Below are 109823 nucleotides of genomic sequence, written 5' to 3'. Positions count from 1 at the left end.
CTATAAAAGATTTTTAGAGAAGGGGGATTTTCCTCATCAGATCCCTGGATCAAAAGACGTAGTTTGTTTTAGGGTACATTAAACAGATTGAAAAGCCCACTCAGGCAAATTTGTGATTCGTGAAAATAGCTTATGAATAAAATTGAATTCAAGTGAAGTTTCCAGTCAAAACCAAGTGTAAACATCACAGCTGGAACATGGATGTATTATTATGGCTGGAGGCTGAAGCGTGGTACTGTGTAATAACTCTGATGATGACTTTATGCTGGTTCCAAAAGATCCTGGCTCCTGTTCAAAACATATCAGCTTCTCTCATCCAGGAGTCATTATAGTCTCACTCACTTGATTTAAACCCCCTAACAATTACTATCACGGTCCTACTGTAAGATGTCACTTCATTAATATGGTTTTAGTCCTAACTGGTGTGATTGACTGTTTACTGAAGAGTCCTTTTCTCCTCATAGACCACTCTACTATAGCGGTAGTTAAAAGTTACACTATAATACCATTTTATCATGCACATGGTTTGATGCATCACATGAAGTGGGCATTACTGTTCAAATCAAATGGAACTATGTGTTAAAAATTTATCAAGAAGCTCAAGTTACTCTGTACTGATAGTGGGGCAGGTTTCCAGAGCAGGAAATGAAACTTTGTCCAAGCATCCAAGCAAAAAAACGATGCCAACTGTGAACCACAACTCAGAGATTCAGCCTGAAGGCTTCAGATTCAAGATGTACTAGTTCTTAATAATACCACCATGTTCAAACTGCCTCCAATGCAAACCAGTGGGTGACAATACGCCTCTATTCATGTAGGTTTATATAACTTTATGGAAAAGCAAATAGCTGAAACTGGAAGAAAATAGATCTTACTCCACCACAGGAGGTCTGTGTATCTCAGAACAAAATACATTTTAATGAAGCTTTATGTCACTTTTAAAAAAACACAAATTCCCTCACTGACAGAAATGAGGGATTTTTTTCCCTTAGCCCTGTAAAGTCTTAACCATTACTTCATTGACAGAAAATTCCAGTTCTTTGAAACTGGAGCCTTTATTAGTCCTTCAGAACAACCCCCCCAAAAAATTTTCAAATATCAATTTCTATGTATGAGTTTAAATTTTGTATCATATTTGCTACATTGGGTCTCAATGCTCAAATATTATTATTTTTGAACAAACAAAAACATAATATAACACAAACATGTGTAATAAATTGGTAATTCCTTTTCAAAATTGGCAAAGTTCTGCCTCCTTCCTCATTAACCCTTTCATGCATGAATTATGAGAACCTTAGTCGAGATTTTTGTCCCAAGCATTTTTATTCCTCTGTAGACATTAAAACAACAATGTGACTGAAATTTTTTATTAACCTATTTTTCATGGAGTTACAAAAATGTCCACTCAGCTGGACACCATGTGTTTAATTTTTGAAAGCAAAGCAAAGAAACACGTATTTAAAACCCATCATCAGAAAGTGATATACTGTGTGGAAACTATTAAATAAAAACATTTTAATCCAGCTAATCTGATGTTTTTTCACATTTTATCATACTCTAATACTAGTTATTACTCACTTCATGGAGATAATATGCAAAAAGAAACCCATGAATATACAAGAGAACAGCTGTAGAATAGATGTCCGCTGTAGTGACCACTATGCATGAAAGGGTTAATGACAATATTGTAGTGTCACTGGAAAGGCCTCTGGTGAACGAACTCCTCCCTCCTGGTGGATTATCTGTGTATTGTATGTATCTAATTGTATCAGGTTTTTCAAGAAAGAAAATATCACACTGATCAGGTAGAGGGCTTCAAAACTCATGTATCAAATATGATACGTTTGGCGTTGTAGGGTTAGACTTTGTCAGTTTGTTTTTCATCAGTAACACCCACTGCCAATGGCAATGACAGTTTTTTTTTTTTTTTCATTTTTTTTTTTTTTCGTTTTTTAACCTTTGTTTAACTGGGAGGTCCCATTGACATTAGGAATCTATTTTACAAGAGAGACCTGGCCAAGGTATCAGCCATACAAAGTCCAAAAAATATAAAACACATACATGATAAACAATGAACAATAAAACACAATAACTATTCATCCATAATGGCATCGAGAAAAACAATGACATTCCTCCTTCACTGCATTCTCCATGATGTGTTTGTATGTCGTATGCCAGAGAGCCGCTCTTGAACCACTTGTAAGACTTGACCTAAAGAGGTTGTATCTGTTTCAAAGGCTCTGAAACAGTTGGTGCCAGGCATAAGCCAGCAGTGTGGAGTACTTAACATTTTTCAGGTTTTACCAGGTATCTCATAAACTAAAAATAGTTGTCTTCCACATCACAAAGGACCACAAAGTTTCCCAAAGGAAACTTCCTCTATATTCTGAACATTTATGAGAAGTTCCCCTAATGTGCTGCAAGGAGCACCTCCAACTGTCACAGCTACATTAGTTTCACTCCATCATTGGGAACAACGCCTCAGAGCGCTGGTTTACCTCAGGTCAAGACCAGACAGGCAAACCTATAGTCACAACTGACAGCCAGTATCCTCCCAGAAAAAAGGGTTCAGGGACAACGGGGGGGGGGGTGTTGGTGCATAATATAGGGGCAGCTGTCGAGTGGCAGGTTTTCACACAGTGTTTGAGATGCCTTAAAAAGGAAGAGAAACGGAGAGAACAGAACAAGCAGCAAAAAAAAAAAAAAAAAAAGATGTGAAGAGATGGAAAACATAAGCAAAGCCGACCTCACTGTGGCCATGACTCATTTACGTGGATGGTCCTGTCACTGAGCAGAGGGGTGGAGGAGGGTAAAGAATGGGCTGATGTGAGGGTGCATGGAGGCAGGCGTCCATATGGCCCCTGAGGCACCAACAAGGCCCGGGTGACAAAAGGGGCCTCTGCTCTCCAGTTGTCCCCTCCTCAAACCTCTTTGAGAATTCTGTTCTGCGGGCCCTCTCTCCTCTGCGGAGCCTCTCACTTTCTCCCAGGCCAGCTGAGGAATGTGCCTTTTGGAAACCAGCGTGCACTGGGAATGTCCTCACTGGTTAGTTATTATCATAATGGCTGGCAAAGAATGTTGTGTAACTGAGTAAGTTTGCGTGCCGTGTAAACACACACTGGCATTTGAAGAACCGCAGACAGACATTTGCAAAAGACGTTTTCAGGTTAAGCACTGCTGCAGCACTTCTTTTAATGTTTTCTACAATGGGCAACGGCAATAGCATGGCTGTAAACTCAATGACCCCCACTGGAATGAAGGGTATTCATGATGTCAGATTTCCTTCAGTTGATTTCTTCATCTAAGTCCAAGAGATTTCCCAAACATAAAAAGAGATCTTTAGTGGGGTGTCTACACAGGGGGGACTGCCTGCTTGCACCGCAGTCCAAATTTTATCTCCAATTCTTGAAAGTTTTCAAGCCAAATCCTGGGAAACAATGTGAGCAGGTGCTGGGCAGGAGGGGCTGTAAATCTGGCCTGGCGAATTAAGCCATTGCCTTGGCATTGTTCTGTCTGGCCTCTTAGCTGCTCCTACTGGGAAGGGTGTTAGCTGGGGTGGGGTGGGGTTAGGGTCTGATGCACAGTGAGACCTAAATCTCCCAACATGGGGGAGACGCTGCACATTTCACACATCCAAGTCAGGCCCCGGAGGGAGAGGTACAACTCACACAAGCACACAAGTCGAACGACAAAAGAAAAAAAACATGAAACTGGAGTCAAGTGGTTCACTGCTTTGGTTCTCCTTGTTCCATCAGAGGAATTATATGAAACTTTTAACTACGTAATAGCATTTCTTTTTACACAGGGAATGGTTTTATTTTAAGCATCTCCCAATAACATCAAAATGAACAGAGCTGTTAAAATTATTCCTAATAAAATCAAAAGGCTAGATGTCATTGCTGTAAAGCATGAAGCTGTTTCTCTTTAAACCTCTGAGATGCCGGTGGTAAATTTCATTAGTTGACCCTTGCCCTTATAGGAGATCAGGTGACCAGGGCACTGCTTAGGAATGTTCCCTCTTGACTCCTTTTCATTTTCCAATTTCAAAGCTCTCAACAGTTTGGATTCCTGTCATTTTATCGGCCCCTCCCAGCAGCATACCATCAGCATACTTGTATGTACCGTAAAAAAGTGTAAAAAAAAAAAAAAAAAAAAAGTGAATGGCCACGAAAAGATGTTAATGCTTTATTCGCTTCATCTCATTAAAATTTTCATCAAGTACAAGAGGTAAAGCTGCTGATTGAATCATAAGTTGAAGGTCACAGAGACTACAAAGCACAAAGGAGGCCTTGTACAACAGATTAAAGCATAACTACTATGAATTTGTTTTAACTTTTTTAATCTAGCTCAGTGGTTCTCAAACTTTTTACTGTGCAGTACCCAATTAAATATACTTTTTAATTATATTTTTACCCCCAACTCTCACATCAGCATTTTTGACTGAAAAATATTAGGCAAAATTTGTTCCTGTGCTAACGACGTCTGTTGATATTTTCAAAACTTTGTAAACGAACAACATATATTTAACTGTAATACATAAAAAATAACACATTTTTGAAGGTAAATTTTGTGTGCAAAATATAAACAGAAAAGTGCCCTCTTTCATTGATAAGAAAAATAAATAAATGGGTCATTAATTAATAAATGAGCCTTTCATCAACAAAAAATAATCACTTAGCTACTCGAATAAACTCATTTTGAATAATATAAAATAGCAATGTTCTTAAAATGTTACCAAAGCTTAAACAAGATGATTGATGATAAAACTACTATAGTAATATATTTATTGTGTTTTATATTTCAGCATTAAATCCCATTATTTATTTTGTATTCAGTATATGATGACTTATTTAATGTATTTTTACCCTCTGGGCTTCTTCCAAGTACCCCTGGGGGTACGCGTATCCCACTTTGGGAACCCCTGACCTAACATTTATTCCTACAATGTAGAAAGACCAAGAAAAATATATATAATCAACACTTTAAAATGAAAAACAGCTCCTAAGCTCTTTCTCTTGCACAACCCTACAATATTTGCAACATGATATCATGAATTGCAGACAGATTTTTAATTGGTGTGTTATCTGTACACAACATAAGCTTTCTGCGTGTATGTTCACACCATGTAAAATACCACACAATTAGTGGTTAGGGTTAGCTGTTACGGATATGTAAACCGGAGATCTTGGTGTACATCGACACGCAATCAAATGGCGTTGAATAACACGCAAAAGGATGAAAATGCGTACGTATAGCACACCGAATGCCAAAAATACTGGTGTGACATACAACGTGATTTCATGAGATCAGTCTGGTATTTGACAGTGTGAGCAAATAATACTTAACCATCTGTACCACTTTAAAGGAAATATAAGCAGTTTTCCCATCAATGGAATTTAGGTTGAAGCCCTATAATTTCAGTCTATCAGCATCTTTTGCAGGGAAATGACTCACATTAAAAACTGGGAACATTTTCCATTCGATGACTTGGTATTAACGTTGTATCAGAGCTGTGCATATGGAAACCCCTTAAGGCTGCTCTTACAGCATGGAAATTTTGACACACAGTCAGGTTAATGACACAGGGGATGAAAGACAGACTAGTGGAAAACGTAAAGATGCTTAACCCTTTGATGCACAGTGGTCACTCCAGTGGACAGTTACTCTCCAGCTGTTCTCTTGTATATTCATGGGTTTTGTTGTTTTAGTTCCAAATCAGCCAACACAGTGGACACTTACGCATCATGCAACTTTGCTGTTCTTGATCAATCTGATCTGCAGTAACATGAGTGTAAATCAATTGTTATTAGACTGTAATTATCATTTTTTCTTTAACAAAATGTTTTTGTTTGTTTTTTTTGCATATTATCTCCATGAAGTGAGTAATAACTAGTATTAGAGTAGGTTTGAATATGAGAAAACATCAGATTAGCAGCATTAAAAGTGTTTATATTTCATTGTTTTCACTGTATATCAGTACATACACGATTCTTGGCTTCAAAAAATAAACACATCGTATCCATTTGAGTGGACATTTTTGCAGCTCCATGAAAAATAGGCTCATAAAAAGCTGTCAATCACATTGTTGTTGTTTTTTTTTCATAATTCATGCATGAAAGGGTTAAAAAAAAAAAAAAAACATTTGTGTAGAAAGTTTGAAGATAAATCATTGAGTTGAGCTTTTGTTTGGATTTTTCTAAAGAGGCCGTGGTAGCTGCTCGTCAGCATCACGGAGGCTTTACGCTTGAGCAGCAGGTGAACTAAGTTTTACTGCTGACAGCTGGAGAGTGCTCCACTGACAGGGGGCAGACAAGAGCGTCCATTAAAATACCGAATGTATCACTCCACTTCCCCTCTGAACAAAGCTATCACCGCGCCTCATATCAGCACAGTGTTAAAAAAGCCGGTGGAAAGATGAATCGCCGGTAAAGGTGTGCCACCTGCAAATTTATCAGTCCAGGGAGGCCCAAATCTTCCCATTGAGCCCGATTGCAGCTGTTGTCGAGGCTTCTTTTCGGTCTCACCTTTCACATTTTTCTCTCCTATCAAGCGGAGCAAACCCTCACCCTCATCCTGTCCTCGCGCTCAAAGGAGATTGCTCTCTTCTGGAGGAGCAGGAGGGAGAGAGGTGATGAGCAGCTTACCTCTTGGAGGGATTAGCCTTATTAAAATGAAATAGTCTAGTCCTGAGTGACAGAGCAATGGAGGTGGAGGAGGGAGGAGGTTTGGAAGGACCGAGGAGAGGGTTTGTGTTGTGTGAGGCCCGAGACCTGAGGATCTGAAGCGCCGCACCTCTGTGTTCTCCTTCCCGCCATTCTTCACTTTCACCTCTCGATGTCTCCTCATCATCTCCCCTCCCAGTCCCCCTTTTCCTCTGGTCTGCTCTCTCATCATCGCCAGAGTCCAGAACAGGGGGATCTGTCAGCGTTGCGTCAAGAGATCTGCCCCAAGGCCCTCAGATGAGCTGCCAAGTACAGGGGGCCGGACCGTAACGGAACAAAAGACCCCCAAAAACACATCAAGAGGGCCAGGACCTTGGTAAAAAGTGTTTAATAGCCCCGCTAGTGAAGGGCACTGCATGTATGGAATGTATGCCCAGGTCACTGCATAAAAGCTCCAAGCAATTACCCAGGCTTAGCTTTCCCATATTTACAACGAGAGAACAGAAAGCATTTTACTGGAGAACATTCATGTGAACAGACCTAAGCTTCTGAGAACATGGTCAGAAAAATAAAATGTGCACTATGGTAATCCGCTGTCAGGAGCATATAGAGCAGTGACTGATGAACACAGCTTTGTAATGATGTGTGTCGGATTCACTCTAATCTTGGTCTGTAAGCACAAAATCAATTTCATCATTAGGAAAGAACAAAGTAATGTAACAGCAACCAGATATGCATCCAAACACATTGTGTAACATGCAACAAGTGTTTGTTATTTTGGTGCCGCCTAACAGCAGAGCCTAACCCTAACCCCAACTCCTGAGAGTGAGTTTATGAAGAAACAGGGTGAATAGCTTCCATTTTTCATTTATTTACTTCAGGGTGAGGTCAGGGATGTCACAGATGGACAGCCCACTACTTTTTGATTTATGACTTTTGAACCAGACAAGTTTAAGACAAATATTACACATAATTAGAAAGGTCTAAATGCCATCTTAAACATACTCAAAGGGCAAAATTTCAAAAGTTTCAAATATTTTTAAATGAAAAATATCAAAAACTACTGTGTCACAGATGGATTAACGTCTATTTTTTGCAAGAATTACAAAGTTCTCAAAAGTGAAGTTCCTATGACATTTTCATCCTAAAATGTATTCAGTGTAAACCTTAAACCCTCTAATTTACAACCTAATAATTGGTTAGAGGAAAGAAAAGTTTTATCATACCTAAACAGAAAGAGTTTTGACAAATGGCAGCATCACGGATGGACAACAAAAGTAAATATCAAATTAAACATTTTTTATTTCAATTATCAATATCATATACAGTATTTTTTTTTATTATTTTTTTTTTTTTTTTTACAATATTTACAACATACAAATAATATTATTATATTTAAATGTATTTTGCACAGATATATGCATTCATAAATTTTAAACACTGTGTGTTTAGAATATGACATAAATAATAGTCAAATATCAATGTATTTGGAGTATTCATTCATTCATTCATTTTCTGAACCCGCTTTATCCTCACTAGGGTCACGGGGGTCGCTTGGAGCCTATCCCAGCTACATAGAGGCGAAGGCAGGGTACACCCTGGACAAGTCGCCAGTTCATCGCAGGGCTGATGTATAGAGACAAACAATCACTCTCACATTCACACCTATGGGCAATTTAGATTAACCAATTAACCTATTAGTGCATGTGTTTGGATGGTGGGAGGAAGCCGGAGTACCTGGAGAGAACCCACGGGGACACGGGGAGAACATGCAAACTCCACACAGAAAGGTCCCACCCCCCGTCGACTGATGTTGGAATCGAACCCAGGATCTTCTTGCTGTGAGTATTTGGAGTAAATTTAGCTTATTTATGAGAGTTTATAAAATGAACCCAGAATGATGGCATGAAACATTATCACTTTCCAAACATTCACACTCTTAAAACTCATCAAATTTTTTTTTCCACAAATTTTTTCTCATTTCAAAATACATTTTCCTGAAAATATAAGTAATTACCTACCCAAAAATATAAGTTTGGTGTAGATTGTTTTTTTTTTTTTTTAACCAGATGTTAACCTTCCCTTGACTTCACTCTTAGTTTATTAGGAGGAACTCCTTGAGATGCACCAGCAGAATAAATAAATAATACAAAAAGAAAAAAAAAAACAAACAAAAGCATGTAGATCTACATTAATAACACTGGGAAACTAAATCCAAAATATGGCCATCAATAAAAAGTCATTAGAAGCTGAACTGAAGTACAAGCAAGTTTAAGCATAGGAAATGCACATAGCAACAAGTTCATGAATAAGAATACTTTAAAGTACAAAGGCAAAGCTAGTGTAAATAAACCAATCAATCAATGACTTTGATCTGATATTAGCAGGTTATTCCAGTCTGCTGAAGCTTTAAAACTCATTTGCCAACTGTTCTCTTACTCCACTGAGAAAACAGATAAAGTTGCACAGAAAGTCTCACCTCATAATGTGACATAGGAGGTACAAAAATATTATTCCAATTAGGAAAGATAAGAGAAGCAGATAGATTTAAGTACAAACTGACACCAATGAATTTGTCTCCTTACATTTAGTGATGGCCATTTAAGAGCATCAGGATAAAAAATATCCAAGGATAAATCTACAGTCTGTAAAGAGAGGTCTGATTTAAACGCCTTCTGATCGACAACATCACAATTACCTAAAAGTTGAGTTATGAGCATTTATGTAAATTGGGCTGTAAAATTTTAAATGCATTTACTTTAGGATAGCACATAAAAGGTAGTGAAAAAAAAAAAAAGAGCCACAGGGGTTGTAGCACCTGCACCCTTAATTAAAGCAATTCATCACGTTTACACTGCACAGGCTTGTCTCAACATACCTGCACATAGACACCTACTGATGTCAATAAAAGTTGGCTATAATACATGCAAACAATACACTGTTGACTCTGACTACTGATGGCAAGTTAAAAAGTATATATTTATATATTTTAGATAAAATAGAGTGGGAGAAACTGTTACCATTTCAGATGTAACTGGTAGAATTTAGGGTTTTCATCGCCCAATAGCCTCAAAAAATGCCAAAAAAGGATACATTTATTGTAGATTCACAAAGCAGAGAAGTTTAAACTGTCACCATGGAGTCTAGCAATCACCACTTTACATGAACAAATGAAAAAACAAAACAAAAACAGTTCATTCACTCACACAGGCTTCTAAAGAAACCTCAACCTACAAAACAATATATTGGTCAACTCATTTTGGGTTCACTCTGAACTCTGAACACAATTTGCCATGTTCCTTCTATAATCCATCATATTTGACAGGTCTTTATATTGATATTCTTTACACATTTACACTTGTAACTTTAGGAGAAGTCTGTGTTCTTTTGTTTCTGACATCTTAGCCCTCTGGTATAAATAAATTACCCAATTTGTCCTCTTTTATTTTCTGTGGCCACACTTGACAGATGTTTGCTCTCACAAGTGGCCTACTTACTTATGAGCACTTGGAGAATAAGAGTCTAAGGGCAGAAATAATGGTCACATATTTCCTTTTTTTTTTTAAATTTAGTAGAGGAGAAACATCTGGGAATCACAGAACAAAAGCACAGAAAACAAGTCACTCAACAGAAACAGACCCAAAGTGTACTTTATACATCCGCTAAGTTCACGCTGTCTCCATGTGTCTCTGTATGACTTACAGGTGAGGAACCTCCAGAGACTTAAATAGGTCCAATGACCAATCTGAATGGAGCACAGAGATTAACAGGTGTTCTCAAATGAGTAATCAATCAATTAAAAGTGGTCAATAGGGTCTGCATTTAATGCTTTCACTGCAAAAACATCAGAATCTCACCAAGTGTATTTTTCTTATTTCTAGTCAAAATATCTCATCACACTTAAAATAAGATAATCATCTAAAGAGTAACTTTTCAGTGAGATATAAGAACTTACTTTTAGACAATAGATCTTGAAAATCTTGTTTCAAAAAATCTTACCAAGATCATTTTCACTTGTTCAATTGGCAGATTTTTTTTTTTTTTTTGCTTAATTCAGACAAAAAAATCTGCCAATGGAACAAGTGAAAATTATCTTGATAAGATTTCTTGAAACAAGATTTTCAAGATCTATTGTCTAAAAATAAGTTCCTAGATCTCACTGAAAAGTTACTCTTTAGGTGATTATGTCTTATTTTAAGTGTGATGAGTCATTCTGACTAGAAATGAGAAAAATACACTTGGTAAGTTTTGGATTTTTGCAGTGTTCTACTCACCTTTAAACATGGAGACGTCATCATCGTCTGCACCATTGATTCACCAATAAAACCCATGACATATGACAGTGTTTCTAGCTTGTTTTTATATTGAGGTAATATTATATTTACCTGAAAAAGTCACTAGCAGCTTTTCCATTGGACATCTGTGCAAAACTTTACCGATATGCACTAAATGTCGAAAAAACAGAAGTGTGTGATGCTGGTTTTTCCATTAAATCACAAATGCGATGATTTGTTTATTTATGATCACGAAATGACATGAGAAGTCATTCCATGAACAAGGTGACAAACATAAGTATCATGTTGATTTACACATAACCCTCTACTGATTAAAAAATGATTCAGTTTCCGCGCCATATTTCTTTTAAAACTCTTCTTTGCTTCTTGTAACATCTGTTTTTTTGGGGGTTTTTTCACGTGACTCAAGTTATGGAAAAAGGTCTTCCCATTGTAGTTTTGCACAATGTTCCAATTTTGCTAGACCTGAAAAACCTCCTGCCAATGCATAAACTTTTCATTGAAAAACAAGAGTTTTGCCGAAATTGTCTTTTTCCATTAGGTACATTTTTATGCGCAAGTTATATTCGCACAATTCAATGGAAAAGCGACTACATTTTTTGAAGTTTTTCCCCTGTTTTGACCTATGTTAACCTTTGAATTTACCTTGAGCTTTTATGAACATCTACATAACCAGTACATTAAATGCGGACAAATATCCAATTTTCACTGAAAAATGCAAAATTTAGAGGATACCATTATAACAAATGTTGATAAATCACTTAGGTAGGGTTAAATGTAGAGAAAAACACATGTGGAAGTCGCCACAAAAAGAGCTCTAGGTCTTTAAAGCTCATCTTAAGAGACTCTAATGCTTCTATCTTGTTTTTTTCACATATTTTAATAGAACTTTTTTCATACCTGGTAGCTGCTAAAGTTTACACAAAGGTTCCACGCAGAAAAGAAAGAATAGTAAATTTTACTCAGTAGCTTCCACAGGATGAGTTAAGTTGCAGCTGACTAGCAATAATGCAGCTAAACAAATAAAGTTAAAAGGTCAAATCTCCCTGAAGTGAAATCTTTCATATTTGTTGACAAGTGACACTACACCGAGGGGTCTTCAACAAAGAATGTGTGTTTGTGTGGTCGGCAGGTTGACTTGCAGTCATGTTACCGAATCAAAGGTCAGCAGAGATTATAAGGGAACAGAGGAGAAGAGGAAGGGGAGAAAAAAAAAAAAGGTCTGGTTTCACATGCAGGTGGCTGTCAAGGATGTTTACCTAAAGAGACCCATATCTCCTCACTCTCCCAAATTAGAAATGAACAAAAGTTCAGTTCAGTTCACTTCAGCAGACGGCCTGATATCAAGTGGCGACCCCGACTATCCAAACAGGCTCTGTGTTATTATGTCTACCTCTGTCCTCATATGGGATTTCACTCTTGCTTTTCTTCTGGCTGGAAGGACCGTCGAACCAAACGTCTTTAAAACAGGAACATGTTAAATTTAGACCCCTGAATCTAAGTATTAAACCCATTTTCACATTTTTAAAGGTGGAATTTAGGAAGGAAGTTTAAAGGTTCAACGGGTCTTTTTTCATGTCGGCTTTGTAATCGAGCCAGAACAGCTTGAGACTGACAGACGGGGACATTCTTCTCCATGTTAAAATTATATACATTTTTAAACAGTTACTGAAGTACTTGGCTTCGTTTCAACATATACTCCAGTCTGAATGTTAATTGAGGCTTCATGAGAGTGTGTTTTGTTTTTTTTTGTTCTGGATATAAGAGAGGCCTGGAGGGTGCAGGGAGGTATGAGTACATTCTGTACCCTAAAGACAACTCATACCTGTTCAAGGCAGCCATAAAAAGATGATATGAACCTCCTCTGATGACATCAAACAATGCTGAAAACCATTTACTGTAGTGCTGAAAGGCCTGCGGCTGCTCTGACTTCTCATGCTAACTGCCAGAGATGCGTATCACCTCAGCTGGAGCCACTCGGACACAGCTTTCAGTCCTGTTTCAAGACAAATACTTCATGTTAAATTGACCTTTGTGTGTTAGATCAAACCTATCTGTGATGTGTTCTAAGAATAGATGTGTTGTATATATCACAAGTGTTGCTGGTAATGTTGGTTTTTGTGGCCGCAGAGAAAGTGCAGCCATCCAGTAGTGGATTTTATTAGATGGCTAAATGCAACTGCATCCTGGGAATGTCCCTGAAGCTGAAAGCCATTCTGGGAGATTCCCACAAGCCAACAAGGGCAATTCCCCAACTTATTTATCTGTACTGAGTTTAAGGAGCCGAATACGGAGCTCCCACACCAAAGAGATGAATCTACAAAAAAAAAACCTAAACGTCCAGTTTCCTGAAATTAATGTCATCGTCTCTCATTGGTTTTCAATAAAACAAAGACAGTCTGTGGGAAAGTGTCTACTCATTTCAACAGGACTGATATGATCACTGAGCCTCACTGAACGCACCAGATGTGTTTGCATGAAAATGTTTTTTATGAGTGGATTCCTAACTGCTGCCTGTGCTTGTGGGAGTGAGAAGATGCTAATGGTGCACTAAAACATCCTGGCAGTGTTTGTCGTTTCTTTAGACAGCTGCACAATTAAAAACTCATACCATCCAATTCCACTGATAATGAAGTTTAGTGCATGCGAGTTAAATTACGTGGGCGATTCAATTAAAAGTAATAACCGATAGCTGAGATGAGAAGTTGTTATTAAATGGAAGACCATGATAATAAAAGCTGGATCTTGTGTAAATGAATGCCACATGTTTGTGTTGGCGTTATCTGTCAGTGCACTGAAATAGCTGTTACATTTCCTGCCAAAAAAAAAAAAAAAATTCAACAGACCATGGACCAGGGTCACAAGTTAGGAAACTAACAAATTAAAACTGCATAAACCCAAGGAAAAGGGGTAAAACCAAAGTAGGGCCCTTTCTGAGGGGTTCTAAAAGGAGACTGACAATGAAATTCTCAGTCACCCACCAAGTCTGTTGTAAAGATAAAAGAAATGAAAAGGTGGGCCTTAAAAACTCTACTGTGGAAGTGGGAGTCAGTGGTCAGGATGAGGAAGGGACAAAAGAAATGAAACATGGCCAACTGAAAAACAAAGTGGGGGATGTCAAACAACCAAAGGGGATGTGTTCTGGACAGTTCACAGCCAACTGAGCTGCTCAGCTCCAGCTCCATTTATGAATGAATGAATGAATGGTTTATTTTGGTTTGTACATTAATCATTGCACATAGTACAATAATTATAATAACCATAAAAACCAAAAAAGGAATAGGCTAGAAGAAAAAGCTTATTTTTTTGCCAATCCTTTTCCCCTGATCCACTGCTTACATTAAATTTAATGTTTACAGCATCGAGCATTCTCATAACGAAAGAATCAACAACAATTAAAACATATCTACAGTCTCAACTTAATATTCCTGAATGATTTTATACTTAAGTCATTGTTTAAACTTTGTCTAAACTTTTAAAGACTACCTGACTAATTGACCCTTCGCTAAATTCCGCCCCCCATAGTTACAGTTGCTAGGCCTGGCAAGCTTTCTCTTGCGATTCATTCCCGCTGGCATGTAAACATGGATTTCTCAGCGTCTTGACAATTTATGTACAAAACAGACATATATAGGAACAACAATGTTCTTGCATTGCAGGCTAAGTTAATATATTGTTTTATTTTAAACTAACTTTCACTTATGACTCCCTGTAGTTTTTTGGTATCTGATTTTAGCCCATTGCTAAATGCTATGTTTCCATCTGTTTATAGCTCACCAGGATATTGTTCCCACATCTTGGGTTTAGCCTCAAGCAGTACACACTAGGGTGCTGCTAGCAATTGTGGGCCCTGTGAAAGGTTAATGTGTACCCTTCATAAAATAAAAGTATCTGTAAATTTGTTGGGGGGCGGCTATGTAGGTGGGGGTGTGTTCCATAAGTGCGTAACTGGTGTGAAACCGAAAGTTAAACTTAACTTTGGCCGTCCAGCTCCCGGCTTCTATGCCTCTCTTTTACTCCAGAGCTTACACTAAATTTTCACAACTTCTAACCTATATCCACTGGGCCCCCTGGGAATGCTGAGCCCCATGAATTTGTCATGTTTACCCCCCCTTACGGTGCCCCAGGGTACACAACTACCTACCTCAATGTTAAAACATTAGTAACTTTTCATCAATATTCTACTACAGCAGCAATGACCAACCCTGGTCCTGGAGAGCTACTATCCTGTATGTGTATCCGTCTTCCAACACACCTGATTCAAATGATAAGCCTATCATCAAGCTCTGCAGAAGCCTGATAATGACCCATCAGGTGTGCTGGAAGAGGGAAACGTCTAAAACATACAGGATAGTAGCTCTCCAGGACCAGGGTTGGTCTCCCCTGTACTATGGTCTGGGGTGTCAATAGGGGGGGGGGCGGGGCGGGGCGGGGGCGGGTAAACATGACAAATTCATGGAGCCCAGCATTTGTGGGGGGCCCATAGAACAGAGGAGGTGGTCCAGGGGATACAGGCTGGAAGTTGTGAAAATGTCCTGTAAACTCCGCTGTACAAGAGCGACATAGAAGTTGGGAAGCTGACGTTCAAAATATGTACAAGAGCGACATAGAAGCTGGGAAGCTGACGTTCAAAATATGTACAAGAGCGACATAGAAGCTGGGAAGCTGACGTTCAAAATATGTACAAGAGCGACATAGAAGTTGGGAAGCTGACGCTCAAAATATGTACAAGAGCGACATAGAAGCTGGGAAGCTGACGTTCAAAATATGTTAAGTTTCAGTTTTGTTTTCACGCTAGCACAAGTGACAACACACGAACACGCCCCCTGCTCTGACAGATCAACAAGATACTTAATTTTATGAAAGGGCCCACGACATTTAGCTTTCATGGGGCCCACAACTGGTAGCAGCGCCCCTGACTAAGGTCTTGTAGCTAACAACTGTGTACTAGTTAGCATTAGCATCTTACCTTAGAACACACATAGTAGTTGCACAGTAGCTGTCAGTCAGGTCTTCTACACTGTTTATCCAACATCTCTCCAGTTGTGTTTTTGGTTTTGGGAAGCTGAAAAAATACATTATCCAAACATTCTGGATATCTTTAAATCAGATTTGCAAATCCTGTACACGCACTACTTAGGTATTTTGCTCTGGAGGTGAATGCTTGCCAGGCACTCCTCTCTTAGTTAATGTTTCTAACGTATAATTGATCAGTGGTGGTTCTAGGGCGGGACTTAGCAAAGGGTCAATTACAGCCAGGTGAGGGCACCATAGCAGGTGAACCTGATAATCCCAAACGACCTGTGGCCAAGCTCATAACCCAGAGGAAAAACACAATTATGGGGTAATCTGCGCCCATAACGTAGCACAAAATACACAGAAGCCACGTGAAAGTAAAATAATATACTTTATTATGACCATACGGGATCAATACAAAGCAACTTTCTGTTCAGTGATGCTTTCCATGTAGGTTTTCTCCAAAGGACAAAAAGGATAAGACAGAAAAATGTGCATGACTTCAACATAAGAGATGAAATTTTGATTAAAGTTCACATGAAAACCTGCAAAGAAATATGAACTGCAGAGTAAAAACATCCATCAAACCATGGATGTTAAAAACTACGCCTCACCATCACTAAATAAGAAATCATTTTGACATTTTTGTCTTAATACATCTCACATTGGTTCATAGAAAGAAAAAGCTCAACCTAAATATTATATAGATAGATTGAACGATTGATCGCGCTGAGAGGAACTTAAACAAATGGTTTGCATCGATAGAGCTTGGCTCCAGAAGCTATGGCTAATGTTAGGATTCTCACTGGATTCTGTGGGAAAATAAAGATTCAATTTCACATTTATTGATTAATTACTGTGAGTTTGACACTGAATTCAAAGAGTATACAGTTTCTAATAAAGTGAAATTTAGCCATACTGATTAATTCATCATTTATTGACTTTTTCCTGCTTCCAAATAATATTAAATTGCTTTTTTAAGAATCCACTATTGATCAAACTTGACTACACATTATATCTCACATTAACTACTTGTTTTACATTCTCTCTGACAACTTTAGTATTGGCATATTAGAAACGTACATTTTATATTAGATAAGATCTTTTCTTAAAGAGCACTTAAATACATATTTTATCCACAATATTTCATTTAGTTTTAGCCATATCAGATTTTTAGATGGATCAGTCTGAGCGGATCCTTTACATCCTTTGGAGAAAATCTTACAGTCATCTTTCTGTTGGAGTAACAGGGTGACAAACAAAATAAGCATAACATTACAAAATAGTGTCTTTACACATAAATATCAAATACAAAGGCAGATGAGAAGTAGCCTTTCACGTCAGTAAAGCTTTTGACCATGCAACGTTCAGTACTGTACCTTTAAAAAACACCAAAAAAAAAAAAAATCATGAACACAGCTTTAGTCCACCAGAGACAAAAAAACATCAAATATATACACAATTTAACAAAAATAACAATATCACTTTTTTCTGCAAGAGCACGATTTTATCATATAATTTTACAGCTAAACGTCTACCATTAGTTCAGCACATTAACATGTGTACAGGTAGCTTGAAGGGAGGAAAGCGACTATTGCTAACACTACGAGGTCATCGGAGGTACTTAAATACACCATTGAAATATAAGCTGTAAAAATTATATACTCCGAATACATTTATATAATTATATACATATACATATAGGTTAAATACTGATCATTCTGAATCCCTGGATTGCTGAAAACGTCCTTTGTCGATTTAGGCAGCTAACTAAGTCGTACTAACTGAAGCCCACCGCTAACAGCTTCAACTGCTCTGAAAATTGTGCTTCACATTTAGCTGTGTGTATTTCACGGTTCGGCCAAAAGCTGGGAGAAGCAGAAGCGTTGCTGTTTGACATGTTGAAAAATAAGCGTATTTCTTGCCGAGATTTTACACATTTTTCATCCGAATGCTTTACAAGGGAAGCAAGTACGCATATTTCTGAAAATGTCCAACAAATACGATGCCACATAAAAGACATTTTCTCTCTGAGCATAAGATCAAACACATCTTTACTGAGGACCCTCGTGTGAACACAGATAAGAGTGTTAAACTGATCTCTTATCTAATTCTGGCAGGTGTCTGTGCACAGATGGGCATCTAAACATCTCAATCAATGCACAGAGTAAATACATTGTTAAACCGTTTCTTCTGGGGCAGCTGATTCTCCCGTACTACAGCCACAATAGTAACTGCATGAGCTAAAATGAAAATCTACACTACTGCCTGCCTCATAAGTGCATTATTGTTGTACAACATTTAGTGTTTCATACCTCAATAGAAAAGCTCTCTGCTGCCTTACAGAGGAAAGCCACCCTAAAACAGAATCCTCTTCCTTGGATCTTAGTTTGTTTTGCAGAGTTAACAAGTTTGATATTTACATAATACATCATAATATAATACAGTTTTTACTTTTTACATTTGCTCAAATTACAGACCGGCGTTCTGATGAATCACTGTGTGGTTTAACACAACACTGGAACAAATTTCTTCTACTGGCAAAATCAATACAGGGTTTCCTCGACTCCTTTTCATATTTTCCATTTAGTTAATTATGCGATTACTCATTTCTTTTAGAGACCAATTTTCATATGAAATGCCTGCAGTTTTCCTCTACTGCTGACCAGGTCTTGATTTGTTCCATGTCCAAACACAGAATTGGAAACCTCATAAAAAAAATATTGGGATGTTAGCGTTGAAATGGTGTAATAAATGTATGTTTGTGCTTTTGTCAGTGAATGGACACTGCAAAAGTTCCGACAAACATGCACAAAACATGTGATAAAGTGTATGATAGAATACAAGAACTATATTAAGGGAATAATAGGATGAGGAGGTATTTTAATTTGGTGAATTATGAGAATAAAGTCTAAATGTTGACAGTATGAGAATCAAGACAAAAAGGTATTTCAACATCATTTATTTATGTTGTGCCTAATTTATTACTATTCATTCTGAATATTTTAATTTAATTCCAGAAAAAAATCTCCTAATTTCTTTTCTTTCTCTTAATAAGCTCCTAATACTCATTTTAAGTCACATCCTGATTCGTATCATCTGAAAATATAAAATCTGATTTAGAGAACAGTTTATGTAGGTAATTCGAGATCGCAGGAGGGGATGTTTCAGGGTGATTTTCCTCTTGACGTACCACCTTCACACAATTAAGGCACCTTTTAAACCCCTGAGGGGTCAATGGGTTCTTCTAATAAGAAGAGAAGCAACAATAACAACATGGAACACATAACCGGACCAAAACAAAACCGAACAAACATAAAGTAAGACAACTGACAAAATAAAAGGAAAATTAAAACATTTCGGAATGTCTATGGGTAAGGTACAAAAATGACACAAATGCCAGAAGTGCCCCGTTACATTTCTTCTCATCTCATTCTTTAGGTTTTCATAGCAGCACCACGCACCACGCAGCCATGGTGTCACATCACAGAATCTCCATGGAAACGCTGTGGCTATATCCTGAAGCACCTTGATTGATAAAGGAGGTCTCTCTGTCCTTAACGTCGCCGGGCTACGATGAATGAATATGACTGACGGAGGAGTCAATATCCGACATTGAGCTTGTTCTTGTTGAGTTCTCTCTCCAGGTTTCCTATCAGAGTGTCGATGCTCTCCTGCAGGTCCCTCAGGTTCACCCTGTTGCTCAGCACGGGGCTGATGTCCTGGATTTTCATGTAGGCCTGGTAGGTGTGCTCTTTGGGAAGCCGTGGCGGCAGGATGTGATGGCACAACCTGTCCTCTTCGTCCTCTAGCGGCGGTCCTTTACCCGAACCGTCACTCTCTCCTTGTGTCTCCTGCGTCTCCTCCTCCTGCTCGTCCTTCTCGTCCTCTTTCACCGCCTCCTGTTTCGGAGGCTGCTCTAGGTCGACAGGATCAGAGCTGGTGACGTTCTGCTCTTTATCCTCCTCTGCAGGTTTCTCTTGCTCTTCCTCGGGCACCTCTACGTCCTCAGAGGGCACGTCGTCATAGTCTGCCTCCTCTTTGTTGGGAGGCGGCAGCATTTCACACGGGAAGTAATTTTCCCCACAGCCGCTCCAGTCGCCGGCGTAGCGGTTGCTCGGGCTGTCCAGTCTCCCCGGTTTGGGACGTAGGACGCCGGCCATCTCTGCTTCGGTGAAGTTCAGAACCTGGGGTCGCTCTTTTCTCCGTCGTAGAGGGGGGGCCGAGAGGAGGTCGGACGAGGTCAGAGCCAAAGAGGCGGCGGGGGGCTGAGAAGAAGACTGACCATGTGGATCAACAACTGGAGGAGACAGGAAAAATACAAAATATAGAGTTAATGAGAGTTAAATAAACTGACCTAGAAGCTTTAAAGGGCTGGTTCACAACATTTCAAAATACTCTGTATATTTTCTTACTTATTTCTAGTGGCATCTGGGCAGATATTATTGGTTTTAGTAGTTTATGCTTTGAGATGTTGACAATTTGTGCTGTTACAGGTAAATTAAGCTCTGTATGACTGAGTATCAGCATGGCAGGTTATCAGATGTGATACTTTACACTTTCAGCCTGGTATCTTTCTATCTTCTATTTCTGTTTTCTTTATTCTTTGATGCAGCCGCTTCCTTCTGTCTGTATGAGTACAGACAGTAGGAAGCGGTTTCGAGTGTTGTGCCCCGCTCAGTATCGTAGTATCTGATTACACTGATATGTTTACTCTGTAGTAGCAGTGATTTATTCATAATCCATTTGGTTCCATATTATTTAATTGTATTTTCTTTATTTAATTTGAGAGTCAGTATAAATGCATGTCAAATAGATTCTCATTTTAACACAAAACTACAGTGGTTCTAAATGTTGGTTACTGGCTTCATTGATTATTAAAAACACTGGTTTACAATTTTGGGGAGATTATTTCCTTTAGTGACAAAACGTGTTAAATCTTAGATACTTTGATAAAATGGGTTAAAAAATAAATGTCAAATGTGAGGATCACTAATGTGTTGAACATGTATGATAAAGTGTTATTGTATATGTAAACAGGTTTATGTACATTTACACTATTTACTTATAAATCTCACCCTTGAAAGAACCTGAAAAGTGAATGTATTATATTGCAGACAGTGTTTTCAAGTAGATCTGGTGGCTCTAAGACAAACTTTCCTTTTTGGTAAAACCTATTCTTTCATTAATTCATAGAATTTCACTTTTTGACCCAATACTGTATCTTGAAAACTATAGCCAACTAGTACTTTGGACATAACTTTTCTTTACAAGTGGTACAAATTTGGTAAAGTTTGGTACGAGTAGCAGCCCTGAACCCCAAGTTTGATTCTGGTTACTTGCATAATTCACTGAATTTAACACTGTCAACAACTTTTAAAGGATATTTTCTTATGCTGAGGTTTGTGAACACACTTTGTGGACTGCAGGTACATCATTTATGAAAACACACACTGTTATTGAGATTTTTACCGCAAATAAAATTCCATAATATTGGTTCTGGAGACTAGATATGACCATTTTAAACCAAAACTATTTGCAGAGTTAGACATAACCAGATGTAAGAAAACATGATATTTTGTAATTTATGTGAACCAATCCTTTACCCTCCCCTGTAGGAAGCTTCATCAGCAAACCCACATAAGAAAACATGCTTTGAAAAAAAAAACTTTTTATGTAACCTAGCCTGATTTACAGTATTCAGAAACCACTTGAATGAAGTTAAATAAATCATCAGCATGTTTAATATTCTGTGGGAGGTTTGATGTGTGACACATGTCCTGCCAAAATACTACTAATGAACATGCCACACCATGCTCCAGTCAGAGAAAACCATGCTCAAGTCAAAGCACAGCACTCTATGCAGTCCTTTTATACAGTTACCAATTGTAGGCTATAAATAAAATGTAAAAAAAAAAAATAGCTAAACTGAACCCTGTGTGGACGTAATGTGAGCATCATCTGACTGTGCTACAAAGAGTTAACAGTGAACAAACCAACACAACCAGCACAGTCCGGTTACCTGTCTGTCTTTCTCTGTGTTACCTACACTTGTTGACACCGCTAGCTGTCCCTTACTGGATTGGAGAGGGACAACAAACAGAACAGTTAGGCCCAAAAGTTACGTACAAGTGCAAAATAAAAGGATCCTGAATTAGTATTAGTACTGTATGTAGTCTTTCAATCATTAGCTGGCTTAAATGATTGAATATTTTTCCCTTAGGTATTTTTTTTTTACAAAAGCTTAAAACAAAACTAATATTGACTCATGAACAAGAGATAAAACCCTGGTTTGAAAGTGACGCCAAGCATTTCAAAGTGTAATACAGCTGATGGCCACTAGGTGCTGGCTCCAAAAAGCCATGGCTCCCACAGACTAACAAAAAACTTCTCTCTAAAAATACTGGCAATTATTTAATTCCAGTGAGTCATTCTGGTCTCATTGGTTTTATTTGAACCCTCTACAAAGTGTTCTTAAGTGTTCATTTTTAAGTTATTGCTGCATTAACCCAATTTTGGGCCTAAAAGAAGACTTCAGCCTCTGTCCTGTTCGTCTTGGACAGATGTGACTGACAAATCACTCACCAGAAAAGTCAGACTTTCAGAGCTTCTGTTAATTGAATAAAACATTTTTCTTGGCAGACCGCTCGACTATAGTTGTGAAATTACACAAACACTGTCAAATGATTTTGTTATGCGTTTCCTATTTTATCGTGTCAGTACACTAGCCTTTAGCATTAGCTCACCATCACACCTCCCACTCTCCCAGCTCCGCCTCTTTTGTCTGAATATGGTCAGGTCTGTCTCCACAAAGCCAATATGGTGACGGCCCAGGCATAAACCCATGGCTTCAAGACAGAAATTGACAAACCAACGGGTGACTTCATGGTTGTCTCTGCAGTCTATGTTTATGAACCACGTTGGATCCAGTTCATTCATCCAAAGTGTTTCTTGATGATACGGTATTTATGTGGAGAGTTTGCAAGCCCTGCAACTATCCTGAGGCTAAAACCAAACCAATTACCTAAAACAAACATCTATTATTCTCCTTAAGAGACACTGTGTTATTTAATTTCAGACATGATTCACTGATGATTTAAGTGATTAGCTGTCAGCAAAGTTACATTAGTACAAAAGGCAAAATGAACCATTTGTACTGATTTTATTGAAGTGGTTTGAATGCACCACTCATTGTGAAGGCTAATATCCCTCAAACTAATCAAAACAAACACACAACATTTATCCTTCAAAAATATCTAAACATCTGCTCACACCTATTCATAGACAGAGTTGCACCAACAAAGATTAAAGTGTAGCAATGCTAGGATTAAAATGAGGGAGTAAAGACTTCATAGCGCTCCTACCATTAATAACTAGACTCTCAGGTCAGTAATTTATTGATATAAAACAATAAGTAACATGACAATGCTCTCTTACGCAGAGAAAGTAAGTGTAAATCAAGGGGTAACCATTAACTTTCAGCTGTCTTTAACAAAACATTTCATAGTTACAAGCTACCTCAAAAGTTAGCTCAATTGTCCTTCGAGAAAAACATCTCTCAACCTTCTCAAAACAGCAGCCAGTGTAAAAGTTAAACCTCCTCATTAACATAACCATCCTCATAACATTAAAGTGATATATAGTAATTCTATGTTCAGGGCAAACTTAACTGACATTTAAAGAGATGGTTGAATGTGATATTTCTTAATAAGAAGACTGAAGTCATTTAAAGTTGAACCCTGATTTAAATTGGATCAAAAATTAATCCTCATTGGTGCAACCCAGCCTTAGTCTGCAGACAAGATGGATTTAGAATATGAGCACAACTACAGCGCACAACAACCACACCTGCCTCATCCACAAACACCTATGCTCATGTTGTCTCACATCCTGTAAATCAGGGGTGTCAAACTCATTTTAGTTCAGGGGCCACATTCACCCCAATTTGATCTCAAGTGGGCTGGACCAGTAAAATAGTAACATTGAAAAAAGTAAAATTATATTATGATCAGGTTTACATCTCCAAAGTTTCCTTAAAAATCTGAATAACATGAACAACTTGAATTATCTTAAGAAAAACAAGAGCAATTTTAACAATATTATGCCTCAGTTTATCATTTACACATGTGTGTTACACTCGCACAAAACATTTAGTAACAGGCAGAATATTGATAAAATTGCATTTACTTTTCTTAAGACATTTCTGTTTGTTCATTTTTTTTCAGGTTATTCACATTTTTTGTAAAAGTATAGTTTGGCAATGTAAACATTTTCATGTAATTTCACTTTTTTTACACCTAAAAAACAAAGAGAGAATTTGGGGTTGTCATAATTTATAGGTTATTATGATAATATTTTACTGGTCTGACCCACTTGAAATCTAATTGGACTGTATGTGTCTGTATGTGGAACCTGAATTAAAATGATTTTGACACCATTGATTGTTAATATCTTCAGTGTAATTTTTGCATTTCACAACTTCATCCCGCGGGCCGGATTGGACCCTTTGGCGGGCCGGATTTGGCCCCCGGGCCACATGTTTGACATCTGTGCTGTAAGTAGTGCAAATGTTTCTGCAGAAATTTCTCAGATGTCTTTGCGCTTGCTTAAGGACCGGCGCACTTGAGGTCTGAGCAACAATGCCGTGGTATGCGTGTGAGAGGTGTGAAGGAGGTGGCTGAAAATATCCCATAATGATTGTGAAATGCTAGGGTGAAGCTTCAGGGTCTAGAGGCTAAGGTTAAGTCTGGAATGCCTTTAATTATAGTCCAGGAGTTCTACTCTATGCATCGGGGAGGACAGAACAAAGATGTCACTGAGGGTGTAAACAAAGGCTTGAACCTGGATGGAGAGCTTTGTGACGGTTATTACAGGCCGTTAGAGCCACATGCCGGGTGACATCAGCTGCAAACCGGAGAGCAGAGTCACTTATTTGCATTGTCGGCTACATATAGACGACAACTCGCCCCTTTTTTGTTGTCTACATGTATGTCCTGGGCTCTAAAAAATAGCTGAAGCACTTTTTTTTTTAATCCATCTTTAAATACCACTTCTATCTGCAATTATGGCATTTCCAACTGCTGACTTATTCGGTAATTCTTCTTGTTTCAGTTGATGTAAAGGAGGGCGGAGGGTGCCCAGTGTCAGTGGTTAATGCAGAATTGGTTCAATGTGGGAGTTGAAGGATGCAGTTAAATTTAGAACAGACCAGACACAAAGTCAGTCCGTCTTCAGACATCAGTCAGTCGATCTGGTTTAAGCTGCAGGTTATGGGGGAGCAGAGCTCTGAGGACATCAGGATTCAGGGGATAAAGTATGTCCGTGATGTTATGAAGACATGGCGGGGACGGGGAGGGGTGTTTCCAAAATACTACATGCATATGCATTGTAAAAAAAAAAAAAAAAAAGTTTCTTGAGACAGATGCAAGAAACAGAAACAAGTAGACACATTTAACCCTTGTGTGGTGTTCATATTTTTTGCTGTTCAGCCAGTGTTCGTGGGTGTGGTGGTCCCGCTGCATTTGTGGGTTTTTAATTCAACATAATCAAACAATTTTACGTTAAAATACTCAACAGATGTTTACTTCATCCCAATTACAAGCAATATAAAAAGCATATGTGTTTAATTTTTGCCTTTGCTATAGTGCTACTCGTTTTTAGTATGTTTTGTTTTTGGAAAATGTAATATAACACTGGTCAACAACAAATTTATTGTTTAAGTCTTTTGAGCTGATTTAGGATAATTTTGGTGTGCTGAATCCAAAAATCCCATTAATTTTGCTCAATCAGGTCAACTTTCTGAACTATGCTACATATTGTTTTCTTTTTAACATTTTTGCTTACATTTATGGGCATTTTCACATCATATGATACAAAATTATTTCATATTTCTTGCAATAAACAAGTTCTGAAGATTTTACTTTTGCCAATTTATGATTAAGGGTTTTTTTAATATTACAGGTGAATGACATGACTTCGACTAGAAGATCTTGCAAAAATAAGCCTGACGTATTCTGCTACATCTCCGGTGAATACACCATTGTACCTAACAGGAATCCTGTTGGAAAATGATTTTTTTTCTCTTAAAACCTATTTTGGGTGAGAACTATATAAAAAATCAACTGATAAAGTCACAAAAATGTAATCAATTTTGTGAGAGGATCGAATTTTTCAAAATCAAATTAGCAAAAAACCCTGACCTGATTGAGAAAAACAAATGTCATTTTTGGATTTAGTGGTGCAAAATGGTCCTAATTCAGTTGAAAAAACCTAGACAACTTGCAAAAAACATTTTTTTGCAACCCAGTGTAATCATCATGACCTTTATATTATTTAAACTCGGAGATACATTGAGGACGCAACCTCATTTACAATATAGCCAAGACAGAACAAGATATTTGAAACATCCAACGAACACATCAGAAATACCAAAAAGTAAAAGTGACAAAGACGATTAAAAACAGAGAACTCTACTTATAAACAGGAACAGGACAAGATATGAGAGGAAATAGTTCATTAAAAAACAATTCCTCATCATTTTTCTTTTAATAAAAAATGAAAATGGGTCCCACAGACCCAAACACCATACAAGGGTTAATAGTGTGGTCTTAACCTTGCACTATGTAACATATGAACATGTTTGTGTGCTTGCATGATGTTCGAGCTTGGAGTCTGTGTTGTGGTGCTGGTTGACTGCATTTCTAAGCTAACAGTGGCTTGTTTTGTACACAGTTGCTGCTGAAAGAGTTAAAGGTTAACTCAATTCATTGTCTGCAAAAAGTTCAGTCTCTGCATTTTACTCATCCTACTACACACACAGTACTTAGCATTAACAGTTAGCAGTAACACAGCTGCTATTGACAGCGCTCAAGGACCAACTCCAGATGTACATCAGCACCGTGGTCAGGGGCATTGACAAGAGAATTAAACTGTATGTACCTGTTTGTGTGTTTTTCTTTTAAGAAAGGCTCCAGTCCGACTGAGAATCTAGCCCAGAACCTTCTTGTCGTGAGGTAGAAATGCTAGCCAATATGCCACTGCACTACCCAGTGAAATGAGGTGGTAAAGAACTCAGGAAAAAAAAAAAAAATTAAATCCACTACATCAGGTCGGTTTACAGTGTGTTACAACGAAGCAACTAAGGAAGCAAAACAGCTAACATCAACAAATAGATGGATCACAACACAAAGTACACTCCGGCACAAACTTCATGTAAGCACAGTGTGCACAAATCGTACATATTAACCCTCAAATTAAGCCTCTGTTTTTATTTTTTTTATTAGGTCACCATTTATAGTTGTTAATATCCCACAGAAAAGATAAGAACAGCCATTACGTCAATGCACTGACAATGGTATCCTATCTTGTCTGTGTCAAAACAATGCACACAGCAATTATAAAAGGTTTCATTCGATGTTTTTGTCCAATTTTTGACTGTATCTGAAACTTCACAACACTACTTCACTAATTAAAAGGTTAAAAAATGGATTAGTGATGGCCCAACCACAAATTTTAAAAGCAAAATGCCTGAGGTAAAAAAAAAAAAAAAAAAAAAAAAAAACTAATTAACTTCTGTGACCAAAGCTAATTTTTCACATCCTGTGGCTCTTTTTCTTAATTCTCCGCTCCCTCTTTAATAACTCCTTCATATCTCACACTGAGCAGACAGCTGCAGCTGGTAGAGAGCAGCTGGACAGACAGACAAATGACCTGTGTTGAGTGAAACTGGTACTGCTGATTTATCTTAAGACACGGGGGCCACGCCTCGAAAGTTTGGTTTGCACTGGGGCTTACTGGCTTGGCTCTGACTGCCATGATGAAGCACTCTGTGGAGAGTTTCATCTCTGGGGAGCCAACAGATGGTGGACCAAAAGCTATCAGCTGTGCTTGTGCCAGTAGTGGATAACCTCACGGATCAAAGCAGACCAGCAGAACAGCCCTTTGTGGAGCTGAACCACAGAGTTGGTACTGATACAAGGCCTCGGGCATAAGGCTCGTTCGTACAGGCGTCTAAACAACCTGCCTGAAAAAGTAAAGAAGGCGTTTCCGGCCAAATTTTATATTTAAAACAGCAGTATCCTGTCTAGAAATACCCAAATGTATTCATTAAAGATCCACTGAACATTCACTCACCTGGCCAGAGCTGCAGCAGGTAGTGCAGGACTTCGATGTGCTTCTTGAAGTGCAGAGCACTGGCGAGTTCCTCGGAGTCGATGAAGACTCGGTTGGTGTGGCAGGACGCCTCCTGACGCTGGCTGAGCAGCACCGGCCCGAAACACACCGCCAGGTTCTGACACGTCATCTTGTTCACTTCCTGGTAGGACGCCACTAGTTTTAGGTGGTCAAGAAGTTTCCGCAACGTCATCTGATGGACACGTAAACACACAGTGAGCACAGACAATAAGTGTGTTATTATTATGATTAGTAGTTGGAGGGATGTCACTGGAAAGAAAAAGGCAACGCTGCAAAAATCTATTTAAACAGACGAGCTGTAGGAAAACAAGCTTTAATACTTGAAGAAATAAAGACAGATATTTTACTTGTCGCAAAGACAAAGGTAATAACATGGCATAAGATGTTGTGTATCACAATGCATAACTGAGAAGAAAATAAATGTGGATAATACTAAGTAGAAATTAAGTTTTTCTCAGATCATCTGTTGTGATTTTGTTGCAGAACACATTGCAAACACACACATAAACACACACACTGTTCATGATGCACACTGTTTACATTGCACTATATCCTTTGCACAGACTCTTAACGCAACAGTCTCCTTTGCACTGACTCTTTGTGTTTTTACTATTGTGTTTAAAAGTGTTTTTACTATTGTTACCTCCACCAGGAGGTATTGTGATCGCTTTGCTTTGTGTGCGTGCATGTTTGTTTGTTTGTTAGCAAGATAACTCAAAAAGTTATAAATGGATTTTCATGAAATTTTTAGGAAATGTTGATACTAGCACAGGGAAGAAATTATTACATTTTGGTGGTGATGGGGGGGGGGGGCACGGGGGCCCACTGATCTGCCTTGGTGGAGGTCTGCACACTCCAAGTGCTTTTCTTGTGTTTAAAGTGTTTTGTTTTTTTTTTTTTTACTATTGTGCTTTAAGTTTTTATTTAAAGTTTGTGGATAATGCTGGAACCTGTAAATTTCTCTCTGGGATGAATAAAGTATCTATCTATCTATCTATCTGTCTGTCTGTCTGTCTGTCTGTCTGTCTGTCTGTCTAAACAATATGCAGTAAGGTTTCAATGGTCTACTATTTCAAGGTATATCACTGTATAAAAAATTATGGTTATACTGTTTTTTATATAGCATAAAAAAGCTACTAAATGGAGAATTTCCCCTTTATATTGATGGGGACGCAGTAAAGTTTGATATAAAGAGAGATTTAATGTAACTGAACTTAAATAAAGTGCAACATATGATGTTAGAGATCTTGTGTGCTATTATGAGGAGGGTAAACACGTCTTAAGCTAATAATGAACCTGCATTAGAATAAATGAGACTATAATGAGAGAAGAAGGATGCAAACACTAACTCCAACTCTCACTTTGTATCTACTTTCACATAAACCAAACAAACATCTGTCTAACAAAGAGATGAACATAAGTAACAGTTGTTTTCTTTTTGTGTCATTGAAAATAGCAACAGTGAAAACTTGTGGAGAAAATTACAGTGGTGTGAGTTTGTGCCACCACTAACATGACCTAATGTGTCTGCTGTAATAGAGGCAATAACAGTCGTTATTGATAGCATTACCATCACGGCCCGTCATCATCTGGGCCACAATGATCCCTCTCACAGTCACTTTTGTTACAATATTCAAGCAGCGTGATCTCAGTGGGAAATGGACAGAGCGTCTCTCTCACCCTCTCCACGTCTGGCAGGTTGTCCAACAGGCTGACGGTGTGTTCAGAGTCAGCCTGGTCGTTCTCGCAGCCCGTGGCCCCCATCCGCAAAGGCCTCAGTGCCATGGACTCCAGGACCGCCTCGTACAGCTGCTTGTTGATCAGAGGGTAGGGCAGCTCTCGTAGGTAGTCCTTAAGCACCCCTGAAGAGAGAGAACAAGAAAAAAGGTTGAGCATGAACACAGCAAAAAGGTTTTGAAGAAGAAGAAGAAGAAGAGCTGACATCTGAATTCTGGAATTTTTTATCGAATTTAGAAAGCTGTTCTCTTCTCAAACTGCTGCTATTAAAAATAAAAAGGCTTCATTTTCTTTCTGTTATCTCCTTACTGCCTAAATTTATTTAAAATTCTAGAAAAAATATATTTGTGTTGTTGCTGTGATGCACATCCTAAATTAAGTGGAGAAGAGGTAAATAAAGGTTGCATCATGAAGCGATGATCATGAAGTTTGTGTTACCGAACTCTAACCCAAACCCTTCTGTTATCAGCTAATGCATTGTTTCGTGTTACGTTGAAATGATTCCCACTGGAAACAAATGACTCAGGGCTTTACAGGTTAACCCCTTACTGCCTTAAAAGTCCCATATTATGCAGATCTCACTTTGTGAAAGTTTTCTTATAGTAGTGTGTGTTGCAGTAGCCTCATTATGAGGTTCGAATTTGAAAACTGTCTGTTTCCTCCCTGCCTTGCTACACCACATTTTGTGAAAATGCCTGCTCAAACGGCCGAGTTTGAGTTGGGTCCGCTTATGACGACATAAGCGGATTTAACTCCTCCCCTGACTGTGCCCCCACCCTGGCAAAGTACCTCTTGGACAACAAACATGGCGAAGGTGAGACACGCAAGTTGTGGTGTTGTTGGCTGCACACACCAACACAAAAGTTTATTTTTGCTCCCCACTTCCGAGCCTCTCCGAAAAAAGTGGCTGGATTCTATCTTTGATGGTCATGTACCAAACAACATTCCCAAACGCTTGTATGTGTGTGCCCGGCATTTCACGGACGAGTGTTTTTTTTAACATGGGCCCATACAGCTCCGGCTTAGCACAAAGACTCCGAATCAAGAAGAACGCAGTACCAACGCTTCGTGACCCAAGTACAAGTGTGGGAGATGGAAGTTCTTATCATTTTTTTGTATCTTTACTGCATAACCCTACATTACGGATAAGCTGGTGGTTGCTGATGTGTACGTCTAACGTTAGCATGGCAGCTAACATAGCTCGGTTACTGCTGCTAACGTTTGCGTCCCCATTAACATGCAAGAGCTGATAATATCAAGAGACATTCAACAGAACTACTCTGAACACGGGCCTTTTGTGGTTGGCATCAGTATAGTTAGCATCAAGCTTGTTAGTAGCTGCCTGCATTAGTGGCGGCAGGCGTCTTTCCCTGTCAGGTCCACGAACCCGACACAACACCGCCGTCTTCCGTCGGGGCTCAATCACGCCTCAAGGCAAAGAAAGCCAGTGTTTAGAAAGACGTTCTGTCTGAGACATGTGTATTGTAGACGAGTAAACAGTCAACATTAATGCGTAGTATCACTAGCGTAAGCCGCGTCCTCTCCCAGAGAGGGGAGGGGGAGTGGGCGTGGACAGATGCGTTCATTTGCATACCCGGAAGCAGGCCCAGAAACAGCCTGTTCTGAGGAGGGCTGGTGAGAGTGACTTTTTCGACCACTGAAACTCCGAACAAAGGATGATTTTGGGGCGAACAAACTTAAATACTATGTTTTTGGGCTTCTGAGACCTATATGACGTGACTGAAAAATAGCATAATATGGGACCTTTAATGTATTTACAATTATAAAAAAAAAAAAAATTGTGGGGTTGCTATAATGTAGATCCTAAATTAAATGGAGATTGTTTATTTAAATATTGCACCTGCAATGACTGTGATGCCAATTAGTGACATTACACATAATTGGCATAATAGTAATTAAACAAATTTTCCAATCTCAGGTATGTTATGTTATGTTATGTTATGTTATGTTACTGATGCCACTATTGAGCAGTTATTCCAATCAGCCATCCAAATGAAACAAAAATGATCCAAAAATCAGTAGAATGTCATGAAATTAAAAACACCTTTACAGAAACAGGGTGTTGAAATTGATCCATGAACGTCAGGGATCATATGTAACCAGGTAACATATGCACATTCACAAAAAGTGTTGAACCTCATCACAAAAACAGTGGGATATTGAGGCAAATTCGCGACAATAATCTACAGGGGGTTCTAAACGCATGGCACACTCTCTTAGCTGCAAATTGAGGTTGTGTTGTTTCCAAGGGTGATCCTGTGGCGTCTGATTGGAGTCGGGCGTGACTCGGCGGCCTCAAGTGTTGGGGGACCTAGTGTCTGCGACGGCGGGTTCACACCTGTGACTTTAGTCTCTCAGAGTTCAGACAAAAGCTACGAGCAAACATGAAACCCATGCTGTCTGTCTCCACTAAGCCCCTGAAATATCACAGGCATGTCTATTCATCAAAGGGAAAAGGGGGGGAAAGAATAAATACGGGAATAAAAAAGCCTCTTGGCAGTGTGACAGGGCTTTGTGGTGAGTGTCTGTTCTCTTTTCCCTCCGCATGAAACTGGATCAGTTTTCAGAGAAGGCTGGGGGCTAATCAGGAATATTGGTTCAGCTCCAAAGGAATATACACTGAAGGATAACATTTTAAATTATTTTAGAGTTGTTATCTCTGAAACTAATATTACATTCAATGTCAGTTAAAAAGAAATTAAATCAAATCATTCCACTAAAATGACAAAAAAATTATACTGGCATCCTATAGACATCCTTATAAATGATCAACCTACTTCAATTTCAAGTCAGTATCAAGTGTGATAGTGTATTAAATAGGATCTTTATAGTTGCAAAAATCTACAGAGATGGGGGCAAAGGTCTAGTATTCTGAGAAAAATCAAAGCATCCTCTGAGATTAACTCATAAATGTGTAAGTAAACACTAAACAGACCTTCATGTGCTGATGCATTTTTAAGAAAATCTTTATTAACTATGCATTTCATCTTAGGTCGCATTTTTTTGGCTTCTGTGATTAAAATCAGCCTTTTCCTGTAACTTTACCCCCCGTTCTGAGTCTAAGTCCTTCCACTGTATTAGTAGTTCAAGGACATCCGTACAGCAGGGAATTATAAGACACTTATCCAGAACCCTGTGAGACTCAGAAAGGGTTCGTCTGAATTTTTGCACTAATTTTCCCACCTAATAAGCTCTTACCGAAAATCCATGTCCATTTACATGGAAGTTATATTTAGAATATTTGTACCACATTTTCTTGCTGTCATACTGTCGTTCCCAGACAAAAAGTCCAGTTCTGTAGCCTGTGTTGTTGGGACACTGTGGTATTTTTTCATTATATTATATTATATTATTTCTTAGGTTATATATTATATTTTTATTTTGAATTCAAACGAATTAAAAAGATATAAACCAATATAGGCCACCGTTTTGGTGTTTCTGATATTATTTTATCATATCATATTATTTCTTAGATTATATATTATATTTTTATTTTGAACTCAAACTAATTAAAAACATATTAACCAAGATAGGCCACAGTTTTGGTGTTTCTGATATTATTTTATCATATCATATTATTTCTTAGATTACATATTATATTTTTATTTTGGATTCAAACAAATGAAAAACATATAAACCAATATAGGCCACAGTTTTGGTGTTCCCAATATTATTTTATCATATTATATTATTTCTTAGGTTCTATTTTATATTTTTATTTTGGATTCAAACTAATTAAAAACATAGTAACCAATAAAGGCCACAGTTTTGGTGTTTCCGATAAAGCATTAAAACATATTAAGTCTGACCTGTCACACCTCTGATTAAAGGCAATAATAGTGACTTTTTTATACAAATTTAATGATGTAGAGTACTACTAAAATAATACTAAAAATACAATTCTACATCATCATGAGAAGTGGAAGGGCTCAAAAAGTTGAGCTATTTGCACTTACAAAATGCACCAAGTTAAAGCCTTTACATTTAATATGAGAACTGCGCCTGTGCCATGGACACACATATCCTCTGGAAAATTACTGCAACATTTATTAAGTATTTATAAAGTCTTACAATATTGTTAATTATTGCTGAGTTAATTGATGTTGTACATCAGCAGCATTTAGTGACCAAAAAAAACCAAAGACAATTTGATACAAAAATTGTAATTTATGAGTTTTTTCCCACAAATATATGACTTCATGGTCTCAGAGGATATCTTATGCGTGTCTTCTCATAAGTCTCTCTCAAAATCTCATATTTATAGACTCAGTTTCTTGAAATTATGGCCCTTCACCTTGCTCTGTAAACTTTTTTTTTTTTTTTTTTTTTACATTTAATGGCCCATCATACAAAAAATTGTTGTTAAGCATTAAAATATAATATTCAGTGTTTGTCATATACCTTATATCATATGAAATGCATTTATTTGACTTGAAAATAAGTAACAAACTGACTCAAACAACTCATATTCTACTTAAACTGCATTATAACACTATGTCCACAGTCTATTATCTCCAACATACTGTACATTCAGCTTTTATTTGGAAACACTAAACACTGCAAACACTCCGGCTGCAGCTGATGCTTATCTGCTACAAACAAAACCACATCTATTCAGAACTGCTGTGTTGAGAAATAACCGTGCTCCTGCAGCTGCCTCTTGTCTTATCGGCCATTTGCCTAAAATGTGCATTTGAAGCTCCAGGAACAGATTTCCTGTGTGCCCTGTTAGGAGCTTTGGACCATGACAACTCCATCTATGGTGTTTATTCTCCCCTGAGACGTCAGAGATCACTAACTTTCTACTGGACGTCGGTGTTAACATCTTTATCACATACTTCTCAGCTCTGTTGTTGTTTTGTGTACTTGCAGAATTGAGTGTAATGTGACGCTGCAGGAGAATATTGTATTTGATTCACTTTGAGTATAAAAATTATGGTAGAAACTAGGAGTACATTTACTTTTTTGAGATGTACTCATGCTCTGAATATTTCCATTTTCTGCATCTCTTTATTTTATCTCATCACTTTTAATGCGTAGATTCCTTTCTAAGAAATAAAACCATCATTTAGAGCAGCAGATTTGTGCATCAAAACACTTTTTTCTTTGTTCCCCTCCTGTCAATCACAGTTGTCTGCTGTCCCTGTGTCTAAATGGGGACATAAAATAGTTCAACAGTAAAACAATTATCAAATTATGTAGTATATTTGGCAAAATATCAATTAAAGGGATGAAGCCAGTATTCTATCTCTATACTTGAATTAAATTGTGTGTTCTTTTACTCAAGTATGATTTTTCCACCATGACTTCTGCTAGTGATGGAGTATTTTTGAATTACATTTTTGAAACCATATGAGATGTTTGAAGGTATTACTTTTTTATTCTATTGCTTTTATTTGGTAGTGGTTTATTGTTCTTGTTTTTTTTTTGTTTTTTTGTTTTTTTTAAATTGTATGGCTTTTTATGTTGTTGTTTTTTTAATCTATTCATATATTTTATTCTTTTATTTGGGTTTTATTTATTCTTCTGTACAGCACTGTTTTCTTTTTGTACAGTTCTATGACTTTTAATCTTTTCTGTATTTTATTTTTTTTATTTTGGTTTTGTTTATTCTTCTGTACAGCACTGTTTTCTTTTTGTACAGTTGTATGACTTGTAATCTATTCTGTATTTTATTTTTTTAAATTTGGTTTTAATTATTCTTCTGTACAGCACTTTGGCCCACTGCGGTTGTTTTGAAGTGCTTTATAAATAAAGTTGGACTGGATTGGATACATTATTTTGGCATTGTGGTGGAGTAGCAGTTAGTGCTTTAACTCACAGCTACAAGGTTCTGTGTTCGTAAATGCAAATGAATACACCTGTCCGTTCTCTTAACTAAGGTACTAATGAATTTGAAGTTGGTCTCTGAATGCATTCAATAGCAGCTAACTGCTTGTAATGTGCTTAGTGCTAATGCTAATCACTAATGCTAATAGCTAATGCTAATTCTAATGCTAGGCGCTGTGTGTATTAGGCCTGGTAAAAATGCAGAGACTAAATTTCCTTACAGGGATCGTAAATTGACTTAACTTTAACCTTAGTACTTAGTAAATGATCTGAATACTTCTCCCAATACTAATGTGCTTCCATTTTTGTAAAGCACTGTGAATTGCCCTGTGTATGAATTGTGTTATGCAAATAAATTAGCCTTTCCTTGCCTAGGTCTCTAATGCTAATTGCTAATGCTAGCCCTAACCCTAACCCTTACAGGGATAATAAAACGAGTTAACCATAATCTTAGTACTTCAAAGGACATCAAACGCTTTAAATTTTTCTCCTCTTAGTAACTTGTTTTTTCATCTTAACCCATATGGACCCAGTGTGACATTTGTGCCAATTCCCAAATTAATTTTTCTCTATATTTAAGCTTCCTTGAGTGATTTATCACCATTTATTGTAATATTAACCTCTTTCGTTTTATTTTTTTCAGTGCAAATCATGTATTTTCCTATTTTTAATTTACTGATCATGTAAATGTTAATTAAAGCTCAGTGTAAATTCAAAGGCTATTTGATCAAAAACAGAGAAAACTGAAGAAATAGTGATTTTTTTTTAGTAAAATCTATCATTAACAGATCATAAACCAAGTGTCTCCATCCACCGTCATTGTTCAAATTCCGTGGGTTTTACTGGTGAATCAATATTGTAGATGATGGCGTTTCCATGGTAACTACGGAGCATCTGAACGTCCAAATGGGTCATATCTGATGACCATGAAAAGATGATAAAATGTATTTTACACCAATTATTTGCATGTATTAGTGGATCAATAGGAATGAAACTGTTTCAGTAGGTGATTTTGGTAGATGGTGGATGTTTGGGTCTTTATGGGTTAACCACATACATATATGATGTATTATATCTAGCCTATGTATCTAGAGGCAATCCTGCAAATTTGCAAATCCTTTAAGCTTCTGAGATTCTCCTCGGCTGTAGCAGATTGAACCTCTTACTTTATCACTTCTTCTCTGCATTGCTGCCCACCCTAAGTGTTTTTCTTTTCCTGCCTCTTGCCGGCTATTTACAGCAAACTACAATACGATCCACAGTAAATCCAGTGACATCCCCTTAGGCCCGGTAAGAAGAACGGAGGGCACAACTTAACACGCTCGCTTTTTAATCCCAGTAAGTCCACACTCTGCTTTTAAAGGAAGCCTGAAGCTTAACACATTCCAGTTTAGTCTCTAACTGGCACTGAGGCCCAAAAAGACATGTAAAAATAGACAGATATTAGTCTTAAATTTAACCTGAAGTTTTAGTTCTTTTAGCTGCTGACACATTCACAATTCCAGTGATCTTCTTCAGTCGCAGGACCGGCATGAGTGCCTTTGAATATAGGATTAGTGAGTGAAGGAAGGATCTAAATTCAGTACACCGTTACTCTGCAAAGTCTCAGATTAGCATTAGGGTCACAGACCGCTCACTGACATGCAAAACAAACAAAAACTCTACACGTATCAGGAAAATCATCAACTGGAAATGAAAGTTTACAGAGTAACCCTAAACAAAATACTGCAAAAATATTTAACCATTATACTGCTGTACTTCTATAAATGATTTCTGATATTTTAATGCATTTTATTTATTTATTTTATTTATAAAGGCAATGGATCGATTCAACCCTTAAACACCTAGAATTATAACTGTGGTGACTTCTAAATGTATTTTTCTTTACTTCTGACTTTTCATAAGTGATTTACCTCCATTTATTATCATATTATCCTTTGCATTTTGTATTTTTCAGTGAAAAGCAGGTATTTTCCAATATTTAATTTTGTGATCATGTGGATTTTCATAAAAGCTCAGCATAAATACAAAGGTTATTATGTCAAAACAGGGAAAACTGAAGCAAACGTGGCATTTTCAGCAAAATGTATCATTAACTTAACGTAAAAACACGCCTACAACTACTGTCATTTATCAAACTACATGGGTTTTACTGCTGAATCAATGTTACAGACAATGACAGTGTTTCCATGTTCACTATGGAGCCTCTGAACGTCCAAATGGGTCACATCTGATGATGATGAAAGCTGAAATACTGCACTTAACCTGAATTATTTCAATGTATTGGTAGTAGTAGTTGTTCAAAAGTTATTAAACATTTTAAATTAGTAGGTGGCCGTTTACGTCTTTGAAGGTTAACGCAAATAGAAACGTCAACTTCAAAAACAACTTAATTTACTCAGATCTAATAGTCACAGTCAGTCCACAAGCCCTATTTCTGCACTGTGTTCATATATTTACTGCTCTAGAGTTTCAAATTTGTGCATATATATGGCATTTACGGTAATAACAAACATCTAAAATCATCATCTATATATAACATATCATCTATGCACAATATTTTCCTTGCAAGACGACCCTCAAACCCCTTCAACTTATGGCTGACTTTTCCACAAACACATAAAAATTGTAATGGTATATAACAAAAAATGGGAAACTGAAGGCACAGTTTGTGGTAAAATAACATCAAAACCTCAGAAAAACTCTGGAGTTCATATGTCAAATTTTAAATGCTTGAAATTGCTGAGATACATTATATAATACATATAAAATATGAAATTAAAAAAGCCAAAAAAGTTCACATTTACAATTTTGTCCTAGCTTCTTGTATTTTTCTTACTTAGTCGTGCTCATTTGTTTATGTTTTTGCTTTAAAATGTATTGTTCTTTTTCCAGTCTCAGTGTAATATATTCTCTCTTATGTATTAATTTATGCTGAATTTCTACCATTTTTATAATAATCATTGTACTCATCACTTCTACAAATACTCTCTGACTTGCATTTTATTTTTCCCTTGCGTTAATCAGAAGACAGCGAGAGAGAAAAATATTAACCTTCAGCGGAGAGGTGTTGTGAATTAGCATAAGCTGTTTGCACCATGATATGTGGAACTACACTATTTGATGATTATTCTTTGCTGAATGTCCTTCCTGAGAAAAACAACATTTTAAAGGAGTCTTCAGTATAAAAACATACATAATAAATACAGGTTTAAGTATTTTGTGACAGCTCCTCCTTGGATTTCAACACCTCCCAACGCCTACTCACATGCACAAATCCACGAAAAAATGGTGCATTCCTGAGAGAGCATGCCGTGCTTTTGTACACGGGTATACTTGTCTGGGTTGTGCCTTTCTTTTTTTTTTTTTTCCCCAGTGTCAGCCCCCTCCCTTTTCAGGTAGACGTACTGCACAATGACAGTTGAAGTCAGCAGGGTCAGACTTTGACAGAGCTGGAGGCAAACGTGCACTTAAAACTTCATAAAACGTCCCTGCAATTAAATACGCCCCGCATACCCTCGTGCACCAGCCTGGGTGATTTGTGGCGACATGTTTCTATTTTGTTTTTGTTTTTTTGTTTTTTTTACTCCTTCCTCATTCTTGAATGCGTCTGCTATCATTTATCTTCATCAAATATGAAATCTGGTATGAGCAGAATGCGATAAGAGCCGCGCAAACATTTACTCCGCGCAACGATTCACTAAACCTGCTGATTTCCAAAACAGATTACGAAAAAAACACATTGTGAACATCCTCGCGCTTCCCATTGTCAATCTTTTCTGAGACTGTGATAATAATAATCTGCTTGTTTCATCTCGGAAAAACAGATTGCCTAGAAGCAAACTGAACCGTGGTGTTTATTATCTTTATCTCAGTTAAAGCAAAGCCGTTTTGTAAAGACTGCATGAGAGGTAGCACTTGAAAAGCTTCTCCCTTAAAATGGAAACTGAAGCTCTGACCTTCACTGTGCTTTGAGGCAGATCATGTAGACGCAACAACAGCACGTCTGTTTCATATAAGCATTGGTTTAAGTAGCAAAACAACCTGCTTATGCATCACGTGGGATACACGAACGCAGCATATAGTGTAGGCTCTTTCTTCTTCAGTAATTTTAGAAACACACAGATCGTGAGTACGTGCGTGTGAACACGAGTTGGTGTTTGTCTGAAGAGAAAAGGAATACAGCCATAGAGGTAAATCATTAGCCCGCTATGAGTCAGTGCTCGTGTTTACTTATGTGTCTCCGTTGGTGCCTGAACCTCACACACACGAGCACTCACCGGAACATAAACACAACAATGCACACACACACACACACACACACACACATACTTGATCACACATATCCACACAAGGTCACGGGCTCAGGGGTGAACAGGTGTGCATCCCCGGCAGGTGCTTCGCTTTCGTTCGCGGCCAAAAGCTGACAACAAGCCCAAGCTGAGTGTGTGTTCGCTCACGTATTCTCAACTGGGGACGGACTTGGACTGACCCCGAAGGCTGAAATCTGATGAACGCTGAGACTTGAGATTGATGTGCAAATTATCTGCTGCACAAAGCTGTTACATAGGGCTCTGGGTGGATTAAACGTACCGTCAAAACAACAACCAAAGGCGTGAAAACAACATGGGATCGTAGTTTTGTTTTCACCATGATTGCCCTGTTTATAGACGAGGTAATATAATACAGTTTTATCCTTGTGTTTAACCCATCAAGGTGTCAATTCCCAAATGAAATTTTCTCTATATCTAACTTTTCTTAAGAGATTTATCCCCATTTCTTACAATATTATCCTCTGCATTTTGCAGTTTATCAGTATAAATCATTTATTTTCCTGTATTTAATTTACTGATAATAGAAATGTTCATAAAAGCTCAGATTGAAGTTGATGGTTATTATATCAAAAACAGAGAAAACTGCAGAAAATGTGACTTTTAGTAAAATATATCCTTAACTGAACATAAACCAAGCCTCTCCATCCACTGTCATTTATCAAACTCCATGGGTTTTACTGGTGAATCAATGTTGTAGAAAACGGCAGTGTTTCCACGGTAACTACGGAGCCTCTGAATGTCCAAATGGGTCATATCTGGTGACCATGAAAAGATGACAAATTGCATTTTACACTAATTATTTACATTGATATGATTAATGAATCAACAGGTATTTAACGGTTTAGATCAATAGATGCTTTTGGTTGGTGGCTGTTTGGGTCTTTATGGGTTAACCTCTTGAGACCCAGCAAAGCATTTTTGTTTTGTCTTCTGTAGGGGACAAGAGTTGCATAGCTTTACTTCAAAAACAAACAAACAAACAAACAAACAAACAAAAAAGATGTCCACTACAAAGGACATTTCATAAAAAATATTGTTTCCAATCAAGACAATTATTTAGTGAAAAAAAGATAAAACTTTTACTTCCCTGGGTCTCAGGAGGTTAATCATTAAAATACCTGGAAGCAGATCGGACACAGGTTGACAGGTAAATAAAATAAATAAAACAGGATTTACACTGAATAAAATGTTGCATGTTTCTGAATCTGAACATTGTTAGAAACATTTGATATAATGCAACTTCACAAAGCAAGTTAATAACAGCTATGTTATATTAGTTATTTTACTTTATCATGTCATTCTTTCAAAGCTCTGTTCAATCCAGGAGAAAACATTTTAGGAAGAATTTTAACAAGTTACCCCATATTTTACTGGCCAGTCGAATAATGCTAAAATCTCTTTATATTTTCAGTAGTCTTTTTACTGTAGTCTTTAAAAAACTGTATTTAAGCACAAATTATGACTAAGTTTTCATCCTTTTGGGAACAGATAGTTAAACTAATAATTTGTTTCTGATAGTTTACCTGACTGTTACCATGGTAACAAAGTCCTATGTTCTGACTCAAGGGTAGTGCTGCTTTTTAGGGTTTGATTAATGCCCAGTCCACACTAAAGCAGATATTTTTTTGTTATTTTCTTCTTAAATTTTTTCTTCTTAACTTTGTCCACGCAGCCTTTGTTTGGCAAAGTATATAAAAATTATTATAAACTGGCATAAATGCAAAGAGAAACCATTATTTTTGTTGGATTTCAAACTGTGGACACCATGGATAATAGTTGTAGGGTTTAATCTGTCATTAAGGTGAAGCAGGAACAAACTTATTTCCTGTTTCACCTTAATCCTTTCATGCATGAATTATGAGAACCTTAGTCAAGATTGTTTTCCTGAGTGTTTTTATTCCTCTTTAGGCATGAAAAAAACAATGCGATATAATTATTTTTATAAACCTATTTTTCAAGTTACAAAAATGTCCACTAAGCTGGACAGCATACGTTTAATTTTTGAAGCTAAGAAACATATGTTTAAAACTCATCATCATAAAGTGATATACTGTGTGAAAACTATGAAATAAAAACATTTTTAATGCAGCTAATCTGGTGTTTTTTCACATTTTATCATACTCTAATACTAGTCATGGAGACAATACGCAAAAAAAAAAAAATTGTTTGAGAAAATTAGCAGTTGATTAACGTTGAAAAATGTTAGTGCAGATCAGGTTTATCAAGGACAGCAAAGTTACATTAATGGTCTGAATGTCAGTGTAGATGATGCATGAGCGTCTACTGTGTTGGTTGAGATCCTCCTGAGATCCAGTAAAGTGAAAATTTTTAGCTTTTTTACATGAAACAGTCACCTTGATTGGAAACTGCACAATGCAACAGTTTTTTCAGATACATTTTAAAAATTATTTTCATTTATTTATTTTTTAATGGAATGTCCTTTGCAATGAACAGCATTTTTTTTTAAATTAAAACTGTCAAACTTTAGTCCACTACAGAGGACAAAAATGCATTGCTGGATCTCAGGAGGACATGGAATTAAAACAACTAAACCCATGAATATACAAGAGAACAGCTGGAGAATATCTGTCCACTGTACTGACCACTATGCATGAAAGGGTTAAACTTAAGTGTTGGTTGTGGATGTTGAAATGTATTCTTTACATTATGTGGATTTGGCCATAACACTGGTCTGGTCCAGTCTGGTCCATCTCCCAAAGGTGTCCATGCTGACCTGGATCTACTACAGGTAATACACTGATTTATACACCTGGACGTAATGTTTCAGCTGCAGATTCACTACACAGTGCAATGATAGCATCTGCAACACAGGGTGTAATTGCACCAAACTCTGGCTCATCACTTTGGAAAGTGGCTTCTTCTTTTGTGGATAAGAGGCCCAAACAAAGAGAAAAATATCAATGTTGAAAAATATCTGCATTAGTGTGTCCATCTCTACATTTTTTCTGTCCACATGAATAAATTTAAATCGGAGTTTTTAAAAAGTTCTCTTTGGAAAGCGCTTTAGGAATCTCTGCTTTTATAACCTAAAACAGCATTTACACATAGATAAGACGGCAAAATTTAGCGAAAGGTATCCGATTTGCAAACCATATGCATTAGTGCGGACAGTTGCCAGTTGGTCCTGCTAGTTAGTTTAACTGACTATTGCCATGGTAACCAAGGTCTTGCTCTGACTTAGCCTAGGGGTAGTGTTGCTAACATTCTAGGCTTTAATTAACAGTGTAAAGTCAAAAGAAGTTTAACAAAGAAGAAAAAAACCCACCCCTGTGATAAGGCAAAACATACAATTAAACCTACAAACTGTGTTGATGTTGTTTTGTTTTGTTTGTTTTTTTTCTTTTCAGCTCAGACTATTTCAGTGTTTCAAATGCGCCACCAAACACTACAAGGCACACAATGCAATGGGGCATGGCTCTACCTTTGACCTCTTGTTCAAACAAAGCAGAGGGTCACTCCTCTTGTCAGTGCTGCAATCCACGCCTCGCCTGGAGAACAAACAGGGGTTTGTTCTCCGTCCTGCCCCCTCCCTGCTGTCCTGCACGCCCCCACAGCACTAGAGGGGGCCAGAGCAGATATGTGTCGCTGCCTTGTCCGGTGGCACCGTACAACTTTACACTGTGGTTTCTGGTAGTTTTTAGTAGACCCCCAAAACCCAAAAGGAGACTGATTGATCTGACACGAGGAACAGTAACGCTCTCATGCCACGCTCATGAGATATACGTCTGCAAACACCTTTCAGTTCCTGACCTGCAGTTTAAGAAGTATTCTGACACCCACGCAGGCCTGGAGCTCTTTGTAAAGTGGTTGCCTGCTTCCCTGGCCTGCACAGGGTTCAGCTAATCCCCCATGCGTGAGCCAAATACCATCTGTGTTTGTTCGGCAACAAAGGGGGCACTTGTTAATGACTTTCCATGTCTTCACTGGAGTACTGCCGAGGGTGGGGGGCAAAGTAGAGAAGTAGGCTATGGAAAAGACGAGTCAGGCAAAGCAAATTACACACCACGAACCAAGATCGATAACCAAACTGAGCTCTCCCAAAACCTGGAAGCACTGGTTTCATCTTCAGAGGATGGACACCTGAACTGGTTTCATCACTGGATCACATCAGGAGTTTTGTTTCAGCACAAAGACCAAACAACATCAGCCTGGAAGTGAATCACCAGCTGATGTTACTGTATAATGGGATTTATGAGCCGTATATCCACAACACACAAACCCTTTTAAATTTGCATGTTGAAAGACTTTGATTGTGTGAGTTCATGTGTTAATTAAGTGTAAAAAATAAGGTTCAAGTTTTTTGAAACACACTAGTTCACCTCTGGATACAAACTAGCAGCATGTTCTTACTGCTTTACAGAAACACATATGCTCCCTGAAAGTGTGAATGACAAATCCACAGCAGACAGAGTCGCTGTTAAATGCAAGCAGCTAAAGATAATGTTGTTTGTCTTGATTTTTCACAGCATGTTGCTCATGTTAATAACACCTTTTCGGCTCTTTTGAGTGAATTGCGATTTGAAACAAAGGGATTGTGATGTGAAACAATGAGGGACCACGCATCAAGCATGTTTTGCAAGCTTTGGATTGAACTGTGACCTCTGGATAATCCCTTTCACTACCTCCGCTTTTAAATTAGCCGTGTGACGCGCCAGTTCCCTTGGTTCATCCGTCTGCTGTTCTCTTATTAGCGTCTAGTCTGACTCTACACTGCAACTTAATCCAATACGCAGCATTTCAATTTAAAGAAGTGCACATTCTTACAAATTAGGACATTTATTTTCCATTATGAGAGGGGACTTCTTGAAATATGAGAAGATTATGTTTCAAATAAAGGTCAAAGTAATTCAATCAACCAGTAGCTTTTTTCTAAAATGTTTCAAGAAAGCTTAACTCTATGGTTAAATCCCAGATGGACATTTTTGCAGCCCACACCATAAACCTCTCCTCTGCGTCCCTTCCCCCTTCTCTCTGTCCTCTTCCACTCACTCAGGCCCATCTGCAACAGCAACTCGCTTGGCAGAGCAAATTTAGGCAGCAAGCAAAAACCAACAATCCGCGTTGGTGCTGGCCCTTTTTTTCTGACCCGCTCAACTGTTAACTGTGTTCTTTGCCCTGCCATGCAAATGCATGTGGATCAAAGCAGGCATGATAGGACGACGCCTATACGGGGCCTCTTCACAAAACCAACAGCAGCTCCTACAATGCCCAGGGGTTTCTGTGGTCTTCCTCTTTTTGTGGGAGAAAAAAAATCATGACCAAGTCATTTTCTACTACTTTGCCCCCCCCTTCCCTGAACTCCCGATTTGTCGCACTGCTGGATTCATTACTCAATCCAATGACACAGCTGTTTTTTTAAGCTGTAGACGGCAGAAGGTGTGTTGTAACCCACTGCAGCCATTTTTAATTTCTATGCCAAACAGGAGGAAAGACAGTGTAAATTATCCTTAACTATCTTTCATCCTTACTAGACGATGGTCAGTCTTAAATATTTTATTTTAGTAATACCTTTTAAGGCACATGTATTATTCATGTATTTGTCTTAACTGTCTTAAGTCTAAATATTTATTCTTACACTATTTACTGTTTTGCAGCTGTACCTCTACCCTGTCAAATGTGCTTTGCTCCTGGAAAAATCACACAAACTGAAAAAAGTATGATGTCACCTTCAGGTTGGATGCTTTTGCGTGAAAAGTGGGTGATATTTCGTGATATCAAACAGTGAAGTTGCAGATCACAGCCAATTGAACCCCCCCATGCTCACAGATAGTGGCCACAAAAATGTAGCCCATCTGTTTGTTTTGTCCATTTTGATCTTTAACTTCAGGAGATATGAACTCTTTTTCATACTTAAATATAATACATATAATATGTGACACAAATGGACATTAACGCTGACAATTGTTAAAATTCAGGCCAGAATTCATGAAACTCTAGTCTGAGGTTCATCACACCTCTACGCTAGAGTAGCAACATATATATATGTATGTATGTATGTATGTATGTATCTATGTATCTATCTATAAAAGTAGCGGTAAAATGAATCAAAATACATAATAGCAACAACATATACAAAAGTCATTCATATTTTACATTTGTGCATTCAAAGCAATCAAGTATTTTCACTGTATGTATCAGAACTTTTGGTAAAGGAACTGCCTTTATGATTTTTGTTGTGTATAATTGCTTCTCAGACTGTGTTTACAGGTTGATTCATGTGTACACTTAGGTTAAATTTATTGTATTCTGTTACTTTTTCTGTGATTAATGACCAATGATGTAATTGACTTCTTGATTTTATTGTTTTTTTAGGTTTTTTTTTTTTTTTTCTTTTTTACTTCAAAGTTTGAGACAAATAAATAAATAAAAATAAATAAATTGTCTGAGTCAGTTCAGGGCTGTACTCACTGGAGTCTTATATTGGCCACATTTTGAAAAATAATGCGAACAACCAAGCAAATAATTCAGATCTGAGCAGTAAATCTGAGTGTAGTCACAGTGGACTCCATCCATCTGTACAAATAAACACTATTTTTATGTGATAATACACTTATGAAAGCATGGTTTGGAACATTATATCCCATTTCTACAATCAGAATATATCCTAAATCTCCCTAAATCTTAACAAAAATCTTAATAAAATACAACAAGACCTTGAAGGGACAGTTCAAGGGGACGTGTCTGAACTGAAAACCTGACGTAGAAAGAATGACCTGAATGTACAGTGTGGTCTGTATGTGTGTTTGTGTGTGTGTGTGGGCTCTTCCCTCAGGCATCGCTCTATACTGGCATGTTGACTGGAGGTATGCTTTTACTACAAACTGCAGACACACACCGGTACACATGTGCTGACCTATCTGCACAGGAAACACCAGTTCAGGCACGTTTACTGGGACAAACAGCATTTCATTCAACCACTGCCCTGGATCAATACTTAATCCAGAACCCGTTTGAGTAATGCCCTGTTTGTTTCGTTGCAGACAGAACTGGTTGCTAAGCTGATTAATTACTTCTCTGCGTGTCATTTTTACATTTTAGTTTCCAAATCATACATTAATTACAGAATATCCGTTGTGTTTTAAAGCCTGAAGTCAAGTTTATTTTTACTCACTTCATCTTGCAGCACTTCCAACTTCCACAGCTTTTTTTTTTTTTTCCTGTCTTTTTCATTCATCAGCGATTCATTGTTAAGTTTTGCCTCATTCTGAGTAAAACAAGCACTGGAACCGAGCCAAAAATAATAAGCCACACATTACACAGCCGTCCATTTTCATCCATTCTGCATTACAGACCCACAGTGTGTTTATATTTTACCGTAAAGCCACATTTACTACAGCCGACATTTACACTGTTTATTGTTTATGACCACATACTGTGCATAATATTTCAACAGTTTGTTACTCATTACTATTTATTACCACTATTTATTGTCATCTTATCTCATTGTGGTTTAGTTTGTTGCTGCATTTATTGTTTTATACAGCATTGAGAAAGTTAATCTCCCTGTACTTATGTAATGATAATTAAGAAAGCCTATTCTTTGCTAAATACTAATATCTTTTAGTTATTTTTAGAGGATTTCTGAGCTTATTCTTTCTTTTGTTTACTTTCTCCTCTCCTTAATTGCAACAAAACTGGACTATTTAGCATAGCTGCTCCTTTGTCCTCAGTTATTATGTAATATCATGAAATAAATAGGGGGAGGAGGGCAGTTTGCCAGGCACTCACAGTATCGTGAGATCAGAGGGACACCAGTGAGTGAAACAGCGGTGACCAGTGTCTAATTATACTGAACGTGTTTGTTGTGCGCCACTGTGTCCCCGTGTTGTGTTACCATCGATCGGTTTACCTGTGATAACGTTGATGTCGGGATAGGTGTTTTCACACAGCTCCACAGCGTGACTGTCTCTCTCAAACGCCTCACGAAGTTCCTTTTTTACGGCCGCCGAACCACACAGGCGGTAAAGACCCACCACCTGAAAACACACACACACACACACACACACACACAATGACACAAGTAGGTCAAATAAACAGCCATGGCTTCGGAGTTAAACAGTTGACAGAGCGGCAGACATTTTTACAACCCTATCGATCAAGTTCAACTCCTGCACTCAAACAATGACCTGGAAAGAAACCAAAATAGATTTATAGAAAACACACGTCACAAAGTTCAAGTCTGTTGCATCTACAAATACTGAAAACTACTCAGGAGTCATTCTTTGACTGGACAATAGGCCGCTACAAACTGCTTTTATTACACAACCAAAAATACTGGAGATCAGTAGTTTTTTCAGAAACCTTACATTCTCAGGAGCTTCACAAACACTGATAATGCAGCTTATCAAACGTACCTGATAACTGTTATTCTGTTCCCTTAATGTCTTTATTAACCCACAAAGACCTAAACAGCTGCCGGCAACCAAAAGTGTCTGCTGATCTAAAATGTTTAATAACTTTTGCACCATTAATCTTATCAATGCATTAAAATAATTCTGGTGCAATGGCTTTCAATCATAGATGATACACTTGACATCGAACATCTTACATATAAACTGAAGTTAAAAGAAAATCTCTTTATGAAAAACTGGGGAAAATGGTTGATATTCAGGGACAAATGTATCTATTAAGGAGCCTTAAAATATTCTGACACCAACACAGGCTGTTCTTTATAGTGTTTGTTCTTATGTTCTTTTGTTTCTTTTCCTACTCCCCAACCTTAGGAGACTGTACTGTACAGATAAAAATGAGAAAAAAATAAATAAATAAATAAAAAATAATAATAATAATAATAATGAGAATAATAAAAATTGTAAAAAAAAAAAAAAAAAAATCTGATAAAATGCAATTTCTCAGTTTTTGGGCTGCACTAAATATGACCCATTTGGTCATTCAAGGGCTCCGTAGTGAACATGGAAACACTGTTATGTTCTGTAACATTGATTTACCAGTAAAACCAGACTGGTTTAACAAATGATAGTGGTTGAAGACACTTGTTTTTACATTCATTTTGCTGAAGAACACTTTTTCTTTAGTTTTTTTTTTCTCTTTTGATTTAATAACATTTGAATTTACTCTCAGCCTTTATAAACATCTACACAATCAACATTCTTCACTGAAAAGTACTTAATATGGAGGGCAATTTTCTAATAAATGGTGATAAATCACTTAGAGAAAAAATTATTTGCAAGTCGGCACAAAAATACACTGTTGCCTATAAAGTTGGAATGAAATATTTTTACTTCTTCACATGAAATGATTATGACAATGTCATTTTTTTAATGTAATCATTGTACCAGGTCAAAGGTGATTAGTGATATGTAGAAATAAGAATGAAAATGTGTCTGAAAATAACATTATTATAATTTTATGGGCAACAGTATAGTTCTAGAGTTAATACATACAGTAGCACCAGATACATTTTACTTCACTAAAATAGAATAGAATAGAATAGAATAGAATAGATTAACTTTAAAAATGAACATGTGGGTATGGATTCAATAGTGTATGTGTGTCAGTCAGTCCTTACATAAAGCACCTGAGGCATGCGTGACCAATGGAAAAGAGCCTCCAGTCTTGAAGTTGTTTTATTGCAACAGCTTTCTTGAATACTCTTCTGTTTTTCATGCATAACATACCATTGCAGGGCTGTATGTAATTCTCATGTGTAACAGACTACCAATGGACATCACTTTTTGAAGTAATAAGACAATTTCAGTCAATTTATCATGGCATCCTTGTTAACATATGGCCATCACGCCAACCTAAATATTAATAATAACAATTTAAAAAACACTGAACAAAGAGTGATTGAACCACAAGCGTACCTTTGAATTATTTAACACATTTTAACCCTGTAAAGCCTGAACCATTAAATCATTGACAGAAAATTCCAATTCTTTGAAAATGGATCCTTTATTGGTCCCTCTGAACAACCCCATTTTTTTTTTCAAATATAATTTCAAATAGAGTTTAAATTTTTTATCATATTTGATACATTGGGTCTCAATGCTAAAATACTATTATTCTTCAAGAAAACAAAAAAAACACACTGATCATGTAGAGCAGGGGTCACCAATCCTAGTTCTCGAGGGCCGGAATCCTGCATGTTTTAGATGTATCCCTCTTCCAACACACCTGATTCAAATGCTAAGCCTATCATCAAGCTCTGCAAGAAGCCTGATAATGACCGTCACGTGTGCTGGAAGAAGGAAACATCTAAAACATGCAGGATACCGGCCCTCGAGGACCAAGATTGGTGACCCCTGATGTAGAGGGCTTTGGCATTATAGGGTTAAACACATTTTCAGACATTATTTAACATAAGCATCACTTGGGTAGAAGCAGCACCATAAACATTAGTTCCACATCTCCTTTAACCCTTTCATGCATTAATTGTGAGAAGCTTAATCAAGATTTTTTTTCCTTGGTTTTTTTTAATTCCTTTTTAGGCATGAAAAAACAAACAAACAATGTGATTGAATTTTTTATGAACCCATTTTTCATGGCGTTACAAAAATATGCACTCAGCTGGACACCATGCGTTTAATTTTAGAAGCACAGAAACATGTATTTACTGATATACTGCATAAAAACTATGAAATAAAAACATTAATACTGCTAATCTGATGTTTTCTCACATTTCAGCATACCTGCATGGAGATAATTTGCCAAAAAAAACCCAACCTTTTCGTTAAAAAAAAAAAAAAAGCAGTTAATTACAGTCTAATAACAATTGGAAACTTTTTACACTCAAACATGTTTTTGCAGAACATGTTTATCTAGAACAGCAAATTTACAGAAATGGTGTGAATTACAGTGTATGGGATGATGCATAAGTGCTCACTGTGTTGGCTGATATGGGAATAAACCAACAAAATCCATAAATATACAAGAAAACAACACTTTTGAATAGCTGTCCACTGTAGTGACCACTATGCATGAAAGGGTTAAGTAAAACATGAATCTAATCCAGCATTCTATAAAAAATAAGAAATCAACTAATATATTATGCGTGCACATCCTGCTGCCAGTATTTTTTGTATAATCATTCATTATTTTAGTAATGAGTGGGATAATGTACAGCTAGCCAGTCATTATTACAAAACGCACCTCGACTCAAAGCCAACAGATCTTGAATAATGACCACAGGAATGATCAACTCACTGTACATGATCCCTTACTTACAAAAGCAGCAGCAGCCACATGTCAAACTTAAACATGTAAACACAGCTATTCATTAACAGTGCATTTTTTTAGAGCAGTAAAACATGAACCCCATCATTTTCGGAGCACGCTGCATCATGTCCACTCCATCTATGGCTGCTCAGCACTTGTCACACAGGAAATGAACTAAGTAAAATGTAAATGTGTTTGACCAAACTACACTCAGTGGTGTGATAAAAATGTCACATTCCTACAACTGAACGGATAAACACTGAGCTCTTCTAAAAACCAAACTGACAGCTCAGCATTAAAAATGGAGTCCCTCAGCAATAAAGCATTAATGTGCCTTTACCGAAGCCTCTAGAGCAGGGGTGTCAAACTCATTTTAGTTCAGGGGCCACATTCAGCCCAATTTGATCTCAAGTGGGCCGGACCAGTAAAGTAATAACAGTGAAAAAAGTAAAATTATATTATGATTACTTTTACATCTAAAACGTTTCCTTAAAAATCTGAATAACACAAACAACTTGAAATTTCTTACGAAAAACAAGTGCAATTTTAACAATATTCTGCCTCGCTTTATCAGCTTATCATTTGCACATGTGCGTTACAATCACACAAAACATTTAGTAACAGGCATAATATTGGTAAAATTTCATTTACTTTTCTAAAGACATTTCCGTTTGTTCAGGTTATTCACATTTTTTGTAAAAGTATAGTTTGGTAATGTCAACATTTTCATGAAATTTTACTTTTTTACACCAAAAAAACAAAGAGAAAATTTGGGGTTGTCATTATTTATAGGTTATTATGACAATATTTTACTGGTCTGACCCAGTTGAAATCTAACTGTAATCGGACTGTATGTGTCTGTATGTGGAACCTGAATTAAAATGATTTTGACACCACTGATTGTTAATATCTTCAATGTAATGTTTGCATTTCACAAATTCATCCTGCGGGCCGGATTGGACCCTTTGGCGGGCCGGATTTTGCCCCCGGGCCACATGTTTGACACCTGTGCTCTAGAGTTTAACCTAAACGAAGTGAGGACGCTGACATTTGATCGCTGAAACTCAGCACCTACTCTCTCCGTGTTATGTTGGAATTAGGCAGCAGACATACCATAATTTCTCCTACATGTGTCTGTCTGGTATGTGGCATAGCAGACCAACTGGTGTGGTTGCCCCGGTAACGTGTTAAGTCAGTGGGCTGTGAATGGCGGGTCGGGTCCGGTTCCACACAAACACATGTTAACTCACACACACATTGCTGCCCTTTCCGGGCTCCGACGTAGGAGAGCTCTAATGTCTCCCCGTCCCACCAGGCCGGCTATTTGTGAGCTCTCCACGTTGAGCCGAGCAGTGTTCTCTAAACCTCACACGAGAGGGAGAGAGGCGGACAGATTAGGCAGGGATTTGGCTTTGTGTGAGAGTAAACAGAAGTCACTGGGCACAATGAACAACAAGTCCATTCAGAAAAAAAAAAAAAAGAGTCTCTCTTTAGGGCACAGTCGAATCGCAGGCGGGGAACAGCTGTTAGCAAAAGAGGCCTCGCACTTATACACCGCGGCTGCTGGGCAACTCAACAGGCAGCACCGGCCTCGGCGTATACGCGGAACACTGCAAACACAATGATGACAAAACAAAAACCACTTCCACCGACAGGAATGTGGATGCTTGGTAACTGCACGGCCATTGATGGGATCAGAAGTTTCTGTTTTTCATCCCGAAGCAGATTAACGACTTTATAGAAACATCAAACGGGCTGAAAGGACAGAATGAAAAGAACACTTGACCAAACGGACGCTTTTAAGAGCAAGGCCAAAGTTGTTTACTTCCTCTAAATATGACTCACCTTCTAATAGCTGGTCTGGAAGTAATGATCTGTTCTCACCTTCCAGTTAAAACGATCCTACACCTTCTTGGCAGAACCTTACAACATACTAGGGATGTAACGGTATGAAAATTTCATATCACGGTTATTGTGACCAAAATTATCACGGTTATCAATATTATCATGGTATTGTTGAAATTGTGCTCAAAATGTTCATAAAGTACTTATACACACACTGAAATAATTTAACCAAGTTGTATTTTGAAAATAAATAAATAAAATAAAATAAAATAAAATAATTGGCACAATGTACTTTCTGTTGGCAGAAACATTCAAATATTAACCCTTAGTGGTCTGAGCCTATTTTGGCTGTTTTTCAGTACTTTTGATTTTGCCTTTATATACTATATAAACAAATGTTTACTATGCCCATATTTGGTATCTTTTTTTTCAGCACAACTTCATCTATATCCTCTGCCTATTATTTTTTTTCACTTTAACCTACCATATCAACATTAAAGGCCAGAATGCACAAAAAAATATAAAATCCGGTTTGAAAAATGTGTATAATTTATTGCATAAATAACACAAAGATGCTTAACGAACCTTTTCAAAGACTTGAAAAGTGAATATTGGTTCCAAATATTAGGTACAGAAAATTAAAATTGTAATAAATTAAAACTATACTCAAATATTTGACATGAAAGCATATCTTTACATGGGCATTTTCCCTGGAAAAGTGCGGTAATCAAACACGGTTATCATGATAATTAGAATTTAAACGATAATACTAACCATTGGCAATTTTACTGCGGTTTACCGTTATACTGGTAATCGTTACATCCCTACAACATACACGAAGAGGTGAACACACAGCTGAAAACAGCACTGACCTGAATATTTATCAATTAGCTGATTTTCAGAAACAATTAGTTGCTTGCTATTAGGGATGCAAATTGTTGATTTATCCATTAATCACTAGTTGGTTGACCTTATCAATCGAATAATAATTAGGACAAAGAAGGTATTTATCACAGACATGAGTAAATAGATACACTGACTGTGCTTGAATAAAAAAGATGCTACATTTAGTGCAGAGCTGAGAAGAAATTAGTCATGTAATCAAATTAGTCATATAATCAATAATCCGCGAGGGTCCACATTTCAAGATTTACTAAAAGGTCCAGGTCTACGACATACTTAAATACAATACACTCACTATTCTTGAAGTTTTAATATGAATATGAAAGGATACAATATGACTACACATTGTAAGTATAATAAGTAATGCTTGTTTCCTGCATGACGTAACACAAACATGAGTGTAAACATGAAACAGGATGCAGTAATCCTGAGTCTGACATAGACCAGAGCCAGACCAGACCCCATAACCCCTCACTAACCTCTCACACCTCTGTCACTAATGTATTTGAAGCCCCCAACATGTTTTGTATTCAGCTTTTCACATTTTAGACATTAATTCTGACCATTTTAAAGGCTGAAACTGATCTGATATGAGTAGGTAGCTCTTATTTCTATGTGGTTGTTGGCTCCACCAACCTGCCCACTGTTTGTTTACTGTGACTATGCTCGTCTTTTCTCCCTCCACTTTCACTCCATCCAGCCGGTTGAGGCAGATGGCTGCCCACGCTGAGCCGGATTCTGCTGGAGGTTTCTTCTGTTAAAGGGAATTTTACTTCCCGCTGTCTTCAAGTGCTTGCTCAAGGGGATTTTTTTTTTTTCGTTTTTCTCTGTAATATTCTAAACCATTGAACTTATAATATTAAGATGATTTTGGTTTGGTGCTATGTAGGTTGAAATGAATTGTGCGGTGTGTATTTGTTGAGTATACATTTCACTTTATTTGTGTTCATGTTATATAAACAATTTGATATTGTCATGCGCTACTTCATGTACAACCTATATCTGAAAAAATTAAATATATCGATCAGAATATCAAACAGCTTTAGCCTCAAACAAATAATTCACACCATTCTTATGTATGATCTTTGGTACATGTCTTCACCAACATAACACCATGTGCATGTTTAGGTGTAAACATGTCACAGCATCTTCTGCAGTGTATGACAGTATGTAGGTTACTGGGATACCTTATGTTAATAAGCACTGAGTGCTCTCACACATATCTCTGGTCTTTGACACAGATAATATCTGCAGTCTTTTCAAAACACCCACAATCACCCAGCATCTTAAAAGCCTGAAGACGCCCCCAGGACATGTAATTCTAAGAGACCTTTAAAAAGCCTCCATCAAAGATCTAAATAATCATTTGTAAAGTACACTGCTACACATGAGGCCGTGCATGCTTTAGTGACACAACCTGTAAATTCCTTTAAGATCTGGTGTCGGCCTCGTCCTAACCCCTGTCTGCCTGCAACCTCAAGGAGCCCTTACACTTGATCTCAAGGTTGAAATCTGCACAAAGCTGCCTCTACTCTACATGTCTGTAATAAAAGAAGGCAGCAAAAACTGGGGGGAGAGTGATTAGAGGAAGCACTGTGAGGGACGGGAGAGAAACTGTGTCTGACTGAGAGAAAAACGGAGACAGACAAGAGGAGACAGACACAGATAGGAATCACACTATGGCAAGACAAAGCAGAGCAAATTACATAAACACTAGAAACTGAGCTAACAGATTAAAAGTTATTGGTTAAGTGAGAGATAGAGGTGTCCTGTAAAAGGGGGTGGACAGGTGAGGCAGTGCAGAAAAAAAACATCATCTACATCTACATCAGTTCAATGTGTGTGAACTGTTTGTATATGTATATAATCCACCGCTGTTTAGTCTAGTTTAGGGTCAAAATAGTGTATATTTGATCATTCATTTAACAGGATTAAACACTGCGACCCAGTTCATGTAATGCAGTTATACAAGAACTTCGACAAACCCAAGGTAATTTCAGCACTTTCAGTTGTTTTTGGTTTTGTGGGTTGTCCAAAAAAACAAAAAAAACAAAAAAAACATTCACAGGATTTCTTTGTGGTATTTCTTGCTTAAACCGTTGCTTGTGGGACAGAGCCAACTGGAGCACAGTTTGACCAGTTGCTACAGACGGTGCTACAGAAAATAATATGCTTTCTGTGTAAAGGAATTGGGTAATTTTGGTTCTCAAAACTTTAAAAAACTTAATGTATCATACATTCCAGTCACTTATTCTGTTTATAAAGCTTAGAAATATTAAGAGGATACATAGCTTGATAATAGTTATTAGAGAAATGTGGTTTAATGCAGAAATAACTCAATAAATTGCATTGTCATTAAGGAAAAGCATATTATCTGACATTTCCTTTGCAATCCTAAATGTCCTTGGCAAAAAGAAACATGAAGCAACAGTTATAAATGAAACTGTCCCTACTTCTGAAATGACTCTAATGTTATTTTGTCTACAAAACACATGATTGCTTAGAAAAACACAATGTAATTGAAGCTGCAGGAGCTGAAATCACTTTCCCTCTGCCACTTTCTCCTTTCAGTAGAAATCAAAACCAAAATATACTGTAAATCCTGATGACGCTGTTTCCTGCTGTTTTGGCAACGTAAAACAACTTTTACAAGCTTTCATGTTTATGTTTATGTTTATGTTTACGCATTTGGCAGACGCTTTTTTCCAAAGCGACTTACAGGGGAAACCAATTAAATCACTCAATCAATCAAATTTTATTTATATAGCGCCAGATCACAAGAAAGTTATCTCTTGACATTTTATATATCGAGTTGGTCAAAACCAGACTCTAAGTCAATTCTACAGAAACCCAACAGAATCCTCCAGGAGCAAACACTTGTGACTGGTGACAGTGGCGAGGAAAAACTTCCCTTTAACAGGCAGAAACCTCGAGCAGACCCAGACTCCTGGAGGATGGCCGTCTGCCTTGACCAGTTGGGGTTAAAGAGAGAGGGTAGAGAAGGGGAAAAAGAGAGAGCGATAGAGATAGGGACTGGGGAAGAGGGGGAGAAGGGGGGAGTAGGGGGAGACACATGGAGGCGGTTGAGGATAAGTGAGTGGTGATGATGAGGGCAGGGAAGAGGCCGGACCACCGCAGCAGGTCCAGAGATAATCGTGAAAGAATCTGTGGTTGTCCTGGGAAAAACCTTATTAGAATATTTAAAATGGAATGTTTGAAAGTGCTAGGACAGGAGGTGCTCTCGGAAGAGCTGGGTCTTCAGGAGCTTCTTGAAGATAGGCAGGGATGACTCTGTTCTTGTAGCACTTGGTAGAGCGTTCCACCAACGTGGAACGACCCATGAAAAGAGCCTGGATTGTCTTGTACAAGGTCTGGGGACCACCAGACTACGTTCCCCAGACGAGCGGAGTGGTCGTGGGGCGACATAAGCTTTTATTAGTGCACCTAAGTAGACAGGAGCAGACCCACGGAGAATTTTGTAGGCTAGGATTAAAGATTTGAATTTGATGCGGGCAGCTATGGGTAGCCAGTGTAACTCAATGAGTAAGGGGGTGACATGTGCCCTTTTAGGCTGATTGAAGACCAGACGCGCTGCTGCATTCTGGACCATCTGTAGTGGTTTGACAACACAAGCTGGGAGGCCCGTTAGAAGAGCATTGCAGTAGTCAAGACGGGAGATAACCATAGTCTGCACCAGGAGCTGGGTGGCCTGTTCGGTTAGGTATGGCCTGATCTTTCTTAGGTTGAACAGAGTGAAACGGCATGATCGGGTGACAGAGGCAACGTGATCCGTGAAGGTCAACTGATTATCAATCATGACTCCCAAGTTACGTACTACACTGGTAGGAGCCAGAGGTATGGAGTCAATAGTGATGGAGATGTCCAGCTGTATGGTTGGCTTAGCTGGGAAGACCAGCAGTTCAGTTTTGGACAGGTTCAGCTGAAGGTGATGGGCTTTCATCCATGCAGATATGTCAGAGAGACAATCTGAGATCCGCACTGAGACTGTGGAGTCATCAGGTGGGAATGACAGATAGAGCTGGGTATCATCAGCATAGCAATGATATGAGAAGCCGTGTGAGTGGATGATCTGACCGAGTGAGGTGGTGTATATGGCAAAAAGGAGGGGGCCCAACACAGAGCCTTGGGGGACCCCCGTGGTGAGGCGGTGAACTGCTGATGTGTGCCCTAGCCAGGACACACTGAAGGACCGACCAGTAAGGTAAGATTGAAACCAGGAGTGTGCGTGGCCTGTGATGCCCATGTTCCAGAGTATGGATAACAGGATATCATGATTGACAGTGTCAAATGCTGCTGATAAGTCCAGTAGAATGAGTACTGAAGACTTGGCTGCTGCTCTAGCCTCTTTCAAGGCTTCTGTCACAGACAACAGAGCCGTTTCAGTGGAGTGGCCGATTTTGAAGCCAGATTGGTTGATGTCCAGGAGGTTATTTTGGGAGAGGAATTCTGTGACCTGTTTGAAAACAGCCCTTTCGATGATCTTAGAAAGGTATGGGAGGAGTGAGACTGGTCGATAATTCTCCACTTGAGTGGGGGTGAGGGAAGGTTTTTTGAGTAGTGGTGTTACCTGCGCTTGTTTAAATACTGTAGGAAATGTTCCTGAAGTCAGTGAAGCATTAATCACATGTGTGATTGGTGCTGTGATAGTAGGGGCAACAGACTGTAAGAGGTTGGATGGAATAGGGTCCAACAGGCATGTTGTAGGACGGCTAGAGGAAAGGAGTTTAGACACCTCGTTCTCTGTGAGGGGAGTAAATGAGGGGAATGACGCAGTTGGGCTTTTATCAGTTGAGTTAGTAGTAGCCATAGTCAGGGGAGAGGAAGCAGTGTGTGATGATGATGATGTTGAAGAAGGAGGCGTGCAGTCTATGGGTGGATCAGTGAACTGACTGCTGATAGTAGACACTTTATTTGTGAAAAATGAAGCAAAATTGTCTGCTGTCAGATTAGTAGTGGGCGGTGGAGGTGGAGGGTTGAGTAGTGTTTTAAAGGTTGAGAATAGTTTCTTGGTGTCGGTGGCAGAATGAATTTTGTTATTATAGTAAGCCTTCTTCGCAGCAGTGACACTGGATGAGAAGGATACCAATAGTGACTGGAATGTGATCAGGTCAGAAGAGCTTTTTGTTTTGTGCCATTTTCTCTCTGCGGCTCTGAGGTTGGTACGCAGCGACCGGAGGTTATCATTGAGCCATGGGTGGGACTGGGAGGATCGAGCGGGTCTAGTAGATAGAGGGCACAGATTATCCAGACAGGAGCTAAGTGTAAAGCACAGAGACTCAGTGGCATCGTTAACCTCTAAGGAGGAAAAAGTGCTGGGGGGAGGGAGAGCAGAGGCTACGACAGTGGAGAAGTGGGTGGGGGACAAATTGCGGAGGTTGCGGCGGAAAGAGACCATGGGGGAGGGAGCAGAGTGTTTTTCAGGGAGAGACACACTGAACTGAATGAAATAGTGGTCAGACAGGTGTAAAGGTGTGACTGTGAGGGCATCTGTGATGCAGTTTCGGGTGAAAATGAGATCGAGCTCTTTACCAGCTTTGTGGGTTGGAGGACTGCAAACCCGCTGTAGCTCAAAAGAGAGTATTAGTGACATGAAATCTGAGAAGCTGGGATTGTCTAAGTGGATGTTCATGTCACCGAGGACTAGCATGGGGCAGTCATGCTCTGGGATGGAGGAAAGCAGAGTGTCAAGCTCATCAGGAAAATCACCCAGTTGCCCTGGTGGACGATAAATGACAATTATGTAAAGTTTGACTGGTGCTGTCACTAGGATGGCATGGTATTCAAAGGAGTTGTATTTGACTGAAGGTAGGAGTTGATTGTGTTTCCATTTGTTGGAAATTAACAGACCCACACCACCTCCTCGTCCAGATGGACGAGAGGTATGAGAGAATGTGTGGCTGATAGAAAGTGCGGCTGGGGTTGCATTGTTTTCAGGCGTAATCCAGGTTTCAGTGAGAGCCAGGATGTCCAGTGTGTGATGGTTGGCATAGGCAGCAATAAAATCTGCTTTGTTCACTGCAGATTGGCAATTCCATAACCCTATAGAGAAGGACGCACCAATGACTGCGGTGTATATTAATGGGCGGAGATTGGTGATATTACGATGCCTTTTAGCAGTGTGAAACCCCATACGTGAACCGAAAATAACAGGAATAGGATGGTGACCAGTAGAGAGATTGTTCCTCAAAGGTGAGCTGGTGTGAGTGAGGGGTGTAACTGTCATTAGTGAGGGGCTGGGAGAGGAGGAGAGATCAGCTGGGGTGGTATTCAGTCTGACTACAGACTGTACAGGAGACTCTGAACGTGGTGATGTTTGATGTGACCAGCAGGGGGAGCAGGTGACTGCAGCAGAAGACGGGGAGCGTAGTCACATAGGTGTGGGAGTGGTTTTAGTCTGGACAGCGTGTTGAATGTTTTGAGCCAGGACGCTGCTGCCTAGTGTAGAGGGGTGGACGCCATCGGACTTGTAGAAGGAGGAGCGGTTCCAGAACAGATTAAAGTTATCAATAAAACTGAAGCCGTTCAGAGCAGAGGCGGACTGGAGCCAGGTGTTCAGGCTGAGGAGTCGGCTGAAACGGCCCACACCACGGGCAAAGGAGGGGAGGGGCCCGGAAATGAAAACAGCCTTCCCGGATCCTTTCAGTTTATCAAAGAGGTTTTTAAAATGAACCTTCGTCACTTCGGACTGTTGAAGAGAAGTGTCATTGAAGCCCACGTGAACTATGATCCGGGTAACGGTGGACGGCAGTGAGAGCAGCAGCTGAGGGAGTTCATGGAGGATGGAGGTGACGGTGGAACCAGGAAAACACCTGGTTATGGCGTTAAAGAAACGGACGTGACGGATGATGGAGTCCCCGAGGATAGCGGTGGTCGGAGGGAAAAGTGGTCGAGGAGACAGTGTTGAAGGTGAAGGGTTCCTGGTCTCTCTAGGTGGACATTCCACGGGTGGACCGTCGGAGTGACGGCGGACGGCCTCTCGGAGGAGGCGGCGCCGGGCAGAGGAGCGGACCGAGGAGCGGGGACCCTTGTTCGACGGCTTTACAAGAGGACCGGCTTTAGGACCGTCGCCGGTAATCAGCTCGGTGGCAGCCACGGAGTCAGCAGGAGCCGGTTCCGGGACAGAGCCAGGTGGGATGGGGGGCACACCAGCCGCGGGGGGAGGAGCCGGAGCGTCCTCCACGGACAGGACGGCGAAGCGGTTTGATGTGCTGATGGTCGGCGGTGGTGAGTCTTTGCTCGTGTTCTTTTTGCGGCCACGAATCACCACTTCAGACCAGGGTGTAGAACACGGGGGGCGAGAACAGGCAGAGGAAGGATCCCATAACACCGTATCATCACAGGAGGCTTTGGGCTTCTCTGCGCTTTTCAGGAACAGACTGGACAGTGTGGGAAGGCGGCTGGAGAAACCACAGAGCTGGGCATTTTTCTCCTCGAGTTCTGCGGAGAGGCGCAGTATTTCCTCTTTGAGATCCGCGATAGTTTGGTAAGCCTTTACCAGGGTTTTGTTGGCTTCGACAAGAGGACTATCTCCGGCTGATGAGGATGACGCCATGGTGGAAACAGCGAGATACCGGGCAGAGCGCGGGAAGCGATGGGTGACAACCAGAGGTAAGGATCCACTGACAATACTGACCTGTCCTGATGGAGGTTTGGATTGATGGCGTCAAGTTAAAAGACACGGTTAAGAGGTTAGGTTCAAGTGAGTAAGCGTTGAAAGGCAAGAAATAAGTAGTTAAAAGGCTGGATTTCTAGGAGTAGATCCGCCGGCGGTTGAGACAGAGAGCAGGAAAGTCAGCAATTGGTAATTATTTAACCCCTTACTTTTCTCAAAACACCAGTGTTTGGGTAAAATCTGCATCACAGGGTACATTTTCATTATCCTTAAAGCACAGATAATGAACCTAAAAACTAACAGGCGCAGCAACTTTAAGAGTGAAAAAAAACAAAAAAACAAAAAAAAACTAAAGCTCTAGTATCAACCAAAAGAAAATATGAGCTTTTAAAGGAGTCATATTTTACTTTTGGGTCAAAACACAGTATTCGAAACCTCTCTGACGGGACATTTTAGAGACAATTTGACAGATTAGTGTTGCTAAATGACATACATTTGTACTTTTAAATTCATTTTTGCTTTAGTTGGACCATAAGGGATTATCAAAACAAGGAGCTACTTTATACTGAAATAAATGTTGGAATGGCAATCAATTGAAGTTCGCTCTCTGATGGGACATTACTGTGTTTTGACCTTTTTTAAAATGGAATTATGCATTTTAAAACATTTCCCTGTGGTCTACATAAACTGTAAATGCTATGCTTGGGTCTGAATTCTTCATTAATTCAAGTCCACAGGTCCATCTTCAACCCTATTTCTGAGTAATGACGCCAGAAAGGTTGTTTTGAGCACTGGCCCTTTAAATGCAAATGAGGCATTTCACACCCCACCCCCTCCAGGTTGTTGACCATGCTGCTCTGTCCTGTTTCTCCATACTCTGAGAAATGTTCGTCGGAAGTCTTGACCTTATATGTGCAAATGTTGTGACATAACTAGTTATAGGCGCAGCAACTTTAAGAGTGAAAAAAAAAAACAAAAAAAAAAAACTAAAGCTCTAGTATCAACCAAAAGAAAATATGAGCTTTTAAAGGAGTCATATTTTACTTTTGGGTCAAAACACAGTATTCGAAACCTCTCTGACGGGACATTTTAGAGACAATTTGACAGATTAGTGTTGCTAAATGACATACATTTGTACTTTTAAATTCATTTTTGCTTTAGTTGGACCATAAGGGATTATCCAAAACAAGGAGCTTCTTTATACTGAAATAAATGTTGGAATGGCAATCAATTAAAGTTCGCTCTCTGATGAGACATTACTGTGTTTTGACCTTTTTTTTTTTAAATGGAATTATGCATTTTAAAACATTTCCCTGTGGTCTACATAAACTGTAAATGCTATGCTTGGGTCTGAATTCTTCATTAATTCAAGTCCACAGGTCCATCTTCAACCCTATTTCTGAGTAATGACACCAGAAAGGTTGTTTTGAGCACTGGCCCTTTAAATGCAAATGAGGCATTTCACACCCCACCCCCTCCAGGTTGTTGACCGTGCTGCTCTGTCCTGTTTCTCCATACTCTGAGAAACATTCGTCGGAAGTTTTGACCTTATATGTGCAAATGTTGTGACGTAACTAGTTATAGACGCAACAAATTAAGAAGGAATTAAAACGGGTTGTAGAAATCCACTCGATTTTTGCCAAAATGAATATAAAGGTAGTTTTTCAGCACCTGTAGCATTCAAATTCAAACTTTTTTTTAATGATTAGTCCCTAAATACACAAATAAATGTACCAAAGACTAATAAAAGTGGGTTTAGCAAAATATTACCCTTTTAATGTGGCCTGTTTTAGTGGATTAAACCCAAATCAGGGTTACTTAAGTCTACAGACCGCTTAAAAAGGCCTGGTGTTTGCCTGTTGGATCCCGGCTCAAGCTGCCCCTGGAATCCCACCCCCACCCAGGCCCCGAGTGATCAGTCAGGAACCATGTCCAGACACTTTTACTGCCGCTGTCTCAGGTCTAATTAGGAGAATGGCCACCGCCTCGCTCCTCTATCCCGGCTTCAAACACCGCATGAAATGTGGATGTTTGGACAAAACTGAGTACGATCACATGATCCAGTGAAACACTCCACAGTCGTCTATTAACTCTGGGTCTTTCTTTTCTCTATAAAAGAGTCCATCGCCCCGGGAAGGAAGAGGTGACATCATGAAGAGCGGTACATCTTTCCTATCCATTCTGCACATGCCACTCATCTGGCGTTACTACTGGCTGCAGGGTGAAGACACATGTCACGCATACTGAGCTAAAAGGAGCCTTATGTGGGACTTTAATGCTCCTCTATTCTTTGACTTTCATACAAAAATGCATTATATAACTGCACTATAGACGCCCTCTTTTCAACTTAAGTCTGTTTTCAATGTACAGAATAGGATTAGGAGGGCTTCCATTCACATGTTTCTGTGTGTGAATAAGTCCTCAAATGTATACATACATTATATTCTGACTTCTGCTGAAAACATGAACCGGTCACTCATTCACTGCTTCTCAAATGTAAGAATGTGGGGCTTTTTAGTGTTACATACCATTGGAAATCTAGTATCTTCCCATGTGGACTTACTTAACACCAACTGGAGGATGTCGGAAATGTAAATCATCAATTCTGTAGTATTAATTCATCAGGTAAATCATTGCTGTATCTTGCAATGGTTGGTCTAGGCTTACATTTGTCCACAACAGCATCTATAGTCATGGAAAAAATTATTAGACCACCCTTGTTTTCTTCAATTTCTTGTTCATTTTAATGCCTGGTACAACTAAAGGTACATTTGTTTGGACAAATATAATAATAACAACAAAAATATCTCATAAGAGTTTAATTTCAGAGCTGATATCTATCCATTTTCCATGGTTTTCTTGATAATAACCAAAATTCAGTTCTTACATCAATATCTATGGCATTGTACTGTCAAAAACAGTGCTTTTAGGCATTCCATGTTTTCTTTTCTGTCTGTTTTAGTCACTTGATACACACAGGAGTTGGTACTTGATTGCATAACCATTGTTTTTGATGACTTTTGATGGTCTAATAATTTTTTCCGTGACTGTACTTCACCAATCAGCAGGATTTTTGTATATTTATCTATATTTCCTAGCGTCAGTAAATCAGTAAATGAAATATAAGAATCGACCTGCTTTTTTGCAAATTCCTAGTGTAATATCTGATAAATGAGAGTAATTTGAAAGGTTAAATTTAGGCTAAGTCTGCAACATCTAAGTAAAACTTCCTATTCACACAGGACTAATATAACCTGTGGATCTCCGGTGATTTGGAAAATAACCTCCACATCTGGGTTTCATGCAGCGTCTTTGCACAGGATGAGAAAAGTCTGTTTTTTATTGGAATGTTCTGACATTATTCACCAGGTTTGATTTGTGAGGCACTCTCACACTGACAGTTAACTGTTGAAAGACAGAAAAGTATTCCTTAATGAGCACCGGTATAGATGTTTTGAAGGATTTAAGGTTACTCTGTCAGTGACTATCCATGCTATATAGTGAATTTCCATTTAAAACACTTTTAAAACTTCCTTCTCCATTGTTCTGGAAATCGAATAAATATGCAGCAGAAGAGAAAGATGAAATAAATTCCATCAAATCACACAAATGTCAACTCGGATGGGACTAATATGACGGGACCTGTGTATGTGCTGGAAATTTGCAGAGGGATCTTTTTTTTTTTTTTTTTTTTATAGCAGTTTACAGACATGGAAGATTGGTATGGAATTAAGATCACAGACAGATGTCCACATGTTATACTAACTTATACACGAATCGGGCTGAAGTTAAGGTAAAAAACTGAATTTTTACCAGTGTTTTTCAAATATCTGATATTTTCATCCATCCTCAGACCATCCAAATGTAAAACTGGGATTAAAAAGCCAACTGGTTCTCCTGAATTAAATGATCTATGACCCTCAATGTTGACTCCTGTTGGATAAGTTAAAAACGGCAAGTCAGACAGCTCTAACACTGTCACAGGGATATAAAATATAATAATAATCACTACTCAGAGTGCCTGTTATGACTGACAAGAGCGTAAAGTTTTGGCCTCATCACCAATAACTTTAAGAGTAGAAACATTCCAACCTGTTTTCTTGTTGCGGACTGTACTGACTCACCTGGCAGCCTCTCTTCTCGATCTCATTGATGCACTTGCTAATCAGCAGCGGCACCATAAGCCCCGTGTTCTCCCTCTCTGCCACCCGCCACGCCTCCACGCCAAACACCTGGGGCTCCCGGTCTCCATCTGGCCCGCCGTCCAGAGAGTTTTGCCACTGCTCCATCAGGCTCAGCTTGACGTAGATCAGCCCCCGCGGCTCCAGCTTCACCGCCAGCTGGTGCGATCGTGTCACCCGGAACAACGTGGGCAGAACCACGGTGCCGTGGCAGCAGACGCGGTTTCGTCTCGGCGTGGGCTCCCAGCTGAACACCACCAGCTTCAGGTGCTGGGCGTTCTCCAGCTCGATGTTGAAGGTGTGGTCCATGTCTAAGAAGGTAGTTCGACAGGTGAGCAGTGCTGTCCGTGCTTTATTAACAGAGTCCACTTGGATGGCGCAGTAGACGTCACGAGAGTCGATGCGAGGCGGTTTGAGGTCCTCGGCGCCGTAAAAGTGCAGGCTCATCAGTCCAGAGATGTACTGGCTACACTTAGGCTGCTCTGTGAAGCTGTAATGGCGGAAGGCGTCGATGTCCAGCTCCATGCCGTTCAGTCTGGAGCCTCCTTCGGCCTCCTTGCCTTTACCTCCCTTCCCCTCCGCAGAGCCGTGCTTCCCAGACTTGGCTACCAGCTCAGGTGAGTCCCCGTCACTGAGGTAGCCCCCTTTACTGGCAGACTTTGAGCTGCCGTTGTTCTTCTTCTTACTAAAGCTGTTCTGTGTGGACACGCTGCTGTCCAGGTGATAGCGTGAGATCACATTCCGACTCGCCTGCCCGCTTCCAGAAGCAGACAGCCTTGGAGGGCCTGAGGTTTGGGGGACGGCCTCGGACCCGTTGTTTTGGGGGGAGTTGGATCTGGGCTCCAGCTGACTGTTTCCGTTGCTGTTGCTGCTGCTCGGAGTCCCCCGGACGCTGAGTTTCCTGCTCAGCTCCGGGAGCTTCTTCATCTTCATGGAGATCTTCCTGACAGTGCGAGGGGACTTGATCTTATCGGGGAAGGACCAGTTGATGGAGCTGCTCTTCTTGGCTGGGTTTGGGCTTGAGGGAGGAGAGAAGCCGACAGCGTTGGGCAGGTCAGGACCATCTAGAGGAAAAAAAACAGGCAAGAGAAAGACTGATTAAAAAAGTCTAAAGGTCAAAAGCAAAGACAAACCACAACAGACAATGCTCCTTTATGAGGGAGGATTAGAGACATGCTGAAGATTAAAAAAATACGATATTGAAGAATATAGGCCTAATAATCTGAGGAAGAAAGAGATATTAATGAAAATTAAATTGCAAAAAAGTCAGAATATCATGAGAATTAAGTTGTAATATTTCACAACAAGAAGACATTTTATGAGAATAAACTCAGAAAGATGGGGAAATATCAAAGGAACAGAATAAAAATGAGGTAAATAGGAAACTTGCTTAAATTATACATTTCACAATTAAAGAAATACAGGTAAAGTTGGAAAAACAGATTAAAACATCTTCGGTCAGACGACTTCTTACATGTGAAATAATAACTTTATGCTCATAACATTGTGACTTTTTTTTCTTGAAAAATTACAGCTTCATTATTACAATATCATTATGTAGCATCACTACTATTTCTACTGAAAGATTATAATCTTATTCTCAAATTTTCTTATTTTTGCCTTCAACGTGGCCATAATCATCCATCATACAACACTAACTAAAACAAGATGGAATATTATGATACAGCTAAATAACCAAGCACATCATAAATACTGAAAAACAAAGTTAAATCGAAAACTAGAACTGGAAGAATTGAAATGAACATAACTACCATAGTTTTCAGATCCATGAAAAATACATTAAAACTACAGTGAACAATCTAAATAAACAATTAACGTATATATTGAATTGCAGGTAAAACAGGCTGTGTTGTGTTTAAGTCAGTGCTAATGTTGATGAGAAAACAGGGATCTATACCATTAAATATAATGAACTAATGACAAGAATATCATAGTCAGCAAAAACTAAAGCTTTAAACTAATAAAACATTGAAAACATGCTAAAAATGTAATTTTTTTGACTGAATTAAAATAAAAGTCAGTCTTTGTGTTGTAGAGTAAAATATTTCTTGCACAATATGGGATCTTTAATAATCTCGTAATACTTTCAAAACTAAAGCTAAGACTGAACTTAACAAACTCCTAAAAGTAGTCAATTCTGCAAAATAAAAAAAAACTACTTGTGCACTTACAAAACCAAACTAAGACTGCACTGAACGACTAAATAAAAGCAAAATCCAATGAACATATCACACATATAATAACTCTGAGTGTGACAGTGTTTATAAAAGAAAGTCATTCTGTGGTCGACACATTTTGGAGCGGTTTAAATATTAAACTGCCAACGACTCTGCCAGGAAAAAAAGGTTGAGAGAGGAATCACAGAAATCCCACTAGGCACAAGTTCTTGATCTCAGTGTTATAACCGGTTTCATTAAGAAAACTTTACTCCTGTGATTATAATTGACGGACAGGGACCAGACAAAGTATACATGAGCCGTAATTTACATCAGAAAAACGCCACACCTCCAGTGCACATCATCAGGTTTACATGCAACCCAGTAATCCACTACCAGACATACATTCAGCTCATGTAAACACTGCGATGCTGTATAATCCAGTGGCCGTCAACTTGTGTAAACCTAGACAGCATGTTCAGTAATTAAAGTTTAACAGAGACAGATTGCTGAAATGGGGCGATATATAAAATCCAATTGTTCTCAAAGAGTTTCCATGAGGCCTTAAGAGGGTTTCATTCAATCAAACACCAGGGAAATTGAAGTGGAATGTCATTAGCTGTGGCTCCAGGAAAAACATCGGTCTATGAGCAGGAAAATGTCTGTCTAGAGACACCAACTGCTCCAGGGCCCAGCTAGAGTTACGCCGTCATTATTCAAGCTGAAGAACATCCATTTGGAGTAAAGCTTGTAGGCAGGTCTCGTCTAACTAGATGTCTAACAACACGAAATTTTAGGGTCTTCATTTCTCTGCTGGAGTGACGGCCGTTGTTTAGTCTGGAAGACGGAACTGTGGCTGTTATCGGAAAGTTTATGCAAGGCAAGGCAGGGCAGGTTTATTTATTTATTAGATATATTTATTATTTATGCTCAGAATCCCAGGTTTATTATCCAACAAGAACTTTTCTATTAATAATCAGAGTCAAAATCACTGGTTGGAATGTATTAAACTACAAAGTTCACCATTAACTAATAACGTATTAGCATAAAAAGAATGGAATAGAATAGATCAGATCGGAATAGAATAGAATAGAATCTGTGATTTGTCATTGTACACTGGGGAGGCCATGGTTCAAGAGGTAGAGGGGGTCGTCTAATAACTGAAGGGTTGGCAGTTCAAATCCCGCTCTGTCTTAGTGCAAGACAACTCACCCACCTTGCTTCCAGTGTCACTCACATGAATGTATGAATGCATATAAATGTTTGGTGGTGGTTGGAGGGGCTGTTTGGTGCAAACTGGCAGCCACGCTTCCATCAGGGCAGCTGTGGCTACAATTTTACCACCACCAGAGTGTGAATGTGAGAGTGAATGAATCATGGAACAATAATGTCAAGCACTTTGGGTGCCTTGAAAAGCACTATAGAAATCTAACCAATTATTATTATTAACAAAAGAATTAGTCACATATTAGCTCTTAATAATCAGCAAACTGCACATATTAATTGAAATAAATTACCATATTATTTAACACAACTATGTTCCATCAAAAATAATCCCTCAAAACCCACCAAATTCCTTTGTAATGATGGCGAACCATTGAACTGTTGAACATGAATTACAGTCTTAAGATGCTGTACTCATATCAGTGGCGGCTGCTCATCTTTCAGAGAAGGGAAGCTCATTGTCGGCTTACATCAAAAAAATTGTCAAGTTATTTAAACATAAATTCAGCAGTTTGTGTATTTACAGTGCAAGAAATGAACAAGTAATTTCATAGTGGTTTCTTTCTCGATTTCACAGCAGAATGCGTGACGGTATTAAACTGAACTCTGTCAAGTGAAGGAGTAGATCTCAAAATAGCTGTCAATCAAACGGGATTCAGCCTCTCGACTGATCCTCCAATCAGCACGTGGAAGCCCAGCGTCCAGCCTGGCTGAGCTCCACCCACAGCTCCATTCATGCCCAGAGACGCTGAGCGTCCAGGGGCGGGACAGCATCGTGGTATTTATCCAATTACCGTCCAGTTTTGAGGCAATGAAAAAAACTGTTCCACTCAGTCCCATTGAAGTGCATGGACACTGAGCATCTACAGGCAAATGCACTGAGCAGAGATCAAATGAGAAAACAACACAACGGGAATGTATGAGAAGTGAACAACATCGAGTCTGTTGATTTGTGATAAAGCTGATTCTGAATGAACTCGTCTTTGAGATGAACGTGTTCTAACACATTTGTAGTCAATGAAATGTCAACACAACTGTACATATTTGACCATTTAATTTTTCATAATTTTAGGGGAAGCTGAGCTTCCCTTGCAATCTTTTAGAAATCGCCTCTGACTCAGATGAACATATCTCTGTCATAGTTGTGATCATTGCTCCCTCTCTGCAAATAATATATACGGGATATTCTTATGTAATAAAATACAGAATTACAAGTATCTATAGTGTCCCAAGAAAAGATTTATCACTAGAATGTGGTCTCCGTTCTAAGTAGAATCACAACTGCTACCACCACTCGTTTTACCGCTGTAATTTGTGTACAAAAACTTGCTTGATTCATATCAATGAACAGTAATTGGGAGGTTGCTGATGCAGTTAATGGACTAGAAGTTATAGGTTATGATCCAGCAGAATATGACATTACGTTATTCTGAATATTATGATTTTATGCCACTTGAATTCAGTATAATATGTTGACTGTAACTGTCATAACATATGTCAGTTTTGAGCACTTTTGACCTCTCAGTACATTGGACACTGTCAGAGCTCCATCACTGACCTACACTTCCAGTCATTTCCATATTTTAAGCACCAGGGAGTTGACACAAAGCCCGCTGCGGTGACTGATTAAAGTGTAATTTGTCAAATTATGAGCATCCTGCTATTTGCCTAATAAAAAGTTTGAGCCTGTCATAAAACCAGTTATTTTCCTCTGTGTTACCCAGGATTCTTGGAAGACTATGACTGAACCAAGTGATTCAGGAAGTGCTTTTAGAATGACCTAATTGGCCTAATTTGGACCAAGCCATAATAGAGTACTTATGCATTATGCAATACGCCAAAAGCATAATGAGCTTCTCAGAAATTCAAGCCTGTCATGAAATAAATATAGATTTTTGATTATTATAATTCCAAAAAACTATTTAGTAGCTAATTATCTTCCCTGAAACAAAGGATGGACTCTGTAAGTGAAACTGAAAAGGGAAAGAGACAGAGATACAAAGAGGAGAGAAGAGAAAGAGGAAGCTTGACCCTGCCAACATCACCAGCTCTATTTTCAGAGGGGACCTGCTGTGCTATTCTGGAGCAAGGGCCCACAAGTGAAAAGAGGGAGGCAGAGGAGGCGCAACAGGATGGAGAGAAGGGTAAGATGGGGGGCAGGAGCAGGGCAGGGTGTAGCCAGCGGATGGGGGACAAAGGCGCCCCTTGTCCAGGCACTCAGAGGTCTGGATGGTCGACTGGAAGGCTGGCAGGCCGGCGAGTGAATGTACAAATGAACACGGCTGTTCTCTCACATTCCTCACCAAACCATGTTTAGCCTCCTTTTCCCTTGGCTGAGTAGCCTTCCCTGTCACGGCTTCCTGCCAATAATAGACACAGAGGCGCTCTGAGAAGGGAGAAAATGGGTGGAGGGCACTAAAGGTGCAAATTCACCAAACAACATCTGGGGAGGGGTCGGGTAAACACAGAGCGCTGGTCACGAACCTGAAATACGGTTTTCAGGAGGGAAATACTCTGAACATGAATCACAGTTGAGCGTGTTTTGGCTTATTTTGTTCTGTAGTTTTTATTATGCAACAAGTTTAGCTAAAAGAGAAATTAAAAAATGTAGAATGAAGTAGTTTTGTTTTTTTTTTACCAAAGATGTTACAGATAAAAATAGCTGACTATGGTTTTGTGCAGTTTTATCACATTGATGAGTCTAATGTCCCATATTAAATTATGCACTAATTATGATAAAAAAATAACAAAAAGACTTGTTGATAGTATATTACATAACCGCTACACACAGATCATAGATTTGCACATTCACGTGATTACATAATTTTGAATTTTGCAAGCAATTTATTTGGCTGGGATTAGTTAGTTATTTATACCAATCAAAATAATTCCGAGCGTTGGCGTTTTATTTCATTCACATTTGTGATCATTTTAAGAGCGACATTACTCAATAAATATTTCACAGCATCACAGCACATGCATTTGCTGCAGCTGTGAGTGACTTATAAACACTTTGCTACTTATGTTGCACCAGCAGATATTACTTTTCACCACCATAGAAATGATGCCATCGGGCAACACACCTGTCAAATGATTGGCCGTTTGCATGTGTTTGGTAGCGGCTTCATCAAAAGGATATGATAACTGGGTTATGAGGCAGGGATGGCACACACATGAAGTCTGTAACCAAACACTGTGTCATGTGCATTCATAGTGGTTTGCATGTAAGTGAAACTATTTTACTCAGTTTAGTTCAGGGGTCACATACAGCCCAATTTGATCCCTAGTGGGTCAGGCCAGGAAAATACTATCATAATAACCTTTGTTATAGTGTATTATAGTGTATTTGCAAACTGTCCTTTCACAAAAAATGTGAATAATCTGAACTATTATGAACAACTTCAAATGTCTCAAGTGAAGTGCAATTTCAACACAATATTCTGTTACTAAATGTTTTGTGTCTTTGTAGGTCTGCTGTCATCTGTAAGTTGTAATGCACATGTGTAAATAAGATGAATCATAATATTGTTATTATTGCACTTTTTTTTCTTAAGAAATTTCAGTTTGTTCATGTTATTTCCATTTGTTAAAGCATACTTTGTAGATGTCAACATTTTCATACTGTAATTTTAGTTTATTCAAATCAAATCAAATTTTATTTATATAACGCCAAATCATAACAAAAGTTATCTCATGACACTTTACATATATAGCTGGTCAAAACCAGACTCTAACCCATTATTCACTCTAAAAACAGCTAAATGTTTGGTGCTGAAATTATTTATAGGTTATTCCATTATTATTTTACTGGTTCGGCCCACTTGAGATCATACTGGGTTTTGACACCCTTGATTGGTAATATCTTCAATGTGATTTTTTCATTTCAGAAATTCATCCTACGGGCCAGATCGGACCCTTTTGCAGGCTTTTGTAGAGTCCATCACTAGTATATATCTATCGTTTACTGCTCAGGCCTCTAGCACAGACTTTAAAAGTGGAGATCAAAACTACCTCCACTCTTGTGTCCTGTGTTGTTCCATTTATTTTGTAATCAGGCCAATGTCAACCAGCCCTGTGGGGCAGATCTGCCTCTGACAAACTTAATGGGTGCTGCATTGTTAATGACTGTGGCTTCTCAAACACACACATGCAGCTGTGTCCTCTGTAGCCTTTGGCCTTGTGGCAGCAGTCAGAAGAGTAATGTAACACCTCACTCGCTGAGGTTCAGGGGCGATAGTTTGACACCCAACCCTCCAGGGCCATGTTCTGGGGTCAAAGGGCAAAAGGTCCGCATTCCACTGGGTGACACCTGAGAGGGGTGATTGCATCCACCCCCACGCATATGCACTCACTATATTACTGTATCACAAAGGGAGAGAGTGGATGTTAATATAAAGGCAAACACATGCATGCACTCTGTGACCCTGCAGCCGACCCCGGGCACCCGGCCACTGACACCTCTTAACAAAGCCCAGGAATTTATGACGAGGGCTTTTCGCAGCTCTGGCACCAGACAGGTGCAGGAGGAGGGCGTGCATTAAAGGGACGACCCGATCATTTTCAAACATGCCTGATGTTTTACAGCGATCCTACAGTGAGACCGAGCCAAACTGTCATCTTAGCCAACGCCGAGATGTAAATACGAGTCACGTAATATGAAATGTCCTCCGTTTGAAACAATGTTGGGTGCCTGATTCATGAGAATATGAGAATGCGTTTGTGAAAAGAGACAGCCTCAGAGGAAGGCAATAATCTGCTGTCCCTGATTACCCCTGTAAAAGCACTAGTATTCACTTGTCTCTACAAGCATGTCTGCCAAATGTGTGCGTTCAAAGTAAGACAGAAAGGACCAGGGTGTGCTGACAAACAAGGGGAGTGTAAATAAATGTCTGAATGGTATACTTGTCCTGTAGTTTCTTCAGTCGGTGACCAAGGCCCAGCTCTGCGGTGCTTCCTCTTCTTTGGCTCTAAATCATTCAGCATTGGAAGGCCTTTCAGGGGCCACGGGAGCCCAGCCGTTTCATTACAATGGTTACAAAACCCCTGCTAATATATCCAAGCATGCAGGCCTTCTCGCTAGCACAACATGGCCCCCTGCCAAAAGAGCCCTCATGTAGCCTTCCTCGCCTACTGCTGCAGGCATTCCTGCTCTGCTGTAACTCTACCAGCCGAGTGGCTGCTAATTCTAGACAGCCTGCAGTCACGCCGGCCTCACTGCACTGCCCTGATCCAAAAGGCACTAACAGCTATGTAATGACTGCTGACAAATTACTTCATAGATGACAAACCAGAAATACATCCAGCACTAAAGATCTAATGCCACACTATTAAATTAATACTGGGTTTAATGATTTTACGTCCACAGCGATAGCGAGTAAAAAAATTACATCCATACTGAAACAAATAAAGTACAAGCACAGAAAATATTTTGCAATTTAAAGGAACTTCTTATACAGATGGTTAGAAACATATGCTCTGCATTATAAAGTGGTCACCAACTAGCAGACTCCGGTCTAAATCTGGACCATGAGAGGCTTCCATCCACTGAGAAGTGTTCTGGGACATAAAAACAACAGCCAATTCTTTATTCTGTCAATATTTAACAGACACAATACTGCAAGCTTAGTAAACCCCTATGACTACATGCACTGCGACCATATTATTATATATATGGCCTGCATCTAACATTTATTTCCACTGTTGGTATACGACGGGTACTTTTTTGGTTAATCTGCTAGTTGTTTGGTATAAAATGAATTAAAATTGTGAAAAAATTCAGTCAGTGTTTCCCAAAACCCAAGATTACATCTCAAATTATTTATTTGGTCCACTAAACAAGGATATTGAGTTAGCTGTCACAGGAAAGTAAGGAAAACAGAACTAGAAATTGTGTGGAAATTTGCCCTATGCTCAGGTAGAGAAGCGAGCACTCGGAAAACCAAGTCGTCCAAGATTTATTCTTACCAGCATTGAGTTTTACAAGGCTGGTGTGTCACATTAACCAGGATACAAAACTGGAAATATTAAATAGCATTACAAAGATGAATTCAGATGGATAATATCTGCAGGAGTCCAATGTAAGGATGTGGAAAATGGTCGAGGCCAATAAATAATAATAATTTCATATCTAAATTTGCACTGCAAGATTGCTCTTGGTCCATGAAAATATAACACATTCAAAGAAAAACTAGATAAAAAGTTCCTAAAATTCACTTAAAGATAGAGGCATTAATGACTTAGCTTAAAAGAGAGATCACAGTGAAATGTCTTGTCTCTACTTCTACTGATTTTGAGCAAAAGAACAGATGCAATTTAAGCATTTCTTGCTCCACATTATTTTCTACTAAAGTGACTGGCTCAGTCAGGTATGAAATAAATCAAACCTCAGTAGGAGATGAGCATCGTGTACCTGGACTTGTTTCAATTTAGCTGAATACCACTGCTTTACACATTAATCTGTAGATACTACAGAAAAAACCAATGCATGTACAGTCTGTTCTTTATCCTTCAAAGCTGTGGCTACAACTGTTTTGCTTTTTTTCCGGCTTTTCCGGCTGCCGAAATGAAGAACAGACCAGAGAGAAAGAACTGTGAGGAAACTATGCAGCCTGGACTTCACAACTAACGCCACGCTAAGGAATCTGCTCCGAGTTTGAAGTGCTGCTCTCACAGAGTTCCTCCTCCGAGTTGTTGACTTCCTCCAAAACCAACCGTGCAATCGTCAGCCGAGATTAGATTCCAGGTTTGAACTCAGAGGCTTGAACTCTCATGTAACTTTAGCAGCTGGGGCCAATTCTCCAACACCGCAGCCAGCGTGACCAAAACAACCCCCAGAAATAGCTCTGATCCCATTCTGAGCTCTGGCCAAGTCAAGATTCCCCAAACAAGCGCTAAAGGGAACAAGAGATTGGGAACACACCAAGCTCACCACCCCCAAAGTCCATCAATCATTATTCTCCATACAAATAGAGCATTCAGATGGACAAAAAGTCAGTCAATAGGCAGCACACGAGGAGTCTGGAGTGTATCCGGTGAGGGAAAAAGAATCAGCCAGCCGAACAGAGCAAAACTATAGTCGCTGGAGTCATCTACATCTGCACTGCTTCATTAATTCAGCAGACGCTCTTATTCATGGTCAGTCATAGAGAGGCCTGTCAGATTTCTTTGCCCTACGAATAAAGTCGAGTCTGTTTCGGCTCATATTCATGAAAAATCTGAAAAGATCTGAAGAGGCTGAAAATAGCTGAGTGCAACTCTATGGCTACCATCCGAGTTTTTTTTTTTTTTTTTTTTTTTTCGAGGTAAAGACTGTCTTGAAGCTGAGATCAAAAGCCTTTGTCGTCTGGGAGGAGAGGGTGCGCTTACAAAAATGTGGCGAGGCAACCCATAATGTGGTATCTGAAACACATTTACAGTCGATGCAATAAAGATAAAGACACTGTGGAGGCAACGATAATATCACTACTAACAAAACCATGGATTTAGTGTCCTTCAATTAAAGCAGCAGTTCCTCTTCTGCTTGACTTTATAGACTTAAGTTCAAAAGACATTAAGTTCATTTACTCTCTTACACTCATATCCTGCAGTAAATCGTCTATATCAGCAAACATCTAACATTTTTTGGACACATTATTTTTAACATTCCTCCGCATACATTCTCAAAACATAATAAAATACTCTATAAAGAATAATAATTTGTGGATGGTCTCCAAAAGTATAACTGCTACATTTCATGTCTCCACTATGGTTCTGAAAGTCGATTTTCAGTTAAATTTTCGGTGACTTCAAGGTCCAATGACATACTTGTAAAAGTTGCAAATCCTGCTTTTCTATCCATCCCTTTAACTGATGTTTAAGGTGAAAACAGAGGAGGCAGATGGATGTGAAAACTGATGATTTCAAGCCATTTACAGATGCTACACTGAAGCTAAAATTTCACTGTGATTACACAAAAAGAAAAGAGAAGATGGAAACTTATGTCCTTTTTTTTGTAGTTTTGTTTGTTTTGTTTTGTTTTTCTCTCTCTTCTGCCCAGTTTACTCAGTTCTGGTTGTCGTTATTGTCACCATTATAATTGTCTCCATGGTTGTTGCTGTTTGTATTGTTGATACTTTCATGTGAGGGTCTTCACCACCTTCTTCTCTCTTGTTCTCTCCCCTTCTTCTACCCCCCCACCCCCCCATGTCAGGTCCGGGATTGAAATGTGGTTCAACAAAACTCATAATAAACACAGTAGAATATCCAAAGGTGCTTCATACACTTTATGAAGTTACCCTTGGCAAAGCAAATAAAAAAGGATACACAAGCAAAGGTGTCAGAAAAATGGGCAATGATGACTGGGAGTACAGTTGGTGTCGGCTGCTGCCTTATCGGTACAGACAGCTGCCTGTCAGCCAGCTGAGCCCATAAAAGAAAGAAGAAAAAAAAAAAAAAAAAAAGGAAACTTATGTCCTGTCCATACTCATGGAGATATTGTGCAGAATGGAAATTCTTCTCTATATTTGAGCCTACACATAAATTGCATTTTAGGTCACAAACATGAAGATTTTGGTGCCATCACACCCTCATTTTGGTCATGTCTAATATTGATTTGTGTAGTGAAACTGCACCTGAAACATCAAATCCAGGTGTATATCAGTGTATGACATACAGTAGATCGAGGTCAGCATGGATACCTTTGGGAGACATGGGTCCTGGCCAATGCAAAATAAACTGGGCATAGTGCAATATAATGTATGTGTATATGTGTACATGTACGTGTGTATATGTATGTATATGTATGTGTGTAGGTGTGTATGTATATATATGAGCTTGTCGTAAACTGACTACCTCCTTGCGGTGTATTTATTCATTTATTTCATGTTATTATCTCCTGGGTTGGTTTTTATGCACTTTTATTGGGTTTTATGCCATTTTATATATGTATATTTATAGATGTGCATGGACTTTTTTACAGAATTATGTTTTTTCTAGTACCTGTTATCTGACTCCCTGAATGACTGCACAAGAGTTCCTATGTGTATATGTACACACAAATGCCAAATACAATTTTTGAATCTTTGAATACGTCAGGTTTAAGGATGCTGTGTGTTGAAGTTGGAGTGTGTTTTCTGCCAATTTGTATGTTGTTGTATGTTTGTTTGTTGTATGTTTGTATTAGGGATGTAACGATATGAAAATTTCATATCACGGTTATTGTGACCAAAATTATCATGGTTATCATTATTATCACGGTATTTATACTTATACACACACTGAAATAATGTAACTAAGTTGTATTTTGAAAAAAATAAAATAAAATAAAATAAAATAATAAGCACAATGTACTTTTTGTTGGCAGAAACATTTAAATATTAACATGTAAAATATCAAACATACAAATGTGCATTAAAGATGGCACCTTATGGCCATTGTTTGACCATTTTCCATATTAAGTTTGAGTTGTTTTTGTTTCTTTTTCAGGGATGGATGGATGGATGGATGGATGGATGGATGGATGGATGGATGGATGGATGGATGGATGGATGGATAGATGGATGGATGGATGGATAGATAGATAGATAGATAGATAGATAGATAGATAGATAGATAGATAGATAGATAGATAGATAGATAGATAGATAGATAGATAGATAGATAGATAGATAGATAGATGGTGCTTCTTCAGGAAATGTGCAGTACCGTGAGTTTTCAAAGTTCAATAATCAAACATGGTTATCATGATAAGGCTAAAGACGTTCATTTTGTCTTCTGTTTATGTAAATATACTATTTTCTTTTGTTCAGACAAGGAATAGTTTTTAGACGTTACCTGCTTGACAGTTTCGACTGTGACTCCAGTCTTCCTCAGAAGCGTCATCCGACGTGCTCCTGACGTGTCATTTATCATGATAATTAGAATTTAAACGGTAACACTAACCGTCGGGAATTTTATCGTGGTTTATCATTAATGCCGGTAATCGTTACATCCCTAGTTTGTACGTATGTTTGTTTTAGTATCACAGGATGAAAAACATAGAAGGTTTGATTTTAAACAGCAAAGGGTTCAGACTAATGTAAAGCAAATGTGTATTTCTGCTGTGGGTGTCAGGATGTGGAATTCTTTGGCAATGGAAGAGAAGAGCTGTACAAATATTTTTCAGTTTAAGAGGTTGTATAAGGAAAGAATAGAGAAACTTCATAAAAGTACGTAATGAAATAATTTTACTTATGGATTTTGGACTTGTTTTATTTGCACTAACTAACTGTTTACTGTAATAGCTGTAATGTATCTGATGTAAGCAGATGTTTCAAGAAAGGGGCAGGTATTATAAGTTTTCTTCATCCTGCTCCTTTCCAATCATTTAGATTGGAATGAATAAATAAAATTACATGTTACCTCCATTTCTAAGCCAATGACTGCCTCATTTACCTACGTCCATGATAACAGTATATGTACTGACTTCAATGTGCAGGACTTGGGTTCCACTTTTCCAGGTAAATCCTGGCACCGGCTCTTCAGTGCTTTTCCGGTGCCACACTAGCTAACCGACAAAAGCGGTCAGCTCCTAACACAACACACACTCCAGAACAAATTTCACACATGAGGCACATGAGCACCTGCAGACTGCTCTGTTTCATAATACATTAGCAGAAACACCTCATTAAAATTCAAGTGTACGTGTGAAATCAGAAAAATATTGTCCTGAAACAGTTTCAGTTTGTCACTGAGTCCAGGGTGGGGTGAGAGTTTTTTTTTTTTTTTGTTTTTTTTTTTTGCTGCAGCCCACCATCCCCCATCTCTTCCAGAGGAGTGCATTGTCATTCTGCAAGAGTTAACAGCCACCGCAATGCACTAACACACACACACCCACACACACACACACACACACACACACACACACACACACACAGGCAAACTCTGTGGAGGGAGATGAGTTTCCTGACTAAAAATGAAGAAAGTACTATTTTACCTTCCTACCATTTCTTCTGATTTACAGACAAGGTGCCCACAGCATCCCCACTCACACATACAAACAACCAGTAATGAGTGATTCCTCTTTTATGACACGTAGCTGGGCTCTTTTTTTTTTTTTTTTTTTTTTTTTTTTGCAGTGAAGTGTGGGATGGCGTCGGTAAACCCACAGGAATCAATTGCAAAGTCAACAGGCAGCAGAGAGGGAGGCAGTTCCGGAGCAGAGGGAAAAAAAAAAAAAAAAATACAACAGTGCTGCTCGCTCTCTTCTCATTTTTACAGGAATCAGAGCACGAGTCAACCCACGGCATCATGTGTCTGCGGCAACTTAATAGAAGCTAATTCAGTATGGGATGTACATGAGGTTGAAGCTGATGGAAAGTAAATTAAATCTGACACAGGTAGACAGTTAGGTGGGAAATTCTTAAAAAAAAAAAAAAAAGTCTTTCTATACGCAGAAGCACACAAAAATGTCCTCTCGGTTAAAAGTGCTGAATAAGACACTCAAGCCTCCAATTACGTCCACTCATCTGCTTACCCAGCATGAAAGGCCCTAATGATACTAGCAAATTTCATTCAGATGCCAAAATAGGTCTGAATCCTATCAAACAGCACAGGCAGAAATAGAGTAAATTTAATTAGCTGTGTGCACCGTGATTAGTGCCTGTCCTGGACTAGTACACTGAGACTCATTTGGGACTGGTTTAATCCTAATCCTACAAGTAAAGTCTCTCAGGATAGAAAGTTTTGCCAAGCGACACGTGATGTCAGACAGAGCTAAGAGTCTGAAGTCAGTCTACGAGGATCAGCCGTCAGTCTCCCCTTGAGAGGTGTCCTTGTCTAGGGTGGATTTTTTTTTTTTTTGGGGGGGGGGGGGGGTATGTTACACAAAACTGTATGTTCACGGTCAAACTGAAGCATGAAAACCACAGCTTTGGGTTAGTTCTTTTCTCCATAGTAACATGTTTCAGAGTTATGGTTCAGCTGTTGAAGAATGGAGCACTGCACAGAATAAAAGGCTATTTCCGTGCTGTTTAGTTCATTTTTAAGCCATCTGCTCTAAACACTAAAGCTCAAGTATTACATTTCACTTGGCATACCCAAACCATTCAACTTTTCTTTGTGCTGATACAACTAGAAATAGCTGTTGCGTGCCACAGAAAAGTGTTGTCAAAAGTTGTAATTATAGGCTCAGCTCAAGATGTGCCAATTGGTTCAAACTACTATGTTGCCACATCACAGAGAACAAAAAGTCGGAAGTTATAAAGAACAGCCCGGGCTTATTAAGAGACAGGGAGCTGTGTGCTGGCTGTCATCATTATGCCATCGCTGTAGACCTGAGTTGTCAACAATGTTTAAAACACAAAAGACGCAACTTATTTCTTAGTATCTGCGCACATACTAAATGTAGTTAATGAATCGGATTTCAAGATAAAGACACTTAATCGCTTAAGGACTGAAAAACGTCCAATGAACGCTTTCTGTGTAAGCTGCAGTCACAAGTAAATGGATATTCTTTTCTCTTAGGAATGCCAGTTCTGAATTCCTCCTGGCTAATGTCTGTCTGGGTTTAACTAATGAGGGACACTGATATGGAGTGATATGATTAGACAGCAGCGGCTTCTGTCTGCTCCCATCAGACTGAACAAAGCAAGAAACAACTGAGAGACTTCAGATTCATTGGAGTTTTAGATCTTAAACAACTACAGATGGGAATCGACAAGTACAGTCACAGAAAAAAATTATTAGAACCATCAAAAGTCATCAAAAACAATCGTTATGGAATCAAGTACTAACTCCTGTGTGTATCATGTGACTAAAACAGACAGAAAAGAAAACATGGAATTTCTAAAAGCACTGTTTTTGTCAGTACAATGCCATAGCTATTGATGGAAGAACTTAAATGTTTTTGGTTATTATCCAAAAAAACATGGAAAATTACTAGATATCAGCTCTGAAATTAAACTCTTATGAGCTATTTTTGTTGTTATCATTATATTTGTCCAAACAAATGTACCTATAATTGTACCAGGCATTAAAATGAACAAGAAATTGAAGAAAACAAGGGTGGTCTAATAATTTTTTCTAATAACTGACTGTAGCTCAATTCCTTGGTTAATCTGCTTGCTTAACGGTTATCCTTATTTGTTCCACGCTGTCATCATGTTATTTTTGTATTTTGGCTCAGAAGTGCTCATTTCACCAGTAAAGACGAGATTAAACTCCTCTGGGTTCTACGGATACTGTTAATGTAAGCTGCATTTCACTGTGTCAACCTGCTTTCAGTATTCTTTATGAATAATCTCCATGTCCTATAATTACATTTAGATGACGCCACAGCAGGTAGATCTAACACTTCTTTAACTACCACTTTATAACCCTTTATGAGTTTTATTCCATAAAATACAAAATGTCAGTGCATATTTGACATCAACTCTTTTAAGACTGCCATTATAACAGGCCACCTAGGTGTCTTCATGTTTTCTTTGCAATAAAAGTGTCAGAAAATGTCTTTTTGGACAATTCTTTTGCACCTTTGTTTGCAGGAAGAACTTAACTTTCAATAACTGGCCAATAATTATCATTGTTATAAATAATAAATGCTTAAAATAGTGTGTTTTAGTTAAAAAGAAAAAAACAGACTTAAAGTTTTTATCATATTTACTGTCAGAAACAACTGTAAATGTCCATAATGAAACTTTTCAAGGTTGCAATAAACTTTCAACTATTTTACATCTGCTCAAACATGCTTTTTGGTCTTGAACATTTAGTATCCATACTATGGCTTCATATTTTTTGTTATTACGTCATCCCCAGAAGGGGAGGCATGGGGTATTGTTTTTGGTTTGGTTTGTTTCTTTGTTTGTTTGTTTGTTAACACTCTAGCAGCAAAACTATTGGTTAAATTCACACCAAATTTGGTTTATAGATTGCCAGTGACCCAGAATAGATGTCATTACATTTTGGGAACAGTAGGTCAAAGTTTATATTTTTTATGAATTTTAAAATCTTTTTTTCCCTACTGATTTATAATGGACAAAATTTCAAATGTCTGTAGCAGCAAAACTATTGATTGAATTCACACCAAATTTGGTTTATAGATTACCAGTGATGCAAAACAGAAGTACTTACATTTTGAGAGAAGTAGGTCAAAGCTCCCATTTTTTATGAATTTTTAAAATCTTTTTTCTTCTCCCATTTACTTATGATGGGCGAAATTTAAAATGTCTATAAAAACATCAATTTTGTTTCAGTTTACTTCAAACTTGGCACATATATAGAGGCAACTGATATGCTGACATGAGCACACGAATAGACATGATGACATCAGCTGGATCGATGCCAAAATAAGCTACAATACACGCAAGGGGCAGGGTTTTTTTTTTTTTGGGTTTATTTAATAGGGACCATACACATTCATGAACAGTGCTATATAAAAAATACACCTATGTAAATATGCCAGAATTAGTAAAAATAACTACTTTTAATCTGTTGTGCCTGGCACCGCTTGTTCCTAGGTGTTTTTTAGCCTGTGTCGAAGTCTCTGAAACAGTTCCTTTCTATTTGTAATAGAGTCTCACATCGCTGCTGTAAAGTGTTATATACACTTTACATAAAAGTGTTATATAGTGTCGGAAAGCTAGATCTCACCTTTTTGATGCTATTTGAATTTTGTAGATAGCAGTTCAGGAGTTACAGTAATTTGAATGCTGTAAAATGCAAAATGCAGCACTGGAGAGATTGCCGTTGTTAAAGGGTTACAGAGTTAATACAAACAAAAGTATTTGTACTACAGGGTGGGGAAGCAAAATTTACAATATTTTGAGGCAGGGATTTAAAGACAGTGTATGACCAATTAGTTTACTGAAAGTCATGAGAATTTATTTGCCACAAGAAAATTGACATAATAGAAAATGTTTTTATTCTATGTGTCCTCCTTCTTTCTCAATAACTGCCTTCACACGCTTCCTGAAACTTGCGCAAATGTTCCTCAAATATTCGGGTGACAACTTCTCCCATTCTTCTTTAATAGTATCTTCCAGGCATTCTCGTAATAGTTTTGCTCATAGTCATTCTCTTCTTTCCATTATAAACAGTCTTTATGGACACTCCAACTATTTTTGAAATCTCCTTTGGTGTGACGAGTGCATTCAGCAAATCACACACTCTGACGTTTGCTTTCCTGATTACTCATATGGGCAAAAGTTTCTGAAAAGGTATGGATAATAGTGTTAGGTATGATTATGACATCAATATATGTTTGGTTTCAAAACAATTGACGTAGTGCCTGCTGAGAAAAAACAACTAAATGTTCATTGTAAATTTTGCTTCCCCACCCTGTATAGTTTTTTCTCTGAGAATGAGATAATTCCCATCCTTATAAACAACCAAAACTCTATTTTTTTTCTTGTTTTTAAGCTACATGTACAAAAAAATAGTACAGCTGAATTACTTGCATCTTAATTAGTTTGTTGATCCTTTGACTGAGAGCCTTTTCAACACTGACTGCAATCAGTGCTTCAAGTGCGTACAACCACAAAAATCTGCCAAGAGTGACTGGGTGAGACACAAAACAACAGACAAATAATTGGCCCTGGAGCATCAGTTCAAATAAATGTAGGAGAAAGACTGAATGAGAAGCCAACAAAAAGCAGGAAGGGAATGAACGTCAGACTGAGCGAAGGTGTGGATCTGTTTTTAACTTACCTGTTGCTCTGCTGGTGGAAGGCCCCCCCTCCTCCTGAGGTTTGCACGCAAGCATCTGTCTGTGCAGATGTATTGCCTCTGTGGAATGTACTGCATTCCCCTGACTCCCATCTCCTGAACCGCCGCTGACGCTTTCCCCGAGCGCCTCAGACCCAGCACCGCTGCCACCCTCCAGGGTCCTGCTGTCCCCTCCTCTGCTGGGCCTCCGCTGGGGCTCCGTTCGTGGGGGGACCAGCAGTCGGACAGAGGGTCGGTGGGACATCTCCGGCTCGTCGTCCTCTGGGATGGGGTTGTACCAGATCTCTCCTTCATCGTCTGCGTCGTTCTCCTCAGCTGGGTCCACGCTTCGAGGGTGTGGAGACGCCTTAGCCTGACCGATGTTGATCTGAGTCGAGAAGAAGACACCGATTTCTGGTCATCTTTAATCCTCAATCACAGAAGTAACTCCAGAAATAAAAACTTTCTTTGTTTCTTTAAAGTTTCATGTGTGCTTGTGTGTTTTTCTTAAGTTCATGTTACAGCTGGTGGTTGATTTGTTGATGTTAGCTAACTCCATTTCTAATCTTACAGCTGTCTCATTTGCATACATTGATTATAAAAGCCTGTACATGTATTTATATGGACAGAAATCTGGTAAGTTGTTCCGTGATAACCACAAAAATGAAAACTCCCAAGGTCTTGAATGCCTCTCTTCTGCTTGTCTGCAGCAACAACAGCTTATCTTAGCGATGAAGTCTGATATTGACAGTGAACAACCATGTATCAGCACAGAATCCAACATAACTTGTATTTACATAACTGTAAACAATTTTAAAAAGCCATTTTCATAGAGACCAATTCCCAATTTTACACCAATACAAATCTAGTGCTGGTTCTGAACTGGTTTAGTTTGTAGATGTTCTAGGAGCTGGTTCTGCTTTTTTACACACTAGACAACCACTATAGACCTCCATTATAAATCCATAGTATGGTAAATATGACATTTAAATCATACAGCAACAGAAACGTGCACATCGATAGAGACTTGACAAGACTGTTTCCAACACAGGAGCTCTCCTTTAGAATTTTACTGGAAATCTAGGCTGGACTCTTGTAAGATCTTGTGAATTTAGCAGGTTTTAGATGATCTTACTTGCTTTTTCTGGTTCTCTGGGCTGCTCTAGAATCAGTCCCTTAGGTCTCAATGAGTACATGTGCACTAACATTGCACTATTATGCAGAATTTTAACAATATTCTAAATTTGTCATATAAACAGCATTTTCCACTATAGCCTTCTTCCGATTTAAACATTTTCTGATTCACAAATGTGGGATGCGCTGATATTGTTCCAGTTTTATGAGGATTCTTTGAACGTCTACATAATGCATTCAGAAAATTAATCGAATCTGTGCGCATTATTTAAGGTTATTATGACACATGTGGCCTCTATTTATGGTGAGCTGGAGTAAAGACAACGATTCTCTCTGGTAGAGATGGATGCTCCAAAGAAACGCCCACACAGAAACACAGTACTCCTAAACATTATGACAGAGGTTTAAAGAATGGGCACATATTTCTCCAGAGGGTGTTGAGTTTACCCAGTGGAACTTCAGCCACCAGCGGGGAAACTTTGAAAAATCAGGTTTTTTTTTTTTTTTTGTGGGGTATTCAGGGCTGCATGTGAATTTTTTTTTCCAGTGGCAATGAAAACAGCTTATTCAGAATACTGTATTTTTTGGAATTAAGGGGAAAAAGTACACGTAAGCCTACTCAAAGTGTGAAGAAGTAGTTGGAAATCAGGATAAACTTTATTGTCCTATAAAGTTTATCCTGATAAACTTTATCCTCCTGAGACCCGGCAATGCATTTTTGTCCTCTGGAGGGGACAAAAGTTTGACAGTTTTTAAAAAAAAAAGTTGTCCATTGCAAAGGACATTCCATTAAAAAATAAATAAAAAGAATTTTAAAAAATGTATCTGAAAAAACTGGTGCATTATGCAGTTTCCAATCGAGATGACTGTTTAATGTAAAAAAAAAAAAAAAGCTAAAAATTTTCACCTTCCTGGGTCTCAGGAGGTTATGAAATAAACAGGAATTAAACATTATGACAGAGGTTTAAAGAATGGGTACACATATTTCTCCAGAGGGTGTTGAGTTTACCCAGTGGAACTTCTGCCACCAGTGGGAAACTTTGAAAAATCATGTATGTTTTTTTTTTTTTACGGGGTATTCAGGGCTGCATGTGAATTTTTATTTTTCCAGTGGCAATAAAAACAGCTAATTCAGAATATTATATTTTTGGAATTAAGTGGAAAAAGTGCTGTAAACCTACTTAACTAATACCGTGCTCTTAACTGAATGTGCAATAACCTGCTCTACTTCCCACTAATTTTAATTCAAATGTGCACGAACTTGTTTTTTACCTTTCAGTACTCTTTATTATTATTATTATTATTATTATTATTATTATTATCATTATTGCTTTTTTTCTGATCAGTACTCTATTTTACAAATGTGTATTTGTGTTTGTCTGTGCAATAACTATTTTTATATGTTTTAGCTGTGTTAATGTTTTGTTTCTGTTTTTATTCATGTCTTTTTCTAACTCCGTGACTCAGAGAAACACACAAAAATTCCAATGTACCTATACTGCTATGTATCTGTGCAAATGGCAAATAAAGTCTATTCTATTCTAACAAGGTGTGAAGAAGTAGTTGAAAATCAGGATCAGGATAAACCTTATTGTCCTATATGGGAAATTTGTTTTGGACAACAGTGCTACATGTTGTTGCATTTATATTAGGACATACAATAACAAAACACTCAATCACAAAGTATTGGAGTCAGCATAATCACAATTATGTATTACACCTAATCTATAAATTGCACCTTCCCCTCCAAGGTAAAAAAAATAAATAAGGCACAGAGTTTGACAAGACGTTGAAATGAGACCCTTGCATCTCTTACCTGTGGCAGGTTTAGGCGGACCGGCCTCGGAGGTGCCCCCCCTGCAGGTCTCAGGTGATCTGGGGAGGGACTGGGAGGTGGAGGCTGGTGATGGGAGCCTTGGCCACCCTCCTCCTCAGCTCCCAACATTCCCTGCAGTTCGTCCTTGGTGCAATGGTTTTTCCCAAGGGAGCTTTGCTGTAACCAGTTGCGCTTCTTGGACACGGTGATGGTGTTGAGCGGCGGCCGCCATCCCGAAGGCTCGGCGGCCCTCCCCCCCTCGCGGCCGTTCGCACACGGGGGTTGGACATTCTCAATGAAAGCTGTTGGAGGTGGTTAAAAGAACAGGGGTTAATATTTCATGTCAGGGCTAAAATACCATTTGGCAGGAATTAAAAGCAAAGGAACTAATCATCATTGTGATCAAAATCGTTTAAGTGATTATACATGTGCATTAAAACGAGGCTATTCATGTCCTGTCGAGTAGAAGAAACATCTGTATCAAGAAACCACAGGAGTGGAAATATTGAATAATATCATTAGGTTTTATAGTCATTTCCTCTCATCTCGTCCATCATTCCTGAATTCAGAAAAACAGCCACGTCTTTGCTTTGTCTCATTCATTTCTTATATAACTTTTGGATGTTCTAATCTCATTTTTTTATGACCAAGTCTAGCTTTTAATCACGTCCTCAGTGACATTCCTTTTCAATGTCAGCCTCAGGACTATGTGGCCTTTAAACTCAACAGATAATACAAGCAGACACAGGGATTGGCCGCAGATATCTTCCATCACAGCAACGTGGAAAAAAGAACTAAGAAACCACTGGCATTGCAGCTGTGAAAATAGAGCATGGGAGGGTTTGTGTGGAGGGGGGATGACTTTAAGTGCAGCCGGTGGCTATGTATGAACAGAAAAAAGCCAAATAATAGAGATGGTGACGTGGATTATTCATGTCCAAAAGAAAGCAGCTAGAGTGAGAGTATAGCTTTACACATGTGGATACGAACGTCATCGCTATTACATTAGTGGGGATATTTTGTCCAGAAATCAGAAAGACTCTCTGCTCCGTGACATACTTTTATTTTCACGAGATGAGATGAGCAGATGCAGAAAAACAAGCTGAGAGTGTGACGGGCAGAGCGAGGTGTTGAGGGCAGGGTCTTGCTGTAACATGTACAACAGGCTCGTGTAAAAGACTGTTTTGATCCTCCGTTGCCAGACGAGCCCCCTCCACATGCTATAATGACAACTTCTCCTTTCCTTAAGGAAATGCATTTTCACGCACGCCAGGCTACATCCACCAAATTACAGACCTGGGAATATTTTCACTTTGCAAAATTGAAATTTATCACAGGGCATTCGGTGTATGTGTGTACCACTGTGCCATTAAAAAGTGTGAATGAGTCAAAATAAACCACAACTTTTTTTTTTTTTTTTTTTTTTTTTTATCAAAGCACAGCAGTTCAAGAAAACACAGCTGAAATTGCCCCCCCCTCCCAAAAAAAAAAAAAAAATCACATGGTTTTCTATTGCATAACTTCTCCTCAGTCGATTGAGACTAAGGTACTTTTTTGCTTGGTTGGTTTTCGGCCTCAAAGCGGCACAAGGAGAGCAGAGGATTCTTTGGAGCGAGGAATCCACTGGGATTTACTTCCCCCTGGACGTTAACCAGCAGAGCCGAGCTGCAGGCATGACGCTGATCTACAAGGCAACTTTATTAACACTTCAACAAAGCAACTGTTGACTCGCAATAAGTACTGCCAACTCCAGTGCACCAGAATCCCATAAAACTCTAGACTCCCTCTCACCGCAACAAAACAAGCATTGAACTTTTTTCCTCTACTCGATGGGATTTTTTTTCACTTATCTTGTGATTTTGGCATTTTTACTCTTAAGAAAAATTGTAGGTATAATTTACATTTAGTTATTTCTGCTACGGATGCTGTTCTTCTACATCATATTAGACATTTATGAGATTTCAGTGGCTAAACAGAGACATTTAATACTCAAAGTTAAAGAAAAACAACCTGAATAACCTCGCACGACAGCAAGAAAGCACTGAACATAATGTGTCCTTTTTCATTTATCTTTTGATTTCTTGTGATTTTCCTGTTTAAAAAGTTACAACTATGATATACAGTTGGTAAGTTCTGTTAAAGAATCTTTTTCTCACTGTTAAATTTGACATTTATGAGGTTTCAGTGGCTAAACACAGACATTTAATGTTAAAACATAAAAAGAAAACAACCTGAAGAACCTTTCACCAGAACAAAACAAGCATTGAACTTTATTCCTCTGATGTGATATTTTTTCACTTAGCTTGTGATTTTGGCATTTTTACTCTTAAGAAAATTTGCAGGTATAATTTACATTTAGTTATTTCTGCTACGGATGCTGTTCCTCTACATCATATTAGATATTTATGAGATTTCAGTGGGTAAACAGAGACATTCAATAAGAAAAACAACCTGAATAACCTCGTACGACAGCAAAAAAGCACTGAACATGATACATAATGTGTCCTTTTTCATTTATCTTGTGATTTCTTGTGATTTTCCTGTTTAAAAAATTACAACTATGATAAACAGTTGGTTAGTTCTGTTAAGGAAGCATTTTCTCACTATTAAATTTTGCATTTATGAGGTTCCAGTGGCTAAACACAGACATTTAATGTTAAAATGTAAAAAGAAAACAACCTGAAGAACCTCTCCTCTATTTGATGATAATTTTTTCACTTTTCTTGTGATTTTGGCATTTTTACTCAAGAAAATTTGCAACTGAAATTTACATGTAGTTATTTCTGCTAAGGATGCTGTTCCTCTACATCATATTAGACATCTATGAGATTTCAGTGGGTAAACAGAGACATTTAATACTCAAAGTTAAAGAAAAACAACCTGAATAACCTCGCCCGACAGCAACAAAGCACTGAACATAATGTGTCCTTTTTCATTTATCTTGTGATTTTCCTGTTTAAAAAATTACAACTATGATAAACAGTTTGTTAGTTCTGTTAAGGAAGCATTTTCTCACTGATGAATTTGACATTTATGAGGTTTCAGTGGCTAAACACAGACATTTAATGTTAAAACGCAAAAAGAAAACAACCTGAAGAACCTCTCACCGCAACAAAACAAGCATTGGACTTTAGTCTTCTATTTGATGTGATTTTTTTTTTTTTCCACTTTTCTTGTGATTTTGGCATTTTTACTCAAGAAAATTTGCAACTATAATTTACATTTAGTTATTTCTGTTATGGATGCTGTTCCTCTACATCATATTAGACATTTATGAGATTTCAGTGGGTAAACAGAGACATTTAACACTCAAAGTTAAAGAAAAACAACCTGAATAACCTCGCACAGCAAAAAAAGCACTGAACATAATGTGTCCTTTTTCATTCATCTCGTTTCATTTATCTTGTGATTTTCCTGGCACACAGTTACTTCTGTTAAGGAAGGTTTTTTCTCTATTTCATTAGACATTTGAGGGTAAACAGAGACATTTAACCCATAAAGACCCAATACTACTTATGTGGCAGTTTCAAAATGCTTTTTTTTTTTCTCTATATTTAACTTTTCTTGAGTGATTTATCACCATTTATTATAACATTATCCTCTTTATTTTGTGTTTTTACAATAAAAATCTGGTATTTTCCAATATTTAATTCACTGATCACGTAGGTGTTTATAAAAGCTCAGATTACAGTCGAGGGCTATTATATCAGAAATGGAGAAAACTGAAGAAAAAGTGACTTTTTCAGTAAAATCTATCACTAACTGAACATAAACCAAGTGTCTTCATCCACTGTCATTTATCAAACTCCATGGGTTTTACTGGTGAATCATTGTTGTAGAAGATGACAGTGTTTCCACGGTAACTACAGAGCCTCTGAACGTCCAAATGGGTCATATCTGATGACCATGAAAAGATGACAAACTATATTTTGCACCAATTATTTACATGTATTGATAGGATTAGTGGATCAACAGGTATTAATAATTTTAGATCAGTGGATGGTTTGGGTCTTTATGGGTTAATACTCAAAAGTTAACGAGAAAACAACCTGAACTAAAACACAAGAAATCACAGCACTTCGCTCGTCTGTTTATTACATTTAAATAAAACAACCTGGTACATTGCTAAGATATGTTAAGATGTTTATTTTTTCTCAATTAAAATATCATAATATAAATACTTCATTAAAACATCCTGAAATTTTCAAGCCAATATAGAATGATTTTGTTGTTGGTTATTATATATTTGCTTGTTCTTTCCAATTTTTGAATAAACTGTAAAGTAAGTGAGATGAATTTCCACATTTTCTGCACAAAAAACACTCAAAACCAGTATGTTGACAGAGTGTTCACAGACTAAACAGAAACCCTTAATACCGAAATGAAAAAAGCAAACAAACAACCTGCACAACAACATAAGGACTCCCAGCCCTTCAGTCACCTGTTTCTGAAGTTTAACTGAAACAGCCCAGCTTTGCCAAATATTTTCCTTCCTTCTGACTCCGTTTTAAGCCACAGAAGTGTTTTCATGACCTGAAGCAGAGGTGCGTTTAATTTAACCTGGATTAGGGCTGATGTTGTGTTTGAGGACCTGGACCACAGCAGCTTTAACATGTGGAGGAAGTGGATATGGTATTTCTGAAGGGTCTCATGAGATAATGTGTAGACCTGTTCTCTGCACTGTAAGCCCAGACTTTATATTCACTAAAATGCTTTAATTACAATGTACTTAAATGATTGAAGTTTTATTACATTACTATAAAATGTTAAGTATATTCAGCTAATTTGGAGACACAGTCGAAAGTACGAAAAAGTTTAAGTTGAATGGATTAAAATCACTAAGTTTTAGTCATGAATACACCTTTTTATCTTTGCATTGCATTGTGGGTATTGGGCATGTTGTTGAAAATGTGTTATTTTTATGTGCAGGGGTTCAGCGGGGTTGTGGTGTTTGTGTTAATTTTGACTTAATGTGTGTATAGCAATGTTTATTGGCCTTTTTGTGTTTGTTTTTGTATTTTTGTAGAACTGCACCATGAGTGAGAACCATAGGCCCAACAATGGCTTTCCTGTTCATCGATAATTAGTTGTTTTCAATGTAAATCTTTATGACTTCCCAAATTAAAGGCACTTCCTGTACTGGCAAATTACACTGAGCTAACTTCCTACCTAACTTCCATCCACGCTATAATATATTAGGTTGAATAATATTATAAAGCAATTTATATAATATGTATTATATTTATATTGCAAAAGATTTGAACCCTTTCATGCATAAATTATGAGAACCTTAAGCAAATTTTTTTTTTCCTCAGTAATTTTTTTCCTCTTTAGACATGAAAAAAACCAACAATGTGATTTAATTTTTTATGAACCTAACCCAAAAATGTCCACTCAGCTGGACACCATGTGTTTAATTTTTTTGAAGCAACGACACATGCATTTATTGACAAACTGTGTGAAAACTATGAAATAAAAACATTTCTAAATACTGCTAATCTGATGTTTTCTCACATTTTAACATACTATATTACCAGTTATTACTCACTCAGATAATATGCAAAAAACTCCCCAACTTTTTGTTAAAAAAAAAAACAAAAAAAAAAACTTAATTACAGTCTAATAACAATTAACAATTGATTTACACTCAAATGTGTTACTGCAGTTCAGGTTTATCAAGAACAGGAAAGTTACAGTAATGGTATGAATTGCAGTGTATGAAATGATGCAGAAGTGTCCACTGTGTTGGCTGATATGCAACTAAAACAACAAAACCCATGAATATACAAGAGAACAGCTGTAGAATAACTGTCCACTGTAGTGACCAGTATGCATGAAAGGGTTCATTTAAATCAACTTGGAATTGAGTCCAATGAACTGATGATATTAAGTGGATGATTATACAAAGCAACTGACATTGCAGCAAGTTTTAAGTTAAATTAACTTGGCATTTAGTGTGATGTACTTAAAATAGCATTCCATTCAAATCAAGCATTTAAGTTTAATACACTCAAGTTTTCACTACTCATTACTTAAATTTTTAAGGCAACCAGTTTCCTCAAATTTTTTAAGAAAACTCAATTAATCTGGTCTTACTGTGTAATAATCCACTCGTATGTTTTCTCCTTTCCCTTGCGGATCCTCGTAACCTTTTAAACTCCACCTGCTGCAACGTTTTACATATACATGAATATTAACTAATAGAGAAGTGTATAATGACTTAGTTCTTGTAAAGTAAAACTGCAGATTCCACCTCTGACTCTCAGTTTGTTATGAAGAGCGTGGAGATGCTTGAGCGTGGAGTTGTTGTCAGCGTGCCATCTTCTTCCAGGGGTCTTTCATAACTGGAAGAGGACGCGTGTTCTGACACGAACAGCATTCCAGACCACAGTTTCAGATTTACAGCTTTCCTGCCGTCTCCTACGCTGTCACACTCCTCCGCAGCTCAAATTCCCAAAACAACAGCAAGCCACCGGTTTCAATTAATAAGTGAGATTTTAGCCAAATTCTTTGTTGTCAAATATTAAGCCATTCTGACACATGCCGCCCCTCTGCTTCTCATGTCAGCGTGGCTCCTATTTCTAATGTAAAATTGTATTATGTAAGAAGCGGTTCTGTACAAAAACTATAGATGACAAAACACCAACATCTTGAAATTCTAAAGCAAATGTACCAGAGTTTTGCAGATGAATGTTGATGTTTATGTTGAAGTTAACCCATAAAGACCCACAGCTACTTTTCCAGCACTTCCCAAACAAATATTTCCTTTATATTTAACTTTTCTTAAGTAATTTACCACCATTTATAATAATAATATCCTCTGTGTTTAGCATTTTTTCAGCGTAAATCAGGTATTTTTCTATATCTAATCCATTGCTCATGTTGATGTTCTTTAAAGGGAGTAAATTCAAAGGTTATTAAATCATCTGAAGAAAAAGTGACATTTTCAACAAATATATCAACAACTGAACTTGTACTTTTTGGTGATTTATGTTTAAAACTCAATAAATACATTGTTGGAAAAAATCAATAAATGCCAGATTTTTGCAGGGTGCAGCTTTGCAGTTGTGCGTTTTCATTATCATATATTAGGTAAATAAAGAGATTATTTTAGATTTTGAGGGGTTATCATTGTTGGTTGAATAAGAAAGTCACTTTAAACACAATTTTAGGCCTTTGGAAATACATTTGGAACCTTTTAACATTTAATAAATGAATTATTTTATTGTGAGAACAAGCAGAAAATTGGTCAGTATTAGAAAAACGAGCTGGTAGAAACCATAGTTACCTGAAAACTAGAGCTGTGTGATATGACCTACAAATTAAATTTCAATTTTTTTTTCAATGTAATTTTGCAATTTAGCTAAGTCTTTTTCACAATTTTCAGAGAACAAAACTTCAATTAAATCAATTCAACATATATCGCTTAGCACTAATTAGAAATTAATCTCAAATTAGAAAGAAATTTGAGGGCAAATTTACAAATCAAACCTGAATAAATGAAATTAAGTTTCTTTCCTGTCATAACCAGGGTACTTAGAGAGAAAACAAAAAGGGTGTATTACTCAAAGGTAGGGATGTAACGATATGAAAATTTCATATCACGGTTATTGTGACCAAAATTATCATGGTTATCATTATTATTGTGGTATTTATACTTTTACACACATTGAAATAATGTAACCAAGTTGTATTTTGAAAAAAAATAAAAAATAAAATAATAGGCACAGTGTACTTTTTGTTGGCAGAAACATTCAAATATTAACATGTAAAATATCAAACATACAAATGTGCATTAAAGATGGCACCTTATGGCCATTGTTTGACCATTTTCCATATTAAGTTTGAGTTGAAATAGTTTTAGATAGATAGATAGATAGATAGATAGATAGATAGATAGATAGATAGATAGATAGATAGATAGATCGTTATCGTATCGATATCTAGATATGAACATTCAAGATATTAATATCGACAAAGCAACGATATAAACGATGTGGATTTCTCCTGCGCTCGCCCTGCGTGTACAGCTCTGGAAGTCAACAAATTTCATTTATTCGTACTTTATGTTAATGTTGATGACTGGCAGTGAGTTCTTATAAATAAAACTGCACTTTCCACATTCTTTTGTACTATGATGTTTGTATTTTTCTGAAAAATGCTAGGTTTTCACCGAACCCGTAGTCATATCGTATCATATCGAGATATCTGGTATGAATATCGAGATATGAAATTTTGTCCATACCGTTCAGCCCTAATAGATAGATAGATAGATAGATAGATAGATAGATAGATAGATAGATAGATAGATAGATAGATGCTGCTTCTCCAGGAAATGTGCAGTACCGTGAGTTTTCAAAGTGCGATAATCAAACCTGGTTATCATGATAATTAGAATTTAAACGGTAATACCAACTGTCGGGAATTTTACCGCGGTTTATCATTATGCCGGTAATCGTTACATCCCTACTCAAAGGGTAAAGTTTTTGACACGGTGACATTATTACTTTCAGTTTTAATCTGTCATTCATGCTTACAGGTACGGTATGCTTCTCCATCAGTCAACCAACATAACATAACATACCATAATTAGATTCCATTCTCTTGTTGCTTCGCGTGAGAGACTGGTGACCTCCGGCTGTATCTACTGAGTATGTATGACACAGTGTCGACCAAAGGAGAAGACCCTGTCAATTAAAATTTCCCAAACAGAGCTAACACAGCCTGTCTGCTGTGAGGCAGCGGCATTAAGACGATGTGTTCAGGGAACTCACACCCCTGACCTGTAGGTAACAGATGGCCTCTGCACATAATACAAGGGTGCACGTCTGTGTGAGAATATAAAGACAAAAACACAGAGACGGAGCGGCGGTGCATGGACAGAGGCAACTGTTATGGGTTTGTCTGAGGTGCTGAAAGGAATGCAAACCTAAAAAGAAGAGGCTTATTCCCTGGAAGTCCTGCAATGAACCTGTGCCATGTAGGCCTGACAGTAAACCCAACTATATTCACGACTCAAATCTTCTGAGTGGTTGAATCTTTTGCTCTTCACAAACCAAAGACAAAAACTCGATCCACTTTCCCATAGGATTTTCTTTTATTTGTCAAATTCCTTTTTCTCCATAGAGGCTCCTCTTTTGATAAGTGCAAAAACACACCAGCTACTTCTCTCTTCTGCAGACAACACTCTGTTGTGTATACAGAGTTCCTCCCCCCCCCCAACCCCCCGTCAGAGGGAATCTTTTGCAGTGTGCCATACATTCCTGTTGACACTCTTTCATATGATAATGAGGATTCTCAGTGTAGATTTTTCTTTTTACTCCGGGACAGAGCTGAGATCGTCCAGGGTTGCATCACATGTCAACACATGCATCCCAGTGAGGCGTCCTGGCAGCGCAGCCTGCTAATGCTAATGCAACTTTTTCCTCAATACACTACCTTGCAAAACAGCAAAACACAGTCTTTTCAATACTGCAGCTCTTCCAGACCTTTTCTCTACTGTCTCATTGTGTCTTCTTAAAAACTCTAAACTATTTTAGGCCCAGAAAGTCAATTACCACAAAAGAATGTTGTTATTTTATATTTCTGCAAACCATATATCTATATAGTTTGAACGCAATTTGTACCAAAAAAAGTTGCCTTTTATATACAGGGTGGGGAAGCAAAATTTACAATGAACATTTAGTTGTTTTTTCTCAGCAGGCACTACGTCAATTGTTTTGAAACCAAACATATATTAATGTCATAATCATACCTAACACTATTATCCATACCTTTTCAGAAACTTTTGAGTAACTTATGAGTAATCAGGAAAGTAAACGTCAAAGAGTGTGTGATTTGCTGAATGCACTCGTCACACCAAAGGAGATTTCAAAAATAGTTGGAGTGTCCATAAAGACTGTTTATAATGTAAAGAAGAAAATGACTATGAGCAAAGCTATTACGAGAAAGTCTGGAAGATACTATTAAAGAAGAATGGGAGAAGTTGTCACCCGAATATTTGAGGAATACTTGCGCAAGTTTCAGGAAGCGTGTGAAGGCAGTTATTGAGAAAGAAGGACACATAGAATAAAAATATTTTCTATTATGTAAATTTTCTTGTGGCAAATAAATTCTTATGACTTTCAATAAACTAATTGGTCATACACTGTCTTTCAATCCCTGCCTCAAAATATTGTAAATTTTGCTTCCCCACCCTGTATATGTGACATCTCAACATAATTTGTCATTGAAGGATTCATGGCATCTTTGCTCTTCCCTCAATGGGCAGGAAGTGGTTGGTGTGGATGGTGGATATAGGAAATATGACATTGCTTCCAGACAAGTTGGTATACGAACTCCTGCAACTTTTTTGGTTTGGGCTGTGAAAGCATTTTGGATTAAGTTACTAGAAGACCATGGCTTGCTGTAAGTATTAAAAGATGCATTGTGTGTCTTTTTCATATGTTTGTGGACTTTATTTTGCAATTAACCTGTAGATTTTTAAGTTATGTTTAGTGGTATTGGGTTAAATACTTGCTGACTTGTTCTGTATGAAACCCTGACATCGTTCTTTAAACTGTCAGTAGTCGTTTTCCATTCACCCTCAAACTGCGCGAATTTAACTTGTGCATAAAAATTTACGTAATGAAAAAAATACACAACTCTCGCTTTTTGGCAAGAGGTGGTTTTTCGGGCGTAGCACAAATGGTATATCATGCAAAACTGCAATAGAAAGATGTTTTTCCACAAGTAGAGTCATGTGAATAAAAAAAAAAAAAGGATGTTGACAGATGTTACAACAAGCGAAGAGGAAAAGTTTTAAAAGAAACATGGCACGGTATGTGTGGACACACCAGGAAACTGAACCATTTTTTAAATTTAGTACGGGATAGAAGGGTTACATATAATAATAATGAATATATCTGTAAATCAACACGATATTTATGTTTGTTGCCATGTTTATGGAATGACTTCTCATGTCATCTCACGATAATAAACAAATAATCGCATTTGTGATTTAATAGAAAAAACGACTTCAATCACTTGTTTTTTCAACATTTAGTAAATATCTGTAAAGTTTTGCACATATGTCCAAAGGAAAACCAACTACTGACTAAACCTAACCAAAAAAGGCATTAAATACTTTGAATATAATCTCTCATAGACATTGTTGAAAAGTGCAATGAACCATTAAAACAGTATAACACAGATATGCACTTATCTGCAAATGTTGATATGAAAGGTGGTTTGCAGAGTCATGCAATAGCAACATTTTTTTCTTGGGGTTTGGATAAGACAAGAGAGTCTAAAAAAAGGCACGAGGTGACAGTGTGACCCAAATAGGCCGACACGACTGGTAAAACTGAGACACGTCATTGAAAGGTCCTTCAACAAAGCCCTGTGTTCTCTAAAGCCTCCTGATAAAATATCCAAACTACTGTGGCTCGCAGCAGACACCAACATGTGACTCTTCCCTCTCATAAACCACTCTGGTATGAAGCCTGATGCCTCAAGTTTCTCCTTCATCACCTGATCTGTCTTTAGAGCTACCATCCCCTATAAATCTGTCTGAGAACAGACACGCCAGACAAGACAAATTTATGTATCTCTATCGTGAGCTTTGTGTGTTTATATGCAAAATCTTTGCAGCTCAGTAACAAGGTAACAAGTAACCAAGCTCCAAATTGTTCTGACATGACTTTACGGCAGTCGGCAGCGTTATATTACACACGCGTAGTTATTTCATTGCTACTTTGAATCCACCAAGCAAGCTAGAATTAATATAATGAAAATGTTGAGCAATGCTGCACCATAAATCTAACCCAGGGTATGGGTTGACCTCATATTTGTGGTGTTACTTGTAAAAGGATATTTTATGTTGTATTTGACTCAGCGCTTTTGCTCCTGCGGTCAATATTTCCTGACAAAAGGCACCACAAAATAACTTCTCTGATCAAATAAAAGACAAAACACAAAATAACTTCTCTGAACAAATAGAAGACAAAACACAAAATAACTTCTGTGATCAAATAAAAGACAAAACACAAAATCTGCACAAACAAAAACTCTCCCGTGAGTCAGGAAAGTAGATCTCAACACTCAATATTAGGTTTGTATGACTGTATATTAGGGACACTGAGGGAAAAAATTGATCTAATCTTGTCAAGTGAAGTGAAGTAATTGGATATCTAGCAAATTTATGATGTTTCTTTCTGATAAATTAGTGAGTTTCTTTTTTTTCTGGTAAATTTCATACTTCAATCTCAGAGAATATACAAGTTAAATTTAGGCTACATCCAGATGACAACATTCGTGGTATTTTTCTTTATTAAAAGTTTAAAAGTATTGTTTCAAGAAATAGCAGAATCCAGATGGAAACGGGAAAACTACTATGTATGCCACATCTATATGTGGCGCTGTACACAAACACAGACAGAGCCACAGTATACACTAAAATCATAAAAGAATGCAAGGTCCGGGTCGCCCTTCTAGCAGGACATCGTGGTGGATTTGAAAGTATCTGACACATTTATCTGTTTATGTGTCTCCGCTGGTTGTGGAGTTGATACAGCATTACCAGGTTTTGTTGTAGTAGTGCTAATAAACTTAGCAGGGCCTGTAGCACAAACACAAATCTGTAATCCGCCACTGTTGTTGTTACCGGATGTTACGTCCAGGGTTTTCTACTATGGTATAATCATTTCCAAAAAATGATGTTTTGCCTATTAACACGACAATGTGAGGGTGGTGTTGTGAGATTTTTCCACTCTAGGACCTGTTCTCAAAAAATACCTTTTCAGGACACCGATGACGCTGGAGCCATGAGGACGAAACCATATTAAACTTTTGCGAACTAACATACAGTCGCGGAAAAAATTATTAGACCATCAAAAGTCATCAAAAATAATGGTTATGCAATTAACTACTAACTCCTGTGTGTATCATGTGACTAAAACAGACAGAAAAGAAAACATGGAATGCCTAAAAGCACTGTTTTTATCAGTACAATGCCATAGATATTGATGTAAGTACATAGGTGATTTTGGTTATTATCAAGAAAACATGAAAAATGGCTAAATATCAGCTCTGAAATTAAACTCTTACGAGCTATTTTTGTTGTTCTCATTATATTTGTCCAAACAAATGCACGTTTAGTTGTACCAGAAGAAAACGAGGGTAGTCTAATAATTTTTTCCGCTATTGTAATTTCATTGTCGTGTGGACAGGCTCTTAATCTTAGAAGTATCCTGTGCAAATATTCCAGCCATCCAACAGTTTTCTTTTCAACACATCATCATGTGTTTGACTGACATGCCACTCCTCATTCAGGTCTGGTCATAACTTTACACCTGGATACTGCCTGCCTGCCGGCACGTTGTGCCATAGCAAAACACAACAAAACTATAAATCCTCTGGCTGCAAACACAAACATGCAGGAAATGCGCATATGCATGTTCACATTCACAAAATCCCTCCCCCCACACATATACAATGTAAGGCGTGACTCATTCAGCTGTGGGTGATAATCAGAATCAGTTCCATACACAGTAATTAAACAAGTCAGAGCAAAAATAGATTAGCGCTCTTCTAATTAAACCAATACTTGTAGCGTGAAATATTTTGCACCTTGGCTTCTTAGTGAGGTTTAATTTTCAAAAACACCTCAAATGAGTCAGAGGCCTATTTTTAGAAAGTGAGAAACATAAATATTTGCTAAAATTAAGAGTAGCGACATAATTTCTCTTAAGTTTCCGGACAGGATGATTAAAACTCGACTAGCTTTGGAGAAGTTTTTCACTTTTTTTTTTTTTTTTTTTTTTTTTTTAAATGGCTCTTTGTGAAGTGCTAAGAGGCCCACAGGGGCAAGATAAACCGGGGGCTGACCTTAATAAATACTTAATCACCCTTCATTTTGTTCATTCATGGTGAGGAATTAAGTGACACAACGCAAACAAGTTAAACAACAGGAATGGCATCCTAAATATTCAATCCAAAGTCTTTTTAAAATGCAAGTTACCATGGAGCTGTCCAGAGCAAATGACTGGGGAGGAAGGCGACATGACAGCCCAACCCCCCTACTCTTAAACACACACACTCCCAAATACACACACACACACACACACAAACCACTGCAGAGAATAACTGCAGTGGCTTTGCTCCTGCTTTAGATTCCTCTGGACACAGCTGTGGAAATGTTCAGCGGGGACAACGAGGGGAAAGTCAGGCAAAATTGGGAAAAAATTTGAATAATAGGAGCAGACCTAGGAAAGTAATACCATGGAGAGTCCTGTCTTTGGCTAAAATGTGAGAGGGACAGCAGAGGAAGAAGTTAAGACTTATACAGCAAGCCAAAAGTAGCAAAGAGTCAAACACAGAGGCCTTCCGCTCAGCAGCCTCAGAGATCACACTCTATTTCTAGCAGCTCGGACAACACGGACAGTCAACAACATCCTGAGCACATGGCAGGTCATCTGTTTACTCAGAAAGTCCGAAACAGTACGTACATACACGAACAAGCAGTGAATGCACCACCTGAAATTTCTTTCATAATAAAAAAAGATACAGTGATGTGTTTCCTGAGCCACACAAAGCGAGCTCTTACCACATCCCCTGAAATACATGTAAATACAAAAGTTTCCACACAGCTTCCGAATCCTATGATTAGACTGGCCAACTGCCCGGTTTGCAGTCGAATCAGGTCAGAATGAATAAAAACTGGATTTCTTGTAGTAAAACCCTCTCATACAAACAGTGACATGCAAAGACTGTAGCGTTACAATGCATTTCCTGTGGTGCAGAGCATTCTCTAAGTACGGGAACATGGAAATCATTTGCACTCCCCCTGTTTTGTCATTGTAGCCCCCATGGACAGCCTTCAGTTCAGTTCTAAATTTATCTATTTCTTCCCAACCTTGTGTCATTCTGCACATGTGGATGATCCAATCAGGAGAAGGACAGATTTTCCACATTCTCCTCCAATAGTTACTTCAAAGCTGCAAAATCTACCATTATCGAACATCTCATGCAATCGCAAACAGTCCATAAATATGGTAAGAGATAGTCTGGTTTGGTAACTCTAGCTTTCTTATGGTTGATTTCCTGATACAGATGCTTCCATGATTTTTACAGTTTTATACCACATCACAACTTGATATCAAAGCATCATCATCATCAGACGGTCATTGGACATTTTGTAAATCATCAAATGTCAGTCGCATGCACACAAAACCCACCACCACCAACACCACAAAAAAAAAAAAAAAAAAAATCCCATGGCGACTAGCAGAGAAGAGTGAGTTAGTTGTTACTGAACTACACTGTGAGTGATTCAACCTACAACCTGATGTGCTATTAATTCAGTGTTAAAATGATCCTAAATTAGTGTGAAGGAGAGAACCCGCCACCGGTTAGAGAATCTTTAAGGAAAGCAAAGAGGTCTGAGGAGTCTCGTCCCTTTGCTTTGCATCCAGAAGAGCAGGAGTGCAGGGGTGGACCGCCACCAGACGGAGTTTACTATGAGTGGAGGAGGAGGAGGAGGATGGCAATAATCAGGGAGGAAGGAGGGTGAGAGTTCTTTGATTTAGAGGATCCACAGGAGTTGAGGCCCACTCCGTGTAGCCTTCCTACCTGGCTGTGCTGAAGAAGCAGGCTGCCGCGGGGACTTGATTGTTGGTGATTTGGCCTTGGTGCATTTAACACCTCGGCTGGATGTCTGGGCCCTTGGTTTATACCCCCCCTGAGGACAGGACCGGTCCTGGCCTCCACCGCGGGTCAAAGACGAGCCTTCGATGCGTTGCTTCATCTCTGTCGACAACAAGCGACCTTTGTGCATCCATTCCTGCATCTTGTTGACAGTGACACCGTGGCCCTTGTTGACCGTGTTGGCCCCCTGCGCTTGGACCCCGGTCAGCTCCTGCTTGCTGTCGGGGCCGTGACTCGCCGGTGCTTCGGTGTTGCTATCCGAAGAACCTGTGAGGCTGTTAACTGAGCCACTACTCTCATTGAGTTGACCTCCATGATCCTCCTCAGCACCGGCGTCTTGTAGCAGCTCATCACTGCCGATGGCGTCGTAAAGCACCTGCGGCTCTGACAGCTCACCCACCACATTGACCGTAACCCCTTCAGCTTCTTGCAGCTCCCCTTTATCATCACATATTTCTGGACTCTGAGGTCTGACTGAGGGTCCACCTGGATACCTGAAAGCTCCGTCACTAGCAGAGCGTGATAATGCAGGCCTCAGATTAGTCAAAGTCAGGTTCACCATGCTCTTACTATTCACCCTGGCTTTGTGGTTGGACTCCAGGTTCCCACTGATGCAAAGCAGAAGCGAGTCAGTGTCAGACACCTGCTGTGGGCTGTGGTCGCCTCCTGAGGACCACGAGTCACTGTCCATGTTTTTGGTGGACAGCCTCGAGCAAAGACTGTCCCTGGAGCGGCTACTACAAGAGGAGGTGGCCTGCTGCTCAGTTAAAGCACCACTAATCTGTTGGACATCCAAGTTGATATCATTCATAGCATTGATAAGAAGGTAATAAGCTTCTTTCAGCTGGTTCCTAAGCCTGTCTGTTTCCTGGGCGCTGCTGTCACCAGTCAGTCCTTTATCTTGACCTGTCTGGGGCAACTGTGCAACTTGATCACAATCACTATTTGATTTGATAGTTTCATAAAAAGGCAAGATTTCATTGTCGTAATAATCGTCCTCCTCACTGTCTAAACGGTATCTAAGGGACTGCTCCGTTGCGCACAGGGATGCCATGTTAATGTCGCATATTTCTAACTCTGTGGGGAAAAACGTGGGGCTCTGGAGGCTGGTACCCCTCACGTCGCCTGCATACTCTGGATCATAACTCTCAATATTTCTAATTAACATGTTTTCCTCTGCGTTGCTGGAAACACGGTTTGGATACACAAGCGTCGCGCAAACCGATGAGTTCGTCTCCAAAGTTCTGTTGTTGCCAAAGCTCCAGGTTGCGTTGTTTTCATTCACTGCCACTACAGTCTGTCCTCTGGCTTCTGTCCCACGTTTGCACACTTTAGCCTCGTCACTATCTGCGCTAGAAACCTTACCCGCCCCCGTATGCGTCTCGAACACAACGTGGTTCGAGTTGTCTCCGAATCCGATCGAGTCCCCGACGCTGCGTTGGCGCGGCACGAAGCGTTTCCCGTGGACATGCGGTCCTCCGAGCGGCAGTAGCGTGATTCTGTCCGCAGCTCTGAACCCCCGGTGGCTCGTATCGCCCCTTTGAAGTGAGACCCCCAGGCGATCCTCATTAACCCGAACCCTACCCCCGCCGCTCGGCTCCGGGGGACGCGCGTCGGCCACCTCCGCTGCGCCCTCCCGGACGATCACCACCCCCCCGGTTTGAACCAACGCACCCTCCACACAATTCTCGTACGTGCTCATTCTCTCTGTCGTACAATCCACTTCTGAGAGAAACACAACCGGTCGAGGCTCCGAGTCTAGGTGCGTTTGCAAAACTTTTTCTTTACCTTCTCGGCCCCCATTCGCCGAAGCCGCCGCCGCCGCCGCAGCAGAACCGTATCCACCGCCGACCGTAGCTCCTTTCTTGGACTTCTTCCCCCGGAGTTTCGCTAGTAAAGTCCTCCGCAGAGGATCAGCCATTCCTTTCCTTTTGCCCCTGTTAAATCCTCCCCGGTTTCTTTCAGCACACTGGCTCCAGAAGGGAAGGACCGAGTGCGTAATCCTCGCTCGCCGCGGTCAAGGCTCGCCGGGCGGACGGGCTCCTCTCCATTCTCCGCTGTCACCTCCGCTCTGTGGCTCCGCTCCCGGCTCACTCTGCTCTACTGCACCACCTCCCTCTCTCTCTCTCTCTCTCTCTCTCTCTCTCTCTCTCTCCTCCACACACACACACACACACACACACACACACACACTTTGCCTTTCCTCCTCCCTCTTCTCCTTCTCTTCCTTTCTCTCTAGCGCCTCACTTCACCTTCTCCACATGTTTGCAGCTTTTGGGTAGTCTACTTTTTACAGTGTTTAACCCTCCGGTGTCCCGTCCAGCAAGGCCCTTACTAAGCACCAAGTGTGCCTTTTTGGCACGCTTGTGGAATAATGTAAAAAAATAAATAAATAAATAAATAATTTCATACAGTTTATTTTGAACTCTTTGACACTTTTTTCTATTTCATCAACTTGAGCCGTAAATAAAATACCAAATACTCAATAACTGTCACTTTTTTTTTTAACCCTTTAACCCTTTCATGCATGAATTATGAGAACTTTAATCAAGAATTTTTTCCTGAGTGTTTTTATTCTTTAGACACGAAAAAAACAATGCAATTGAAAATTCTTTTATGAACCTATTTTTCATGGAGTTCCAAAAATGTCCACTCAGCTTGACAGACACCATGCATTTCATTTTTCAAAGAAAGAAACATGTATTTATTGATATATTGTGTGAAAACTATGAAATAAAAACATTTTTAATGCTGCCAATCTGCTGTTTTCTCACATTTTAATAAACTCAAATACTAATCATTACTCACTTCATGGAGATAATATGCAAAATAATAAATTAAAAAATTAAAAAGAACTTTTAATTGCAGTTTAATAACAATAACAAGCAATTAATTTACACCCAAACATGTTAGTGCAGATCAGGTTTATCTAGAACAACAAACTTACAGTAATACTATGAATGTCAGTGTTTGGGATGATGCATTAGTGTCCACTGTGTTGGCTGATATGGAACTAAAACAACAAAATCCATGAATATACAAGAGAACAGCTGGAGAATAACTGTCCACTGTAGTGACCACTATGCATGAAAGGGTTAAATGCCATGTTTGTAATTAAAAAAAAACATTTTTTGGATGCAAAAAACACAAAAAATATATATTTTTTCAATATACCACATAAAAAGTGGATCACATATTATTTGATTTTTGCATCCTGGCATATGTCAATAATTAACAGCAACATTGGTTAATTTGCATCATTATTTTTGGCACTAGGGCAAATGTACAATAATGCTAGCACCTGTCACCAAGTGTGCCAAAATGGCACACCTATAAATCAAACTATTAACCCTTTCATTCATGAATTGTGAGAACCTTAGTCAAGATTTTTTTGTCTTTAGTGTTTTTATTCCTCCTTAGGCATGAAAAAAACAATGCGATCAAGTTTTTTTTTTTCCTGTGGAATTCCAAAAATATCCATGCATTTAATTTTTGAAGTAAAGAAACATGTGTTTAAAACCCAATATCAGAAAGTGATATGAAAACAAAATAAAAACATTTTTAATGCTGCTAATCTGATGTCTTCTTACATTTTAACATATTCTAATGCTAGTAATTACTCACTTCATGGAGATAATATGCAAAAAAAAAAAAAAAAAAAAACTTCTTGTCTTACAAATAACAATTGATTTACACTTAAACATGTTAGTGCAGATCAGGTTTATCAAGAACAGCAAAGTTACAGTAATGGTATGAATGTTATTGTATGGGATGGTGTGTAAGTGTCCACTGTGTTGGCAGATATGGAACTAAAACATCAAAACCCATGAATATACAAGAGAACAGCTGGAGAATAACTGTCCACTGGAGTGGCCTATGCATGAAAGGGTTAAATATTATATATTGATTTATTTTCTGCTCTAATTTGATTTTATTTTTGTAAATCAAGGTCAGTCCTAATCATACATATCAAATAATCATTCATTTTAGATTTTTTTTAACCCTTTATACAATCTCTTTTCATCATGATGCCACTACATTTTTTGATTCAAAAAACACAAAATATGATTTTTTTTCAAAATACTACATAAAAATTGGATCACATATTAGATTTTTTCAGCCTGGCATATGTCAATGATTAACAACAACATTAACAACGTTAAGAAATTAATTTAGACCCTCACCTCTCAAATGAAGCCCAGATATCAGTAAAAACATGATTTATGCCTTTATGGCTTTCGGATCAAAAACAGTGGTTATAATGGAAGAAAGGCATACTTGGGAGACAGATGCTAGTCTTGTAATTTTCTTTTGTTTACAATGTGAAAATTTTAGTTGGTGGCCAGAATTTTAAAGATCATGTGAAAATGAAAAACTTTTGAATTCTAACCTTATTTAAATTGTGAAAAATAATATGAAGTTTTTTAACATGAAGTGCAAAGTGTGCCTAAAAAGCGCACCCGGATACTGGAGGGTTAAAAAAAAAAAAAAAACTGAGGTAGAAAAAGAATTCAGAGGCTTTACTTCAGTGGAAATACTATTACTAAAAGTACTTGATCATAAATAAAAGTTCTGCATTCAAAACTACTTGCATCGGCAAAATGTAAAAATAAAAGGGGATTGTGTCATTGTGCAGAAAAAATGTGTAACTTTTATAGACACATCCTGGATAAAAACAAGTCCTTACCTGGATTTAACTGAGCAAATATGGTACTGTGCAGAAGTCCTGGACCAACATTAGGTTTGTTGGTTTAGTAAAGTTATAATGACCACACATAGCCTATGCATTTCTTCACATATGTATGTTATTTAAAGTAACTGTCCTTAACATACTATGAAATATTAAAGCCAAGTGGCCTCTGTGTGCATGCGTATGTGTGTGTGTCTTGGGATTCAAACAAAATCTAGTAAGAGCTGACTGCTGCAGGTTGGCATATTTATGTATTTTTGGTCAAGGAACAGACTAGCGAAAATGGTAAGTTGATAGGACCAATATTTTAGGAGATATTAGTCATTTTGGAATACAATAGCCTTACAATCACATTACTATACCAAGAACACTTTGGCGGTGACTACTGGACAAATGTGGTACAGCATGCACCAATACACAACAACATAAAAACTACCACATCTAGAACTTGTGGATCCCCACAGGTCAATGAGCTAGTTGTAATGAAAATATGTAAAATGAAAGCAGGTCATTCTGCTGCATAAGCTTTACTTTAAAATGTGCATTTGAAGTTGAATCTAGTTTCACTGTATGATACTGGGTATAGGCTTTGTAAATAGTCTTTTACACTGGGGAATCCATGGTTTGTTTGTTTTTTTTTATTTTCACTTCTATGAGTGAAGAAAATGGTTTTTTTCTGAAGATACTGCTGTAGACTGCTCCTAATCTCATCTGTGATTGAGTTTTTCCACAAACTTCCACATCTTAAAAACAGAATTGATAGAAGTTACATATAACATAGAGTACTGTACAAAAGTCTAAGGCCAACATTATTATTTATTAGTTTAGTAAAGTTATAATAACCACACATATGCATTTCTTAGTCCCTGTATGGACCTCCTAAGACCCAGCTATGGGTTTTCTGTCCTGGTCCCTGGTTTCCTGGTTTCCTGTCTGACAAAATTTTCACAGCTTTATTTAAAAAAAAAACAAAAAAAAAAAACTGTCCACTGCAAAGGATATTCCATAAACTTTTTTTTTTTTTTTTTTTTAAATGCATCTGAAAAACTGTTGGATCATGATGTTTGCAATATAGGAAGTTATTTGATTAAACAAGCCAAAACTTGTACTTTCCTGGGTCTCAGCAGGTTATTTCTACAGGATTATAGGATATTTTTTTGCCAAAAATGCTGTAACTCTGGATGGAATTAAAGGTTGTGACATTTATTTTGACACTGCATTAGCATCGACTGTCATAAACGATGCCACAGTGAATGGTGTGTGATTTAAAGCAATGAAAATATGTGCGTGTGGGACTTTATTTATTTTTTGGTCAGACTGTGTATATAATGTTCATGAATTGCTATTAGTGCTGCATTACTGTATATGTCCTATTTTACTCCTGTAGATATTTAAGGTTGAGCTTGTTTGAACTATTTTCTATAATATAGGGAAGTTTAATCAACAGAAATACATTATATTTCATAAGATTATTGTGTGGTTGTTGCCTCGCTGTCCTTTGATGAGCACTTGTCTCCAAAAAGTCAACTTGTCATTGGCTCAGAGAAACAGAACAGTTTTCCTGTGAATCCAAGTCACATTTTTAAGGAATTTA

The 109823-nt window shown here is 38.4% G+C and overlaps 1 protein-coding gene across 2 annotated transcripts; it reads right to left on the bottom strand.

The window, feature by feature from the left end:
• Positions 1–16345: 16345 nt before the first annotated feature.
• On the bottom strand, positions 16346–105642 carry syde2 (synapse defective 1, Rho GTPase, homolog 2 (C. elegans)). Of its 2 annotated transcripts, none has more exons than XM_030131763.1 (8): positions 103465–105642; positions 87856–88157; positions 84909–85293; positions 65791–66911; positions 47957–48083; positions 29846–30027; positions 28106–28337; positions 16346–20273 (listed from the first exon to the last, which is right to left on the bottom strand). In XM_030131763.1, the coding sequence occupies exons 1-8, from the start codon at positions 105458–105460 to the stop codon at positions 19576–19578; spliced, it is 5043 nt and encodes a 1680-aa protein (XP_029987623.1). In that variant the 5' UTR covers positions 105461–105642; the 3' UTR covers positions 16346–19575. The 2 variants fall into 2 exon arrangements, with proteins under 2 accessions (XP_029987623.1, XP_029987624.1); XM_030131764.1 differs by having other exon boundaries at positions 105328–105642.
• Positions 105643–109823: the final 4181 nt, after the last annotated feature.

The sequence above is a fragment of the Sphaeramia orbicularis genome, chromosome 4 (assembly GCF_902148855.1).
Source record: "Sphaeramia orbicularis chromosome 4, fSphaOr1.1, whole genome shotgun sequence".
Lineage (NCBI taxonomy): Eukaryota > Metazoa > Chordata > Actinopteri > Kurtiformes > Apogonidae > Sphaeramia > Sphaeramia orbicularis.
The sequence above is the reverse complement of the archived record's forward strand: the minus strand, read 5'-3'. Positions and strand labels throughout refer to the sequence as shown.

Excerpts from the sequence above, each read along its gene's own strand:
- syde2 (XM_030131763.1), bottom strand. The coding sequence starts at position 105,460 with ATGGCTGATCCTCTGCGGAGGACTTTACTAGCGAAACTCCGGGGGAAG. Across the intron at positions 88,158-103,464 it reads TGCTTCTTCAGCACAGCCAG|CTTTCATTGAGAATGTCCAA; the intron begins GTAGGAAGGCTA and ends CACCTCCAACAG. Across the intron at positions 48,084-65,790 it reads TCGAGAAGAGAGGCTGCCAG|GTGGTGGGTCTTTACCGCCT; the intron begins GTGAGTCAGTAC and ends GTGTGTTTTCAG.